Below are 144,179 nucleotides of genomic sequence, written 5' to 3'. Positions count from 1 at the left end.
ATTTCCTCCAAACAACCTCTTTTACCACACAAATGAGGAAAGTAGCCCTAGGATTCTGTGGTATCAATATAATGTTTTTTTAAAGTGTCCTTTCTTATAATCTCAAGAATCACAATTCTTATAAGGCACCAGATTAATTTCTTACATTTCTCTTAGCAGTAAAAATTAATTGTTTTCCTTCATAGAATTGCAGGCCACGTGCTACCTGTGGAAGCCTTTCCTTCACATCTCTTTTAGTGTAAGTCCTGGCCTGACACATGTTCTCATAATACTCAAAATCTACTTAAACTAGATTGCTTTGTGAGTATTCCAAAATTTTTTAAACTAACTGTAAGAGAAGGGTTTTAAAAATCACCTCCTATATGTTCTTAATTCTAGTTGCATATATGAAAGCCAATTATTTCAGGTTAGAGTGTAGAAATTATGTTATAATTGTTTTGTAACCTTATTAACAAATGTAAACTTATTTACTGAATTATTAATAACATAAAAATGAGCATAAATATATTGTGCATGTACATATACATTTAAAGTAAATTTCAGAAAAGCAATGTTCTCTCTAAATGGCATTGGCAATGAATAAATATGGATTTACATTGAACTTAACATATTAAAAGCTATACAACAGAAAGGTGGGTGATATATAATCTGTTTTTATAGATTATTCCTGCTATACATATGAAGGCATTACATTGAAAGATGAAGGGTCAACGTAATGATAGTTCCTTGACTCTTTACTAACTCCAGTCCAGTATCAGGAGTAGTATTCTATGGCAAGATTGTACAAATTATTAAACTATTCCAGCAAGGTCATATAACTATTTCCATCCTCCCAAAACTCTCTTCTAATAAATACATTTTCTCTTTCTGTACTTTGTCATCTATATTCTCACCATAATTGTTAATAGCGCATAGTAGTCTGGAGAAGAGATTGCTTTCTTGTGGAAGCTGTTTACTTGTTCAAACTTGCATTGAAATCAAATACTGGTTTCCCATGGGAGACCAGTTTCTGCATGACCTCACCTGTCAACTTGAATGTTTCAGAGGTAGACACTGTTGATTGTCTATATGACATTTATTTCATCCTTCTGCCATATTTGGATTCCTCTTTTTGCTTAAATTCAATCTCTGCCCCCATGCAACTAAGCAGAACATGATCTCCATTTCTAACCTCACTGATATTCTGATATATCAAGGCTACTCCTAGAAATCTCATTTTCTTAACCACCATAGTCTTAAAATTGAGCATTTAAACAACTTTAACCAATGATATGAAAGAAAAACATCTGAGACTCTAGAAATACTTCCTTCTGTTTATCTCTCTGGGCACATATCTAACTAGAGCTCCTGCAATGGCTTTAAATTCCCTACAACTAGCCTGAGCAATGCCACCCTGTAATGAAAGGCAGAGCCCAGAGCACCTTGGAAACGTGAGCGTAGTGCTTGGGTACCACACTTCCTCTAGTCTACTGTTATGCAAAAGACCATTTTGAAAAAGTGATTTTCTCTGTTACAAGCAGCAGAGGGCTTTTAACTGAAACAATGAAAAACTCAGTAATTTTAAATCTATACAGTATACTTTACAGGGTATATTCTAAAAAAATTTAATGACAACAGTCCTCTGTAACCTAATTTTTGAAAATTAAAATCCCTAAAAGTGTCTTTATTTTTCTCTGGTTGTTCCAAGTAGGTTTTTCACATGATGAGTTGATACATCAGTCTTTCAACTAGTCACTACACAGCCTCTGCTCAGGTTTTGTTGTTCTGCTCCTCGTTCTGTTTGTCCAATTTCTCTTCCCTCTAAGCTGCACAGAGAAGCATCAGCTTTGATGGTACCCAACAGGAAATCAATAATTCATGAAAAGGTTGTCATCTCTGAATGTCGCAAAGGTCATCAATCCTCCAGCTGCATTGTTGCTTTCTGTGCAGAGTGGCAATAATCACTCTCTTCCTCAATTAAGTACCATACTTGTTCCTCATTCCCAGTGCAGTTCTAATTCTGCCCAAAATAGTTCTACATGTTTCTGCCTTTCACTCCTCCCTCAATCATTGCTCAAAAGCAGGCCGTGTAAGAAAACATAATGCACCGCATCACTGCTGTCATGATTTCCTCTCTCCCTTTTCCCTATTAAAAAAAAAATGGCTCAGTGGATTCAAGCAAGGACTTGGAAAAAGGTGGGAGTGCTGACGCTGGAGATGTGGGTTATAGTAGCTGTGAATAAACCCCAGCCAACCTGCTTTGTTACATTCAAAAATTAGAAAAACAGTCTTCATGGTTGAGTGTTTTTAGAATTAAAATAGCTATTTACTTTTTTCTTGCTTTTATACATGCTGCTTGCATAAGTACCTTCAGGCAATTTTCTAATTTGTCCTCAATTTAATTAGATTTTTAAAACACTCAAAATAACAGCACTCATGGAGATCATTTTAATTTAGAACATATTCTGAATAAAAACCTGCCCACAAACTCCATGTTTATAGATCTAAGATGGTCATAACAACTAAAATATAGTCATTTCATCCAGCCTACTAAATATCTTTTTATGCCCTGAGACAATTATTGCCATCTCAGCCCTATGGCAGCAGAATATCTGACTGTTTCTGAACTAAATCCAGATGAAAGCATATGTTGTCTAGGACAACTTAGTGACAGGGACTGCCAACTATTTATAGAGGCTACACAAGTAACATAAATACTGGGCCATGACAGCTAGCCTGTGACAAAGCAGAAAGCATACACTGCACCTGGTCTAGGAGAGCAGGTGTCCTATCTAAAACAGGCTGCCATTTCTCAGCCTCAGTTCATGGTTCCCAGGTAGAACTGTATCTGTATTGCCATACCTTCCAGTTTTTCATCAGTTATAATTCCAAGTTTCTATGTAAAATCTTATGTTTTTAATATTGGCTACTTTTTCCAAATGTTTCAAAACACTGCATGAAAGTTCAAACAAAAACCACAATGAGATACAGTTTGAAACTCCTAGGATAGCTATAATAAATTAAAAAAACAGAAAATAACAAATGTTGACAAGAAGGAGGAGGAATTGGGACTCTTGTACTTTCTTGTGGAAAATGGTAGAGAAGTTATAGAAATTAATTTGGTGATTACAAAAAGAATTGACATAGAATTACCATATGACCCATCAATTCCACTTCTAGATTTTTACCCAAAATTAAAAGCAGCGATTCAAATAAATATGTACACCATGTTCATACTGGTATTATTCACATAAGCAACCCAAATGTCCATTGACAGGTAAGTGAGTAAATAGAATGTATAATACATATGATAGAATATTTGTCAGTCTTAATAAATAATGAAATTTTGATACATGCTACAACATAGTTGAACCTTGAAAACATTATGCTAAATAAAATAATCCAAATATAAAAGGATGAATGTTGTATGATTCCACTTATATGAGGTACCTAAAGTAGTAAAATTCATAGAGACAGAAGGTACAATAGAGATTTTCAGGTGCTGGCTCAAGATAATGAGAAATTATTATTATTTTTTAAAATACTTTTTATTTATTCATTTTAGAGGGGGGTGGGATCAGGAAGCATCAACTTCCATATGTGCCTTGACCAGGCAATCCCAGGGTTTTGAACTGGCGAGCTCTTGTTTCTAGGTCGACACTTTATCCACTGTGCCACCACAGGTGAGGCGAGAAATTATTTTTTAATGAATAGACTTTCAGTTTGAGTTGATGAAAAACTTGTGGATATGGATAATGGGGATGATTGTACAACAATATGAATATGCTTAATACCACTGAGTAGCACATTTAAAAATGATTAAAATGTTATGTTGCTATGTATATTTTACCATTATAAAAAGCAAACTCTGTGTGCCTAATAAATGTATCCACAGTTTGAATTTGGTCTAAGTTCTATTAGTTTTTTTAATTATTATTTATTGTGCTGACATGGTTTCAAGTATCTCACACAATTTAACACCCTCTACACACTGCATCATGCCCCCCCATGCCCCATGCAAAACCTCATTCCACCCACATTAGTTTTAGAAACAGGATTGTACTAGAAGATTTAACATACAACTAATTGTCTATAGAAAATTAAACAATGAAAGAATTAATGAGGACATAAAAAATCAAACGGTCAGCCCTGGTCAGTTGGCTCAGTGGTAGAGTGCTGGCTCACCGTGTGGATGTTCCAGGTTTGATCTTGATTCCTGATCAGGGCACACAGGGGAAGCATCCATGTGCTTCTTTAATCCTTCTCCTCTCACTTCCTCTCTCTCTCTCTCTCTCTCTCTCCCCCCTCCTGCACCCATGGCTCAATTGGAACAAGTTGGACTGGGAGCTGAGAATGGCTTTGCCTCAGGTGCTAAAAAATGGCTCTGGATGCAACAGAACAAGGGCCCTAGATGGGCAGAGCATTGCCTCCTTAAGGGCTTGCCAGGTAGATCCTGGTTGGAGGGCATGGGGGAGTCTGTTTCTGTTTCCCCTCCTCTCATTAAATTAAAAAAAAATTGTCATACACCAAATTTAGAATATTTTCTTCTTCTACAGCTATTCAATAAGCATTTTCAAAAACTGATTCTCTCATATCATCAAATCTCTAATAAAACCAGTTAAAGTACTTCACAATCAGCCAATAACTCTGATTCAACCATCTGGGATTGTATATAAGACCTTTAGGGAAATGACGACTAATGAAACAACTTCTAACTTCTGATGATGAGCTGATACTATGCAGGGATGAATGTGAAAAATAAGAGAATGGAACTCAATCACAAGATAGTACTACTGCAGTAGGGACATATTACTTCTTTCCACATTTTTTTGATGACATAAGACCTAATTCTGTAATTTTTTCTTAGGCCAAGAGTTTTTATAAGGAACCAAACAGGGATACATTATGGTCAGAAAGGGGGTCACTAATATTGCATCTCCTATCAGCTACATCTTTCCATACTGGGCTACTCAGATATTCTCTTCTGGGAATCTGAAATTTGTAATCACTTACAAGCACAGAGTGCTTGAAGCAAAATCTAATTAAAGCTTTGACCTAGTTTCAGAATGGCAAGTTTGAATACGGTTAGGTTGAATTAAGTACTGGCTTTTCTGAGGCTTGACTGTACAAAAACTTTGAATTCTGAAAGATTCTAGTTAACTGTCAAATTGTAAATATGTTCTGTGTTTTTAACAAAACCTCCTATTTTCCTTCAAAAAGCTCACATCTGTTTTTGTTCCTTGTAACCAAAGAAAGACTGCTAAGATCAAGTTCAAATAGAATTCTCAAATGAACTGTTTTTGACCTTGAAAATGACTTTTTGGAATTTATTAAAAAAATTAAAAAGTAACATAATTTATTTTCTTTAATATGAACATTTGTTCATATTTTTCACAGCTAAATATGAACATTTGTTAGGCCACAGTAACTAAAACTTAAACAGATGTTACAATAGTTTTCAAATTGAATAAAAATTTTCTGACCAGGCAGTGGCTCAGTGGATAGAACATCAGCCTGGGACACTGAGGGCCCAGGTTCAAAATCTCATTCAGGCTTGAGTGTGGGATCATAGACATGACACCATGGTCATTGGTTTGAACCCAAAGTCACTATCTTGAAGCCCAAGGTCACAGGTTTGGCTGGAGCCCTATCCCCTCTGTCAAGGTACATATGAAAAAGCAATCAATGAACAACTAAGGTGCCGCAACTATGACTTGATGCTTTTCATCTCTCTTTCTTCCTGTATGTCTGTCCCTGTCGGTATTTCTCTCTCTCTCTCTAATATATATATCTTATATATAAAAATATATATTAATTATATATATTAATATATATGAAGATATAAATAAGTTAGCGTTAACTGAAGATATACAGTTTTTTCAAACATCTCAGAGTCCTATCTTAGATATATCGTAGAATAAATTGAAATAAAAGGAAATAATCCTTTCTCTTATTACATTAACAAAGACTTAAAATATATGAACAAAAGGTATGTAAATGTGCAAGGAAAGAAAGATACTCAAATACATTGTAAATAGCAGAATCTTTTCGGAGGCATTTGAGCAACTTTTGCACAGATTCTCTGAAAAGGTCTATAATTTTGATCCAGATTTCAGGGTGAAGAAACCTATCTTAAGGATATTGACCAAAGTATGAAAATCTGAACCTTCAAATATATTCATCCCCCAAACAACAGAGATCATCAATAAGAAAACAATTAACTAAGGTCTTCCAAAACTGTGTTCAATAGTATGCTAATTAATGTTACTTAAATAAAGGCTTCTGACGCCCAAGAAAATTTAATAGATTCTTTTAAACAGGAGTCTTAACTAAGCCTTCTCAGAACATTAAACGCTAATGTGCACTATAAGTTCCCAAGAGGCACATTTTTTTCAAAAACTTTATCCCTTGGGCATTAAAACATACTGTAGAAGAAGAGTTATTAATTTAGTGAAAATTGCTTATAATTCATCTTGTATTAAAAATATGTAAATAATGAGGGGTAGAAAAGAGAAGATGTTGAAGGTGGAACAGGAATGCTATTTTAATGGCAAGGTAATATATTTCTGTTTTTCAAATTTTCTGTAGTGTTTTTATAAAACTTTATCCCAAAGAAATCAATAAACAAAAATAAATACAAGTGAGTCTTTTTAATTTTAATGTAAAACTGACATAATTACCTAAATTAGTCCCTGGATATAAATTTACTTCTAGAATTGTCTGAAACCAAATTTGAAAAAAGAATGTTAACTTGTACTATTTTCTGCATATGTATATGTGTGTATCCATTATGTATGTGTACAGGTATGTATACAAGACACTGAAGCTTAAATATATCCATATATATATCAGCTAAGTAAAACAAGATGTTATATGATTCTGATATAGCAACTATTTTGATTCTCTGAAGTAGAAAATATTTTAATTTTACTAAGAATTTCAATGCACTATAATTAAAAAACTTGATACTTCTTTAGCATCAAGATGATAAAATTCCAGGCCTTGGCCAGTCAGCTAGCTCAGTGGTATATTGTCGGCCTGGCATGTGGAAATCCCCGGTTTGATTTCCAGTCATGGTACACAGGAGAAGCAACCATCTACTTCTCCACTCTTTCTCTTCTTTCCACCTCTCTCTTACTCTCGTAAAGCTATGGCTCTAATGGAACAAAGTTGGCCCCGGGTGCTGAGGATGGCTCCATGGCCTTGCCGCAGGTGCTAAAATAGCTCAGCTGCTGAGGAAAGGAGCAGCGGCCCAGATGGGCAGAGCATCCCCTGATAGGGGGCTTGCTGGGTAGGTCCTCTTTGGGGTAGATGTAGGAGTCTGTCTCTGCCTCCCTGCCTCTCACTTAATAATAAAAAAAAAAGATTATAAAATTCCACACAATTTATTTCCCTCCAGTAGAGATGTAAGGCATTCTACATTTAAATAGATGCAGAGAACCATTTTTTCCTGAAAGTGAATATGAATAAACTGATTCTCAAATTGCTCATGAATACAGACTATTATCTGGCAGTCCTGCTTTCATAGTGTGATAACAATGTAGGGTTAGTTTTCTCTTTCTCTGTTTGTTTCAATTATAAACCCACTTTGTCTTTGGTTGGGGAGAAAATAAGTTACTAAAATAGAAGACATATCAAACCATAAATGTTTCTCCTTCTTCTATCCTTAGGATAATTGCAGGAGAAAAGCTGAGGTATCATTCAAACACATTATTATTAATACATTAATTACTATATTAAAAATCATTAAGTAACTTATTTAGTTAATTATCAATTAAATAAATAACTCAATTAACAATTAAAAATCACATTAAAACCAAACAGGTTTCTTCTGCGGTAATAGAAATGTTGTATAATTGATTGTAGTAGGGTTGAGCATATCTGTGAATATATTATATTCATTGAACAATACACTGGGAGTTGTATGATATGTGAATTTTATCTCAAAAAAACCTGTTTGGAAAAACAACATGATGAGAGTACTGGACCTTGAACAGCATTCCTGGAGCTTTATAAACAGAAAATTCTCAACCTTGCAAACAAAGGTTTTTAGACCACTCATTTCACTCACTAGCCTGTTTATGGAGAAGCTAACTCTAAAATCCTTCACTGATGAGACATCCGCTCTGATCTTAAAGACTTTTATCCATGTTTATCATCTTTTATTTGAAACCATCTAGGTATATGTGGGCAATATTTACATAAAACTTTTTTCTCTTCTGGTCATTCTATAGTAACTTTATTATACTAAAATGTAATATACTTTAAAAATGGCTTTTAATGGAGATTGCTTAAAATGTTATAACTGGCCTATAGCACCATACTTCTCAAGCAATTTCCCCCTAGTATCACTTATCTAAAATGCTCCAAACTGTTTCATGTTGTCAGATATCTTATTTCATGAACAACCTGCCCACTCAATTCTCAGCATACTTGAAAATCCCTCCCCTGACTAAGAAGTTCTTATGTTATTTTTTATCTAAGGTACTGAATATATCTATTTTTTTTAACTTGTGTATTGAGAATTTTATACTCTTCTGGAAGAGCAACTATAGTCTTCTATTAGGAGGAATACAACATTTTATCTGTGGAATAACCACATTCTTAAATAAAAATATATTTTATGACTAAAAATATGAATCATATTTTATAGAAGTTTGAGACCCTAAATTTACAAATTTACATAGTAGAAACAGTAGAAAGAAAATATGTAGAACTAAGATAGGTATTTTGGTGAGGAGACAGTGTGTTTTCTCTAAATATGCCCTTCCATACCCTAAATTTTATGAAATAACTACATAAAATCCTGGATTTATAGTAACCAAATCAATCAATCTTTAACTTTTTTCCTAAGTAAATGAGTTAATTACTAATAACTAAGTTCCCAAATTTTACTGTACTTTACAACTTCTAGAAATCAAATAAATCATAAGAAAAAACTATTGTATGAATGCATGTACATTTTCAAAAGACTGATGATGTAAGTCTTTTTTTCTTTTCTTTTTTTTTTTTTTTTTTTTTTTTTTTTTGTATTTTTCCGAAGCTGGAAACGGGGAGGCAGTCAGACAGACCCCACATGTGCCCAACCGGGATCCACCCGGCATGCCCACCAGAGGCATCGCTCTGCCACAATCAGAGCCATTTTTGTGCTTGAGGTAGAGGCCACAGAGCCATCCTCAGTGCCTGGGGCCAACTTTGCTCCAGTGGAGCCTTGGCTGCCGGAGGGGAAGATAGAGACAGAGAGGAAGGAGAAGGGGAGGGGTGGAGAAGCAGATTGGCGCTTCTCCTGTGTGCCCTGGCCAGGAATTGAACCCGGGACTCCTGCACACCAGGCTGATGCTCTACCACTGAGCCAACCGGCCAGGGCCAGTCTCTTTTTCTTAACAGAATATATTCTTAAATTTTAGTTAAAATAAGAAAATAGCCTGACCAGGCCGTAGCGCCATGGGTAGAGCATCAGTCAGGGATGCTGAGGACCCACGTTGAACACCCCAAGGTCACCAGCTTGAGCAAGGGCTTATCCAGTTTGAGTGCGAGCTCACCAGCTTGAACACAAGGTTGCTAGCTTAAGCAAGGGGTCACTGGCTCAGCTGGAACACTCAGTCAAAGCACATACGAGAAAACAATCAATTAACCACTAAGGTGCCGCAACTATGAGTTGATGCTTTTCATCTCTCTCCCTTCTTGTCTGTCCCTCTCTCTTTCTCATGTGCACTGTAAGCACTCACTAAAAATAAATAAATAAATTATAGTCTGACCTAGAGTTTTAAAATTACAGAGATGTGTGCCTTGATGATAGAAAAATGATTTTACACTCAGAATAATGCCCAGCTGTCTTAATAATGGTAGTTTTCACCAAAGAAAGCTTTGGGCCTGCTAAATCTTAAGGAATCATGATAGGTCTATTTCTTTAAATGATTGTAGCAATTAAACTGGTTCATATGGTTAGAATGTTCTAGACCCAGTTCATCTAGGACTTACCCTTTCTATTTGTGTCTATATTCTTAGATAGTCATTAGCACTACCCAAAATTTTATGCATGCCTACAAGAAATAAACTATTTCAGCAAAAATGTATTATGCACCTGTGATGGTTAATTTTATGAGTTAACTTGAATCGACTAACAATGGCCAAGATTGCTATTTCTGGCACTTATTTGTGAAGGTATTTCTGACAGATAGGAGCATTTGAATACATAGATTAAGCAATACTAATCAACCTCATCAATGTGATTGGGTATCATCCAATTCACTGAGGACCTGAATAGAACAAAAAGGTAGAAAAAGAGCAAATTTGCTCTCCTTGCTTGGGGCACTTATCTTCTGTTCTCAGGCATCAGCACACCTGGTTCTTGGGCTTTTACTCAGACTAGGACTTCCATAACAGGTTTCCCTGGCTCCTAGGCCTTCAGGTTGGAAATGGAACTATGCCACCAATTTTCTTGGGCCTCCAGTTTTCAGATGGCAGATTGTAGGACTTCTCAGCCTATACCATCTTAGCCTTGCATAACTGTGTAAGCCAATTCCTCATACTAAATCTCTATATGTATCCTATTAATTCTATGTATTTCTCTGGAGAACCTTGACTAATATAGCACCTGATAGGTACAAGGCATGTTAGCAATAAATGTGGCCAATAGTGCATCATGCATCTCGCATTATAAAGTGGTAGATAAAAGAGGAAGGAAGGAAAGAAGGAAGGAGGGAGGGAGGGAAGGAGGGAGGAAAGGAGGAAAGGAAGGAAGGAAGGAAAGAAGGAAGGAAGGAAGGAAGGAAGGAAGGAAGGAAGGAAGGAAGGAAGGAAGGAAGGGAGGGAGGGAGGGAGGGAGGGAGGGAGGGAGGGAGGGAGGGAGGAAGGAAGGAAGGAAGGAAGGAAGGAAGGAAGGAAGGAAGGAAGGAAGGAAGGAAGGAAGGAAGGAAGGAAAAGACAAATACATTAAAAATATTACCTTTATAGGCCCTGGCCAGTTGGCTCAGTGGTAGAGCGTCGGCCTGGCGTGCAGGAGTCCTGAGTTCGATTCCCGGCCAGGGCACACAGGATAAGTGCCCATCTGCTTCTCCAGCCCTCCCTCTCTCCTTCCTCTCTGTCTCTCTCTTCCCCTCCCGCAGCCGAGGCTCCATTGGAGCAAAGTTGGCCCCGGACACTAAGGATGGCTCCATGGCCACTGCCTCAGGCAATAGAATAGCTCTGGTTGCAATGGAGCGATGCCCCAAATGGGCAGAGCATTGTCCCCTGGTGGGCATGCCGGGTGGATCCCGGTCGGGCCCATGCGGGAATCTGTCTGACTGCCTTCCCGTTTCCAACTTCAAAAAAATACAAAAAATATATATATATTACCTTTATACATATTTAGTATGTATATTTTTAAGGCATAGCAATTTAATTTTATGATCCTAAACTGGGTAATCATCTACTCAACAGATATTAAGCATTTTAAATTACTACTAGAGAAATATAAACAACCTTTATTAAACAGTATTTTATTTAAACCTTTTGAATATCATTTTCATGGCAATAAATACATTTTGTTTACAAACATGTTTAATAGCCACAAAGATGCAGAATAAAATTTGACATTATTTAACACAAACTTTTATAAATAAGCAAATATCTCAAAAATTGCATGAAAATAAAATTTCTCTATTAAAATAAAATCACACTGTACAGGATGTGCAGACAAAAATTTGTTTTATTTCAATATACTGATAGCAAAAGAAGCTGGAGTACAGGTCAAGCTGGAGTAGCTAGCTTCATCTAGAGACAAGGGGCTGGAGGTTTTGTAAGCACTGGTGAGCTACTAGAAAAATCCTATAGGACTGAGGATAGTAGATGAGAGATTGATAAATAGGATATGTTTAATGCATTGAGCTACTTTTGAGTTTGCGTATCTTTTTCTCTGGATTTAGGCCATCTGTGTTTGTTAGCTGTTACTCGTGGACGTCAGGTTGCTTTCTCTCACAGAGACTGGGTGATGCGGGAGGGGGTTCTCTCTTCCCTGAAGATTGCATTTCAGAGTGATGGCTCCTAGGTCCTTGAGAAAGAGGTCACTACTGGGCTATAAAACTGGATAGAGGCTGGAAAAAGAGTTATATACACTTCGAAATGGGCCAGAAATAGTTTACAATTGCAAGTTTTCTAAAGTCAATGCTCTAAGAAAAGAGAGATCAACCTGTCTGAAGTTTAGTCATTAAGGAGAATATTAAGGCTGTCTTCATAGTCAGATTAGCACTTTAATTGGATTTATTTTATAATAATTTGATATTTAATATATTATACCTATAATTTTAGCTTTTGGTATGCACTTTTCTTAAATTTATGTACATCTGCTAATCTTATAGACTTTTATAGTAATATTCAGAAGGAAACATCTTCAGATAAGGGATGCATGAGCCTCAGACATGTTTGTGACACAGATCTCACATTTATAGTTGTGTGACCTCAAGTGAATGACAGCTTTTTCTTGTAAAATGGAGATAGAAATAGTCACCTTACACAGTCTTTAGCTAAATCTGATAAAATATTATCATAAAACATCTAACACGGTGACTAGCCCATAGAAGACCACCATCCAATACCAATCTCCTACTCTTAGTACCCATAACACTGTTGTAAATAAAGGTTATATTAGAAAATATGACAATTTTTCTGATAGGAGAAAAGTAGCTGTTTTCCCCCTATCATTTTTTCTTTTTGAACACACATAATTATATCTCATATGACTGAAAATTTAGAGCAATGGCCTTAAAGTAGTCAGTTTGGGAATTCCATGCCTTACTGTATCAGTGACTTCTGTGACCTTAATTGAACTTTTGGGCCAGAGCTGCTCCATTTGTCAAATATATATAATAATGGAAAACATCTCTTCCTCATGAGGGTGCTTTTAGTTTTACTGAAAAAGGAATCTTTTTAAAGCATGTGAGATGAAAGTACTGTTGTTATTAAATATATAATGAATTGTTGAAAATTCATAGTCTGTGATGTTGTATGAGTCAGTACCTTTCAGAAGCAAAGACTCTCTTGAGAGTCTTGGCCAGGAGCAACTATAGACATGCAATTGAATTACCTGTTAAATTAGAAAAATCATTGAGAAAACTCAGTATCCCCATGAAGAAAGAAAAAGCTATTATACTATACTTCAGTAGAATACCTATAACACTGGAAGAGAAGTTGGATATGATCTCATTTTTTGGCCATATCTATAAGAGGTAAGTGCTTCACTGGGACATAGCCAATATATTTTCTTTTATAAAGCAATATGCTGTCATCATATATACATATATTTAAAAAGCATTGAACTTAGTGTTTGAAAAGTCAGATCCTTTACCCACATTAAGAAATTAACACATACAACATGACCAGTGGTGGCACAGTGAATTAAGTGTTGACCTGGGATGCTGAGGTCCCAGGTTCAAAACACCAAAGTTGCACACTTGAGTGCCAGCTCATCATCTTGAGCATGGGGTTGCTGGCTTGAGCATGTGATCATCAACCTGATCCTATGGTCACTGACTTGAGCCCAAAGATTATTGGCTTAAAGCCCAAGGTCACTGGCTTAAGCAAGGGTTCACTGGCTTGGCTTGAGCCCCTGGTTAAGGTATGTATGAGAAGCAATCAATGAACAACTAAAAGTGATGCCAGTATGAATGGATATTTCTCATCTTTCTCCCTTCCTGTCACTCTCTCTCTCTCTCATAAAAAAGAAAAAAAAGAAAGAAAATTATACTAACTAATTTATCATATGTATATTTTATATATTCATAACATATGCAGTCGATAAATGTTTTAAAATATACAAATGGTAAAATGAATATTGAATAAAAGCTTCCTAACATTTACATGTTGTAAAATTTCAGATTGAGAAAAAGTGAACTAAGATGAAACAAGTTTTAATAAGAAAATTAAATGTTTTAAGTAAGATCAATACTTGCTGGAAAGAAAATGAAGTTGATAAGCTTTGCAGCAGGTTATAGTTAAAATACTGAATGCATTAATTATAAATGATCATTAAAAATTCTTCATGTCAAAAATAAAAAAAAATACTTGGATACTAGTTTAAAAATGTAAGGACAGAATTTAATAAGTAATAACTATTTCAATAAGAAAAATATTCCAATGTGAAATAAACTCAAGTTCTATTTGCATGAAAGTGACTGGGTGTTCCTAAGAGAGAATAAGGAAATGGGGAGGGGGACAACTGAAGAAACCCAAGAGTTAGCTAAGTAAAAGAGGAAGAGTTGGCCCATGTAAAACCCATTTGGGTTTGCTAACTGACATTATGAAATCAGAAGACAAGAACCCTATCTTCAAATATTGGCTGGAGCAAATAGTTCATTTCTTTTGTCAGGCTTGATATTTCCAAGGCAGTCACTTTAAGGGAGACTACGGTCATCTTAGGGATGCAGATTTCAGCTTTTAGAAATTACGTTAGTGTTTGTTAAAGTTTTTATTGGCCAAACTTGAGATGTAGTTAAGAAGAGGGCTCAGAGGAGCCTTCATAGAATTAAATCAAGGAGAGAATCTTTGTCAATGAAAACTCTGAAACTGGAATTATAGCCATAAATAACCTCTCTCTAAATTCTACTTAGCATATCTTGATTTGGCTCTGAATAGCATAAATTCCTTCATTCTTTCATCAGATATTTGTTAAGTGACCAATTTCTCTGTCAAATACTAGAAATACAAAGACAAGTTAGTTTTGCCTCTTAATCAAGGAGCCTCAGTCTAGATGAGAGTAAACACCATAAAGAAATATTTAAAATAAAATACTACAGCTGCTATGATAGACATCTGTACAAGGTATAGTGTAAGCATAAACAGTCACCTCTCCTGACAGAATAGGAAGACAGTGAATATTAATAAAGGAGGTAATATGAAGGGTGAACTTTGATGATGAGGTAGATGTTCTTCAGGTAGACAAGGACACGAGGGTAGTGCATGCGGAAGAATCAGAATAAGCAAAATTGCAGGTGTATAAAATTCTCCAGCATATCTGAGAAATGCACATAGAAGAATACAGTGCATACATGGAACAGACCCTCAAAAACAGAGGAAGCTATTTTTAACTTAAGCAAATAGAAGTTAATGGTGAAGAGAAAAAATATAGACCATCATGTCACACTACCAAAACTGAACAACAGTGCAGCCCAGGGTCCACAGAAAAGTCATCGGAGTGCCATGGGACACTTAAACTTCAGGAGGAAACATAGCAAGCAATATCTGTGGAACACCATGCAAATTGTCACAGTTAAGTTGTTTCAATTCAACTATTTAATGTATTTTTATGTTATTTGCCTGAGGGGTGCTTTAAAAAAAAATCACTGAGGCAGAAAGGGTTACAGGAGCCAAGAAAGTTTGAGCAATAATCATAATGACTTTGAACTTAATTTGCCAAGAAACAGAGAAAACCACAATAAATTTCAGAAGAAAACAAACTGGGCCAACTTATATTTTGGGAGGATCATTCTGACAGCACTGGGGAGCATACATTAGAGTTTCATTCTGAAAGTACTAAGACTATTTAGATATTATTGTGTTTAGACAAGTAAGAGGCAGTGAGATGTCTAGTAAATGATGGAATCCAGGACTAAAGGAATAACACTATTACTTAGGAAAGTGTACCTTTGAAATTCTTGTCTTTGGCAACACACTTGAAGTTATTAATTTACTGGATAGAGTAAGAGTAGGTTTATAGTTGTATGAGAAAGTTTATTCTTATATTATTATTAGTTATTGTTTGATTTTCCATATGAACAACTGTGAACATACTTTTTTTGCCCCATCCTGTATATTCACTATTACTTAGCTGTTTATTTAGTCACATGTTCTTTTTTAAAGTTTTGTATTTTATTATCTGCATAGCTAATTGAACAGTAATTTATGGTGTCACACAGAGCAGTGATCTGACAGAACAACACACTTTCATGTTCCAGTAAATACACTGTATTTAAAATACCTGGCATGTGGGAGTCCCGGGTTCGATTCCCAGCCAGGGCACACAGGAGAAGCGCCCATCTACTTCTCCACCCCTCCCCCTCTCCTTCCTCTCTGTCTCTCTTTTCCCCTCCTGCAGCCAAGGCTCCACTGGTGCAAGGTTGGCCCAGGCGCTGAAGATGGCTCTATGGCCTTTGCCTCAGGCACTAGAATGGCTCTGGGTGCAACAGAGCAATGCCCCAGATGAGCAGAGCATCGCCCCCTAGTGGGCATGCCGGGTGGATCCTGGTTGGGCTCATGCTGAAGTCTGTCTGACTGCCTCCCGATTTCTAACTTCAGAAAAATACAAAAAAAAAAAAAAATACTTGGATGATATACTACTTGTTTAACTTACTTTACAATGAAAGCTAATATTTGGCTAATTAAGAACCTGTAATTTTGGCCAGCCAGCCTAATGGAAGCTTCCTTAGTATTTATGATTCATACAATGTCTTCACTACTGAGCACAATTTCTGGTTGCCCATGCACTGAAGTGTCCCTTTTAGCTCATAACCTTATTTGCAAGATTATTTTATGCTCTTAGTAACACAAGTTCAATAAGAGAAGAGAGAACTCAAAATATGTGATAGCTTTATTGGATGCATTCTCTGATTCATGCACTCTTCTCAATATTTAACATATATAATTTTACTTAATTCCTACAGCCATTCTGAGATGAAGGTGCTTTTCCCAATTTACACATTTGTACATATATTATCCCCAACTTACACATGAGGAAACAAAAACAGAGATTCAAGTGAGTCAGCTCACATGGGTATGAAGATGGATGTAAAATACAAATTCAGATTTTATGACTCCAGAGTCTGTAGAAGCAATAATTAAATTTATATATACATATATATATACATTTGTATTATTTTTTAAAGAATATTTTAGAGCAATTTTAGATTTACAAGACTATTAGAGGAAGGTATAGAGATTTTCCATATTTCCCCTTTCCCCCTCCCATATGAATAAACTCCCCATTATCAACATCCCCCCCAGAGTGGTACATTGTTACAATTGATGAACCTATATAATAGTAAACTAAAGGCCACAGTTTACGTTAGAGTTCACACTTGGTGTTGTTAGACTTAGGGGAGTGGACAACGGTAATGCTGTGCATGCACCATTAGTATCCTTCTTAGTTTCACAGTCCTGAAATCCACTGTGCTCCTCCTCTTTATCCTTCCCTCCCCTGAGCCCTGATAATGACTGATCTTTTTACTGTTTTCAGTTTTGCCTTTCCCAGAATGTTGTATAGTTGGAATCACAGAGTGTGTTGCCTTCTCAGATCAGCTTTATTTTACTTAATAATATGTATTTAAGTTTTGCCCATGCCTTGTCATGGCTTGATAAATAGTTTATTTTTAATGATGAATATTAAACCATTGTCTGGATGTACTACAGTTTATGTATCTATTCATCTATTGAAAGATAATTTGGTTGCTTTCAAGTTGTGCTAATTATGAATAAAGCTATTATTAATATCTGTGTGCAGGTCTTTGCATGCACAAAACTTTTCAACCCCTTTGAGGAAATATCAAGAAGTGTGATTGCTGAATTATATGGTTAGAGTACATTTAGTTTTGTAAAAAACTGCCAAACTGTCCTCTGAAGTGGCTGTACCATTTTGTGTTCCCACCAGCAACAGATGGGAGTTCCTGTTGTTATACATCCTCACCACTCGCAGTATTGTCAGTGTTCTGAATTATGACAGCTAATAGATGTGTAGTGGTAGCTTGTTTTAATTTGCATTTCCCTGATGACATGTGATGTCTAGCATCTTTTCACATGCTTATTTGCCATCTGTAGAGCTTCTTTGGTGAGGTGTCAAGGTTTCTTGGCTCACATGTTAATAGGACTGTTTATTTTCTTATTACCAAGTTTTAAGAATTCTTTGTATATGTTTTTGTTTTATTTTATTGTGTTGACATGGTTTCAAGTGTCCCACTCAATGTATCACCCTTTACCCCCCGCATCGTGCTCCCTATGCCCCATGCAAAATATCTTTCCATTCCCAATTCACCCTCATCCCCCTCTCTCTCTACTTCCATTCCCCGTTACCTCTTGGAAGTTGCTACACTTTTGTCTGTGTCTATGAGTAATGTGTATCTAATTTGGCTAATCTCTTCACCTTCTTTGATTCTATCCCCTCTTCCTCTTTCCCTCTGACAGCTATCCAGTGGTTCCTTATGGCCCTGCCTCTGTTTCTGTTTTGTTCCTCAGTTTATTGTGTTCATTATATTACACATATAAGTGAGATAATATAATAATGTCTTTCTCTGCCTGGCTTATTTTACTTAGCATAATAATCTCCAGGTCCACCCATACTGTCACAAAAGGTAAGATTTCCTTATTTTTCAGAGCTACATAGTATTCCATTGTGTAAATGCACCATAGCATTTTTATTCACTTGTCCACTGATGAACACTTCAGCTGTTTTGAGATCTTGGCTATTGTAAACAATACTGCAGTGAACATGGGGGTGCACATCTTCTTTTGGTTTAGTCTTTGGGGGCACAAAGAAAACCAGATAGAAGGTGACAGAGGACAATCTGACTTTGGGTGATGGGTATGTAATATAACTGAATGACAAGATAACCTGGAGAAGAAGCTCCACTCCACGGGACAGAAATTTGCTGGTGACTGATTGTGAAACGCCAGGAGTGGACCCCGCCCAGGTTGTTCCCAGAAAAGGCATGAGCTCTGCGGGACTCTAAAGTTTAGCCAGATCACGTCATTGCCCTGGGGTGGGGGTGGAGGGAGTGTCAGGGGTCCTTCCACAACTGCAAGGGGGCTGTGAACTGCTGCCTCCCCGTTCCTAGCTTCCTTTGTGGGAGGGGAAGTTCACTGCATTTCCAAACTCGTGCATCAGCAGACAGGACAGAACCATCGCCAGGAGAGTGTGAGGAATCTTAAAGTAAGGAAGTAAAGGCTCATTTCATGGAATCTCTCTGCTACAGACACAAACCGTGCTGACATAATTTTTGCGATTCCAAGTCTGACAGCATACCGTCACCATCAGCAGCTAAATTTCCTGATTGTTTTTATCATGCCATCATGACAGAAGCTTGGGAGAGAATTGTTTTTCTTTAACTCTGGACTTTCTCATGGACTAGACAGGACTAAGAGAGAGAGAAGTGGAGCCCGAATATACGGTGATCAACTTTTTTACAATGAAAAGGAGGACAAAAATAAATTGAAGAAAACAATATCGTAAATAAAAGAAACATTTTATTCATTGTGACAATAATACACTATAATATGATAAATGCATAATAAAAACATTTGTAATATTTTATATTGTAATTATGCTTACATGCCTATTAATTTTTAATAATAATTGTAAGAAAAAAGTACTCATTTAGATACAAATACATCACATCACACGCAATGGATTGACTCGGCATCGATTGAATATGGACATTTACAGATTAGTCTTCCAATATCAAAAAGGAGGACATGTAGGAGAACACTGTTCGAGGGAGGATGGAACTTAAAAAGGAAGGACTGTCCTCTCCAAAGGAGGACAATTGGTCATCTTATGATAAGGACATCTTATTTCAAAACTTTTTAAATCAGGACTGAGAGTTCCCATTGCCTCCCTAAAAGGTGGTACAGTTTAGTCTTGTGAAAATAATAGAAACCTCAATTAAAATGAACTCAGCAGTCTCATGCACATGCATGTGACAGTGCAAACCAGTGACTGCACCTTGAGTCTCACACAGAAGTGCTACAACTTTACTACCACAGGTGGTGGAAAGAGAGGCTCCCCCTTGCTCAGTAACAGCTTGGCCAATGGGACACGGTCATTGCTCAGCCAATAAAAGGTCATTAACTTTGAAACATAAGTTTCCCCCAATTCAGTCTTTACTTAAAACAAGCCCCTCCCAAGTCCGTGAAAGAGTATTCCTTTTCTTCATTTCTCTGGACTTGTCTCTGGTTCACCTATAGTCACATGTCCAAATTGCTATTCTTTGTTGTTTCTGTAAAACCCAGAGAAAATTCTGGCTGTCTATTTGCTTAAGGTGAATAATCTACTACAGAAGACAGGGCAATTTTAAGGGCTTCCACTTACTTGATCAAATTAAAACCTGGCAAAGGGCAAATGTACCCAACATTCAGCTACAGGCCAGGAAGAGCAAGAACTTCCAGGTATACATCACATCCTTTCCAGTTATACATTCAAACAAAGAGGATAACATCACTGGATCTCTGTCACTTTCTTATGTTCTTACCTGAAGTTTTACTAGGACCATGTACAACACATTACAGTGTCTCCACTCCACCACCCTCACCTCAGCTTCATTTCTGGCCTCTTAATATTGTCTTTTTGCTCCCTGGGGTTTTATAGTACATTATGTACCATATCCACTTATCTTAAAAGGCTTTACCAACACTAGGACAGTGATTCCCAAACTTTTTAAAGTCGAGGTGTATTTAAAATCCTACCAATAGTTGTAAGCATCTTTTTGTCAACCCTACAGATGAATGTTATAAACTTGTTAATATATACAAATTTTTGAGAAATATGTTAGAATAATTAAGTCAAATATTAAAGAAAAAATATGAAGTCCAAGCATGCTTTTATGGTAATTAAACAAAATAAATACGACAAAATTAAATTTATTCTGACATTAAAAAACATTTTTGTTACATTTTTTGAGTTATACTTTTTAGAATTTGTATTGAAAAGGGGTTAAAAAATTTAAAAATGATAAAAAAAGTTATTTTTTTATATACAGTGTGTCCATAAAGTCATGGTGAACTTTTGACCAGTCAAAGGAAAGTAACAAAAGATGATAGAAATGTGAAATCTGCACCAAATAAAAGGAAAACCCTCCCAGTTTCTGTAGGATGATGTGGCAGCATGTGCGCATGTGCAGGTGATGATGAAACACCGTGTATACAGTGGAGCAGCCCACGGCTATGCCAGTCGAGATGTGGATGGTACAAAGGAAAGTTCAGTGTGTTCTGTGGCTCGCTAAATTAGAATCCGTGACCAAAGTGCAATGTGAATATCGGTGCATTTATAACAAAGTACCACCACATAGGAATAACATTACTCGGTGGGATAAGCAGTTGAAGGAAACTGGCAGTTTGGTGGAGAAACCCCGTTCTGGTAGGCCATCAGTCAGTGATGAGTCTGTAGAGGCTATACGGGATAGCTACCTAAGGAGCCCTAAAAAATCTGTGTGTGAGCCCACATCGAACTGCACTGAATAGGTATGAAACTGGGAGAGTTTTCCTTTTATTTGGTGCAGATTTCACATTTCTATTGTCTTTTGTTACTTTCCTGTGACCGGTCAAAAGTTCACCATGACTTGATGGACACACTGTACATATATAGATACATTTTTAGTAAGATTTAGTAAATTCGGCATGTCCCTGCGCAAATGTATTTTTTCATTCTTGTGTTTATGAGAGAGATGAGCTGTTGTAAGGTAACAAAGGCTACAGAATTAATATTAATATTTTAGGAAGCTTAAAGAAGATTTTATTAATTTGGGCTAGGCGTAAAGAGAGATTTTGTAAATGATCTCTGTACTTGTGTGATTAGCATAAAACCAAGATAGCCAATGACATTGTGTTGTAAATGCAGAAAGAGAAAGGAGACTTGGATTCTCTGACCTTCCACCACACCTATGGGGAAATGGGTGAATAGCTAGCCAGGTGTAGGGAGAGAAAAGATTAAATTAAACCTTTTCTTATATGGACCATTTACAGGCATTTGTCCCCATGGAAACTACCTCTCCCCTCCTGAAAGCATGAAGTTAATATATATATCTCTGGACAAAGGAATAGCAAATGAACAGTAGAAAATATAGGAATGTGTTTTAGTAGGTAAAGTAACATTTTTACAATTGTGTTGCCTTGTAAGTTTTAATGTGTAGAAGCATCTTTTTGTGAATGTTATAAACTTGCTAATGAATTGTGTCCCATCCCCCTCCCTTCATCCTTTTCCCAAACCTGTGTAAGTGAAAACAAAGCTTATGATGTGATGTCAGGTTCTTTCCCTGCCCATGTATAATTAAGGGTATATAAACAGCCCCTGAACTATTTTTGGGAACTGCACGATTTGGGCCTACAGATGCCCCGTGTTAACCATATGTGGTGGCATATTTAATAAATCTCCTCCTCTAATAAAAACTCTTTAAATTCATCTGGAGTGGGTGTCTCTATGTGAACTCAATGAAATGAGGTACAGTGCCTTTCAGAATCTGGGGTGCAGTACTTTATAACAGAGCCTGATGCATCCTAGCGATTTCTTCAATGTTTGGGCATATATTTGAAAGGCAGACTCTCATTTCCTTGTCAATACATTTAAGAATTTCTCTCTTTATACTCTTAATTGTGTTGGGGGTAGAAAACCCTAATTCACATAAATAGGATGTTAAAATTGTAGTAAAATGTTCAAAGCTTTTTTAGATATTGCCACATATTCTTCTTTTATAGAAATTCAAAAGGCTTCAAGAGACAATTCCTTATGTTTAATCATCAATCCACGATCAGTGGATATAGCTGCCAGTTCTTCTTCTGTTAATGTTAAACCAAAATCACTTGAAGCTTCCATGAATGGGTTTCTAATCCAATCGTATTGTTCAGTGTTAAGTGATGAAAAGTGCTATAAATTAAATTCTGCCTGTCAGCCTTCAAGTCCTATTTTATTTACACTTAACTTTTGCTCACTTCCAGAATTGGATTCTTCAATATCATGCTTCTTTTTGAGAAATCTATTCATTTTAGTTGGGTGTATTTATCTAAAAATAATATAATGATGTGTTAATAATAAATATAATAATGATGTGTTAACAAAAAGAGCAGTATTTCCATAATGAAATGGTATAATAGAGTAACTATATTTATTTTTATATCTAGGCACAGGCCGCAAACCAGCACAGCTAGTAATTCCAGGTCCCGAGTGGGAACGGTGCAGAATTAAGAAAATACGGGGTCAGGAGGACCCTGTAATTGCTGCTGACAAGAACAAAGTGCACCCAAAAACTTCATCTTCCTTTATTTATAGGGCAAAGTGAGGCCATTAGCAAATCAATGGTCTCTGATCACGTTTCCAAGGCAAGCCAAGAATTTTACCAAGTGCAGAAAACCCCCACCATACATACCATCTTAACTTTACACCAATTTAAGGATAGAAGAAACTTGCCTCCAGTCTTTCCAGAAAACATGGGGAGTAGTATAAACAATTCAGCACCACCACTTAACAGCCTTTTACAACCTAATCAGGCAACTGAGGTGGGGGGTTGGGCAGGCTGTCAGTTTACAGCCAATTCCCCATACCTCTGTCCCCCAAAAATCTAAACTCCAAAAACTGTTGGTTTTTTGGTCCACAACAGGCACATGTTTCTTGGAATACCATATGGTGTACCTGGAAATCCTCTAGGGTGCACCAGTGCGCCCTGGCGCACACTTTGAGAACCAGTGCCCTAATCTAGTTTAATCAAAACACATGACCTTGGAATTTCCAATTGACTAGCCTTCAAGTCAATCCTCTTTGGTTTCTACTGCCTCAATCTCTGGAGTACATTTAGCAGCTTTAGTCAGCACTGTTTGTATTGTTCCCTCACAGCATGATTGGATTTGATTTCATCCAGGCTGAGTTAAAGAGAGCGTATCTCATGGGATTCATTAAGGGAGGCAGCTGCCAGATATGGAGCAGATTTTTCCTCTTTTTAACTACTGGTAATGATCTGGTAAATCTGTTAAAAAGAATTCATTAAATTTCTGCCCTTTTTATTCCTTGTCATAAATGCCACCTAATAATAAGTTTATCCAATTCGACCTTCCCTTTATTTTTTAGATGTGCACCCCTAATTTGCCTTTCCTTTGCTGTCTGTTTTATTAATAGTAGATAAATCTGCCTGATCAGATGGTGGTGCAGTGTATAGAGCGTTGGACTGGGGCGCAAAGGACCCAGGTTCAAAATCCCAAGGTTGCTGGCTTGAGCACGGACTCATCCGGCTTGAGCATGTGGTCGCAGCTTTGAGCATGGCATCATGGATGTGACCCCATGGTTGCTAGCTTGAGTCCAAAGGTTGCTGGCTTGAAGCCCAAGGTTGCTGGCTTGAGCAAGGGGTCACTCACTCTGCTGTAGCCCCCCCAGTCAAAGCACTTATAAGAAAGTAGTCAATGAACAACTGAGGTGCCACAAAGAATTGATGTTTCTCATCTCTCTCCCTTCCTGTCTGTCCCTCTCTCTGACTCTCTCTCTGTCTCTGTCAAAAAAAAAAAAGTAGATAAATCTGTTACTAGGAGATAAATTTATGTAACTCAGTTATTCACACATCAAATTTTCACCAGAATCTCCTTTCTACCCCCACCCAGTTCTGTTTCCTCCATCACAGTATTTTAAATCAAGGGCCTGAAAGCCAAGCCTGCTTCTGACACCATTCTCTAACACCACAGCTATGGTTATGGATGTGAGTTGACAATCAGACTCAAGAGATAAAAGCAGGATTTAACACAATACTATTTTACTTGGCATTATGGAAGGAAACGAAGCAATACATGCAGTAGGTTCAACATCTTCATCTTATCTTAGAGGGTACTCAAGTATACAAAAGGGGAGGCTTCATCTCATGTAGACTGTATGTAAACATATGGCTCCCACAGATAGAGCCAAGATACGAGTGGCTCACCTTGACGCATGAAAACCTTAGCCTCTGTTTCCCACCAAGCTTTTCCACTATAGCTATCACCTAGGCTCAGTGCCAACTCACAGCACCCCTAACTCAGGCAGATGTGTTTCACACAACGAATGAGGCAGATAAAATATTCCTCATTTGTCTTTACTGTTTCCATGGAAATAGTGCTATGAGAATTAGAGATCTTTATGAAACATTTCTGATATTTGGCCTAATAGTAACCCTTTATTCATAAAAGTTTATATATATAATGTCAATGTATTATTCATATTTTTCTATTTCTTTTTTTTAATAGTTTATTTCTTTTTTTTTAGATTTTATTTATTGATTTTTAAATGGAGGGTAGAACTGGTAAGCATCAATTCATAGCAGTTGCTTCTTATATGTGCTTTGACTAGGCTAGCGCAGGGTTTTGAACCGGGGACCTCAGAGTTCCAGTTCAACACTTAATCCACTGCACCACCACAGGTCAGCCTATTTCTTATGTTTCATTTTCTTTTATTATATTTCTTTTATGAAACATTTTTTAAATTTGTGATATGTGTATCATATGTAAAATATTAATCCAAAGTATAAGTAATAGTATTTATATATAAATATGCATGCACCAAGCTCTTAGATTGATAAAACAAACATTGTCTTCCCCTCAAAAGCCTCCAGGTTATTACATCCCAAACCAATACTTCTCAGTACTTACTGGCTTCATTCATGTGTTTGACTTTTATGGTAATTATGACCAGGTGTTTCTTTACAGGTTTTTTTTCTTTTTTTTTTTTTTTTTTTTTCGGGCGAGAGAGAGAGTTAGAGAGAGGAATAGACAGGGACAGACAGCCAGGAATGGAGAGAGATGAGAAGCATCAATCATCAGTTTTTCTTTGCGACACCGTAGTTGTTCATTGATTGCTTTCTCATATGTGTCTTGACCGTGGGGCTACAGCAGACCAAGTAACCCCTTACTCGAGCCAGCGACCTTGGTGACCCGCACTCAAGCTGGCGACCTCGGGGTCTTGAACCTGGGTCTTCTGCATCTCAGTCCAACACTCTATCTATTGCGCCACCACCTGGTCAGGCTCTTTACAGTTTTACCATTAAGTATACATCACTAAACCATACAGTTAAGATTTTCCTGTTTGAAATTTTATATAAATTCTGTATGTGCTCTGCTTTTTATTTTGGTAGAAGAGCTCAATATTATCTTTCTAAGATCTAACCATGTTGTAGAGTGCAGTAGTAGTTTCCTTATTGTCATTGCTATGTAATATTCTATTATATAAAATATTACAATTTATTTAATCTTGTCTCATCAATGGTAATTTGTCTTATTTTAAGTTCTCAGGTATTATTCTTTGAAATCCTGTATGGTAAGCATGATTGTTTTTGTTTTTCAGACAAAGAAAATGGTGGATAGACAGGAAATGTAACTTACCCAATATCATTTAACTGGTAGAATTGGGCTTTACCTCAGCTCTCTGTGACACCAGAATCAGTTTTCTTTATTTTTTTACTCGGCTCTTACAATAAGATATATGAGATTAAACTAAGATAGTGGTAATTAAGATGAAGAAAATGAACACATTCAACACAGATTTACTATGATTTAGTGATCATTTGAAGTAGTCACTGTAAGAGATAGAAAAATCGATGGTATATTCATTAATTATCTGGGTTAAGTGGTGGTTGGTGGTTTCATCTACTGAAATAAGAAATACAGAAGAAAGACCCAAGTTGGGAAATGAAGGAATTAGTTTTGACTTGAACATACTATCTTTGTTACTGGCAAGACAACCTAGTAACTAATAAAAATAGCTTACATTTATTGAGAGCTTATGATTTGCCTGGAACTGCTATAAATTCTCTACAAATACTAACTCATTTGATTTCCATACACCACTATGAGGTAGATCCTATTCTTGTGTCCATTATATAGATGAAGACTGAAGCAAAGCGAGACTTGGTAGTATCCCAATGTTATAAACCTAGTAGGTGAACCAGTACCCTTACATAAGCAGCTGCTTCTAGAGCTCATGTTCTTAAGCACAAAAAAAATGTAATGTCTCTTGTTAAAAGGATATGGCCAATAGGCAGTTATTTATACAGATTTTATTCTTAGGCAAGAGATAATGGGCTGGAAACATGGATCTGGAAGCCATTCATATATGCATGCCAATGAATGCATGGAAATGGAAGAGTGAACCCCAGAGGGGTCAATAGTGTGACTAGAGTTGTGGGCTTCATATGGAACTCTATGGGAGATGAGGAACAATGACACATTAGATCTATTCAGAATTAGAAAGAGTGGGTGAGCCCTTATATTCTTATGTCAGTGGTTCTCAGCCAAAGAAGTGATCTCTCCCACTCTCCAGGACATGATAATGTCTGGATATATTATTTAATACCATGTCTGAGGCTAAGTACTACTGGTATCTACTAGGTAGAGGCTAGGGATACTGCTAAACATCCTTTTGTGGACAAGTCTTGCTGGGGGTGAAGACGATGAAGACACAAAGACCCGACTCCAGGGACCAGGTTCAGTGACGCAGATCCACTTTATTTAGGAAGTAAGATAGCTTATATACACAGGTTCAGCCAATAGGATGTTACAGCATGTCCTTCATAGCCAATGGCTGAAAAGATCAGGGAGCTGCGTGGTTGGTGCTAAGTCACTTCCTTATAGCGGGCGAGCTTCCTTCCTGGGTATGCCCAGGAGGGTTCTGGGAGCTGGAGTATTCTCACAGCATTGCATCAGCCACAGCTGCTAGGAATGTGCTCTGTGCTCCACCCACATCCTTCAATGAAGGACAGACACCCTTTAATAAAAAATTATTCTGTCTAGCCCTGGCTGATAGCTCAATTAGTTAGATCATGGTCCTGATACAATAAGTTTGCAGGTTCGGTCCCTGGTCAGGGCACATACAAGAACAGATTAATGTTTCTGTCTGTCTCTTTCTCTCTCCCTATCTCTTTCTCTAAAATCAACAAGTAAATTAAAAAAAAAATTATCCTATCCAAATGTCAGTAATACCAAGGTTAAATAACTCTGTCCCACACAGATAAGTCATTGGGTGTGGGCCCACCAGGGAACAGAGAGTGATATAAGTGATGAAACTCTTCAGCTATGAGGGAGATGCTGACAGCACTTGCAGGAATTGGGATAAGTTGTGCATTTGTAACTAGGAAAGAAGCAGTGCATCAGAGCATCTACCATGCCTGTGGAAGGGAGATAAGGAAGAGTGCTTTTGACCACCTGTTGGGATCAGCAGTGTATTAATCATACACTTTACTTTCTGTAATTCCAATGATTTAACATCTTGGAGCAACAATTTTCAACTGGCGTGCAGCAAGAATTTTTAAAACATGCAATACCTGACTATTTAGTCAGGAGCACTGACCTCTTTTCCCTTAGCTTGTCAAATTAAACAAATGACAACAGACAACACAGCCACAGCCATCCAGTGTGAATGAATCAAAATTATACCTATTTTTTTGTCAGATTGGCAAAAATATGTTATTTTTTGGTGTGCCACGAAATGTTAGTAATTAATTTATGTGTGCCATGAGATGAAAAGGTTGAGAATCCGTCTTAGAGATTTGCTGACCTTAGAGAGATTGCCCCTTGCAAGAAGTGCTTGCCTACAACTAGTAAATGATTAGCGCTGCGGCACACCTTTTATGTGCAAATCTTCCTGTCCAGAGCCCTCAAACTCCACCACCTTCTCTTTCACTCTTAGGACCACTATGCCCCTGTCCTAATCACCCCACAGCTAGGTACTAGACATCTTGGGACAACCCCATACACTCCAGAACCTGCTAAAATTTTTCAAAGTAGGCAATCCTAAACCTACCTACCCTACCATGCCTGTTTCTTCCCTCAGAAACCATAGTAATAGCTGTTGCCCATAGTTTCTCCTGGCAACTCCTACTTCCTGGCCATCCCTAATGCTTCCCTGTGTGGCCCTACATGGACAGGCATGCACCCTCCTCTTGGGACTTGTCAGTAACAAACTAGCTCTTCTGTGACAATTGTCACCTTTTCTAAATAATCATCTCTAAGACCTACATTATAAATCAAGCAGGGGATTTGAATGATTGATTTATTTTTATTGATAACATTTAAACAATTATGGCTATCTACGGCTACAGACTAAATGCAACATTTTTTACTACATCAATGCACATTTTTCTTTTAAGACCTGCTTATTCTCCGTGGTAAATATGTGTTCACATGTGGCATCTCTCCATAAATATTATAGGTGAATTGCCCTAGTGTTATTCACTGTCTACCTAGTTGCTAACACATCCCATCTTCTGATTTTAAACCAGAGTTTATGAGCATAAAACTTCTAGAAATATTTAATAAATGTTTCCCATTTGTCTTTCTTTGTAAACAATCCATGCTAATGAGCCATGCATTGTTTATTTCCAAATAATTAACTTTCAAATGTCATTATTAATGGCTATTATTGTATTGTGATCTAATATAGCATGCACAACTTCAGCTGTTGTATAACTCATTTAACTTTTCTTCATGGCCTATTGAATGTCCAGTTTTCATATTATCCATTGACTTCTAAAAGAAAGTATACATATTGCTTCTTTTTTTTTTTTTTGACAGAGACAGAGAGTCAGAGATAGGGACAGACAGACACGAAGGAAGAGAGATGAGAAGCACCAATTCTTTGTTGCAGCACCTTAGATGTTCATAGATTGCTTTCTCATATGTGCCTTGACCGGGCAGCTCCAACAGACCAAGTGACCCCTTGCTCAAGCCAGCGACCCTGGGTTCAATCCAGCAACTTTGGGCTTCAAGCCAGTGACCCCTGGACTCAAGCCAATGACCATGGGGTCATTTCTATGATCCCACACTCAAGCCAGTGACCCCATGCTCAAGCAGATGAGCTCGTGCTCAAGCCAGACACCTCGGGGTTTCAAACCTGGGTCCTCTTGTCAGAGTCTAACACTTTATCTACTGCATCACCTGGTCAGGCTACATACTGCTTTTGAATAAACTATAAATTAAAATCTACATATAGCTTTTATGTTTTTACTTTTCTCCTACATGGTTCTTCCAAACCTGGGAAATGTATCTTTAAAGCTACATTTTTTTCCTTTTTTTCCAATTTTTCTTTGTAAAGTTTTATTGCATAGTTTTTACTTTGAATGTTTTATAACTATGTTGTCATAAAAACGTTTATGTCTCTAATATCTACATTTTGAATGTATCATTTTTCAATATAAAATGACAGTTATTATCTATGATGATTTATTTGCCACCAAACTTAATACTGTATAACTAATTTTAATATTATATATTCTCTTTTGTTTGCCTTTATACAATATATCTATGGCAGGTTTTTTGCTTGTGTGTTTGTTTTATGATTTTGGGTTCATCTGGCTTTTCTTAAACTTTTACTTGGAAATAAAATATAACTAGACTTTTTCTTTAATAGGAGAGTTTAATCCACTCAACTTCAAAAGTTTTAGCTTTTTTATACCTGAAAAGCTTGTTCATTTGCCCTTTCAGTTTCAATTAGATTTTAGTACTTCTTTACTCTTTCTTCTCCCTCTCTCTTTCTTATATGATTCTTCATGGATTACAATTTTATTATCTATGCTAGTGTATTATAAAACATAAATCTTATCTTAAAATTTGACATATACATACAAGTTAAAAAATAAATTTCAATAATTAATTTCACACAGAGAAAAGTTTTTTGCCATCATCCAATATAACCCTGCATATTAGTATTATTTTACTTTACTTCCCTTGTCCCTCATTCACTTCTCAGCTGGATAACAGGGGATTGTACTTAAAATCAGAAGTTTGAAGCCCAGGTAATTATTGTTATTTTTAAGTTACCTATTCTATTTCAAGAATCACTTTTGTATTTTATCTCACAACCTTTTGTCAATATGTAGTTCAGCTTATTCCATATCACTGTTCTTTGTTTTTGTTCTTTATCAAGTGAAAGGCAGAGAGACGAAGAGACAGACTCCTACATGCACCCCGACCGGGATCTACCCAGCAACCACATCTGGGGTTGATGTTCAGCCCATCTGGGGCCACTGCTCCATTGCTTGGCAACCAAGTTATTTTAGCACCTGAGGCAAGGCCATGGACCCATCTTCAGCATCCAGGGCCAACTTGCTCATTCAAGCCATAGCTGTGAAGGGTATGAGGGGTGCAGAGGGGTGGAGAAGTGGACGGTCGTTTCTCCTGTGTGCACTGATGCAGGAATCAAACCCAGGATTTCCACATGCCAGGTCAACACTTCACCACTGAAACAACCAGTCAGTGCCTATATCACTGTTTTTTAATGTCTAAAACCAGGTATTCTGTTATTGCGCTTTTTTGTTTTAATTTCTACCATCTTCTCAATTACTGTCTTTTTCTTGTCAATCTATTGAATTTTCACCTGTATTTTTATCTTTGGCACCAGAGTACATATTTTCTTTATGTATGTATTATTATTTTTTAAATTTTATAAATTATTATTTTTTCTTAATCTTTATTAGGGTGACATTGGTTACTAAAATTACATAAGTTTCAGGTGTACCATTTCATAACACATCATCTGCACTCCGCACCATGTGTGTAGCACCCCAAGTCAAGTCTCCTTCCATCACCATTTATTCCCACTCTACCCTATGCTATCTCCCCTCGTTCCCCTTTCCCTCTCATAATCACCACACTGTTGTGTGTCTGTGGGCTTTTTTTTTTCAGTTTGTTTAATCTCTCCCTTACATTGTGTTAAGGACACACATCAGATGCTTTTTAAAAAGTATTTTAAATTTCTGATAGTAAACTTTTCCAAAAATATATACTTGAAGCTTAAATATGGTAACATATCTTTTCTGTAGCATTTGTTAAAATAACCACTTAGCTTTTATAAACATTTGCTTATCCTAATAATAAATAATGTACCCACCCATGATTTTTGTCTATACAAACATTGTGGGTGAATTCATGGCCCTTTTGACTCTATTGTAATTTCCCCTTAGATGGATTTTCAGCCAGAGGGTTTATGGATGTGCAGAGTTTCTGTCAAAATTTCTAATATCCAGAAAACATTTGTCTTTGTGGCTATCTTTTTATCTTTCAGAAAGGATCATTTATATTCTGATGATTGAAAAGATTCTTTTAATTTCCCTTTGCTAGACGCAGTGGGAAGAAACAAACCAACCGGCAGCACACAGTGCTGGGAAGGTTCTGATCACAATCCCTCCTCCTCCCCACGGATCCTTCCACAGCCCGGAAGAGTGCCAGCACGTCCCCTGTTTGCCTCTCGCTGGAATAGAATAATGATCATTTTATTTCCAGAATTAACAGACCAACCCCCCCCCCAAAAAAAAAAGTGGGAGAAATTGAAGGACTGGGTGGTCTTGTATGTTTCAGAAAACAGTTCTTTCCTCCACTTGAGAAAAAAAAGGTTAGTTTTGTGGTTGGTACTGATATTGAGTATTGAGGCCAAGAGGCTGTCTGTAGCAGAACAGTGGAGTCTAACAATAACTACTGTTATTCCTCGTGATAGTTAATTTTATGTATCAACCTAACTGGATAAGGGGATACACAGATATCAGATTAAACATTATTTATGTGTGTGTTTGTAATGTTGTTTCTGGAGTTGTTTAACACTTGAATTAGTGAACTTGCTAAAGTTGAAGGCCCTCCCCAAATGAGTGGAGATTATTCAACCCAGGGAAGGTCTTGTTAGAAGAAAAATAAAGGAAGGAGAAATGTGCCCCTTTTCTGCCTGAGTTCTTGAGCTGGGACATCTTACCTCATCTTCTGTTCATTTATATCATCAGGTATAATGACTGGAATTTATATCATCAGGTCCTCTGGGTCTCAGGCCTCAAGACAGAAACTGAATTACACCACCCACTGTCCTGGGTCTCTACCTTATAGATGGCAGACTTGAGATTTTTCAGTGTCCATAATCATGTGAACAAATTTCTCACAATAAATCTATATCTATAATATCTCTCTCTCTCTCTCTCTCTCTCTCTCTCTCTCCTTCTATCTAATGGTTCTGTCTCTCCAGAGAATACATTCCTCAAAAGGTTATGTATGTGTCAGCATTATAGTCAGTCAAATAAGTTTGTAAATATGATATATATGTTTGCTCGCTTATAGTTTGCATTGGGTGTGGGGGACAGGCTGTAAGCCAGCAAAGTTATAGCCTAAGCCTTAGTTTTAAGACTAAGCTTTTCCCACCCTTTTAATACTAAGATCTTTTCAAATCTTAGCTTTTCCCCCACACCCTTGACTGTTGTATGATGTGCGGTGGTGCACTCTAATGAGGAATTCCATTTATGCCTCAGATAAGTGACTTTGTATCAGAGACTTTCTTGTTTGTATTGTGGATTAAAGGTTTTGATTTCTACACTATAAAGTGGGGCAGACCGGGCTCTCTCTCTCTCTCTCTCTCTTGGTTCCTGAAATTAGCATGGCATAGGAAGTGCAGGCAAGATGGTGAAGTGCTGAAGGAGAAGCCAGTTTGTGCAGAGTTTGTGTAGAGAGAAGATGGGGAACAGCAGTGAATAAGGCTGGTGAAGTGGAAACCTTTAATTCTAGGAATACTCAGATAAGTCAGTGGCTTTGGAGCCTGTAAAGCCAGTAGCTGTGGCCACCATCACAGTCGCCTGGTCTATGCAGGTTCTAATTTGATTTGGACAGATGGTAATGAAACAATGGAGCCAAGAACTGGTGGGCCATTAGCTTTAATCCTAGCTTGCACCCAGGGAGCAAGAAATACACACAGTGGGAAAACACTTCCCTTTTCATTTAGGGCTCCCAAAGCCACTAACTTATCCAAGTTTCCTAGAATCAAAGGTTTCTACATCACCAGCCTCTGTTCCCCATCTCCTTCTCTCTGCACAAACTGGCTTCTCCTTCAGCACTCCGTCATCTTGGCTGCTTCTCCTCTCTTCCACGTGGCCTTTCTCTGCTCTCTTCCAACATAGGCTCCTCTGCTTCATTTTATAGTGTAGAAATCAAAACCTTTAATTCAATATACAAACAAGGAAGTCTATGATACAAAGCCCCTTATCCAAGGCATAATGGGATTCCTCATGAGTGTGCACCACCCCACATCATGCAACAGTCAAGGATGTGGGGAAAAGTTTAGTGTTGAAAAGATCTTAGTATTAAAAAGGGTGGGAAAGGCTTAGTCTTAAAACTAAGCCTTAGGCTATAACAACCCTGCCTGCTTACAGCCTGTCCCCCACACCCAATGCAAACTATAAGCGAGCAAACATATACATCATATTTGCAAACTTATTTGACCCACAGAGCCCTGAATGAAAAGGGAAGTGTCTTCCCACTGTGTGTATTCCTCACCTACCAGTTGCGAACTAGGATTAAAGGTAATGGCCCACCAGTTCTTGGCTCTGTTGTTTTGTTACCGTCTGTCCGAATCAAATGCAAACCTGCATGGCCCGGGCAGCTATGATGGTGGTCGTGGCTACTGGCTTTACAATTACCCATTAATTATAGTTCTTTTTTCAGTTCATAGAAACTTGTAATTTGTATAGATAATATTGGTTGTCTTGATTTGGGACTTTACGAATGTTTGTGTTTTAATATTTTAATAGATGTTAGGGTTGGAATTTGGGAAAGGCTTGATCAAGCACTGCGAATGGATAGGATTCTGATGCTTGTACTCATCATTTTAAATGTACAATGCATATCCTTAGCACACCTTAGGTTTCTGTAGTAATATTTATTTTATAATATACAATGCTATCATAATTCAGTGTTTTCAACACAATGTATTTTTTGCCTGTAAGGTTATGTTTGCTACAGCTGGTGTTTCCTAACCCCCACCTACATCATTGCTCATTCTAGGACAAACCTGACCTACTGACTTCAGCCTCTGATGCTGAGTTGTCATCTGTGCCATTGGTGTTAATAGAGTTTTGAAAATTTTTGCCTTGATTTCATTCTTTCGTCTGAATTCTGAAGATTGGGCTCTGCCTATTCCTCTGTGAGTTCAAGTACCCCTCTGTTGGTAAACTAGCAGTAATTTAGATACTCTGGGTTTACTTATCTCCTGGGACAAAGAGAGGGATTGAAATGTTTCCTTAAAATACAAAGCCTGTTCCCCAGTCTGAGAAGGACAGTCAGCTGCTGCCTGGCCACCTCTCTGCCCCCTGCTGGACTTGCTAAACCTGGCCCCTGAGTAGGCTTCCTCTGACATGACAGCTTTCAAGTAAACCTTTGTTATGATTTCTTTTCAATATTGTACTCTCATTTTCAAATGCCCTTTTCCTACCTCCTGGCAACAAGTTCTATTTCACCTTTATAGTTAGACCTAACTCTAGGCCAGGGTCCTCCAGGATTATCCAAGCCCTATTCCCTGGGCCATACCTAGTCATACTTTAAAAAATCAGAAAATATTACATAAGGAAGACATTTTTATCTCTGCGTTTGGTATTTTCTTCTCTCTTTTAGAAGTCTCTCTCTTAGAGTCTCACTTAGAAGACCCTAAATCAGTCAGCATTAGCATCTACTAAAATAAAATAGCCTTTAGTGTAGTCCCCCCGTTTACTCTTGTCTCTGCCCCCATCTCTTTTCCAGGGGGTAGCCAAGAAGATCCAGTCATTCCCCTGCTTCAAACCTGCCAGGGCTCCCCATGCCTTCTGCCTTTGCTTTTAAGCCTTTGCTTTGACTCATGTCTTCATCTTCAGCTTCTTTTCTAGTTAGTCCCTCCGTCTTGATCGTTATGTTCCAAACACATGACACTCCTATCTGGATTTTAAAAGCACTATTTATGTTCTTTTCAGTCTGTAACCTTTTAACTTTACTCTTGGGAACAAATGCGAGTAAATTTTGAGCACCTATTCAAATAGGACACCTTGAAAAAGGTTGGTGCTGACCTCCCTATTAGATTACTTTTTATATTCTCTGTGAGCATACTATACTTTTTGTTGGTAGCATTTCTAACTTTTTTTTTTGAAATATAGTCATTTAAATTCATGTTTGGTCTTTGTTTTCTCCATTAGTCCATAAACTACATGATGTGTCTGTTCGCTTCATTACTTTTTGCTGAGGGCCTAGCAGTCAGTGTCTTGCACAAGTAGAGATTCAAACATATTTGGTCAATAAATGGAAAAAAAAATAGGTGAACATGAAATGTAAGTGCTAACAATTTACCGATATCATTAAATATTTCTTATTAATAAAGTATATGCCTAGTAATTGAAATGTAAAAACCACAGGCTGAACAAAAAACATCAGGCTAGTGTGTTCCAACAGGAATGTTTATTTTAAAAGTACCTGGGTACAAGCAGGCTGAGACCAGCAAAGGGGGTCAGTTCTGAGCTGCAGGAGGGAGCATTAGATATAGGGATTGCTGTGAGCATTTGCTGGCATGGGGTTGCCTGCTCCTGGACATGCTCAGATTAGCATATTGAGATTTGTAGCCTTGGTCACTAACTTGACAATGAGCAGGAGGAGAGGTGTTCAGCTACAAAAAAACCCCTCCTTTGTAAGTTTTTTACTGATGTAGCACAGGCCTAATCAGCATGGTGTCCTTAGTAAATTCTGAAGACAGCAAGAGGTCAGGAATCTCCCAGGACCAGCTGTGTCCTGGCGTCCTTGAGCCTATGGCTAGACTTTTATAAACAACCGTTGTGATTTAAACTCCCCTAACTGTCAGAGCCCTCCTCAATGGAAGCTTTCCCTGACATTTGTACAAAGGTAAACATTTTGTTACATTTCAAAGTGAAGGCCAGGAAGCCATAAAGAGAGAGAATAGCAAGCAAATTAACTACAACCTCACAGTGGGGGATGAGAATATTCTGTTTTGAGCCCTAGTGGGAAGTTGAGTGAGGGGAATTTGAATTTTAAAGGGGCTCTGGATTTAAAAGAGCCCTGAACCTAAACCTACCAGTATTAATGTTAGGTATTAGCCCCTGAGTAAGCTTCCTCTGAAGAATTAATTAACAGTATTAATGTTAGGTATTATGTTGAAATGTTAGTCTACAAGAAAGTCTGTCAATATTTTCTTTATATACAAAATAAAGTGGGGGAAAAAGGGGGTGGGATATAATTCCATGAAAGGAAACAATTGATTTAGTGACAAGTAGTAAGCTCAGTTAAGATATATCAGTTCTGTAGACATACCAAAGCTCTTTGAAACATTTTTAAATTGTTCATATAAATATTCATCTGGGGTTGGAAGGGTGGACCATTTTTTAAATTCCTTTATAACTTATGGGGAAGTAGATTTAAAAAATATCTTTTTGTCCAAAATCCATATAGCGGGTAAAAAAAAAAAAGCACATTTATTTATTTACTTATCTATTTATCTATTTATTTATTTATTTTAATTCAATGAGAGGAGAGAAGTCAGAGACAGACTCCAGCATGCACCCCAAGAAGGATCCACCTTGCAAGTCCACTAAGGAGCAATGCTCTGCCCATCTGGGGCACTGCTCTTGTACTCAGCAACCGAGCCCTTCCTAAGCGCCTTGGGCAGAGTCTATGAAGCCATTCTTAACACCCAGTGCCAACTTGCTCCAATCAAGACATGGCTGCAGGACAGAGAGAGAGAGAGAAAGAAGCAAGAGGAGGGGGGAGGGCTGGAGAAGCAGATGGATGCTTCTCCTGTGTGCTCTGACCAAGAATCGAACCTGGGACATCCATGTGTCAGGCCGATGGTCTATTGCTAATCCAACCAGCCAGGGCCGGGAAAAGTACATTTCTTAACTTTCTGTTCTAAATTTCATCTGCAAAACTTCTGATAAAGGAGGTTTCTCCACCCTTCCTTCTCACCCCATTCTGTGCACCTAACTCTCCTGACATCTGTTTCTCTAATGCAGTCTCCAAACACTCTATGAAGTGACACACAACAGAGCCTGGCCTCTGTTCATTGTTCTTAGGGAACCAACTAGTGACCATGGTTAGCTCCCTATGCTTTTCCTCTTCTCATACTGTGGAGTCCTGCTCCTCACCCTGTAAGCAGTTGTTCTGATAAGTTAATGTGTAAGATTTCTCAAAGGTTTTGGCAAAAACACAGATTCCTGGGTTTTACCTCAAAAATTTGGATTTGGTCATTCTGAAACAGGACCTAAATAGCCGAATTCTTAAAAAGCACAGCAGGTACACCTTATGCTGATGGTTTACAGAAAACACATTGGAAAGTAATCAGCTGCTATTTTTATGTTTTTCATCTGTTCAACCTATTGTCTACCATTAGCATAAGCATTCTATTGTTTAAAGTTACTAAATTTTGTCACTAAAGCAGTTGCCTCTGTATAAGGTCAAACTTATTTAAAAGAAATAGATTTTCCACAAACTAGCACCCATTAATTTAGTATTACTTTTGACAACTCATAATATATACATTTTCATTAAATGTTTAAAAAGCCTTAAATTCTTAAATTTATTCACTTTATATTGCTATCAATATGATGACTATAGATGTATGGATTCAACTTTTGAATTGATATAGAATTTTTCTTATTCTACCACTTTGATAGTATAAGTTAAAATGTTTCCATAGACTAGAAAAAAATGACTTAATAAACTTTAAATGAATTTGGAAAAAAGAGAAAACATCCATTAACTTGAAAATTAAGTTTTAATGGTTCAAATATACAGATGAATTTGGCATTATATTACCTTTCCATATGACTGACATTTCTGCTGGATTACCTCCAAGATCCCTTTTCCAATAAAAAAAAAAATGACAGAAATGTGATCTTTAGGATCAGAAACTTGACTAAAATATCTCTACTCATCAAACTTCTAAGAGTCAAACTGCAGGTGGTCTTGAATTTATTTTAGATGTCTGCTATTTTGCTCCATTTGAAATCTCTTTTACGTAAAAAACTTAGAGGAATATCAGGAAGCAATTTATTGAAGATTATGTATTTATTTTAATCAACACAGAGAATTAACTCAATGACTGTAATACTTCATCTGGATTCAGCTACATTCAGTGTGTTCTCTTTTTAGATGGAAAACTGAAATTCTCTGTGGTTCATTAAGTATGGTATAGTTTGTTCTCTTTTTAATTAAATTTTAGTCCAACTCAACTATTATTTTTCACATTAAGTACAATTCTTCAGTTCAAGCTATACTACCTTATGTTCTATCTCATAAGAATCTACTGTCTGCTATAATTTTTCATGCTTCTAAAAATCATTTTAAATTCTATTATTTTTATGCTTTGTGAAAATAAAATTAAACCTATATTTCTCCAATAATCTATGTTAGAATTGAAGCAGTGTGTATTTATTTGCTTCCTTTTCAGATGAGGAAATCAGTATACTTTTGGTTCCACCTTCCAAATTTTAGTTGTATAATTTGCATATTTGAAGCAACTAACTATAACTTTCAAACATTGCTTATCTTTTCTCTCAAAACTTTTGGTGTCATTTGCCTTGTATTATATGAAATTAGAATTCTTTTTTTTTAAATCTTTTTTTTTTCTTTATTCATTTTTAGAGAGGAGAGAGAGAGGGAGAGAGAGAGAGAAGGGGGGAGGAGCTGGAAGCATCAACTCCCATATGTGCCTTGACCAGGCAAGCCCAGGGTTTCGAACCGGCGACCTCAACATTTCCAGGTCGACGCATTATCCACTGCGCCACCACAGGACAGGCTAGAATTCTTTTTACAATTATATATTTAAATATTTTAATAATCATAGACAATTAAATGGTTTAATTCTTATTTATTCAAAATAAAATAGTTTGTTTTGATTTTAATTGAAATAAAAGCTCGTAGTTAAGAGAAGACTATCAGAAAAAGCAAGAAATGAAAATTTCCTGTAGGCCCTGGCCGGTTGGCTCAGTGGTAGAGCGTCGGCCTGGCGTGCAGAAGTCCTGGGTTCGATTCCCGGCCAGGGCACACAGGAGAAGCGCCCATCTGCTTCTCCACCCCTCCCCCTCTCCTTCCTCTCTGTCTCTCTCTTCCCCTCCCGCAGCCTAATCTCCATTGGAGCAAAAGATGGCCCGGGCACTGGGGATGGCTCCTTGGCCTCTGCCCCAGGCGCTAGAGTGGCTCTGGTCGCGACAGAGCAACGCCCCAGATGGGCAGAGCATCCCCCCTGGTAGGCGTGCCAGGTGGATCCCGGTCAGGCGCATGCGGGAGTCTGTCTGACTGCCTCCCCGTTTCCAGCTTTAGAAAAGTACAAAAAAAAAAAAATTCCTGTAATTCCAGAGAAACAATATCTTTGTGGGCTTTTTTTCTGACATTATTTATGCATATATATAAAAATTTTTATAGGTACTTATAGCTGTTTAATTTCTTTGTTGTCACTTAGCTTGCTTTTGCCTGGCAATGAATCATCAATGTCTTCTCATATCACTTAAATATCTTTTCAAACATATGGATATGTTTATTTGCATACACAATTTAAATAACATTTTAATTAAAGTTTAATATGCAACTATAAAAATATATCTTTCCATTTAGAATCAATAATTTTATAGGCATTTAGTGGTTGACATCTATGTTATTATAAATAGTATTGTGATTAATATCTTTATTTTTAAATATTGGTCCCATTTGTTCCTATACATCTTTTTCTAGAGAAAAAAAGAATGTTGAATGAATGACATTCACTTTAAATTTTGGTATATGATTAGATAGTGTTTGCAAATGGTTGAACTGAAAGTGTATGAGAGTGCTGCTTTATCTAACAATTTTGATATTATATATCATCAAGCTTTTTTTATAATTTTTATTTATTTATTCATTTTAGAGAGGGGTGAAGAGAGAGAGAAAGAGAGAGAGAGAGAGAGAAGGGGGAGGAGCGGGAAGCATCTACTCCCATATGTGCCTTGACCAGACAAGCCAGGGTTTTGAACCGGCAACCTCAGTGTTTCCAGGTTGATGCTTTATCCACTGCGCCACCACAGGTCAGGCCATCAAGCTTTTTAAAAAACTTTTTAGATCTAAAAACAATTTTCTAATTTAGGTTTTAATTTGTATTTGGTTGATTATATATGAAGATTAACCAGGACTGGCTGCATAATTTGTAGCAAAATAAAAAATTTGCATGAAATGAAAATCTGAGGCCCTTTGTTCAAGAATTTTGAGACTACGACAGCAGAGTGTTAATCAAGCATAGGGCCTTTATAATTTTGGGACTTTTTGGGACTAAATTTTACACTCATAAGCTGACTCCGGGGTTAGCTTTTTTAAATGCTTAATAATCCTTTTAATTTGATATCTGAGTACCGTTAAGCAGTTGACTTCACCCAGTTTTTAAAATCCTAGTATATCTTTTTATCAATTTGTAAGAACTTTTTGTATAGCCCCCACATACAAATTATTAAAATATTATCTAATTTTTCTTATACATTTGAGGGTGTTTTGTTTACATTTAAATTAGATTTAAATAATTTATTTTTTTATAATACTTTTTTTACTTGAGATCAGAGCTTAACTGCATTTTCTTTTTACCAAGTTGGTTACTCAATTGACCTAATATCATTTATCTTATAACGTATGTTTTCTCCAGTGATTAGACATGCCACATTTTTCATGTGTCAACAGGAATGTAGAAATCAATTTCTGGAGTCTCCATTCATTTATATTGATCTTACTAATCTTTCCCCAAAACCACACTATTTTAATTACTGTAGCTCTATAATTCTATTCATTCTTCTTTATTTACATTTTTTTTTTACTGGTTAATTTTCTAACCTTTATTCTAGAATTATTTTGTTACATTGTGAAATGGAATCCTTGGGACTTTAATTGAAAAAAACAATGAATATGTTGATTTAGCTGGAGAAATCAGTGTTGTAAACATTAACTTTTCATACACACACAAAACAGGTATTTATCTCCATTTATCTACTTCTTTGTTCATATACCTCAATAGAATATAGTTTTCAGCATATAGGTCCTACACAATCTTAAATTTATTTTGTTTTCAGGTTTCATCTTTCCAAAGGTAAAAATTAAAAAGCTCAGTATGCTGTTTGCTTCTCAAGATCTGTTTTTCACCTTTCTTCACTCTGCTGTGCCACAGGAGGAAGTCCACTGTGGGCAGAATCAATCAGGCTCCATTGTAGTCGGGCTTTAAGGTGAGGAGAAGGTATCTCTACTATTTTATAAGCCCAGGGAGAATGTCAAGTATAAGTTGCAGATAAGTAATTTGTGTGTCACAAGAATTTAGTTGAATTTCTTTTAATCCTTCTGTTTACTGAATCCTATTTGATCTCTCTCTCCGAACATATGTTTAAGACGTTCTTAGGATGAATGGTTTATTTAGCTATTCAATTGTTTAGCTGCTTGCAAAGAGCAGAGTGAAAGTTAAAATCTCAGACCACCAAAACTGATTTTATTTCTAAAATTATGTCATCAGGTACTATATCTACCACCTATTGCAAAAAATGTGTAATATGCATTGTTCTTTGATTTTGTTGTGAGATAGCCACACTGGTAAGAATTTTGAAGAGATTAAACATACGACACACTCTGCAGGCTTCCTCTTTGTTATATGGATGCATATTTCTCTGCCCTTGTACCTTTTCATTTGTAAGCATCCATTTATAGAACCTGGCCTAACCGATCTGAATGCATCCTTGCATCTAAGCTCTATGTGTCCTTTCATCTAATGAAACTCCTTGCTGTCAGCTACCTGCCATATCAGAGAAGCATGAAAAAGAGAGTCCCTCTGGCTACTTTCCTGTCTAGCTACATTGAGCTCTGAGGTCTTTTGACTTTCGACATGCAGCAGGGAGTGAGGCCTATAACACACATCTTAGCCCTAAACCCTTGAAAAAGTAAAAGACATTAAAAAGAGAGTTATAAGATTTGAACTTAGTATTTTGATTATCATTTCATCTTATATATTTTACTTCAAGAGTCATGTTAATTTTTTTTGACAGTGTAAGACAGACACTTTTAAAATGTTTTTTGTTTCTCAAGGAAGGTTATTTAAGAACAGCTTTTAGAGACCTATGTTCTACTCCATTTATTAGAACACACTGTTCCTTTTGATTTTCTTTTATTCAATCCTCCTTTTTTTAAAAAAAATGTGTGACTGTGGAGAAGTCATTTATGGACTGATATTTGCCTAAGCAGCACATGCTAAGTTATATTTTTGATGTCTTCACTGTATATCTGAATATGCTTTTCAGGATATTTTTTAACATTTTAAACTGGAAAGACAGCATAAATTTATTAATGCAGCATTCTGAGAAGAAAGGTAAGGAGGCTAAAGCAGGGGCAAGCCTAGTGGGATAATTGATTTATAAGTCATAATGTCCCATCTATGACTTATAAAACTGCTGTTCCAGGGACTAGCTTCTTCCGCCTCATTTTCCATTTGGCCTACTACTCAGTCTGCAGCTCCAGCTATCTTGCTGCCTCTCCTGAGTTATTACCAAACCACTGGGAAGAACCATAGTGGATCAGGGAGAAAACCACCCACCCTTGTTGGTTTCCTCCTTAAATAGGTTACAATCTTAAAGCCTCTCAGTGAAGGTAGTTTGGAATGCTGTTGATCAGGACAAGTACAGGAATCCAAGAGTGGTTATTCTATTCTGTGCTATCACCTTTATCCCTCTGTGCTGGAAATTATGAAATACCAGAATCTTCTAGATTTAGTTTCTCTAATATCACACTACAGTCTCAGGAAGAAAAATCCAGGAGTCTTTCCTCAATCTATTTCCAGGTAAATTATGTCAGTTTGAAGTATACTGATTAGTCATGGTTCTTAACATTATGTGTGCTTTTCACCATTTTTATGTTCCTTTGAATGATTTACTTATTAATTATTAAGTAATTGAGAATATTAGGTTAACAAAGGGACCAGGTATACAATTGCTCAAGTCATTTACTTATATGGAAGTCATTACCAATAGTTTATTATTCACAAACATAAACCCTCATCAAATTTTTTTTTGTCTGGAGTCCCTAACAGAATGTTTACTCATTGATTTCAAGTGCTCTATGCTTTAACCTAAAAATAGATAAAGGTATTCCCTGATATTTTATACTTGGTTCTGTCTTTTTCTCTCTCTCTTTTCTATATCCAATTTCATCCAGCTTTGTAGCTTCATAGCTTTAATTATTTCTACTTCATAATTCAAAGTTTTTTACTACCTACTTTTACATTTTCCATAATTTCTGGTTCAACCATTCAGATGAGTCTATTATTTGTCTTGGGTGTTATGATGATGATATCTTTAGGTCAAAACAACATATTCAAAAATGACTCATAATCTTCTACCTTCCCTCACCTATTTTCCTACTTATTCATTTGTTTTTGTATTTATTAAATACTTTCTATTTATCACCTCCTGTTATTGGATATACATTAGTGAAAATGGTAGGGAAGGTCACTCTGAGGAAGTAAGCACAGAATTAAGGGACATATGTGCATACATAAAAGCAGGCAAGTAAGAGATAGCATGATAAGTTGGGAATAGAATGAAAGAATAAAGAGGGATGCCTAAACCTGACTTGATTGTGAGGAAAAGCTTCTTAGAGGAAGTGTCATCCGAGCTTAGTGCTAAAGCTTGAGTAGCAATTCAGCCATGTAAAGGTAAGAAGGAGAGAATGTTTTAGGTAGGGAGAACAGTAAGTATGGAAGTGAGAAAGATCATGCCACATAAGTAAGCCTAGGAATAAAAAATAATTCATTATAGCTAGAGCACAAGAGGTAATGAGTTTTGAAACTGGAAAGGTAATCAACAGCTCAATCCATAAGGGCTCTTAATGTTGTAGTAGAGTTTTTTATTTATCCTGGGAGAGAGAGAAGTTATTGGAAAGTTATTAGAAAGGGAGTTACAGGAAAATTTAAATTTTAGAAAGCTAATTTTTACTGCAGTTGTGGATGTTGCATCAAAAGGCCAAAAGCAAAGGAAAGCTCAATTCGAATCAAATAGCCTGACTGGTATTAGTACCATGGATAGCGCATCGACCTGAGTCCGAGCTTCCAGATTTGAAGCCCCAAGGTCGCCGTCTTGACCACAGGTTCACCCAACTTAAATGCAGGCTCACCAGCTTGAGCATGGTATCATCAACATGATCCCATGGTCTCTGGCTTGAGCCCAAAGTCACTGGTTTGAACAAGAGGTCACTGACTTGCATGGAGTACCAACTCCTTCCTCAATACATGTATGAGAAGGAATCAATAAACTAAATTGCCAGAGCTATGAGTTGATCACAACTACAAGATAATCCTTCTCATCTCCCTTCTTTCACCTCCTCCTCCCCATCCTCTTCCTCCCCCTCCTCCTCCTCCTCCTTCTTTTTCTTTTCTCTCTCTCTCTCTCTCTCTCTCTCTCTCTCTCTCTCTCACACACACACACACACACACACACACATACACACACAGAATCAAATGATAGGTGATAAAAATCTTTGATTGAAGTAGTGACATTATGGATAGAGATAAGCTAAGAATCTTAAAATATATTTTGAAAGACTTGATTTCTTTGATTGAGTTCCTAGGAGGGGAAACTAGACAGATTACTGACTTGAGCAATGGGCTATATAAAGTTGTATTTGTAGTTAAGTCTGAATATTATCCCTTCCAAAAAAATAATAATATTTTTTCTATCTACTTCATATTACAGCATGGTTTTCAGAATATATTTTTAATTAGTGCATTCAAAAATGCTTTGAAAGTTATAGAATATGAATGGCTAAAATATAAAACAATCTATTATTTTTATTGTTATTATTATGCAAGAGTAGTGATGATGTAGTAGTCAGTTAGACAGACATAAGCAGAGGAGGAGTGATAGGCCAGTTACAAAAGGTAATAGGCAAAACTAGAAAAACAAGTATAATAAGGTGGGACCTCACCCCAGGGTGACCTTTCCTTCCCTGGCATATCACTGGTCATGTAGTTTAGACCTCCTGAGTTTTCATAATGCTGGTCATGCAGTTTGGATCCTCCCCTGACCTTTCCTTCCCTGGTATGTTGTGGTAGACCACCTTAGAGGAGGAACAAGGAAACCAGATAATAGCCTGGTAGGACTCCATAAGAGCCCTTGCATGACTGCTCCCTTAAGCATTAAGCCCCCCGGACAGTGAAGTTCTGGCTGTCATCAAATAAACTTGAGAACAAAGCCTTGAGTCTGTGACCACAGAAAAAGAGTTTTAGTCAAACTAAACATAACAACTAGGCCTCAGTGTGCTTCAGTTCCAGGCCTGAAAGAGCAGCAAAACCACATGCAGTGACACTGTGGGGGACATCAGGACCAGCGCAATGACTCATGACCACCTACCTTAGGATTGACCAATCACTAGAGACCATGACCCTAAAAAGCCACACCTGGAAAGCTGATGAATATTTTACTGAGATCTTCTCTTGATTCCTCCCATTAAGTCCCTGCCTTTAGAGAACAGATAAAACCCCTTAAATGGAGAATCCAGCAGGCATGCTCTGTCTTGATCATTCCCTTGACTTTCCTTCCCCTTTCTTTCCTCAAAGTGTGTACCCTTGTTCTCTTTCTCTTAAGTTTTCAGAACCCTTCTTTCACCTCTGTAACTGTTTCCTGAATCCATACTACCCAGCTGGCTCACTGCTTCTATGGATCACTTCTATCTTTATGACTTTTTTTTACAGAGACAAAGTCAGAGAAAAGGACAGATAAGGACAGACAGACAGGAAAGGAGAGAGATGAGAAGCATCAGTTATTCACTGTGGCACCTTTTAGTTGACCAGGGGGCTATAGCAGAGCAAGTGACCCCTTGCTCAAGCCAGCAACCTTGGGCTCAAGCCAGCAACCTTGGGCTTCAAGCCAGCAACCTTTGGGCTCAAGCCAGCGACCATGGGGTCATGTCTATGATCCCATGCTCAAACCAATGACCCCACACTGAAGCTGGTGAGCCCACACTCTAGCCAGTAACCTTGGGATTTCGAACCTGGGTCCTCCGTGTTGCAGTCCAACAACTGCACCACCGCCTGGTCAGACCTTCTGTGACTTTCAAAATAAACTTTCACTTGTATTTGAGGTTGGTTCTGAATTCTTTCTCAGCCAAACTCAAGGACAGTCATCTAACTTCACTGGTAACATCTGGTGCCATTCACCATGAACAGTGTTATTAGTAATACTACTCATGATTATTCTGTACTGAGAATTGCCACTCTTTTTAAATATGCAGCAATTTATCCAATCATTAGTTTAAAGGTTAATTTCTTCAATTCAGAGCATAAAACACCTGTGGTGAATTATCTGCCAATTTATTTTGATGAATAATTCAAAGAATATATATTTTAATCGCAGACTGATTTTTCCCTAGGTGTTTATATAGGAGACATAACAAATGAATTAGGTCAAGTATCTTAAGCCTAATTGATCAATTTTTTGTTCCTTTACTTTTTTAAATGTAAAGGTAATATAGGCATATTTTAAAATGCAAAATATTCTTTAGGGTATGTATAAAAACTGAAAACTCCATGCTTAGAAATAACCACTGTTTAAAGTGTTTGCTGTGCTTATTTCTAGAAATTTGTGCTATAGGCACATATATTTATTTTTGTTGTTGCTGATGTTGTTCTCTATCTCTGTCTCTGCATCTTTCCTCACCCCTGTGTATGCATGTGTGCATACATATATATACAGACAAAAGAAATATATATATTACATATATACATGTATATTACATGCACATGTAGATATTGTGGTATGCAGAATAATTGGACCCCAAAGATGTCCAGCCTTATTCCTCAGAACCTGCAAATATGGTACTTTATATGACAAAAGAAACTTTTGCAGATGCAAGTAAGGTTAAGGATTCTGAGATAGGGATATTATCATGAATTATTCACTTAGGCTCAGTATAATGTCATGAGTTCTTAAAAGTGGAAGAGGAAAACAGGTCAGATGAATATGACAAGAGGATCTGACCTGCCCTCACTGGTTTTGACAATGAAGGAAGAAAGCCATAAGTCAAATAATGCCATGGCTTCTAGAAACTGGCTTCAGTTTATAGCCAGCAGAAAAGTGCACATTTCAGTCAGACCACTGTAAGGCAATGGAGTCTGCCAGCAAATTGAGTAAGCAAGAACACAGAATCTCCTCTAGAGCCTCCAGAAGGAAGGCAGCCCTGGTAACACCTTAAGTTTTGCCTAAGGATACCCAAGTTTGCCTTCTCAACTACTGAACTGTGAGATAAGCTCTTTGTGTTGCTTCAACCACTAAAGTTGTATTAATTTGATAGGAGAGTGTTATAAACTATATAAAACAGATATAAATCTATTTTGATAGTTTTGTACATTGTTTACAACTTCATTAACAATTATATGCATGTATACACATGAAATTTGTGAATAATCAATGCTATCCCAATACATTTAATAAGAAAATACACAATAACACCTTTTTTTATACTATTACATAGAAAATTCACTTATGTGCACAGCTTTGCACATTATAGGCATCAAATGCGGACAATTACCTTTTAAAAGGTTCTATCACTTAATATTTCCACCAATAATATATGGGAGTGTCTATATTCCACATCCTTGCCAAAACTGGATATTGTCAGTCATTTTAATGCTTTGGTCTTTGTCTTGTCCAGGAATCAAAATTGCTTTTACAACTATTTAGTACTATTATTTGTTCTTTGTCTGAACTTCACATATATTGATATTTCAATGTAACATTAGAGACCCACACAGGATTGTATAAGAATGTCCTCTTGACCTAGTAGATTTTCTTAGTGTCTATAATGAATTGGCAGTATTAAATTAATTACTAACTCAGAAAATATTTAAAGACAATTTTGAATAAAAAATCTACACTCCTGAGTCCCAAAGGTTTGTGCTTGGACTTCACCGATGGGGCAAGCTGTCCACATTCAAGTGGATACTTCATAGGCTACGGCTGTTGATGTTAACAAGTACACTCACCCTGACTTGAGTGCCTCTCTTCAGTCTCTTCCTACTGTCAACCTAAGAAACATCAAACCTATAGAGAATTAAGCCAAACTGACAACAGTTGCCTAGAAGCAAAATCTCAATGGATTGAAAAATCCTCCAGAGAATGACAGTTTTGCAGCTTGTTTTTTTACATGAAATCTTTTGGTGGTAGATTAAGGGAGTGGGAGAAAGCAAAGCAGAGAAAACTCTAAGATTGGGTAAAAAACAAAGGAAGAGAGACACACTTCTTTTACATTGATGGGTTACAGGATAGTTATTAATTAACATTTATAGCACAAAGAGATGGTTTATGGGCAGCAACATCACAATGTGAGGTTCTATGGTCAAATGCTCTGGACTGGTGCTTGTATTTCAGGGGATAGGAAAAGAAAATTACCCTGATATTTCAAAGCTATGTAATCCTAGATGCGAAAGAACAATGAACAGAGGTCACGTCAGGTGCAGATTGGCCTTTGCTAAGGAACTTATTGGTGTGGAACAGGACTATTTGCTGTGACCTGCCCAGTTAGGACTCTGTGATCAGCCCATCCCGTGCAGTCACTTTTGGTCACTGAGCTTGTCAAGCTGGCCATGTGGGGCCCCTGGAACTTGTCAGGTTGATTGCATAGCCCCTTTTTTGTTCACATACCATCACAACCTTTTCCTACCCCAGGTTCAGAAAGTATTAGCTCCCAAGTAACTTTAAGAAAAACATATGGGGTGCCTTGAGATGTTTTAAGAACACATAACAGCTAATAAGCAGTTAGTTAAGCTAACAGTCTCCAATTATGTCTGATTCAGAAAAGTCTTTAATGAGGAATTTACTTAAGATTACACTTGCTTACTAAATGTTCTCAAATTTCTCCTAGATTATCCTTAGATTTTTTTTAAAAATTATGAGTTATTTTGAATATATTTTTTAAATAAGTAAATGCATGGTACCTATCATCCATTTAAATTTAGTCATATTTGCCTAAAACTTAAGTCTTTCTTCTTGTTTCCTTGAATCTTTTTTAGTACCTCTTCTAAATCTATCTGTGCCTAATGGGTTGCTGCTGTTTTATTGTACTGTTGCTTTTGGTGGTTGGTTTTATATTCTTTATTTTTGACATTTAAAGTATACTATTTCTGCTACATTTCTTTATGTGGGGGAACAGGGACTATCTATCCACATTGGTTAGTTCACTCAGTGTGTTCAGCAGCAGTTTTCTATTGAAATTTAAAGTTAGGTTGGTGTGAAGAATTTATGCTTTTCCTTTCCTCCTGGTACTGAGATCTCAAACTGCATTGACAGAAGAACACTTGCCAAATAACATGTATTTATTCTTTCCTTTACTCCAGCTTCAAAGTCACATGGAGAATTTTTTAAAAGATTAAAATGATCCTCTCTAAAACCTGGAAAGAAAAGTAGAAACATTTTCATTTCTTTGTAGGACTTTCTTCTAGAAGAGGGATTATAGTATTTTCTGTAGTTCTACAAAGAAAGCTAGGGCAAATATATGGAAGGGCTAGGGAAACTAATTTTAACTGAGTTTGAAGAAAATTTGTGGCAATTTGTCCTGCCTTTGTAAGTTTTAGTTGCCTATTTTGGGCTATTTCAGAGCAAAGTATTGCAACCGCATATTTGGAGTATTAAAAAGATTGTTCTACTAAGAGAAATGATGTCCAGCTGAACTTTATTGTCCTCTTACACTGTGAGTTCCTATGAGTTGCTGCAACTCCAACAAAGCCCCGGTAGATGCAAGTCTGATGTAACCAGAGGGGGAGTTAATGTGACTGAACCAGGTACTTCCTGTCAGTAAGAGTTTTTAGACCTACAGGTTAGCACTGATGGATAGTATCACTGAACTGCCCACAGTAGGCGTTTGAGGGAGAAGAAATCTCAGGTCGACAGGCAAAGATGCCACAGTGACAACTAGGAAGACAAGAATTGTCTGGGGAGCTTGAACATATTTAGGAGGGAATCACAGTTGAAAAAGAAATTTTGGAGAAGACAAAATATTCTGATTCCTGGTGAACCCAATCTAAAATTCCCTCATCCTAGTTTTTGAATAGAAAAATAGCATTAATACTCACTTGAAAAATAACTTTGAAGTCAATATTTTTTTGATATTTCTTTCTATACTTTTTCTGAACAAGATATACAATATATAAAAATGATGTTGGAGAATAAAGGTATTTTATATCTTATGACAAATTCTAAACCTACAAAAGAAGTTTAAAGGTATGTATAAAGCTCTATTTTTAATACTTCTTTTGGGAACATATTATATTCTTTTAATGCAACATAAATTAGTATTGAGAGAGAGTAGTTAATAGAATTACATATACATGTATATTTCACTGCTGTGAAATCATTAATGGTAGTTTGAGAAGTTCTGTTTTTATTGCCATATATTTTTTTAATTTTAGAAGATGATTAAACACTATTGAATTTATTTTTTTCTCTCGTTCTTTGTGTGTGACAGAGACAGAGAGAGAGACAGAGAGGGACAGATAGGGACAGACAGACAGAAAGGAAGAGAGATGAGAAGCATCAGTTCTTCGTTGCAGCACCTTAGTTGTTCATTGATTGCTTTCTCTTATGTGCCTTGACCAGGGGGCTGCAGCAGACCGAGTACTTCTTGCTCAAGCCAGCAACCTTGGGCTTCTATCCAGTGACCTTTGGGCTCAAGCCAGCGACCCCACACTCAAGCCGATGAGCCTGCGCTCAAGCCAGCTACCTTGTAGTTTTGAACTTGAGTTGTCTGCATCCTAGTCTGATGCTCAATACACCGCACCACCGCCTGGTCCAGCTATACTGAATTTATTTTGAAAGGAGGACCGGAAAAGTGTTAGCACTAAGTTATCACAGACATAAACACACACACACCCACAGTGTTTGTCCCTTATTCACTCAATAAAGAATAAATTTCTGGCCACTAGAAACATTCAATTAGTCAAACATACTTGAAGATTTGCTACGTGAAATGCATTGAGCTAGGTGCTATAAAAATACACAGGTAAATGAAGCCTGCCAGACAGCAACACAAATTCTTTTGAAATTGTAGATTATAAATCTGTAATTAAGTAACCCAAACAGTAGTAAGTGAATAATTAATATAAGCCACACAGTGTAGATGTGTGGCAAATGCCTAGTAAGCAGATTTCTTATGAATTGATATATTAAGAGAGTAGGTAACATCTAAATAAAGTGATTGAATGAATAATCAAATAAAATAAATTATCTTAAAATTATCATTTCAAGCAATATTAACAAACCAAAACGAACCAAAGCAATTAGAATAATATTTGGTAAATAAAAGTCTCAGGTTAGATCAATATATTTTATTTTAATTGTGTAGATATATTTGAAGGATGGTTTCTCACACATCCAAAGAATATTTTACAGTCTATTTATATATATATATATATATATATATATATATATATATATATATTACACCTACTGTCTTTCTTCTCACACTATTTTAAACCAACCTAAGCATCTTGTAATTGATGTACTATTTACTTTACTAAATCCCTATTGTTCATTGCTTCATTTATTCAATATATTTAGTTAACACTATATTAGATTTCCACGGCAACTGTAACAAATTACCATAAACTTGGTAGCTTCAAAAAACATATTTTCTTGAAGTTTTGGAGGTCAGAAGTCTGAAATCAGTTTCACTGGGCTGAAATCCAATTGTTGGCACAGCCACTAATCTGTAGGAGGCCCAGGGGACAATCTGTTTTCTTGCCTTCACCAGCTTCTAAAGTTACATTCCTCTCATCACTTTACTGGTAACCCCTTCCCCAGTCTTCACAGCCAGCAGCACAGCATGTTGTTTCAGGGGTCACATAGCCTATCAATCTGTCACGTCTGCCTCTTATAAATAAGGAAACTTGTGACATTAGATAGGGTCCATCCAGAGAATTCTCATCTCAAAATCCTTAAACATCTGTAAAGTCTCTTTTGCTATATAAAGTAGCATTCACAGACTTACAGGATTAGAACCTAGATATTTTGGAGGGCCATTATTCATCCTACAACAAACAGTACTACAGCACATCCTACTATGTCCTGGATGTAGGTGACTCAGAGAACCAGGCATTTCTGTATCTGTACCCACAGAGCTTGACATCATGGAAAATAGCGAAGATGTACAAGGTCTAGACCTGCTTTTCAATTGTATTCTCTAACAGAAGGATGTTTTAGCAGAGAATAAATGTATGTTTTCTTTCCTTTATTTCTTTTAACAAGAAACATTGTCAGCTATTTTTTTTAGAACAAGCAGGCACAAAAAACACCTTGCAGCAGATACTACTGAGAAGAATTAACTTGGTATTTCCTTTATAAATCCAAGATGAGCAGGCTCAGTCAGCTATCTTAGGAAAAAATAAGCCTTTTTATTTTGTTTTGTTTTAGTAACTTTGCAATTGGCTCTTTGTTGTTGTTTGCATTCTGCCACCTGTTTATACTTTCTCCCATCTCCATCACACAGGAGTGCCATGACCTGGGCAAGTGCTTGAATCAGAGAATGGAAAGAGCTTGTGCTAAAGGAAACTGACCGGGTTAGTTGGTGCATGCACGGTGCAGTCCATGCATGGCTGCTATAGCAAAATAACATCGACAGGATGGCCTGTAAGCTATACATATAAACCTTTATTTCTACAGTTCTGGAATCTGGAAGTCCAAAAGATTATAGTTGCCAGCATGGTCAAGTGAGGGCCCTCTCTGGGTCTTAGATTTCTCACATGAAAGAAAGGGATGAGGGATATCTCTAGAGCCTCTTTAATAAGGGCACTAATTCCATTCATGTTATCACCCCCAAAGCCCCTGTTTCCTAATATCATCACCTTGGGGATTTAGTTTCAACATATGGACTTTGGAGGGATACAGATATTGGGCCTTGACAGTTGGAAATGACCTACACTGAATTTAATTCTGGAGTATGAGTCAATCTTAGTAGAGCCTCTACACATGGGTAAGAAAGGCATCCTAGACTCTGTGGCCACTAAAAAAAGCAGGGGATTTACCAATCTGAGTTTGAAATGTTACCTGCCATGGCCAGCTCTGATAGATGCTTAGGATCTCTAGATACGTATGGTAAAAGGATCAGAATATTAGAGTGATGGACAAGAGTTTGGATCTCTGAACTGTTTGCTGCTATCAGCTGGTAGAAGCTTTGGTGTTCTAATCAGGGGAGTTCTTGGAGTTACAATTTTACATCCCAGACTCTGTCAAGAGATTTCTTAGTTAAATCTTCATGAAGTAATATGGTATATAAAGAATGGAATGACATTTTAATTAATGAAGAAATTGCTTCATTTTGTAATGCTGCCTATGAATGTAAGAGGGATCAAAGGAATGGAACAATCAGCATGTAATACAATAACTATGGAGTAGGTAGACTTGATATAGACATGAAAGCTTATATTGGATAATTGAACTTTTATTAGGGTTTATTTATTTTATTGACTATTTATAATATAAAATTCCTTTTGCTTTTTTTTTTTTTTTTTTACAGAGACAGAGACAGTCAGAGAGAGGGATAGATAGGGACAGACAGAAAGGAACAGAGAGAGATGGGAAGCATCAATCATCAGTTTTTCGTTGCAACACCTTAGTTGTTCACTGATTGCTTTCTCACATGTGTCTTGACTGTGGGCCTTCAACAGACTGAGTGACCCCTTGCTCGAGCCAGTGACCTTGGGTCCATGCTGGTGAGTTTTTGCTCAAACCAGATGAGCCCGCACTCAAACTGGCAACCTCGGGGTCTCGAACCTGGGTCTTTCCGCATCCCAGTCCGGCGCTCAATCCAATGCGCCACCGCCTGGTCAGGCTCCTTTTGCTTTTGAAGAAATGCCATAATGTGTTTCATGTGCCCTATTTTTCATTAAGGACGCCAAAGAGACTTACTTCCACTTCAAGAAGGTTAAGGAGATACAGACATAAAATTTAGGTGTAGCTAGTCAGATTATTCCAACCAAAAATTTGTATCTTGAAGAAATGAGGTTAATAATACAGGAAGAATTAAAAAAATAATATTCATGATGATGTAAAAAACATGGACAGTTAATGCAGCTCTGAAAGTGCAGTGTCCTAATCTGCACTGTTGTGGGAAGCTGTGCTCCCAATTGCCCAGCCCTCTGGGTTTCTATCCATCACCACTATCTAAAGCAGGGGTCCCCAAACTTTTTACACAGGGGGCCAGTTCACTGTTCCTCAGACCGTTGGAGGGCCGGACTATAAAGAAAACTATGAACAAATCCCTATGCACACTGCACAAATCTTATTTTAAAGTAAAAAAACAAAATGGGAGCAAATACAATATTTAAAATAAAGAACAAGTAAATTTAAATCAACAAACTGACCAGTATTTCAGTGGGAACTATGCTCTCACTGACCACCAATGAAAGAGGTGCCCCTTCCAGAAGTGCGGCGGGGGCCGGATAAATGGATTCAGGGGGCCGCATGTGGCCCGTGGGCCGTAGTTTGGGGACCCCTGGTCTAAAGCACTAGCCTTCACTTTCATGCTCTACTCAACTCAATCAATTTCAGATAGAAACTATTTGTGTTTTAGTTTTCCGATTCTCTACAGTTTACAAAAATTAGCTCTATTGCAAGTGGAAAGGATACAGACAGCAAAGGAAAAGACACGTCAGGTGAGTGGAGTGGTAAATAGTTACAAAATGACATGATATGTGTAGGAGATGCTAATAAAACTTCTAGGACTGGAGAGAAAAAGACATAAAATGTTCAGGAAACATATAGTAAGGATAGTTCCAAGGCTAAAGCGAACAATACATATCAGGAAGTAGGGTTAAATAATAATGACTAAGCAACCTCCTACTCTTTAATTCTTCTATTCCCCAAATAAATTATTTGTTGAATTATTTAGATCACACACACTCTCTCAAGTTAATTATTGCCATTGATTTATTAATTTTAAAAATTGATCATAGAAATTCTAAAGTAATATTTCCAGTAGGATATAATCCTAGAAAAATGAAAGTAAGAGAGTATATGTGTCCAGGGGCAGTATTCTCTGTTTTAAGACCACATACCTATTGGTTAGTTATAATTAATTATAATTTATAAGTTTGAAATAATATAGTAGAGAACAGAGGGGAGTGGAAAATCTACATATAAAAGCAGAAAGGTTGTTGCCACCAAAGTCTGCCCTGGTAGTTACCATTTGACCCAGCTGCTCCTACACATTAACGGCTTGTATTCTTACAAAGTCCCTCTTCCTGGAATACACAGACCTGGATTAAAATTTTGTTGCTACAATTTTAATAATCTTCTTAAGACTGCATCAAATAGAATGAGGATTTTAAAGTACAAAGTGGTGTAAACTCACTACTCAGAAAAGCAACATAACAAAATTTCTCTCTCATGTCCAAATGGATCCTGATGTCTCACCTTTTTCCAAATCCCCCATTACTGCGAGAGAAGAAAAGAACTAGAAGGGTATGTACTAGACTATAAGACAAAAATTACAAGATACAGAGCTGGGTAATAACGCTAGTCCATGAAAGACAGGGACTTACTTACTAGACAGCACTCATAAGAAGAGTCTCCAAACCTAGTCCTTACAGATGGATGTCACAGATGGATAGCTTCCCAAGCCATTTGCAAGCCACAGTGGAATCCATCTATCATTCCATCAGCAGTAATGCTGAAGCCCCAATTTTCTCAACACTCTTATAGGTGATGTGTTGTGGCAAAGTGAAATTGATTAGCTAGGGGGAGCTTCTCTTCAAGGGTGCCTCTAATATGTTACAAGTATGCCACGTTATTGATTTCCTTAACCCCAGGATTTATCACAAAGGTTCTAGAACAGTCAGAGCTACAAGACCCATCATATTCATTGCAAGCAGACTGTTTGCCTCAATATTTTATGATAATATTATTTTCTCTGACAAAATGCAAACAAGAATGGGAAGCACTATGTATACTCAACACACACTAGACTCTCTAAATTAAGAACTCCGAGAGTCTGATGACACAATTCAGTCATTATCAACATAGACCTTAGTAGAAGTCCGTCGGGATAAACTAACTGGGGCAAGGGCTCTCTGATGGCAGCTACAGAACGGGGCAGAAAATCAACACATGTACTCTAACCAGGTCTGCAAATGCCAGCACATGGAGTACTACCATGGCAGCCAGAGAATAGCTCAAACATCCAATAATCTGTCTAAATTTCAAACTCCAGACATAGTGAAGGGGCAGAGATACCATGGCGTCTGGTCTCAGACTAGGAGTGTCAGTTGTATGCTAGATTTGGAGGAAACAATTTAAGGCTCTTTATTTCTTCACCCTCTTACTCTTAAAGATGAGCAGGCATATGGAGCATATCAATGGGGCATTGTAGAAGTACCTTGAATGATATGCTTTTTATTGAAATTATACTCATCTTTATACCTATCTACATCAAATACAATTTAACCAAAAGAATACCTACCACTTTTAGTGCTAGGAGCAAGGGTACACTTTGGTGTCCCTTCCTAAAAAATGGTATTAAGGAACTTGATGGCTTATAATTGACACTGGAAAAAGACATACACTGACGATTTGTTTTATTCTTCTGAACACCTAACGACCTATATTCGAACTATCAATATATTCACCATTTATTTTGAATACTGGAAGACTGATGTGTGGTGATATTGTAAGATGCTGTCAATTCCATTGCAAGCCTTCATATTCTTTTATTGCCTTTCTAAAAACAGAGACCCCATAGAGAAAGGAGCTGCAATGTGATAAGCAGGTTGTATTCCAAGATCTTGGATTGGACCCAAATATCTTGGTGATGTCAATCTCATTCTCTTATTCTTCCCTGTTCATTGTCTATCCAAACCCATTCTTTCCTTCTTTCTTAATAACAGAGCCCTGATTTAATTAGGGGCTCGGGGTTGGGGAGCCCAGGGGAAAGCCCACACTTCTGAGTCCCTTGCAGCTGGATATGGATAAATGCCTCAATCACATTCAATCACATGAGAGCATAAATTGTTGGATGGAATTTCCCAGAAAACTCCCTTAACAAGTAGCTGGAGGAGCCATCCCTGCTCTTTCCCTGCCACCGCCTTCCTTGTACTTGCTGACTGAGATTCAGAGGAGACGACTAGAGCATAGCAGCCATCCTAACTATAAGATAGATAAAAGGATGAAAGCCAGCATATTGAGCGAGTATACAAGTCGGCGGTAAGGATGGTGGAGCAAAACACAAAACAAAACAAAGCAAAAACCATAAAATAAAAATAAAAAGAGGAGTCTAGGCCCATTACAACTGTAGAGTTAATGTAAAACATTTAGACTCCTTTTATACAACGGAGGAGCAAAACTTGGTCTTATTAACACAGCTCTATTTTTTTTTAATTTCTTATTGTTTTGTTTTATGACAGAGACAGAGAGAGACAGAGAGAGGGATAGATAGGGGCAGACAGACTGGAAGAGAGAGAAATGAGAAGCATCAATTCTTCGTTGTGGCACCTTAGTTGTTCATTGATTGCTTTCTCATATGTGCCTTGACCAGAGGGGGGGCTACAGCAGACCCTTGCTCTAGCCAGTGACCTTGGGTTCAAACTGGTGAGCCTTGCTCAAACCAGATGAGCCTGTGCTCAAGCCAGCGACCTTGGGGTTTCAAACTTGGGTCTTCTGTGTCCCAGTCCAATGCTCTATCCACTGCACCACTGCCCAACCAGGCTTATTTACACAACTCTTGAGTATTCTTTTATTTTTATTTATTGATTTTAGAGAGAGAGAGAGAAAGAGAAACATTAATTTATTGTTCCATTTGTTTATACATTCATTGGTTGATTCTTGTTATGTGCCCTGACCAGAGGTCAAGCCTATACCTTGGCATATAGGGTTGATGCTCTAACCAACTGAGTTACCTGGCCAGAGAGAGTATACCATTTTGTGCAATTAAAGCTAATCCTAACTGGCATACCTCTTTGTACACTATGTTTTATATGTGTCTGAGGCTCATTAAAATGGAGACAGGAAGAAGAATGGCTATAGATATAAGAGTTTTTTCATTGATCTGGGAAATAAGGAGAAAGAACTTTACTGCTAATGCCAAAAGAGAAACGGGTTCTGTTGTTCTAGTAGCAAGACAGTGTCAATCCCATGACTCTTAGGCCATGGAGACTATTATAAGAATAAATGATAAGTAGGAGAAATTAGGTCAATGTATTAGGATTGAATTTCATAAGCAAGAGACAAGTATTTAAACTATGAAAATACATAATTATGTATAAATTTCAAAAGCAAACAAGCCAATTAAAAATGAGACAAAAATTGAGAATGTGTGTTTCACATAAACACAAATAGCCAATAAGCATACATAAAGATGAACAACCCCATTTAAAAGGGGTGGAGGGAAATGCAAATTAAAAGAGGCTATTTCCAGGCTAAAGTTTTAAATCTAACCAAAGCAGGTATCATGAATGATGATGTGTCAGCTTAGTGCATGTGAAATGGATATACATATATATGAATCTCAAAACCTCAATGTGTAGTGAAAAATGAAGAGTATGACTTATATAAAACACACCAGGGTAACTATATTTTTATAAAATCATACATATATAACTTTTCTAAAAAAAAAAAGTAACTGAGTAAATAATACAAAACTCAGCATGATGTTTATTTCTAGGTGGGAGGGAGAGATACTTTAGGAGAGGCCTTCCCAGAAGGCTTCAAAAATACTGGTATTTTCCCGTATCTTCCTCTCTGTAGTGGTACCTGGACATTCTTTTTATTTTTATTCTTTAAAATGTGCAAATATTAAATACATTTATGTATTTCACTATTAAAATTTGTTTAAAAAATTCAGTGAGATTTTAAGGAGAGCAAACTGAGTACATCATCAAGTTGTAGACTGTGAGTCAGGATCTCCTTGTTACTATGTAACCAAACACAATTGAGAATTCTCTTGCCTTCTGAGGCTGATGTAAGATGGAACCTATTTCAAGCGTTCTTGTTCTTCACACCTGCCTCACTGTTCTCGATGATTTCTATAAGTATTTCAGTACAAGGGTGATTTCATAGTTTGCAAATTAAAATGTCATCTTTATGCATCTACTTTGCTCTTCCAAGTAAAGTTCCATTAAAAAAAAAAAAAAAAAAAAAAAAGAAAGGCGGCCCTGGCCAGTTGGCTCAGCGGTAGAGCGTAGGCCTGGCGTGCGGGGGACCCGGGTTCGATTCCCGGCCAGGGCACATAGGAGAAGCGCCCATTTGCTTCTCCACCCCCCCCCTCCTTCCTCTCTGTCTCTCTCTTCCCCTCCCGCAGCCAAGGCTCCATTGGAGCAAAGATGGCCCGGGCGCTGAGGATGGCTCCTTGGCCTCTGCCCCAGGCGCTAGAGTGGCTCTGGTCGCGGTAGAGGGACGCCCCGGAGGGGCAGAGCATCGCTCCCTGGTGGGCAGAGCGTTGCCCCTGGTGGGCGTGCTGGGTGGATCCCAGTCGGGCGCATGTGGGAGTCTGTCTGACTGTTTCTCCCCGTTTCCAGCTTCAGAAAAATACAAAAAAAAAAAAAAAAAGGCAACGCGGTTCCTTAATTTAGAAAGTTTGAAAACAACCAGTGTATTCGAGGTCAATGCAAATTTTGAACGACCCATATCAGAAATCAGCTGTCCGTTTTGGTGAGAGCTTCCAAGTGGAATTTTAGACGACCAGCTTCTAAGAGAGAGGCGGGTCATCTGTCGTTGGAGAAAGAGGATTGGAATCCAGCCCGACCGTATTCTACACCTTTTCTCCGTAAGTCCAGGACACACCGAAAAACTCTCCAATCTTTCATCCACTTTTCTCTTCTCTCACTGACAAGAGGGCCTGTTGCCCGGGGACCCAGAGCCCCGCCCATTCGGTAAGCCCCGCCCCCGGGCTTTGCACGTTCTGCGTGCTCCTTTTTGGAGGAGGGAAGGGTTGGGCTCGCAGCCGAGAGACCGCGGCCTCTGTCTCTTTCTCACCTCTTCCAACCTCTGCAGTTCTGGCCGCGGAGCCTCTGCTGGTGGCCGGGTTCCCAGACCCTGGTGAGTAACTCGGAGCGTCGGGGCCGGGCAGATGCGGTTGCGGCCGGCACGGGGCCCTCTGCCAGCTCCTGCGCTCTGGCCCGCCAGCCAGTCTGCTCGCCTCTGCCCTGCCCGCGGCCCCTGACCCGCTCGCCGGCTGCCCGCGGCGGGAGGTGGCGAGCTGAGCGCCCAGGGACGCTGGGCCACCTCGCTCTGCCCCTTATTTTGTCTGGGTTGGTTTCACTGCCTTCTACCTTGCCCAGCCCCGCCGGTTTTGTTTCCGCCACTTTGGAGTGGGACCTCCACCCGCACGGTTTTCCCCTCCTCTCCCAGCACACTGGGAATTCCGTGAGTGACGGAAGCCTTTCAGCACCTGCCCCTCGTCCCCAGACGGCAGCCGGGCCTGGGGTCTGGGTGGAGAGGCGGAGGGCCCGGGCCTGCCCGCTGGGGTTGCAGCGGGTGGTTGCGGTGGCCTTTCTTCCGGTGCCTTGAGACGTCGGGAGAGGAGAGCAAGGATGGCGAGGCCCCACGGGGATGGTTTTTCCATTCACCTCATTAATGTGTTCGGCACTGTTTTTGTAGACTTATTTTTTACTAAGTCTCAGGGTGCAGCTATGGTAGATTAGTGTATTTTTCCATTTTCCGTAGGAGCAAATTGAAATTCAGGCAGTTATGTAGTTAGTTTGTTTTGGTTTTACTATTGCAGATAGGTGTTACGGGGAAATGTAGAAGTATTTAAAGAAAAAGGAGGGGGTATAATGTTACATGAACTTAAAAAAAAGACAAATGGGGCAGAAATGGATTATGTTAAGGTGTTTATACAATTTTTTGGAAAAAAATATAAAATGGAGATGGGTAATATGAAGTCGCACTGTAAGTCATTCATGATAATATGTTACTTCATTGATATTAAAGTATATGTAAACCCTTAAAAATTGTCGAGTGCGATGAACCTTAGGATTTTCAGGCTCCACTTATAAAACATTAGTCATGTGATGAATAGTAACTATGATCAGAAAATAAGTTGTCTTGAGATTAAATTTGGGCTACAATTTATGAGTAGGCAAAAGATAAACATTATTTACTAGGCCATACCTTTAAATGAAAATAGGGTCAAATGCCAGCAAAAATTACAGTGTTACATTCTGTAAACTTGATCTGTCTAATAACGTTGTAGCAAGGTGGAATGGCATAAGGGCAAAAGCTTAGCTCTAGAGGCAGATTTGCCCTGCTCCTTGCTAGTTGCTTGACAGGTGACTTACCTGTTTGTTAGCCGAGATATTTGGATCAAGTCAATAATTGCTCTGTACCAGGGGTCAGGAACCTATGGCTCGCTAGCCAGATGTGGCTGTTTTGATGGCTACATCTGGCTCGCAGACAAATCTTTAATAAAAATAATAATAAAGTTAAAAATATAAAACATTCTCATGTATTACAATCCATTCATTTCCTACCGCTCATGTTCATGGTTGCGGGTGGCTGGAGCCAATCACAGCTGTCCTCCAGACACCAAATTTTTATTGGATAATGCCTAACGTACACAGGTCGTTGTATGGCTCTCACGGAATTACATTTTAGTTATTTATTTTTCTTGTATTTTTCTGCAGCTGGAAACGGGGAGAGACAGTCAGACAGACTCCCGCATGCGCCCGATGGGGATCCACCCGGCACGCCCACCAGGGGCGATGCTGTGCCCACCAGGGGGTGATGCTCTGCCTCTTGGGGGGGGGAGTTGCTCTTTCGCGACCAGAGCCACTCTAGCGCCTGGGGCAGAGGCCAAGGGGCCATCCCCAGCGCCCGGGCCATCTTTGCTCCAATGGAGCCTTGGCTGCGGGAGGGGAAGAGAGAGACAGAGAGGAAGGGTGGGGGGTGGGGAAGCAAATGGGCGCTTCTCCTATGTGCCCTGGCCGGGAATCGGACCCGGGTCCCCCGCACACCAAGCTGACGCTCTACCGCTGAGCCAACCGGCCAGGGCCGGAATTACATTTTAAAACATGTGGCATTCATGGCTCTCTCAGCCAAAAAGGTTCCTGACCCCTGCTCTGTACCTTAGTTCCATCATCTGTAAAATGGCATTAAAAAGAATTTCCACTTCGTAGGTTGTTATGAAGATTAAAATGGAAGGATGAGGTAATACTTAACTGAATTTTTGTTAACCAAAGTGTACAAATATTTACCTAAAACTTTCCTGGGCAGGAGGTATTGCTACAGAAACTGATTTTGAAAGTTCCAGATGTGTCTTCTGGTATTAGTTTATCTACAATGGCTCCTTAGGAAATAAAATTAGAAGAAAACACTACTAAGAAAAAAAAAAGCACCAGAAGTTTGTAGAATTAATAATAGATAAATGAAAGGGGATATCTCTTAGGCTTTTCTGAGTAACAAATAACAGCAAATACTTTTTGAAATAATTGACATACTGTTTCTGGATCTCTTGGACCTTTGTAGACCTCCAAGTCAAAATCTATCATTTCAAAGATTAAAAGCACAGAACCAAAATAGAAACCATAAAGTTTCAAAAGAACCTATTATGTAATATTAAATGCCCTTTGAAGATAACAGATTTTAAGTAGCTAACACCAGGCATAGATTCCCAGTTTGAGAACCTATATCATCTGCAATTAACTTGTGTGTTTTTTTTCTCTAAAGTGACTTCTAAGACTTGTTTCCTTCTGTTGAAGCCAAATAAATAGTTCTGCTACTTTCCTGTGAGATATTACATGTGTTAAGGCATGTCAAGGGTCATTGTGGTTTTGCGTGTTAGACACCATAATTAAAATGGATCTGTGTTTCTATATGATTCTTCCTGTATAGTATGTTCATTATAGACTTATGTAAACACCTTAAGTATATGTGTAGTCAGTAGACTCTGGCTAGACACATATTGCCCATATATATATACCAGTGTTAAAAGGGCCAGAAATTAAATTGTTTAAGCTGAACACTTGATGGGCACTGACTGTGATAAGATATATTGCCTGACTAGGCGGTGGCACAGTGGATGGAGCGTCAGACTGGGACACCGAAGACCCAGGTTCAAAATCCCCGAGGTCGCGCCTGAGCGTGGGCTCACCAGCTTGAGCACAGGGTTGCTGGCTTGAGCAAGGAGGGGGTCACTCAGTCTGCTATAGCCCCCCCCCCCCAGTCAAGGCACATATGAAAAAGCAGTCAATGTACAACTAAGGTGCCACAATGAAGAATTGATGCTTCTCTCTCCCTTCCTGTCTGTCTGTCCCTATCTGTCCCTCTCTGTTTCTCTCTCTCTCTGGATCACACACACACAAAAAAAACATATAGTGGGCTCTAGTAGGCAGTAACAATAAGGACTCCATTTCTGGACCTTAAGGAGCAGTGTAGTCGGGGATATAATACATGTAAATAAATAGCATGGTGCAATACATAAAGAAAGAAATGCCAAAAAAAAAAAAAAAAAAAAAAAGCAGATAGTGCTGTAACGATAGACTATTATAAGAAAGTGAGTGTTTTTCACTTTGGAACCATTAGAGGTATCAAGAAGAGGAGGTAACATTTCAGCTTTGTCTTGGATGAGTAGTATTTTAAAAGTTAGCCATACAGAGAATTGGCATTTAGAGAGAATAAATATTTTTTTTGTTAATTAGTTGTTTGCCAGACACCTATCTCTGATAGTAATCATTATCATCATCATATATGCTCATGTATATTCAGTATTACACTAAGTTGGAATGATTCTAAGAATTTTATATTATTTTATCCTCATAAAAATCCTATGAATGAGGTAATAACTTGTACAGATAAGAAAAACAGGCAAAGAAGGATCAGGTCACTTGTATAGGTGAAATAGTTAAAAGGATACAACTGCGATTTTAACTCGGGCATTTGTCCCATTCTTGTAATCACAATGATCTGCCTTACTTTGGGTGAGATGACTTGTTATTTGGGACATGGATGTTGGATAAGAATCATCTATGGTAATATGAAAATTTTTTTTATGTGAATGAATTAAGTAATGTAAAAAAAAAAAAAAGAGGGACCAGTTTAAGAAATTACATTGACAGACAAGGGAAAAAGACAGGCATCAACTCTCAAATGGATTTTATGTGTTTTGTGTTCATGTGTAGATCTGAAAAGTGTATATAACAAATATAAAAAGCTTTAAAACTAGGTTTTCTACATTTTTTATTTATCTTTAAATCCAATCAGAATTCACCAGTTGATTAAAGCATTACCCTTTTATACTTTCTTTCACATACATTATCTGTATGATTCACAAACAACTTTGTCAGAAAACAAAACAGGCAATATGTTCTTTTTAAAGAAGAGAGTAAGTGACTTACTCAGGATTACACAACTAAATCAACAAGACTAATTTGAACACACATCTTCCAATTCCAAGATCAATATTCTTTCCGTTATATATCCTGACCTTTCATGCATTTCATTTTGCCAGTCAGCTGGTCAGCATCTCAAAAGTCAATGTCTTACTGATTTCTAAATCCAGTAGTTACTTCTGCCATTCTTTGTGACTCATCAATATTCATTAACTTGACTATTTCCTTATGAATTAACTTCACAGACTTTCCTTATGAAGCATTATGTTCTAATTTTAGAAGACAGAGTAAGAAAATGTCACTGGTTTCTCACCCAGAGGTAATCGTACATATGTACCTTACTTATTTGCTCCTTTTGTGTGTATCTTTAATATAGTTGAGATCATATAATATTGATAATTTTTTTCTACTTTATGGAAATTTCAGGACAACAAGTGAGAGGTAGCCAAAAGTAGTTATATCATTTTTTTTACTTATAACTATGGGGCTCACACCTTCCATAGGTAGGAATTTCAATCCCTAGAGGCCCTTAGTGCAGAGCTTGCAGAAATCTGTGAGCTGACCCGTCCCAGAAATAATCAGGTATTAGGTCAGGGGTCAGGAAACTTTTTGGCTGAGAGAGCTATGAATGCCACATATTTTAAAATGAAATTCTGTGAGAGCCATACAACAACCCCTGTACGTTAGGCATTATCCAATAAAAATTTGGTGGTGTCCTGGAGGACAGCTGTGATTGGCTCCAGCCACCCGCAACCATGAACATGAGCGGTGGGAAATGAATGGATTGTAATACATGAGAATGTTTTATATTTTTAACATTATTATTTTTTTAATTCAATATTTGTCTGCGAGCCAGATGCAGCCATCCAAAGAGCCACATCTGGCTCGCGAGCCATAGGTTCCCAACCCCTCTATTAGGTTAACAGCTCATGTGCTCCAGTTTGCTTGTGGGATTCTTCTTTATTTTTCTTTTTTAATTTTCAAATATCTTTAGACTTATAGAAAAGTGTTAGTCAAAGAACTCAACAGTCCTTTGTTTTTCTGCAGATTCACCAGATAGTAATATTTTACCATATTTGCTTTATCATTATACATGCACACATTTTTATGTAGTATATTGTGTACAATTATATATATGTTATATGTAATGTGTGCATGTTATGTGTGTATATGTATTGTGTGTATCTATATATATGCTTAGATCTTTGTATGTATATGTGTGTGTCTAATATATTTGATGTTTTCTCATGCTTAGATCCAGATTAAATTTTGACAGATACCACAGCAGTGATTCTGTGTCCTTAGGATCCCTTCTTAGAAGCTTCATATCTTCTTCCAAAATTAACTGATGAAGTAATATTGATTACTTGTTTGATAAAATGGGGTCTGCTAGGTTCTGCACTGTTGAATTACTATTTTCCTTTTGTGGTTAATTAGATATATTTGAGGAGATAGCCTGTTTCTCATCAAACTTTTTCTCATTTAATATCCTTTTTTTTTTTTTTTTTTTTTTTTCATTTTTCCAAAGCTGGAAATGGGGAGGCAGTCAGAAAGACTCCCGCATGCGCCCGACCGGGATCCACCCAGCATGCCCACCAGGGAGCGATGCTCTACCCCTCTGGGGCGTCACTCTGTTGCATCCAGAGCCATTCTAGCGCCTGAGGCAGAGGCCACAGAGCCATCCTCAGCGCCCGGGACAACTTTGCTCCAGTGGAGCCTTGGCTGCAAGAGGGGAAGAGAGAGACAGAGAGGAAGGAGAGGGGGAGGGGTGGAGAAGCAAATGGGCGCTTCTCCTGTGTGCCCTGGCCGGGAATCGAACCCGGAACTCCTGCACACCAGGCTGACGCTCCACCACTCAGCCAACCGGCCAGGGCCTAATATCCATTTTTGATTCTTTTCTGACATGGTAATATTATGGTAGTTGTCAAATGGTGTTATTCTAATTTCATTATTCCATCTAAATTTATTAGTTGGTTTTGTCATATGACTCTATTGCATTTATTTTTCACTTTTAAAAATATTAGTATAGGTTCAAGAATTCTCACCATTTTAATGCCTATAGTTTATTCTTATTCCTTATTTTGATGCTGAAATTGATCCAGATTTAGCTAGTGATTCTCCCTTCAAGGTAGCTCCTATGTCTTAGAGATTTAACTTCTACTTCCCTATTTACTGGCAACATGTTCTAGGTTTATCTTATAATTTCCCATCCACAGTCTTAGAATCAACATTTCTCCAAGGAACCTGAAGGGCGTTTAAAAACCAAAATGTTTGCGTCAGACGTCTTCATTGCTGATGGAGATTTTTGGTTGTAGACAGTCTCAGTGAACAGAGCTAGGAAATAATGTGAATATATTTGCATGTACATACACGTGTACCTACACCTACTTATTGATGGTAAAAGCCACACATCCATACTGATACTGCCAGTTACAATCTGATAACATATTTTTTATTCTAGTGTCTACATTTTATATATATATATACACACATACATACAGTATATATATACATACACATACATACATACATACATATATATGATATCATATATATATAAGTTCTACCGGAAAGTTCTGTCCATTTCTATCACAAGTTTCGACATGTAAGCACGTTTATTTGGCGCATGTGTGCCTCTCTATTTTTATCACTTAATGTATACATACTGATGTAGCAAATTAAAACAAAGTTGATTCATGTTAGCCTTATGTGTGAAGCGATAGTGTATCCATGGCTACTGATAAAGTTCATTTATGCCACTGTAATTTTTATGAATTTCAACAAGGAAGAAATGCTACAGAAGTATGTCTGCCACATCCACCATATTCCCCGGACTTAGCACCCTCCAACTATCACTTGTTTTTGTCCTTACAAAATTTTTTTGAAGGGCAAAAAATTCAAAAATGAAGAAGATATCAAACAAGCACTGGTTCAATTTTTTGCATCAAAAGATAAAACATTTTTCAAAAATGGGATAAACAAATTGCCCTCACGCTGGCAAGAAATCATTAATAATAATGGCAATTATATTATTTAATAAAGTTTATTGATGGTAAGAAAAATTTGTATTTTGTTTTATTCCAAAAATGGACAGAACTTTCTGGTAGACTTTATATATATCTCCCCTCCAGGAGGGGGGTGGGGAGAGAGAAACATCAACTCGTAGTTGCTTCACTTCAGTTGTTCATTGACTGCTTCATATATGTGACTTGACTGGATGCGGGGGTGGGGAAGGGCTCAGGCTGAGACTGTGACCTCTTGCTCAAGCCAGCAACCTTGGGATCATCTCAGTCACATGGTCAAGCCAGCAACACCTGCACTCAAGCCGATGAGTTTTGGGTTTCACACCAAGGACCTTGACAGTCTGGGTCTATGTTTTATCCACTGTGCCACCACAGGAAAGGCTCCCACTTTTTTTTTTTTAATATCTCACTTTTTTGGTCAGTGAAAATTCTTGGCCCTATTTTCCATCATATTGCTTATTTTCTTTTAGAATATACATTAAGTATTTCAAGAATTGCTAACATATACCATTGCAAAAAACAACTTACTAACTTGAGTTCAACACTTAATATTAAGTGTATTTGTTTGTTTTGAGTATGTGAAATATAACATGGCTCAAAAAATGAAAGTGTAAAAAGGTATAAGGTATGCTCAGAGAAGAGTCACTTTCATTCCTCAACCTTTTACCCCATTCTCATCACCCCATATTTTCCAGCCTGTTCCCTCTCACTCCTTTTAGATAATCAGCCTAATTAGAGTCTTGTTTTTTGTGTGTGTTTCTTTTGCCTACTTGAGAAAATGTATATTTTCTATTTGCATTTTGCTTTTTTCGCTTAACAGTATGTCTAGACAATCACTTTATGTGATTTCAAAGCATTTTTTCTCATTTTTTTTCAATGAATACACCAACATTTTAAGATTACAAAGCTGTATCCAACTTTATATATATTTCTCCCCATCAGCTATTTTTCTATGATATATACTCTCACACACATACATAGTATCGTTTTCTTACTACTTATCTTGCTTTAGATTCAACCTGCTCCTTCACTCTGTGGGTGAATATCTTTTCTTAGCTTTATAAATTTCTTGTCTACTATCTCTCCAAATATTACTTTTGCTCCATTATTGCTTTCTTACTTTTTCAACTCATTTTGGAATATATTATACACTGATATCGCATGTATTTATTTAACTCCTTTTGTCTCTCTATTCATTCAGAATAGTTGCTTCTGAACTATCTTTTATTTTCCTAATTCTTTAATTATAAATATTAATGGGAAAGATTGACAGTCAAATTTGAGAATAGTGGCTGCAATCAAGGAGGGGGATGTGAAGTCATATCTGAAGGAACTACACCTTCTTGGTTTCTAAGAACTCGGAAGAACTTAGGTTGCTGAAGTTCATTCTCAGGCAAAACTCCATATTGAAAAGTAAGTTCTGGAAAAAACTTTCAGACTGATCCAGGTGGGAACAAAATAGAAGTGAAGCAAATAAATTCTCAATACATATGGAAAGGAGAAAAACCCACTGATCTCAGAAAAATTTTAGACTATAGTGACTTCACATAAACAGCAGAGGAATGATTTCTGAAGCTGTCAGGCTGGAAGAATAACACAATTCAATATTTCCAAAAAAGTAAGTGGAAATTATTTCACGCAATACACTGTAATTCCTCACTTATGTACCTAACAGGTTCTGTGATTTTTAAACAAAACCATTTATAACAAAAGCAATTTTACCATAGATTAATTGATATAAACAAGACTTACGTTCCTACATCTCATCATCAGTGTAATGAAACATTTAGCAAAATGAAGTTATTTGAGGACCCACGATCTTCAGCAACAAAAAACAATCTCCATGAAATCCCATACCAAGTAATTATAGGAAAAAATGTTTGTAAACTTATAAACACTGAAAGCATGCCAGAAAGATGCTCACAAAATACCTGACAGCTGTAACCTAATATTTAAGTTGAAGTAAACAATAAAAATAAAAAATGAGGTATGGATGAATAAGTAAATGACAAATATGAAAACTCAGAAATGAGGTAATATTAGAAAACAAAATTGACAGAAAAATAGCTTCATAAACTTTCATAAATGAAAAAAACCACATCAGATAATTCCATATGAAAAATATAGTGAGAAACTTAAAAATCAAAATAAAATAAAATGATGAAACAAAAATTTCAGTTATGAAAATTCTGCAAAAATTCAGTACAGCCCTGGCCGGTTGGCTCAGTGGTAGAGCGTCGGCCTGGCGTGCAGGAGTCCTGGGTTCACTTCCTGGCCAGGGCACACAGGAGAAGCGCCCATCTGCTTCTCCACCCCTCCCCCTCTCCTTCCTCTCTGTCTCTCTCTTCCCTTCCCACAGCCAAGGCTCCACTGGAGCAAAGTTTGCCCAGGCACTGAGGATGGCTCTGTGGCCTCTGCCTCAGGTGCTAGAATGACTCTGATTGTGGCAGAGTGATGCCCCAAGATGGGCAGAGCATCGCCCCCTGGTGGGCATGCTGGGTGGATCCCGGTCAGGCGCTTGCGGGAGTCTGACTGCCTCCCCGTTTCCAGGTTCGGAAAAATACAAAAAAAAAAAATTTCAGTACAAGTAGTAGGACTTTCCATAGAAGATTGACAAAGCACTAAAACAGAACAAATTTAAACCGAAAATAATTTGCCAACAATAAAAGTAGATGCCAATAGGTTAGCTAATTTCTGAATGGGAAAATAAGGAAGTTCTTTTATGATTGTTTTTGCTATCACTTATAAGACTTGACTATATATTTTTCCCATTGATTTGAGAGGGAGTAAGGGGTGAGAAAGAGGAAGAGATAGAGAAGCATCAACTTGTTGTTCTGTTTATTTGTGCACCCATTGATTGCTGCACATATATGCCTTGACTGTGGATCAAACTGGTGACCTCAGAATTGAGCTGGCAATCTCAGTGCTTGGGACGAGGCTCTATCCACTGTGCTACTGACCAGGGCAAGACATGGCTATTTGAAGAAAATAGAAGATGTGGGTGATGTGGCAGAATGATGAAAAATGAGAAGGAATGAAATTCTTTTTAGAAAAGTGAATATACTAGGGCCGTGATGGTGAACCTTTTTATAAAAACCACCCATTTTGGCCCTGGCTGGTTGGCTCAGTGATGGAGCTTCGGCCTGGCGTGCGGGGGACCCAGGTTCGATTTCCGGCCAGGGCACATAGGAGAAGTGCCCATTTGCTTCTCCACCCCCCCTCCTTCCTCTCTGTCTCTCTCTTCCCCTCCCGCAGCCAAGGCTCCATTGGAGCAAAGATGGCCCGGGCGCTGGGGATGGCTCCTTGGCCTCTGCCCCAGGTGTTAGAGTGGCTCTGGTCACAGCAGAGCGACGCCCCGGAGGGGCAGAGCGTCGCCCCTGGTGGGCGTGCCAGGTGGATCCTGGTCAGGCGCATGCGGGAGTCTGTCTGACTGTCTCTCCCCGTTTCCAGCTTCAGAAAAATACAAAAAACAAACAAACAAACAAAAAAACGCCCAGTTTTGTAGTGCTGGTCAACCAGGTCCCTCCCACCCACTAGTGGGCGTTCCAGCTTTCATGGTGGGCCAATCGCAGCATGTTTGGTTGCTCCCCTACCACCCATGTGAAAGCTGGAATGCTCACTAGTGGGCGGGAGGGACCAGGTTGAACAGCACTGTAAAAGTGGGTGGTTTTTATAAAAAGGTTCGCTATCTTGGTACTAGGATATAGTAATAGGATTGATAAGCAATTTGGAGTGTTGGTTTGAAATTTATGCTTATGAAGGCTCAATAAATTTAAGATTAAATCATATCAGACACCTTTTCTGACCACAATGGTATGAGGCTAGAAATCAACAGTAATAGAAAAACTGAAAAACATTCAAACACTTGGAGGCTAAATAGCATGTTATTAAATAACGAATGGGTTAACAATCAGATCAAGGAATAAATAACAAATCTCCTTGAAACAAATGGAAATGAACGTATAGCAACCCAGGATCTATGGGGTACAGTGAAAGCAGCCCTGAGAGGGAAGTTTATAGCTTTACAGGCATACCTTAAGAAGCAAAAAACCCAATAAACCAATACAGTAAGGTTGCAGGATACAAAATTAACATACCGAAGTCAATTGCTTTTTTTATATGCCAACAATGAAACTTCAGAAAATGAACTAAAAAAAAATAATCCCTTTTACGATTGCAACAACAACAAAAATAGGAATAAATATAACAAAGAATTATTATTTTGGACCTATATAATGAAAATTACAAAGCATTGTTAAAGGAAATTGAAAAAGACACAATGAAATGGAAAAATATTCCTTGTTCCTGGATAGAAATAATAAATATAGTTAAAATGACCATATTACCCAAAACAATATACAAATTTAATGCAATTGCAATAAAAATTCCAATGTCATTTTTTAAAGAAATGGGACAAAAAAATCATCAGGTTTATATGGAATCATAAAAAACCCCAAATAGCCAAAGTAATCCTAAGGGGAAAAAAATGAAGCTGGGGGCATTACAATACCTGACTTCAAATTATACTACAGAGCCACGATAATCAAAACAGCATGGTTTGGCAGAAAAACAGACACTCAGATCAATGGAACAGAATAGAGAGCCCAGAAATAAAACCACATATATATGGTCAAATAATCTAATAAAGGAGCCAAAATCACACAATAAAGAAAAGAAAGCCTCTTCAATAAATGGGGCTGGGAAACTGGAGAGCCACATGCAAAAGAATGAAACTCGACTACAATTTGTCCCCTTGTACCAAAATTAATTCAAAATAGATCAAAGACCTAACTATAAGATCTAAAACAATAAGTTACGTAGAAGAAAACATAGGTACTAAACTCATGGACCTTGGTCATAAAGAGCATTTTATGAATTTCACTCCAAAGGCAAGGGAAGTGAAGGCAATGATAAATGAATGGGACTATATCACACTGAGAAGCTTTTTGCACAGCAACAGAAACTGACAACAAAATAAACAGGCAGCCAAGTATTTATATATGGGAGGTGATATTTTCAAACAACAGCACAGATAAGGGCCTAATATCCAAAATGTACAAAGAACTCACAAAACTCAACAACAGATAAGCAAACAATCCAATAAAAAAAAATGGGAAGAGGACATGAACAGACATGTCTCCCAGGAAGAAATACAAATGGCCAATAGATATATGAAAATATGCTCATCTTCACCACCTGAATGCAAATCAAAACTACGAGATACCACTTTATGCCTGTTAGATTAGCTATTATCAACAAGACAGGTAATAACAAGTGTTGGAGAGCTGTGGAGAAAAAGGAACCTTCATTCACAGTTGGTGGAATGTAAAGTAGTACAACCATTATGGAAGAAATATGGTGGTTCCTCCAAAAATCAAGACTAGAACTACCATATGACCTAGCAATCCCTCTACTGGCTATCTACCTCCAAAACTCAAAATCATTGGCATGTAAAGTCACATGCAGTCCCATGTTTATCACAGCATTGCTCACGGTGGCCAAGACATGGAAACAGCCAAAAAGCCCTTCAGTAGAGATTGGATAAAGAAGATGTGGGACATATATATACTATGGAATACTAAGCCATAAGAAGTGATGACATAGAACAGTGGTCTGCAAACTGCAGTTCGTGAGCCGCATGCGGCTCTTTGGCCCCTTGAGTGTGGCTCAAAGGCCAGCTTAGGAGTACTCTAATTATGTTTATAACAATGAACATACCTATATAGTTTAAGATTAAAAAATTTGGCTCTCAAAAGAAATTTCAATCATTGTACTATTGATATTTGGCTCTGGTGATTAGTGAGTTTGCCAACCACTGAATGGGATCATTTATGACAACGTGGATGGACCTTGATGACATTATAATGAGTGAAATAAGTAAATCAGAAAAAACTAAGAACTGTATGATTCCATACATAGGTCAAACACAAAATTGAGACTCATGGACATAGATAAGAATGCAGTGGTTACCAGGGAGAGGGGATGGGAGGTGTGAGAGGAGGAAGGAGGGAAGGGGCATAAAGAAAACCAAATGATGGGTGAAAGAGGATGGTTTGACTTTAGGTGATGGTTATACAACAAAATGGTTATATGTCAAAATAATCTGGAGATGTTTTCTCTAAATCTATGTGCTATAGTTGACCAATGTCACCCCATTAAAGTTGATTGTCTAAATAAAACTATTATAAAAAAAACTCCCTCAAATAAACAATCTAATCCTGCACCTAAAAGGACAAGAAACAAAGCCAAGAGGAAGTATAAGGAAGGACATACTAAAGATCGGAGTAGAACTAAATGACATAGAGGCTAAAAAATCAATACAAAAGATCAATGAAACCAAGGGCTGGTTCAATGAAAAGGTAAACAAGATTGACAAATCTTTAACCAGACTTGTCAAGAAAAAAAACAGAGGACCCATATAATAAAATTAGGAATGAAAGAGGAGAAGTAACAACTGACATCACAGAAATGCAAAGGCTTTTAAGAAAATACTATGAACTATATACCAAACAAATGGACAACCTGGGCAAAATGGAGAAATTTTAAAAAAACATACAATCTTCCAAAACTAAATCTGGAAGAATTAGAAAACCTAAGCAGACCAATTCTAACAAATGGAATTGAAACAGTTGTCAAAGAACTCCCAGTAAAAAAAAAAAAAAAAAAAAAGTCCTGTACTGGATGTCCTCATGGTGAATTTTACCAAAGAACTAACACCTATCCTTCTCAAGGTATTCCAAAAAATTCAAGAGAAGGGAAGACTTTCAAGCATTTTCCAAGGCAAACATTATCCTAATTCCAAAACCAGGTAAAGACACTACAAAGAAAAAAAAATCTATAGGCCAATTACCCTATGAACATAGATGCTAAAATTCTCAACAAAATATTAGCAAACCGAATCCAGCAATACATTAAAAAGATCATACATCATGATCAAGTGAGATTCATTTTAGGGAGGCAAGGCTGGTACAATATTTGCAAATCAATAAATGTGATTCATCACATAAATAAAATGAAAGATAAAAATTACATCATCATATCAATGGATGCAGAAAAAGCACTTGATAAAATCTAGCACCCATTTATGATCAAAACTCTGAGCAATATGGAAATACAGGAAACATATCTCAACATAATAAAAGCCATATATGACAAACAGACCACCAACATCATATTTCGTGGACAAAAATTAAAAGCAGTCCCCTTAAGATCAGGAAAAGACAGAAGTGTCCCCTTCCACCACTCTTATTCAACATAGTACTGGAAGTCCTAGCCATAGTAATCAGACAAGAAGAAGAAAAGGCATCCAAATTGGAAAAAAAGTAAAAATGTCATTATTTGCTGATGACATGATACTGTACATAGAAAGCCCTAAGGTATCAGTCAAAAATACTACTTGACCCGATAAATGAATTTGGCAAAGTGGCAGTGTATAATAAACAAGTGGGACAAATGTAAAAGATTTTGTGCAGCAAAGGACACCATTAACAAAATGAAAAGGCAAACTGTACAGTGGAGAACACATTCAACCATTCATCTGATAATGGGTTAATAACCAAAATTTATAAAGAACTTCTAAAATTAAACACCAGGAAGGTAAACAATCCAATTATGGAATGAACAAAGGACCTGAATAGACACTTCTCCAAAATGGACAAAGATGACCAATAGGCATATGAAAAAATGCTGTCAATAATCATTAGGAAAATGCAAGTAGAAATCATCTCATACCTGCCAGAGTGGCTCTCATTAACAAATCAACAAACAAGTTCTGGTAAGGGTGTGGAGAAAGGGAATCTTTCTGTACTGCTGGTGGGAATGCAGACCCATGCAGCCACTGTGGAAAATAGTATGGCATTTCCTAAGAAAATTAAATATGGAACTGCCTTATGACCCAGCTATTCTAGTAATATATCCTAAGAATTCCCAAACACTTAAGTCAAAAGAAGATCTGTACCCCCCATGTTTATTGCAGCATTGTTTACTATAGCCAAGATCTGGAAATAGCCCAAGTGTCTGTCAGTGGATGAGTGGATAAAAAAGCTGTGATACATTTACACAATGGAATACTATGCAGCTGTGAAAAAGGAAATATTACCTTTTGTGACAACATGGATGGACCTGGAGATTATTATGCTAAGTGAAATAAGCCAGGCTGAAAAAGAAAAATACCTATGATCTCACATGTGAAATCTAATAACACAGTAAACAAGAAAAAAATAGAAACAAAAGCGGGGTCACAGGGAACAAGATAGTTGCTTCTTGTGTGCCCTGACTGGAATCAAACTCAGGACATCCATATTCCAGGTCGACACTCTTATCCACTGAGCAACTGGCCAAGGCCTCTCCCCATTGTTTAATTGGATTTTTTTTTGCATTTTTTCCAAAGTTAGAAGCAGGGAGGCAGTGAGACAGACTTCTGCATGTGCCCTACTGGGATGCACCTGGCATGTCCACCAGGGGGTGATGCTCTGTCCATCTGGGGCGTTGCTCCGTTGCGGCTGGAGCCATTCTAGCACCTTAGGCGGAGGCCATGGAGCCATCCTCAGCGCCTGGGCCAACTTTGCTCCAGTGAAGCCTTGGCTGCTGGAAGGGAAGCAAGAGATAGTGAGGAAGGAGAGGGGTGTGGGTGCAGAGGCAAATGGGCGCTTCTCCTGTGTGCCCTGACCGGAAATCGAACCTGGGACTTCCACATGCCCAGCCAACGCTCTACCACTGAGCCAAGCGGCCAGGGCTAATTGGATTATTTACTTGTTTGTTGTTGTGTTGTGAGTTCTTTATATATTTTGTATATTAACCCTTTATTAGGCTGTAGTTTGTGAATATCAACTACCATTTAGTTTGTTGCCTTTTTGTTTGTTGCCTTTTTGCTGTGCAGAAGCTTCTTAGTTTGATATAGTCCCATTCATTTATTTTGCTTTTACTTCCCTTGACTTTGGGGTCAAATTTATAAAATGTTCTCTATGGCCAAGGTCCATAAGTTTAGTACTTATGTTTTCTTCTATGTAATTTATTGTTTCAGAACTTAAATTTAGGTCTTTGATCCATTTTGAATTAATTTTTGTGCATAGGGGCAAACTGTAGTCAAGTTTTATTCTTTAGCATGTGTCTTTCTAGTTTTCTCACCAGTATTTATTCAAGAGCCTTTCTTTTCTCCATTATGTGGTTTTGGCTCTTTTGTCAAAGATTATTTGCCCATATATATGTGTTTTTATTTCTAAGCTCTTGATTCTGTTCCATTGGTCTGTATGTCTGTTTTTCTTCCAATACTATACTGTTTAGATTATCATAGTTTGTGGAATAATTTAAAGTAGGTAATGTGATACCTTTGGCTTTGTTCTTTTTTTCTCAGGATTGCTTTGACTATTTGGGGTATTTTATGGTTCCATACAAATGTGAAGATTTTTTTTGTTCTATATCTTTAGAAGATAAAATTGGGATTTTAATGGGAATTGCATTAAATATGTAATTTGCTTTAGGTTATATTGGCAATAATGTTGATTCTTCCAGTCCACGAACACAGATATGTTTCCTTTTCATTGTGTTTTTTTTTTCAGTGCTTTTTTAATAATGCTTTGTAGTTTTCAGTATATAGGTCCTTGAGCTCCTTTATTAAGTTTATTCCTAAGTAATTTTGTTCTTGTTGTAATTGTAAATGGAATTCTTTTTTATAGTTCATTATCTGAGGCTTCATTGTTAGCATGTAGAAAAGCATTAGACTTTGGTATACTGAGGTTGTGTCCTGTGACTTTATTTTGTTTGTTTATTGGTTCTAATATTTTTTCAGTGGAGTCTTTGGGGTTTTCTATATACAGAACCAAGCTATCTGCCAAAAGTGATACCTTTACTTCTTCTTTTCTACTATGGATGCTGTTTATTTCTTTCTCTTGCCTAAGAGCTCTGGCTAGTGATTGACAGGGGGCAAAAAGGTATAGATGGGCTTTTAAAATCTGGCAGTTTTATTTTTGAATGTTTATGTTTCAAACTAAATGTATATTAAATTTTAATTGTGATAAATTTTATAATTAAACAAGATTGAGTTTGAGGAGGGTCTCTATGAATTTTAGCACTAAAAGATACAATGCTTGCTTATCTTATTTCTTGTAAAAATGCATAAAGAGGAAAGCATCAGTTTGTAGAAATTTTTTGTGTGTGACAGAAATACTTGCTCATTAGGTTAAATTTTACTTCTCTCTTTTCTATCATGATTAACTTATTTTAATATGCTTTAGAATAACAACATGATGTTTAGTATAATATCATATTTTATAAATACAATCAATGTGAAGTTTTCTCCAAATATCTTTCTAGTAAAAAATTTGTACATAAAAAGGCTTAAACATTTTATCCGTGTAGATATATATACATAGTATATATACATATGTACATATACATATTATGTATATACACGTACTTAATAAAACATAAAAACACACATGAAACCTTTTTAGAAGTTGTAGGTTAATTTTATAACCTCTGTTCAATATGATTTTCAAAGTTATAAAGTAATATTTCTTAAAGTCAGAAATCTCTAAGTTGGGATCATTAAAATTTCTTTTATCTCGTTCTATTCCATCTAAAAATGTCATTTAAAATGTGTGATGGCCTGAACAATGGTGGTGCAGTGGATAAAATGTTGTCCTGGGGCTCTGAGGTCCTGGGTTTTAAACCTTGAGGTTACCAGCTTGAGTGTGGGCTCATCAACATGATCCCGTGGTCATTGGCTTGGTCCCGAGGTTGCTGGCTTGAAGCCCAAGATCACTGGCTTGGCTGCATTCCACCTCCCCTTCAAGGCAAGTATGGGAAGCAAACAATGAACAAATAAAGTGTTGCAACTATGAGTTGATGCTTCTCATCTCTCTCCCATCCTTTCTCTCTCTCTTAAAAATAATGTGTGATTATGGGGTGGTGAACACACAATACAATATACAGATGATGTATTATAGAATTGTACACTTGAAACCTGTATAATTTTATTAAAAAGTCTCACCACAATAAATGCAAAAAAATATTTTTACAAGGTTAATTCTCCTGTTTGAGAATTACCTGTCTCTTTATAAAATGAAAAGGTATGGAATTTGTTCATTCTGCTAATATCTACCTACAAACTCCTATTGTTTGCCTGTGGCAATTTTGGGAGCATGTGTTTTAGAGCACTTCTGGGAATAAAAAGAAATAAAACCTGTTATGCCAAAAAGGAAAAAAAAGAAAAACGTGTGATTACTCATTATTATTGCCTCCTTGTGAATTAATTATTTTAGTTAAAAAAATATGAGTTTGTTGAAAATCTGATGAGTATTTCCTTTTTTAAATTATGAATTTAACTTTATATTTAGAAAATTTTAGTCAGTATACATAGAATGTTTTTTTATATTCATTGTACCTACAGTCTCTCCACATGATGAAAATATAAATATATTTGTTTTGTTAAATAAAATTATGAAAATATTTATTTGACAAAACATAATTGTGGTATTTCCAACATAATACTGCCATTTAGTCTAGCAAGATACAGATTCTGTTGTAGACATCAATATTTGATATAATTAATATCCTAATGTACAGTAGCATTTTCTCAGCGTAATGAACTTTGTTGAGTTTAGTAGTTACTTTTGAGTACATTGAAAAATTATGTAAATACTGGTTACTAATTACTGTTTTTCAATAAATTACAGCTAAACATTTATCATTTTGGAGTTTAAAATATGTCAGCATGGCAAAGTTTCGAAGAAGGACTTGCATCATTTTGTCGCTTTTTATTCTACTTATTTTTTCTCTGATGGTGGTTTTAAAAATGCTGAGACCAGATAAAGCTACTTTTGGAGTTCCTTTTGGACTTGACCTTCTACCAGAAGTTCGTCAGCGAACTCACTTAGGGAAAAATTTTGATTCCCAAATGAGTGACAAAATCAACAGTGAAACAAATATCAAGAATTTAAAAAGTGTTGAAATCACTGTGAAATCTTCCAAAGCCTCTGAACCTTACCTGCAAGAACTCCAACCTCTGAATTATTATGTACATGTATTTTATTACAGTTGGTATGGAAATCCACAATTTGATGGTAAATATATACATTGGAACCATCCATTTCTGAAGCACTGGGACCCTAGAATAAACAAAAATTATTCACAAGGAAAACACAACCCTCCAGATGATATTGGCTCCAGCTTTTACCCTGAATTGGGAATTTACAGCTCTCGGGACCCTTCTGTCATCGAAACTCACATGAAACAAATACACTCGGCTTCAATTGGTAATTATTTTATTGTGTGTGTGTGTAATATATAATTTTTTATAAAACATAATTACTAATTAGTCTTCACATTATTAACTATAAATGTAAACCTATAAACACCCAAGTTAAACTGTATATATGTTTTTTTATTTTTTTTTAATTTTGCCATTGATTTGAGAAAAAGAAGCATCACCCTGGCATTCCACTTAGTTCCATTTAGTTGTGCACTCATGGATTGCTTCCTGTATGTGCCATGACTGGGATCCAAGCCACAGCCTCAGTGTACTGGGATGATTCGTTATCTGCTGAGCTCCCAGCCAGGGCCTGTATATGTTCTTAAGCATATAGGCAAGAACCTCTTTAACACTACTTTAAAGTATGTTGTTTAATTTTCAAATTTTGTTAGATTTTGGAATGTATTATTTTTATTGATTTCTAATTTACTGTAATTTTAAAATTCTATTAATTTATTATTTATTAAATCTATTATTTTGATTTACATTGGAGACAGAAAATTTTCCTCCTTAAGTGTACAGATCAGTAATATTTCTCAAAGATATATACCTGTTTAGATACCACCCCAGTCATGAAGTAAAGTACTTTATAGTCCAAAAAGTTTTGTCATACTTCCCTTATTCAGCCCCACCCTTCCATAGCAGGAAACTATGAATCTAATTAGCTTTCATTCTATTAATGTGGTTTATTATTACATTTATTGAATTGCATGTGTTGAACTATCATTGAATCCCAGGGATAAATCCCACTTGGTTATGTTGTATGATCAATCCTTTTAGTGAGTTCTGTTACTCAATTTGCTAATTTTTATTTTTTTTTTTTGTATTTTTTTGAAGCTGGAAACGGGGAGAGACAGTCAGACAGACTCCTGCATGCGCCCGACCGGGATCCACCCGGCACGTCCACCAAGGGGCCATGCTCTGCCCACCAGGGGGCGATGCTCTGCCCCTTCTGGGCGTCGCTCTGTTTCAACCAGAGCCACTCCAGCACCTGGGGCAGAGGCCATGGAGCCATCCCCAGCGCCCGGGCCATCCTTGCTCCAATGGAGCCTCCGCTGCGGGAGGGGAAGAGAGAGACAGAGAGGAAGGAGAGGGGGAGGGGTGGAGAAGCAGATGGGCGCTTCTCCTGTGTGCCCTGGCCCGGAATCGAACCCGGGACCCCTGCATGCCAGGCCGACGCTCTACCACTGAGCCAGCCGGCCAGGGCCACAATTTGCTAATATTTTGATAAGAATTTTTCAACTGTGTTCATCAGGGATACTGGTCTGTAGTTTTTTATGGTTCTTTCTGGCCTTGGTCAGGGTAAAGCTGGCTTCGTAGAATAAATTTGAAAGTGTTCCCACCTGTGAAACAATCTGGTACTGGGGTTTTCTGTTCTAAGAGGCTTTTGATTATTGATTCAATCTTCTTACATGATATTGTATGTTCAGACTTTTTATATATTTCTGGTTCAGTCTTGGAAGGTTATTTGATTCTAGGAAATTTCCTCTTTTTCCTAGATTATCATCCTATTTGTTTCTGTAGTATTAGTTTACAGAACTAATATACAGAACTAGTATTCTCTCTCATTTCTGATTTTATTTGAGTCTTCTCTTATTTTAGTAGTCTGATTAAAGGTTCATCAGTATTATCTTTCTGAAAATTCAGCTATTTGTTTCATTGACATTTTCTATTGCTTGCCTGGTCTTGATTTCATTTACTTTTGTTCTAATCTTTATTATTTCTTTGTTACTGCAAACTTTGTGCTCAGTGTGTTCTTCTTTTCTAATTCCTGTAGGTATAAAATTAGGTTGTTTACTTGTGATCTTTCTTATTTTTTTATATATGCATTTATTGCTATATATTTCTCTCTCAAAATTGATTTTTCACATCCTGTAAGCTTTGATATATTATGTTTCAATTTTAATTTGTTTTGATATATCTTTGATTCCTGTTTTGATTTCTTTATTTCTCCATAGATTGTTCAGGAATTTGTTGTTTAGTTTCTACAAAGTTGTATATTTTTCAGCTATTTTGATTGTTATAAGTACAGTTACCCTAACCCCTTTATGTTTCCACTTGCTTTAATTTTTTTTGTTACTTTTGAGTGTAGGTATACCTTTAAACCTGAAGTGGATTTATTGTTAACAGCATATAGTTGAGTCTTGTTTATATACATCTAGCCACTTTGTGCTTTTTAATTGGTGAATTCAAGTCTTTTTACATTTAGAGTAATAATGATATGTAAAGACTTAGTAATATTCTATTAATTGCTTTCTGGTTTTGTATTTTTGTACTTTTGTAAAGTGAGAAGAGGGGAGGCAGAGAGACAGACTTCTGCATGTGCTCTGAGTGGGATCCACCTGGCAAACCCACTAGGGGGTGATGCTCTGCCCATCTGGGGTGTTGCTCCTTTGTAACCAGAGATATTCTAGCGCCTGAGGCAGAGGCCATGGAGCCATCCTCAGTACCCAGGCCAACTTTGCTCCAGTGGAACCTTGGCTGCAGGAGGGGAAGAGAGAGATAAAGAAAAAGGAAAGGGGGAAGAGTGGAGAAGCAGATGGGCACTTCTTTTTTGTGCCCTGGCTGGGAATCGAACCCAGGACATCCGCACACCAGGCTGACTACCACTGAGCCAACTGGCCAGGGCCTTGGTTTTGTATTTTTATTATTTCTTTTCCCTCTGTTTCTGCCTGTCTTGTAAATATTTTCTTTTTTTGTTGTGGTATGCTCCTGTTCCTTCTTTGACTTCTGTGGATCTGCTTTAGGTTTTTGGTTTGTGGACACTGTGGGCTTACATTAAACATCTTATAGTTGTAACAATCGTTTATAGCTTTTAGCAACTTGTAAAAGCTCTGCCTTTTTACTCCTACATTTTATATTACTAATATCTAATTTATCTCTTTTTTTTGTTGTGGATTTATTAACAACTTAGAGAGTAGCTTCTGTTGTTTTTCCTACTCTTTTTTGTTAACTTTTATATTCTAGTTGAGCAGTTAACACAATATTCTAATGTAGAGATACAGATTTCTAAGTCTGACTGTTTATTTTTCGCCTTTACCAGAGTGTTGTGTACTTTAGTGTGTTTTCGTGTGCCTAGTTAGCCTGTTTTCACTTCAGATTGATGAACTCCTTTTAGCATTTCATGCAAGGCAAGTCTAGTGGTGAACTTCAGATTTTGTTTGGCTGTGAAAGCCCTTTACTACTCTTCATCTCTGACTGATAAGTGTGCTGGGTAAAGTATTATTAGCTGGCCATTTTTATTTTTCAACTCTTTGAATATGTCATTCTACTTACTCTTTCCTGGCCAGTCGAGTTTCTCGAGTTCTGCTTAGAAATCTGCTGATAGCCAAATGGGGGTTTCTTTGTAAATGATACTTTTTTTTTCTCTCCTGGCTGTTTTATGATTATTTATCATTGACTTGTGTCAGTTTAATATAATGTCTTGAAGAAGATCTTTTTGCATAAGATGATCTATTTAATAGCTTTATAAATTTGTATGTCGAACTCATTTCTTAGCTTTCAGAAGTTTTCAGTTATTATTTTTCATATAAACTCTCTGTGCCCTCCTTCACTTCTTCTGGAATCAATTATTCTCACATTCTTCTTTTTAATAAATACACATAGCTCACATAGAGCTTTCTTCAGTCTTTTAAAGTCTAAATTCTTTTATTTAATAATTTTTATCTGATGTTCTCTATGTATACTTCCTCAACTTCATTGAATTTTAAGCTCCAGAATTTTTGTTTGTTTTATTTTTATAATTTTCTTCTCTTTGGTAAAGACCTCATTTTGTCTATATATTTTATTCCTGATTTCATTGAATTGTCTGAGTTTTTTTTGTAACTTGAGTTTCTTTATAACAGCTGTTTTGAATTCTTAATCAGTTAAGAATTGATTATAATATTCTATACTTTTAATCTTGATTTTTGGAGAATATCATTTTCTTTTTGTGATGCTGTATTTGCTTGATTTTTCATATTATTCCTTACAGTTATGTGTTGGTCTTTTTGCTTTTTAATTAGTGTACACATCCTTAACTTTTTACTTACTGCCTTCAGCAATGGTGTGTTACATTTATGGTGGTGGTATTGTCTGATTTTTTGTTTTTCTTTTTCTTTTTCCATTGAAAGAGAGAGAGAGAGAGAGAGAGAGAGAGGAAAGAAGATGGGGGAAGAGGGGGAGGGAAAGAGAAAGAGAAGCATCAACTTGTTCCATTTAGTTGTATACTTACTGTTTCCCCTACGCATCCTGAATGAAGATAGAACTGTGACCTTAGTGTGCTGGGATGACACTGTATCCACAGAGCTACCTAGCCGGGCCTGGAGTTTGTTTATTTTTTTCTTTTCTTCTTTGTGACAGTATATCTGCTCCACTTTTCTTGCTCTCTCTTGTGGACAAATCTTAAGCATTTATGTCTACTCTGCTTCTTACAGTTCCCCAGGGCCCAGGCTGTTTATGGAAAGCTTTTATTTTCTAGAAGTTGACACAATAGCTCCAGATTGTGGCATCTCATTTGCTCATGCCTGTGGTCTGTTTTCTTAGTAGGCTCCCAGTTTATCAGAGCTTGTTTTTTTGGTTAGTTGGTTTTTCTTTTTTTTTTTTTTTTTTTAATTTTCTGTTTTGAGGCATGGGAACTCAGTAGTGAATATAGGAGCTGGCATCACAGCTAGGGGATGGGTGGGCTTAGCCCTTAGTGTATAGAGGGAGTGTCGCTGAACCAAAGGGGTTTGTTTGCCTGCATGTATAAAGCCCAATAAAATGAGAACAGGAGTTTGCAGCAAAGAAAGTAAAGGTTTATTTAGGGAAATAGCACCAAGCTGGGAGACAAAGGTGAGACCATGCTAAAACCTGGCTTCCCACTGGCCTCTAGGGGATTGATTAGGGAAAAGTTATTAATCATGGGGATTAAGGAAACTGATTGGTGGGGACCAGGATAGGAAGTAGTTGATCACTGTATCAGGTTCTGATGTCAGCCATGGAAGCATTCTGTCTTGTTTTGTGGTAGTGTGGTCGGTAGGGTTGTTCCACTTTCATGGGCCTGTGACTGAAACAGCTGGGGTCAACTAACTTCATAGTTCCCATAATCAACAAACCAGATGCTTTACTATTAAGACAGTTCTATACTTACCATAACTTGATATCCTAAGGGCTTAACCCTTTGTAATGAATTTTTTTTCACACTCCTTGAACCCCGGGACTGAGTTTCTTTTCAAAAAATGAAATTAGTTCCAGTTTTATTAACTTAAAATCATGTTTGTTTGATAACCAGTTTATGGAAACAAGAACATACATTTGCCTTTTTTTAATGTTGCCTTACACATTTTTAAAATAAAATTTTTTGTACGATCGTACTCTGGATGATCAGGAGGCATGAGGACGTACATGAATGTTGGTACTACTCAAAGGATTACTGTGGGTGGAGCGCGGAGTGCATTCCTAGCAGCTGTGGCTGATGCAGTGCTGTGAGAATACTCCAGCTTCCAGGACACTCGTGGGCATACTCAGGAAGGAAGCTCGCCCGCAATAAGGAAGTGACTTAGCGCCAACCACGCAGCTCCCTGATCTTTTTTGGCCATTTGTCCTAGTATAACATCCTATTGGCTGAACCCATGTATATAAGCTAGTTTACTTCCTGAATAAAGTGGATCTGCGTCACTGAACCTGGTCCCCGGAGTCAGGTCTTTGTGTCTCCGTCGTCCTCACCCCCGGCAGGACTTGTCCACAACTGGCGCACAACGTGGGACAGGGACCTAACCAGCATCCAAGGGACGGGTGAGTGACCCTCTACAATGGGATACCTTCTCCCTTACTCTCGAGCCCCACAGGCTCGAGCTCTGCATGCCCTATTGCAGAGTGGGCAAGTTAAAGTTAGTGAAAAGGATCTTTGTACCTACTGGGAAATCCTCTCAGATTTCAACCCTTGGCTCTGGGACTCTCCTCTCTGGGACCCGGATACTTGGGCCTGAGCTTTCCAGCACGTCCGTTCAGCCGAAGTACATGGGGGACAAACCTTCCCTGCTAGGGATACATGCCTGCCTGACCGGTGCTCCTGCTGGGGACCCCTATCAGTGCCAAAGATATTGCAGGCTACCTTTCTCTCTGGGGAGCCCCTACCTTCCTATTCGCCCCCCTCCACTGAGGAGGAAAGTAGTTTAGTCTCCGAGTTTGACAAAATTGCGGCTGAGCGCACAGAAATGAAACCAACAGAATTGCTAACTGCGCCATCAGCTCTGCCGCTGGAAAAAGCGGAAGTCACTACTTCCACATTCCCTGCCAGGGCTCAATGCCCCACCCCAGCCTCTCAGACGCCATTTTCTACCCCAGCTTTAACTCCAACACGTGTTCCTGCTGCAGGCCTATGGGCCAGCCTATACGCCCCCATGTGTCTTTTTTCTTTCTGTCTGTCTTGTCTATTTTTCTATATCATTCGCTCTCTCTCTCCCCGCCCCTCTCTCTGAAATGACGCTGGAAGGACCCAGCCACGGCGCAGTGGCGGGGATCACACCCTCTTCTAATACAAGGGAGAGGTTATGCTTGTGCTTTTCAGCCAATTTGGATCCCAGGAACCCCCCAACCTGCTTGACAGGGTTTCTTGGGCACCCACTAAGTGGTTCAGTCTTCACCCGTCCAAAGCCACAGCCCTGGCCTTCTCCACACCGACTACGCCTGAGGGGAGGAGGTCCTCAGCTCTCCAGAAGAAGACCTCGCAGCCGGAGTGCGCGCCCCATCACCTGGGGGGATGGGGAGGCTTTGGTGGGGCGGGCCTAGAAAATTGCGCCTGACGGACCCCCAGGCCCTGGTGCTCTGTTCTTGCTTATGTGTGCTATAGTAACCCCTGACTCCCAGGCACAGGCTTGCGGCAGCCCAGGGCTCGAGCCCAGCAGCATGAGCTGGTGTTTTCATTTCATCTTTGGAGGATGAGCAAAATTGGGCCAGAGTTGCGATTCACAGACTCCAGAACGTAAACGGCAGCAGATTCGGCAAGAGGATGAACGGACATCCTGAAAGCCAGGCTAGCATCGCTGAGTGGCCGCTGGAATGGCAGGGAGTGTCTGCTAAGCTGCTGGTGGGTTTGCTGACATTTTGGGACATAGGGGTGGATGCCATCATGCTCTCCAGAGCAGAGATGGAAATGCTGACTGCCATTGCCACATGCTCCTCTTTGGGACAGTGTAAGACCTGCCAGGACAGCAGGGATGAGGGGGGTGGCTGAGGCCTCATATGCATGGACTGATTCCTGGACTATGACCGGAGTGGGCACTGGCTCCTTTGTTGGATGGACTTACGGATTTTGGACAATGTGAAATAGCCTGATGGGGGTGGGGGGCGGCTTTTCTGGAGACCCTTCCCCTGCCCCGGGAAGCTTTTCCCATGACTAGAAAGAAGGCCGAGGACATTTTGTGCTTTTGGCAAAGTGCTCAGAGACTGGTGAAATGTACCTTTGTACTTGTTGAAATTGTATGATTTGTCATGTAGTAATTTGTCTAATGTGCCTTGCAACCATATGCAGTACGCAACCCACGACAAGCCATCTGTTCCATGATTGGATGCTGGGATCTTTGTGGGAAGGGGGCATGCATGGACCTACATCCATTTTTTTACAATCAAAATGGAACTGTGTTTAACGGCACCTAGAAGTTCTCTTTAACACAAAGGGAGAGAAATGACATCCTAACCCCAGGAGGAATGCCCTGTTTAAGACGTTCTATTTCCTAACTAGTCAAACATTACAGAAGCTTGCCTCATTGTTTAATCCAGCTAATCTATTAGCATATAGGGTAATAGGTATTATAGTTGTTTTAGTTCTACTAGGGTTCCGTTGCATAATGCGTAGCATTCAGAAGCTACAAGGACAGGAAGCTGTCATTCATCAAGTCCAATTGGCCTTAATTTAAAGAGAAGGGGGAGCTGTGGGTGGAGCTCAGAGCACATTCCTAGCAGCTGTGGCTGATGCAATGCTGTGAGAATACTTCAGCTCCCAGGACTCTCCTAGGCATACCCCGGAAGGAAGCTCGCCCGCTGTAAGGAAGTGACTTAGCGCCAACCATGCAGCTCCCTGATCTTTTTTGGTCATTTGTCCTAGTATAACATCCTATTGGCTGAACCCATATATATATAAGCTAGTTTACTTCCTGAATAAAGTGGATCTGCATCACTGAACCTGGTCCCTGGAGTCCGGTCTTTGCGTCTCCATCGTCCTCACCCCCGGCAGGACCTCTCCCAGGTGAGTGCTTGTGCAGAATGTGCAGAAGTGGAAGGGTCTGGCTGAAAGTGAGTCATGATGCTATTAGACTGGACAAAGATTACGGGAAATATCATATTTAAGAAATGAAGTTCCTGTGTTTTTATGGTGCCGATGGACATGTTAGGAAGATATCGGGGTGATATCCCATGGACTATAGGTAGACTTTATGCTGAGTTGTCTCCTTTTAATGTTGTTCGAAATTCTTGTCTGCCTCTTTCCCATTATCCTCCCTCCCCTCAGTTCTGGAGTGCCTGCTTTAGTCCTGCAGGTGCTGGTGAAGAAAAATGGTTTCGTCCAGCCTGGCTGGGGTAGCCTAGCAGGCACTCTCTGCTTTCCCTTGCCTTTGCCTCTCCTGGTGAGTCAGCCTTCTTTGCTCTTTTCTTTGGAGTGGGGGTAGCACCTGTAAAATTTCTCTGCTATGACCAAATTCGGATTATTTTCCTTTGAAGGCATGCCGCTGGAGGCTTCCTTTGGGAAGGCTGGACTTTGGCAGGTTCCTCTCCTGAGTGAGTGCCTGCCAGGGTCAGCACGTACTTAATTTTTGCCCGATAGCAGTGTGAGGGGTCCAGGCAGGTTTTCTGGCTGTGCTGGTTTTGCGGGGAGTTTTGTCTGTTTCTTACTGCTGTGCTGTTCGATTAGATTCCTCATGGGTCTCTCGGAGTAAGGTACAAGTTCCAAATTATCCCCAAAAGGTGATTTGTTTAGTGCATGGATGGCTAATTCATTGATTAAAAAGAGGAAAGGAGGATGTCTTATGCCGCCAAGCTACTGATATCACCTCCTATTATACTCATTTATTAGGTAAAGAATAATTTGATGGGATAATACTGAACACAAAAAACTAATTTAATTTAATTTTTGCAAGAGAGACAGAAAGGGAAAGAGATGAGAAGCATCAACTCTTCGTTGCAGCACCTTAGTTCATTGATTTCTTTTTCATATGTCCCTTAATGGGGGTTGGGGGAAGGCTCCAGCTGAGTCCGTGACCCAGTCAATGCTTAAGCCAGTGACTTTGGGCTCAAACCAATGACCATGGAGTTCTGTCTATGATCCCATGCTCAAGCCAGCAACCTCGTACTCAAGGCTATGACCTCGGGGTTTGGAACCTGGGTCCTCTGAGTCCCAGGCCAACCCTCTCTCCACTGTGCCACCATCTGGTCAGGCAGTATCTTAATTTTAGTCTATGGAATTGGTATGCCAAATTGCTGTATGGTTGACTATGATTTCATTTGTTTAGCGTGCATATTTTTTCTTTGATATAAAGGGATTTTTATTCTCAAATTGAATTACATGAAATAATTATGCTGTTATATCATAGAGTATAAGTTGGTTAGTGTTTTTGCTTTTAAAACTAGATGTGTTATGTTTATAAATCCTAATGGTCCAACTTTTTTTTCTAGAAAAGAATAATGAAATTAAAATGAAGTATTAATGTTGTGTGTTAACTATAACTATTATATCATAATGTATTAGGTAGCAGATAGAAGCCACTGATAGAATTCTGTTCTTTTTATGTCTTTAAAGGCTCACATATTATATATTCTATCCCTATCTTACAATTCTAAAGATACCAGATGAGTACCTTTGTGTTGTTTATAAACCTTCCAAAAACATAGTGGAATATTCAGAATAATGGCCCTCAGGATGTATACTTTTTAATCTTCAGAATCTCTGAATATGTTATCTTACACAACCAGTGAAATTAAGAATGCAGATATAGCCCTGGCCAGTTGGCTCAGTGGTAGAGCGTCGGCCTGGCATTTAGGAGTTCCGGGTTCGATTCCTGGCCAGGGCACACAGGAGAAGCACCCATCTGCTTCTCCACCCCTCCCCCTCTCCTTCCTCTCTGTCTCTCTCTTCTCCTCCCGCAGCCGAGGCTCCATTGGAGCAAAGTTGGCCCGGGCGCTGAGGATGGTTCCATGGCCTCTGCCTCAGGTGCTAGAATGGCTCTGGTTGCAACAGAGCGACGCCCCAGATGGGCAGAGCATCGCCCCCTGGTGGGCGTGCCAGGTGGATCTCGGTCGGGCGCATGCGGGAGTCTATCTGACTGCCTCCCCGTTTCCAATTTCAGAAAAATACAAAAAAAAAAAAAAAAATGCAGATGCAATTATGGTTGCTAATCAAACCTTGAGATGGATTATCCTGTATTATTTGGATGGGACAAATTTAAGTAAATAAGTCTTTAAAAGTAGAAGAAGGAGACTGACCAGGCACAATGGATAGAGCGTCAGACTGGGATGCAGAAGACCCAGGTTCGAGACCCCGAGGTCGCCGTCTTGAGCACAGGCTCATCTGGTTTGAGTAAAGCTCACCAGCTTGGACCCAATGTCACTGGCTTGAGCAAGGGGTTACTCGGTCTGCAGAAGGCCCACAGTCAGGGCACATATGAGAAAGCAATCAATGAACAACTAAGGTGTCGCAACAAAAAACTGATGATTGATGCTTCTTATCTCTCTCCGTTCCTGTCTGTCTGTCCCTATCTGTTTCTCTCCCTGACTCTCTCTCTGTCTTCATAAAAAAAAAAAAAAAAAAGTAGAAGAGGGAAAAAAGTCAAGAAATATGCTCCTGAAAAAGATGGGGCTTGCTGTTCCTGCATTTGAAAATGGCATTAACGGGTCATGACCCAAAGAATTTGGTGTCTTCAACATGCTCAGATCAGTCTTCTTTGGAATCTCAAGAAAGTGCTATAGTTCAGTTCAACATCTTGGTTTTTAGCCTAGTGAGACTCATGTTACACCCAACATACAAAATTATATAAGATAATAAATTGACGTTATTTTAAATCACTAAATTTGTGATAATTCATTATAGTAGCAAAAGAAAAAAACAAAACTAATACACATAGCAAAAGATAATCCACTCTATGTCTTTAAAATTACCTCATTTTTCCTTCAGGTAGCACTAAATACTTATTGAGTTTTCACCATGCTCCAACCTTGTACTAGATTTTGTCAGACATAAAGATAAATAAGTCACATGTAGTCTTTCCTTTGTTCTTATCATTGGTGCTACAAAAGCACTTGATGGAAATCCGCATTAGAACATTTCCTGAAGGCAGAAATTACCAGTTTTCATAAGGCCATGACTCTATTTCTGCAACTCCTGCCTTTATAATTTGTACATAAAAGTAGGACAAATAGAACTTATGATGAATTAGATCTTTTTTTTTTAATTAGATCTTTGGTGTTCAAATACACCTATTAACACCTTACAAAATTTTATAAATTTTTCTTTTAGAATTAATATTTGTATTGAATTTATATATATATAATTGTAGATTGGTGATAGTTTCATAGTGCTGTAGAAACTTGAGTCTATTCTGATTGCTTTGTCACTTGAGAGTATGTTGGGATTTTCATGTTCTTTTTTCTATGTCTTATGATTTTTTTGTGTGTGTGTGGAAGCATGTCATCTTTTGTAGGACTGTAGAAACTGAAGTAAGTATGTAGTATCTATCCCCCCCAAAATAGGCATGCCTTTCTGCTAAGCCTGCAACAACTGAGGACATACACAGTTATTCTACTGTCAGTTGGTGAGAAGACTCACCATTGAGTTGTTTTCCACTTTTATCAGAAATTTAGATGACTGTTATTTGGGTTTATTTCAGGAGTCTATTCTGATTATTCCAGCTTTGTAATAGGTCTTGAAGTAAGGTAATATGATTTCTTTTTGTTCTTTCATAGTCACTTTAGCTATAATAATTCTTTTGCTTATCCATATCAACTAGTCCGTATCTTCAAAATATCCTGGTGGAATTTTGAATAGGATTTTCTTGAATATATAGCTCATTCGGGGGAAGTTGACATTTTAAAAATAATGAGTTGAATTAACAATATTGAACAATAATAAATTAACATGTCATTACATGAATATGATATAGCTATGTTTATATAGGATTTAATTTTTTTCCTTTCTTTATATTTTTGTAATTTGCATTATACGAATCCTATACATATTTTGTTAAATTTGTATTTGAATATTTCTTTAGTGGGGTGCTATTGTAAATGATACTATTTATTAAATTTTCAATATTTTTCCACCAATAGTACACAGAAATACAATTTAAAAACATATCAAGCGTCCCCGAACTACAGCCCACGGGCTGCATGCGGCCCCCTGAGGCCATTTGTCTGGCCCCCGTCGCACTTCTGGAAGGGGCACCTCTTTCACTGGTGGTCAGTGAGAGGAGCACTGTATGTGCCAGCCCTCCAACGGTCTGAGGGACAGTGAACTGGCCCCCTGTGTAAAAAGTTTGGGGACCCCTGAATATTGACCTTGTATCTTGTGATTTTGATAAACTCATTAACTCCAGGACCATTTTTATGTCTTCCTTTCCAATCTGTATACTTTTTTCTTTATTGCACTGCCTTGGACTTTCAGTGTTTTTTGGAGAAAAGTATGAAAGTGTATCCTTGATTTATTTCTCATCTTAGGGGAAAAGAAATCTTTCATCATAAAAACATTATGTTAGCTGTAGGGTTTCTGTAAATGTTATTATTATTTCTTTTTCAGAGACAGAGAGTCAGAGAGAAGGATAGATAGGGACAGACAGGAACGAAGAGAGATGAGAAGCATCAATCATCAGTTTTTCGTTGTGGCACTTTAGTTGTTCATTGATTGCTTTCTCATATGTGCCTTGACCGTGGGGCTACAGCAGACCGAGTAACCCCTTGTTCAAGCCAGTGACCCTGGGTCCAAGCTGGTGAGCTTTGCTCAAACCAGATGAGTCCACGCTCAAGCTGGCGACCTTGGTCTCGAACTTGGGTCCTCTACATCTCAGTCCAATGCTCTATCCACTGCACCACCGCCTGGTTGTGCTTTGTAATTGTCATTTTTAAAGTCAGAAGTTTACTTCTATTACTAATGCTGAGAGGTTTTTTTATGTTAAATTATATCAGATGCTCTTTTCTGCATCTATTGACATGCTCTTTTTCTGTAGTTTTTTCTTTTAAAAACTTTTTTGGGTTAAAATACACATAACATGAAATTTGCCATTTTATTTGAACTGGCAACCTCAGCGGTCCAGGTTGACACTTGACCCACTGGACCACCACAGGTCAGGCTGGGTTTTTTTTTTCCTATGGATACATTTTCATTCAAGTTTTTTGTTCATTTTTAAACTGGTGGTTTGTTTCTTATTGTTGAGTTTTAGGAGTTCTCTCTATATTATGGATGTTAATCATTTATTGCATATATGATTTGCAAATATTTTTTCCAAGTCTTTGGGTTGCATATTTACTCTGTTGATAGTGTCTTTTCATGAATAAAGGTTTTACATTTTTATGATGTCCTATTTGTCTACTCGTTGTTACCTGTGCCTTTGGTGTCAGGTCCAGATAATCATTGTCAAATCCAATGTTGTAAGTCTTTGCCCCTAGAATTTTCCCTACGACTTTTATTATTTTAGGTCTTAGATCCATTTTGAGTTAATTTTTGTATGTGGTATTAGAAACTGGTCCACTTTCACTTTTCTGCATGTGAATGTCCAGATTTCCTAGCACCATTTGTTGGAAAGACTGTGCTTGCCCCATGGAATGGAGTAGGCACCTTTGTCAAAATGATTTGAACATATATGCAAGGACTTATTTCTGGTCTACAGCCTATACTAAGGGTCTACATGACTGTTTTTATGCCAATACGCATTTGTGCTGATTACTGTCTTACTGTAGGACGTGAGTCCTCCAGTTTTGTTCTTTTTCAAGATTGTTTTGGCTCTTCAGAGTCACTTGAAATTCCATATGAATTTCAGGATGGATATTTTTATTTATGCAAAAATGGAGTTTTGATAGTGATTGCCTTGATCACTTAGAGCACTTTTGACATTTTAACAAGATTAATTCTTCCAATCCATGAACACAAGATGTTTACATTTGTCATCTTTAATTGTGTTTTTAAAATTTTTATTGATTTTTATAGAGAGAGGAAGGGAGGGAGAGAGAGAAACAGAGAGAGGAACATAGATCTCTTCCTGTATGTGCCCTGATCAGGGATTGAACTGATAACCTCTGTGCAAGGGGTGACACTCGAACCAACTGCATGTCTACCCAGGGCAGTTACTTTTAACAATGTTTTGTAATTTTCATTGTACAAATCTTTCACTTCCTTGGTTAATTTAATTGCTAAGTATTTGTTGTTTTTAACCTTACTGTATTGGAATTATTGTTTTATTTCCTTTTCAAATTATTCATTGTTATTATATAGAAATATAGCTGATTTTGTGTATTGCTTTTGTATCGTATACTTTGATGAATTTATTTATTAGTTTTAACATTTTTAATGAAATTTTTAGAGTTTTCTACACTTAAGATAATGTTATTTGCAAATAAATATTCCTTTCTAATTTGGATGTCTTTATTTATTTATTTTTCCTAATTGCTCTGGCTATAATTTTAGTGTAATATAAACTGGAAATGGTGAAAGTGGGCATCCTTACAACCTTCTTGATCTTAGGAGAAAACTTTCAGTCTTTTCACCATTGCATATGCTATTCATAGAATCTTTCACATATATTTTTTATTACGTTGTATTTTATTTTTTCTAGTTTTTTTGAGTTGTTTTTTTTTTTAATCATGAAAGGATATTGAAATTTTTTCAGAGGCTTTTTCTGTAATCATTGAGATGATCATTTTTTTTTTCTTCATTCTGCTAATGTGATGTATAACATTGATTTTCAGATGTTTTACCATGCTTAAATTCTGGGAATATACCTCATTGAGTCATGGTATACAATTTTTTAATGTGCTGCTGAATTTGATTTGTTAAAATTTGATTAATAGCATCAATGTTTATAAGAGTGTGTGGTCTGTAGTTTTTTTGTGGTATCTTTGTCTGGTATTGGCATTCAGGAAATGACCTCATGGAATGAATTAGTGTTCCCTTCTTTTCAGTTTTTGGGAACAGTTTGAGAATAATTGGTTCAGTATTCCTTAAATATTTGGTAGAATTTACTTGTGAAGTCTTTATATCCAAGGTTTTTCTTTCTCAGGAAGTCTTTGATTACTGAATCAAAGAGTTGTTTGGACCCTGGCCGGTTGGCTCAGCGGTAGAGCGTCGGCCTGGCGTGCAGAAGTCCCAGGTTCGATTCCCGGCCAGGGCACACAGGAGAAGCACCCATCTGCTTCTCCACCCCTCCCCCTCTCCTTCCTCTCTGTCTCTCTCTTCCCCTCCCGCAGCTGAGGCTCCATTGGAGCAAAGATGGCCCGGGCGCTGGGGATGGCTCTGTGGCCTCTGCCTCAGGCGCTAGAATGGCCCTGGATGCAACAGAGCGACGCCCCCTGGTGGGCATGCCGGGCGGATCCGGTCGGGCGCATGCGGGAGTCTGTCTGACTGCTTCTCCGTTTCCAGCTTCGGAAAAATGAAAAAAAAAAAGTTGTTTGTATTAGTTCTTTATTATGCTTTTAAAGTATAGTGTATGAAATCTGTGTAGATGATACCTCTCATTCCTGCTTTTGATAATGTTTTTTTTTCTTGGTCAATATTTCTAGAGATTGACTAGTATTCATCTTTTCAGTGAACCAAAATTTGGTTTCATTGATTCTCTGGAAAATGAATGTGTAATTTTGCTGTTGTTGAAATGGGTACCTTATAAATTTCAGTGAGTTCAAGTTTTTGATAACATCATTCAATTCTTCTATATTTTTGCTGGTTTTCTCTCTACTTGTTGAATCAATTACTGATAAAGCAATGTTGAAGTCTTCAGGCATAATTGTAGGTGTCAAGGGACAACTAATTAAGTTTTGGGGGAGTCAAAAGTTATGCTTGAATTTATTTTTTTTTTTTTATTTTAGAGAGGAGAGGGAGAGATAGAGAGAGAGGAGAGACAGAGAGAGAGAGAAGGGGGGAGGAGCTGGAAGCATCAACTCCCATATGTGCCTTGACCAGGCAAGCCCAGGGTTTTGAACCAGCGACCTTAGCATTTCCAGGTCGACACTTGATCCACTGTGCCACCACAGGTCAGGCTATGCTTGAATTTTTGACTGCACAGGGGGTAAGTGTTCCTAACCTTTCTGTTGTTCTAGGGCCAGTTGAATTTCATATGCATTATAAAGATCTCACCAAAGTATATTCCCTATTTCTCCCACACTTTTTGCTATTGTCCTAAATCTTCTATTAGATAAGCACCCTGTTGCAGTAGAGAAGAGTTTGGCATTTTCTGTAAAGAATCAGCTAATAATTTTGTTTTTATAGGCCATAGTCTCTTTCTGTAATCACTTCACTCTGCCATCGTACTGTAAAAGTATTCCTAAGCACTATGTAAACAAAGGTGTAGAAGACTTGTCTTGCTGAGGGAATGATTTGGCTCATGATCTATAATTGGCTGGCCACAGCTTTAAATGTTCACCTTATAAAGCAATTAAAAGTAAAAAATGACATATTTTACCTTCATTTAATTACATTTTCAATGTTTCCCTCCCCCCGCCCTTTTTTTTTTTACAGAGACAGAGAGAGGGATAGATAGGGACACACAGACAGGAATGGAGAGATATGAGAAGCATCAATCATTAGTTTTTTTGTTGCGACACCTTAGTTGTTCATTGATTGCTTTCTTATATGTGCCTTGACCGTGGGGCTACAGCAGACCGTAGTAACCCCTTGCTCAAGCAAGCGACCTTGGGTCCAAGCTGGTGAGCTTTGCTCAAACCAGATGAGCCTGCGCTCAAACTGGCGACCTCGGGGTCTCGAACCTGGGTCCTCTGCATCCCAGTCCGACGCTCTAGCCACTGTGCCACCGCTTGGTCAGGCAGTGTTTCTCATTTTTAAAGTAGATCTCAGTATGTGTGGTATCAATCTTCTTCAGCCTCACATTATTCCTTTAATATTCATATAGTACTGATTTGCTTGCAATGAAGTCTTTCAAGTTTTGTTTGTATTTTTTACTTTGAATGATGTTTCATCTGCTACAAAATTGTCAGTGAGCAAGGTTTTCATTTTTCTTTTGGAACTTGAAAAATATTACTCCATTTGCTTCTGCCTTTCATGGTTTCTGATGAGAAGTATGCTGTAATTTAAAAAAAATTATATCTTCATTTTCCTATATGTATTTGTCTTTGACGTTGATTTTCTTTTAATTTTTAGTAGATGTGTTGTTTTTTTTTGTATGTATCCTTCTTAGTATTCTCTGAGTGTCTTAATTATATAGTTCCTCGTGTCCATCATCAACTTTCAAAGTTCTTATCCTATTTTCTTTTTTTTTAATTTTTAAAATTTATTTAGAAAATTAACTTTAACAGGATGCTATTGATCAGTAGGAGTACATAGGTTTCAGATGAACATTTCTATCGCATTTGAACAGTTGATTATGTTGTATACCCATCACCCAAAGTCAAATCATTTTCTGTCACCTTATATTTGTACCTCTTTACACCATTAACCCATGCCCTCCCCCTCCCCATTCACGCAAGTCCCCTTCCCCTCCCCCACTTTCCCTTCCCTTTGGTTACCACTCATTTTTATCTATGTCCATGAGTTGCTTTGTATCCCACTTATGTGTGAAAGCATTCAGTTCTTAGCATTTTCTGATTTACTTATTTCACTCAGTATAATGTTCTCAAGGTCTATCCATGTTGTCGTAAACATCGCTATGTCATCGTTTCTTATGGCTGAGTAGTATTCCATTGCATGTATGTACCACATCTTCTTTATTTATCCAATCCTCTATGGAGGTGTACTTCGGTTTTTCCAAGTTTTAGCCACTGTGAATAATGCTGTGATGAACATGGGGGTGCATGTGTCTTTACGTACTAGTGCTTTCGAGTTTATGGGGTTGATACCCAGTAGAGGGATTGCTTGTCATATTGTAATTCTATTCTTAGTTTTTTGAAAAACCACCATACTTTCTTCCATAATGGTTGTACTAATTTGCATTTCCACCAGCAGTAAATGAAGTTTCCTTTTTCATATTTTCTTTAAATATACATTCTGCATCCATTTATATGTGTGTTAAACTTTGATCCCCAAACTAATGTTTGTTTTTGTGTTTGTCTTACCCCAGTCTTTTTCCGTGCTGTATTTTATTTTGGTAATTTCTTATGATTTACCAGTTACCTCTTTCCTAATCTCTGTTGAGTCTGTTCATGAGTCTGTTGAATGCATTCTTCAACTCTTAATGTGTTTTCAGTTCCAGCATTACTATTTGATCTGCATCATTTTTATCTGTGCTATTTTCCACCTGTTTTTACATATTGGCTAACTTTCCCATTAGATTCTTTATCACTGTAATCATAGTGATTTCACATCCCCATTTAATGACTTCAACATTTGTTTCATATTTGAATCTGATTCTTTTGATTGCTTTTTCTTGGCAGTGACTTGTTTTTCTTGCTCTTTTATATACCTTGTAGTTTTTCTTGTCATTCTGTATAGTGATATAGTATTTATGTCTGATAATAGGCTGGCCTTTCTTTTCTATAAATCTTTAGTTTCAAAGAATGTTGGACGTATTTTAAAGAGAGACTAATTAACTTCCTTATATTTAAGAAAAGCTGTTACATTCTCTGTGAACTTAAAGGTATACAACAAATTTATTTACCATTTTACTGTCTTATTTGTCATTGTTTTTTGTAATTACTTTTGTAGGACTCTTACTCTCTGTAAGGCACTCTCTTTTATACTTTTTAAAACAGACTTTTAGGTTATGAACTGAACTTATCCCCATTTTACACATATGTAAACATAAGTAAAATGGTTTATGTAAAGATAAACACCTGTCAAATGACAATATTAGGGCTTGATTCTTCAAGTTTATCTAATTTTATATCTGGTGTTTTTAACTGTTACCCTGTTTTTATACATTAATTAATACAAAAAGTTGGTCTCAGTTTTATATATATATATATGTATTTTTGTATGTGACAGAGACAGAGAGGAACAGAGAGATGAACAGACAGGAAGGGAGACAGATGAGAAGCATCAGTTCTTTGTTGCAGCTCCTCAGTTGTTCAGTGATTACTGTCTCATATGTGCCTTGACTGGGGGGCTACAGTTGAGTGAGTGACCCCTTGTTCAAGCCCGCATCCTTGGGCTTCAAGCCAGCAACATTTAGACTCAAGCCAGTGACCATGGGGTCATGTCTGTGATCCCATGCTCAAACTAGCGAGCCGGAGCTCAAGCTGGCAACCTCAGAGTTTCAAACCTGGGTCCTCTGCGTCCCAGACTGATGCTCTGTCCATTGCACCAACACACCTGGGCAGATGGTTCTCAGTAATATTGAAGATTCTATGATAAGTTCTGTAGAAGGATAACACCATCAATATGACATGATCTACATTTCATATATAGCTAGTGCAGACTAGCTATATATAGCTAGATTGATTCCGCAGACTGGTTGTAACACGATTTGGTCGTAAGTTGAGTAGGCTATATGTACAGTACTGTGAAATGATGTTATAAAAATCTTTAAGTCATATTTTATTATAATTTTCTTTCATTATTGTTATATATCATAATTTTCTGTTTTATGCCATTTGTATCATGTCTACACCATTTTGTTTCTTATTTTTACATTCCTCAGGTTTAAGTAAAACACTGTACAGGTTTAAGTAAAAACCAGTACAACTGGTTTAATATTTTCAAAGACAATTTCCTCTTGGTAGACATCTTGGGAGGGGTTTGATGAAAAATATCCAAGACACAAAACACAAATTGCTGTACCGAGTCTGGGATATCAGTTGAAATGGTGCATGCGGTGATGGTAGTGCTGCCGGAAGCTGGTCTGCACTGTCGTACACCCAGCTGGGCAACACTTGCGCTGCCAGACGTGGAGCAGTCGTGGCTAGTGATTGTGGTCGTAAAGTCGAATGGTCGTAAGTTGCATAAGTCGTAAGTTGATCAATATTTGTACTAATATTCTAAGAATTTTAGAGTATCACTTTTCATTAAGCAAATGGAATGGTAAAAATACATAGTAATATGTTTTTCTTATGAATGATACTTGGTTGGTGAATTTTAGAGGCATCTTTCTGGTTACTGTGAAGGATTTATTCATTGTAAATGGTCTAGCCCTCCTGAGGTTATAATCATCATTGGCTTAGTTCCCAGGATATTACCTATGTAGAGCTCATGGGTGACAGACACAGTTTTTAGCACTAAACAGCAGGTCTGGAAATAATGTCATCTTATTCAACATCTTTTTATTATAACAGTGATAAGATGCCATAGTGTTGCTGATGGAGATAGAATTTTCCACAGAGTCGCAAGAAAAGCATTTCAGGGACACACCTATAGGAAGATATGAGCAATAGTAGCAAGATTTATTGGAGCAAAAACAAAGAACTGCCCCCAGGTGCTCAATGTCTCATTCACAATCAGGTGGCTCAGTCCCCTCTGGGTGTGAAAGAAGTCAGGGGCCTACTGAGCACAAGAGCCTTTCAGGGGGGTCAGGATGCCGTCATTCTGGGCTTCAGTAGTCCAAACTAGTTTCTGCTCCAGCTGCACTCCAGCCTGATCAGTGCCACGCTTCAGTCTGCTATTGGAAGAGAGACCGTGGAAACCAAGGAGCCTCAAGCCTTTCTTAACTTTTGATGGCATTACTTTGGCTTTGGGAAGGAGTAAGCTTTCTTTTACACTAACCGGTTTTCTTGCATTTTTGTGGGCTGGGTTCTCACCCTGCTCGATCTCTTTTCTGGATCTTTTGGAGTTTCGTGACCTTATCCTATCTGATCCTTACTCCAGATTTTCCTAGGCTAGTCTCATCTCGTTTATGTCACCATTTTGGTTCCTATTGTGCATTCCTCAGTAGAGAAATTTGCCCTTTACTGGTTTTCCCTCCACCCTATAATTTGGGAAGGTGCCTGTTGTTCCCTGGGGAGACTGGTAGCCAGTCCTTCCTCCCGACTTGGAGGAGGGAGGGAGTGAGGGACGCTAATCTCCTTCTTGGGCAATGCGACTATCCCCTGGAGTATCAGGTTTAATATCTGATTTCATGTATCCCCTTCATTTCATGTGTCCCCCATCCTTTGTTAATTGCTAACTACCTACTGTAACAATAGGAACTCAACTTTTATTTGTATCAATTAGCCTGCAGTAAAATTTGTTTCATTATATATTGTCCTGTTTGAAGTCCAGGAACCTATCTGCATTAAATGAAGACTTCCTGTACAAAGATTAAATAGGAATGTGGGGTAAAGTATGGGATAGTGTTAGGTATGTGGAAGTCATAATTGATACAATTAAGAAACTGAAACACAGTTACAGGATAAGGAAGAACAAAGAACATCCTTCCCAAGCTACCTTCAAGGAGGATAGGGAGACAAGAATGAGATGGGTGTTAGGAGAATCAGAGTAATATACCAATGCTATCCAATAAAACTTTCCATGATAATGAGAATGTTCTGTAACTGTGCTGTCCAATACAGTAGAAAAAAACTAGCCACTTTAAAGTTAGAGGACATCGTAAGCATTGGCAATGAGGGCGTTAATTCACTGATGTTGAAGGACTGACTTCCTTGCTCACTTTTCTCACATCGCATTTTCACTTCAATTTGGACAGGTACTTGCTTCATTTCTTTGGCTCTAAGAAGCGTTTGTTCATATTTATTTAGTAATTTGTTTTCTTTGGGATTGTTGGTCTAAGTAATATAATCTATTAGAAACAGGAGTCTTGTTTTTAATTTCATGGAAAATGCTGTGTTCATAGTTTTCCTGAACTTCGTGGCATAATCTTTTTGCATGTACCATCTTTGTTTTCTCCTGATTTTTTTATCCATTTTTTTGCAGGACTTTTTCATAGGTCCATGTTGACAAAGTTTTAATCTTCACTCATCTTTTCTTTGGTGGCATTCTTCGTATAGGCTAGTAGGCAGCTTGAAAGTTTGATCAGTTGTCTCTAGACACTTTCCTCACTGATTTATTTTTCTAGATATGACTGCCTTCATGGCTAGCCAAAAGCTTTATTCAAGCCCTGCATGTTGTAGATACTACTTCTACCTCTTGTGGTCTTGTTACTGTTCTTATTAGGGGTCATAGACTTTTTTTTTCTCAACTTTAATGACAGTCCTTCCTGTTTTGTTCCTGTAGATGGGACTGCTCTGTACATGGCATGCCTGCTGTCAAGTTTAAATCTTCTAATTTCATTCTCTGCTAGTTTCTAACCTTGCATTTTTTGTAATCCACATGCATCTCTTGGTACCATTGTTTTTTTTCTCCCTGCCTTAAAGGCTCTGTTGATTGATTTAGAAATACCTACCATTTTTCTAATGACCTCTCATTTCTTTCTATATGTAACGAGGTGTTGAATTAGTTGATTTTGGATATTCCTTCTTCAGTTAGTGATTTATTTGCATTACTATGCTTCTAAAAATTTTTTTTGGTAATTAATCAGTTTAAAAGTGGCACAGTGGATAGAGCATCAGACTGGGACATGGAGGACCCAGGTTCGAAACCCCGAGGTCACCAGCTTGAGCGTGGGCTCATCTGGTTTGAGCAAGGCTCACCAGCTTGAGCCCAAGGTTGCTGGCTTGAGCAAGGGGTCACTTAGTCTGCTGTAGCCCCCCAGTCAAGGCACATATGAGAAAGCAATCGATGAACAACTAAGGTGCCACAACAAAGAATTGATGCTTCTCATTTCTGTCTTTTACTGTCTGTCTGTCCCTATCTGTCCCTCTGTGTCACAAAAAATAAGAAATAAATAGGTAGGTACAACAGAGAAACTTAACTTTTTTAATTGTTTCGAATCTATTGTTAGAAGATACCGATGCTCACAAAAGTCGGCACATGAACATTTATAGAACCTTTATTCGTAATTTCCCCAAACTGGATGCAACCAAGATGTCTTTCAGTAGGTGCATGGATAAACAAAATGCGGTATTTTCATACAACGGGATATTATGCAGCAATAAAAGGAATGAGCTATAAAATCCATAAAAACACATGAATAAAGCTTAAATGCATATTTCTATTTGTGAGAAGCCAGTTTGAAAAAAGTTATTTTTTGATTCCACCTAGAAGACAGTCTAAAACAAGCAATAATACTATAGAGGGTAGTAAAAAGATCAATTATTGTTAAGGGAATTATGGAGGAGAGAGAGGAAGGATAAATAAGTGAAACACACAGAGTTGAGGGAGCAGTAAAACTGGTCTGTATGATGCTGTAATAGTGGACAAATAGCATACATTTGTCAAAAGCCATAGAACTGTACAACAGAAGAGTGAACCCTAATGTAATCTCTGGACTTCAGTTAATAATGATGTATCAATATTAGTTCATCACTTGTAACAAATGTATCACTTTAATGCAAGATGTTAATAATAATAGAAACTGTATGTGGGATGGAGAGAGGTTGGGTAGAAGGGGAGTATATGGGAACTCTGCACTTTCTATGCAGTTTTTCTGTAAACCTAAAATTTATTCTAGGAAATAAAAAGCTACTAACAAATACTGATGCCTAATAGAGTTTATAAAATTGACTATACAAAGTAATCTAATAATCATAGGTAGTATCTAACTAATGTAATAAAACAATGCTAATTAAGTGAAAATGTTTCCTCTCTGTTTCTCATTCTGCCCCTCGCCACCATTTTTTTTAAAAGAATACCTGCAACCATGTCTGTTTCTGTGTTCATTCATTTTTCTTTTTGATCTTTTCTGTTAGGTGTACTAGCCCTATCTTGGTACCCACCTGGTTCAAATGATGAGAATGGAGTACCTACTGATGACTTGGTACCAACTATAATGGATAAAGCTCATAAATATAATCTAAAGGTATTTTATTATGTATTTTTATTGAGGTATAATTGACATATTAGTTTTAGGTGTTCAGTATGATCAATATATGTATATATTGTGAAAGTCATCTCAGTAAGTCTTGTAAGTATCCATCACCATACATAGTAACAATGATTTTGTCTTGTGATAAGGATTTATAAGATCTGTTCTCTTAGCATCTTTCAAATACACAGTGTGGTATTATTAACGATAGTTCCCGTGTTGTACTTTAAATCTCAGGACTTACCATTTTTATGACTGGAAATTTATACCTTTTATTATATTCACATACACGTCACCCCCAAATTAGGTAACTATAATCTGTTCTCTGCTGGTATGAGTTGTTGGTTGTGTGTTGACATTTTTAAGATTCCACATTTAAGTGAGATCATGAAGTATTTGTCTTTCTCTGACAAGAGTTCTTTTACTTAGCATAATACTCTAAATGTCCGTTCATGTTGTAAAAAGTCACAAAATTTCCATTTTTATAGCTGAATAATATTCCATACATATACCACATTTTCTATGTTCATTTTTTCATTAATGGACACTTCCATTGTTTTCATTGCTTGACTATTGTAAATAATGATGTAATGAGTATCAGATATCTTTTCCAGTAAGTATTTCTATTCCCTTCAGATAAATACCTGAAGGGGAATTGATAAATCATATAGTAGTTCTATTTTTAATTTTTTGAGGAACCTCATTAGTGTTTACATAATGGCTGCATCAGTTTTTACCTCCACTAACAGTTCACAAGGGTTCTATTTTCTTCACATCCTTGCAAACATTTGTTACTTCTTTTTTGATAGTAGTCACTCCAACAGGTGTGAGGTGTTCTGAGGCTTTGATTTGCATTTCCCTGATAATTGAGTTAAATGCCTTTTCATTTATTTGTTGACCATATGGATGATTTCTTTGGGGAAAAAAATATGTCTATTCAGAACTTCTACCTATTTTTAAATCAGATTTGTGTTTTTGCTTTTTTGTTTCTTTCTCCACCTCTTTCCCTCTCCTCCCCCTCTTTCTCCTCTCCTCCTTTTCTTCTTCTTTCTCCTTTTCTTCTTCTTTCTCCTTCTTCTTCCTCCACCTCCTTCTTTTTGACTATTGAGTTGTGTAAGTTCTTTATAAGCTTTGGATATTAATCCCTTATCAGATACTTGATTTGCAAATGTTTTCTCCCATTTGGTAGATTGTCCATCTTGTTGACAGTTTTCCTTGCTGTGCAGAAGCCTTTTAGGTTGACGTACTATCATTTTATTGTATTTTTCTCAAGATACTTTTTTTTCTGGTTATTTTTCTAGTCATTTAGTTGTACAGTAGCATGTTGTTTAATCTACATATACCTGTGAGTTTTCCAGTTTTCTTCTAGTTATTGATTTCTAGTTTTATACCATTATGGTCTAAAAAGATGCTTGATAAAATTTCAATCTTAAATTTTTTGAGACTTGTTTTGTGGCCTAACATGTTATGTATACTGGAGAATGTTCCATGTGCACTTGAGAAGAATTTGTATTTTGATACTTTTGGATGGAATTTTCTATATATGTTTCTTAACTGTACCTGATATAATACGTCATTTAAGATCAATGTTTCCTTGTTGATTTTCTGTCTGGATGTTCTTTCCATTGGTGAAAGTAAGGTATTAAAGTTTCCTACTATTATTTTAGTTCTCCCTGTTTTACCTTTTAATTTTGATAACATTTGCTTTTCATATTTAGGTGTCCCTATAATGGTTGGGTAATTATTTAAAGATATTGTATTCTCTTATTGAATTGATACCTTTATATATTGATCTTCTTTGTTTCTGATTACAGACTTTTCTTAATGTCTAATTTGTGTTATATAAATGTACAACCCATGCTATCTTTCGGTTTTCATGTGCATGGAATATAATTTGTTTTCATTGCCCCATTTTCAGACTGTGTATGTTCTTACATCTGAAGTGAGACTTTTGTAATTAACATATAGAAGAGTCTTTTTTTAATCCATTCAGTCATCCTTTTTCTTTTCTTTTTTTTTTTTTTTTTGAGGGGTAGAGGCAGAATTTAATCTATTTATACTTAAGGTAGTTACTGATAGGTATGGGATTTTGCTAATTTAATTGTTTTATAACATCATTGTAATTCTTTTGTTTCTAGCTTTTCACGTCTCTTTATTTATTTTTTAAATCCAGTTGTCTGGAATTTTATGATTTAAAGACTTAAATGTAAGACTTACATTTAAAGTCTTACATTTAAGGTCTTTTTTATTCATTTTAATTGGGTGACATAATCAGGGTACATAAGTTCAGAGAAAATATCTCCATGTTATTTTGACATTTGATTATGTTGCATACCCATCACCCAAAGTCATATAGTCTTCTGTCACCTTCTATCTGGTTTTCTTTGTGCCCCTCCTCTCTCCTCACCCCCTCCCTTCCCCTCCCCACCCCTGGTAACCGCCACACTCTTGTCCCTGTCTCTGAGTCTCATTTTTATGTCCCACCTATGTATGGAATCATATAGTTCTTAGTTTTTTCTGATTTACTTATTTCACTCAGTATAATGTTATAAAGGTCCATCCATGTTGTTGTAAAAGATCCGATGTCATCATTTCTTATGGCTGAGTAGTATTCCATAGTATATATGTACCACATCTTCTTTATCCATTCATCTATTGAAGGGCTTTTTGGTTGTTTCCATGTCTTGGCCACTGTGAACAATGCTGCAGTGAACACGGTGCTGCATGTGTCTTTACGTACCAATGTTTTTGAGTTATGTTGGTATATTCCCAGTAGAGGGATTGCTGGGTCATATGGTAGTTCTATTTTTAATTTTTTGAGGAACCACCCTACTTTCTTCCATAGTGGTTGTACTACTTTACATTCTCACCAACAGTGGATGAGGGTTCCTTTTTCTCCACAGCCTCTCCAACACTTAGGTATTACCTGTCTTGTTGATAACAACTAATCTAACAGGTATGAAGTGGTATCTCATTGTAGTTTTGATTTGCATTTCTCTAATAGCTAATGAAGATGAGCATCTTTTCATATATCTGTTGGCCATTTGTATTTCTTCCTGGGAGAAGTTTCTGTTCATGTCCTCTTCCCATTTTTTTATTGGATTATTTGCTTGTTGTTGAGTTTTATGAGTTCGTTGTGTATTTTGGATATTAGGTCCTTATCTGAGCTGTTGTTTGAAAATATCATCTCCCATTCAGTTGGATGTCTGTTTTGTTGTCAGTTTCTCTTGCTGTGCAAAAACTTCTTAGTCTGATGTGGTCCCATTCATTTATCTTTGCCTTCACTTCCCTTGCCTTTGGAATCAAATTCATAAAGTGCTCTTTGTAACCAAGGTCCATGAGTTTAGTACTTATGTTTTCTTCTATGTAATTTATTATTTCAGGTCTTATATTTAGGTCTTTGATCCATTTTGAATTAATTTTAGTACAAGGGGACAAACCGTAGTCGAGTTTCATTCTGTTGCATGTGGTTTTCCAGTTTTCTCAGCACCATTTGTTGAAGAGGCTTTCTTTTCTCCATTGTCTGTTGTTGGCCCCTTTATCAAAGATGATTTGACCATATACATGTGGTTTTATTTCTGGGCTTTCTATTCTGTTCCATTGGTCTGAGTGTCTATTTTTCTGCCAATACCATGCTGTTTTGATTATTGTGGCTCTATATTATAATTTGAAGTCAGGTATTGTAATGCCCTCAGCTTCCTTCTTTTTCCTTAGGATTGCTCTGGCTATTCGGGGTTTTTTATAGTTCCATATAAACCTGATGAATTTTTGTTCCATTTCTTTAAAAAATGACATTGGAATTTTGATAGGAATTGCATTAAATTTGTGTATCGCTTTGGGTAATATAGTCATTTTGACTATATTTATTCTTCCTATCCAAGAACAAGGAATATTTTTCATTATATCTTTTTCGATTTCCATTAACAATGCTTTGTAGTTTTCATTATATAGGTCCTTTACATTCTTTGTTATGTTTATTCCTAGGTATTTTATTTTCTTTTTTGTTGCAGCCATGAAGGGGATGGTTGCAATCCCCTTCTCTTTCTTTATTATTTGATGATTTTCTTTAGTGGTGGGCTTATTTCCATTCTCTTTATTTCTTTGTGTTTCTAATATAGGTTTTACTTTTTAGTCATCATGAGGCTTCCATAAAACAATTTATATTTATAATAGTGTATTTTGTTGTAACCAATTAAATGTGAATACATTCAAAAGTTTTACATTTTTTACCCCATTTTGTTTATGTCAACATTTACATTTTTTTATCTTGTTTCCAGTAACAAATTATTGTATTTTTACTATTCATCCTTAATACTAACTTAATAAGAGATTAATTCATCACCTTTACAATATTAGGTGTTTCTGAATTTCAATATATATTTTCATCAATGAGATTTATACTTTTATATGTTTTCTTTTTACAAATTAGTGCACCTTTTTTTTAAGCTAAAGAAGTCCCTTTAACATTTCTTGTAAGGCTGGTCTATTGGTTATACTCTCTCTAGCTTTTGCTTTTGTGCAAAAATCTTTCTCATATAATTCTGAAGAATAATTTGCTCTGTGGAGTTCTAGGTTGGAAGTTTTCTTTTAAAAAGTGCTTTAAACATATCTTGCCAAGTACATAACATAGTATCTTTTTTCTTTTGCTTCTTTTAAGATTCTGTCCTTTAACTTTTGACTATTTTTAATGTATCTGCTGTAGGGCTCTTTCAGTACATTTTATTTGGAACTGTCTGGGCGTCCTGGATCTAGATATCTGTTCCTTCCTCATTTTAGGGAAGTTTTCAGCTATTGTTACAGACAAACTCTTGGGTGATACTACAGTCATCCAACTTTTTCTTGTGGCAGTTGACAGGCCACAGTTTCTTCCAGCTGTTGAAATGGGAGTTTTAGTTCTTCATATAAGTCTTTCTATAGAGCTACCTGCGTTTTATGACAAGGGAGCTGGATTCCCCATAGTGAATGATCAGAGAGAGAGTCCAGTAGAAAAGCTCGAGTTTTTCCTTGAGCTAATCTTGGCAATAATATCATTTCCACCTTGTTCCATTGGTTTATGCACTGATAAAGCAACCTTGTTACAATGCAAGAGGCAACTGCACAGATCATGAATATAATATTCTGTAGTAATAGCTCAATTCTGATTCAAAAACTAAATGATAGCACAAGAAAGAGGTTCACAGGCTGACCTTACTTATGAAAACACATGCAAAATTTCTAAAGAAAACTTAGATAAGAAGTGTTTATTTGAAAGAATATTAAGAATGGTTTCAAGAGTATGAAATCTGAATTTAGATCACCTATATCCTGTCTCAACCACTTACTAGCTATGTATGTTACTCTTGTGTCTCAGTTCCCTCATCTCTCAAATGGAAAAACTAACAATCTACCTTATAGAGTGGTTATAAGCTTATGTGAGGTACTATAATATATAAAGTAACACTAAAAATATAAACACTAAAAAATTTAGTGTTTGGCACGGAGTAAGCACTTTTTAAGTGTTAAGTAAACAAAACTTAATTGCTTATTTACAGAAGATGAAACATGGTTATATTACTAGATACCGAAATTGTGAGGAGATAAAAACTCATTACTAATAAAACTTAACAATGAAACTTTTTTCAGTTGATAAATGGTATCTTTTAGTAATCTATATCAAATACCATACTTAATGGAGAAGCAGTTATATCAAGATCAAGAATGCCATGCATCATCAGTATTATTTAATATTGTAGACATTAGGGAAAAAAAGTTTAAAATATAAAAAAAGTTATGTTTAATGATATATATATTTTGTAAATGGAATATCATGAAAAACCCCAGTAATGTGACTGGAACCAAAAAATATGCAAGTCAGTAGGATTCCTGTATTGGGGCGGAGGGGAATGGGGAAGTAGCATAGCAAAGATATACAAAAAAATCTTGGCTTTTTTTTTTTTACAGAGACAGAGAGAGAGTCAAAGAGAGGGATAGATAGGGACAGACAGACAGGAATGGAGAGAGATGAGAAGCATCAATCATCAGTTTTTTGTTGCGACACCTTAGTTGTTCATTGATTGCTTTCTCATATGTGCCTTGACCATGGGCCTTCAACCCCTTGCTCGAGCTAGCGACCTTGGGTCCAAGCTAGTGAGCTTTGCTCAAACCAGATGAGCCCGCACTCAAACTGGCGACCTCTGGGTCTCGAACCTGGGTCCTCGGCATCCCAGTCCTACGTTCTATCCACTGTGCCACTGCCTGGTCAGGCGAAATCTTGGAATTTTAATAAAGGATGTGAAGGACATGGAAAAGTGGAGTAACATAAAGTTGATGGGAAGATCAAAAATTGATAAAATGGCCACTCTAATTTTTAATATTATTTATAATTTAATATGTATTAATGTAATGCAATCCCAATTAAAACTTCCAAAGAAATTTTCGGTGTAGAATTTGACAGATTAATCCTAAAGTTTATCAATGTATTTAAAAATGTTCGTTAATGAGGGGGAAACTTTTCTTCCCAGATACCAAAATGTACAGTAAAACTGCAGTAATTAAGAGTGTGGCATTAGCATCAATGTACAAGAAAGAAAACAAATCATGAAACACAATCCAGAAACACGGCACTTTATAAAGTTTTTTTGGGTTTTTTGTTTTTTTTTTTTTTGACAGAGACAGAGAGAGGGACAGATAGGAACAGACAGTAAGGGAGAGAGATGAGAAGCATCAATTCTTCATTGCTGCACCTTAGTTGTTCATTGACTGCTTTCTCATATGTGCCTTGACTGGGGGGCTACAGCAGAGCAAGTAACTCCTTGCTCAAGCCAGCGACCTTGGGCTTCAAGCAGCGACCTTTGGGCTTATGTTGGTGACCTGCATCCCAGTCTGATGCTCTGTCTACTGTGCCACCACCTGGTCAGGCTATTTAATCTTATATTCATGATAATTAGTTTAGTTTTTTTACATTATCCATATTGCTGTTTTGTGTCCCTTGGCATTTCTAATATTTCTACTTTTCAGATTACTAATTTATACTTGTTTATGCTTGTTCTTCTATGCAGTGTGTTTGCAAATTTTTAATTAAATTTATTGGGATAGTATTGGTTAATAACATCCGTAAGTTTCAAGTGTACAATTCTGTAATACCTTATCGGTATATTGCATTGTGTTCACCACCCAAGGTCTAGTCTCCTTCCACTGCTGTACATGTTACCTCCTTTATTCTCTTCATCCTTCTTTCATACCCCTCCTCTTTGGTAACCACTATACTTTTGACTTTTATCTATGAGGGCTTTTTTGTTGTTTTGTTTTGTTTTCTAGATTCCACATATAAGTGAAGTCTTAATATTTGTCTTTCTCTGTCTGACTTATTTCACTCATTTCACTTAACATGATACTCTTGGGATCGGTCCATGTTGTGCAAATGGCAGTATTTCATTCTTTTATATGATGTCTGTACTACATCATCTTTATTTAATTATCCACCAAAGGACACTTAGGCTGTTTCTATACTTTGGCTATTTTAAATAATGTTGCATGGCTATTTTAAATAATGTTGCAGTGAACATAGCACTGAATATATCTTTTTTTGGATTACTTTGGATAAATAAGCAGAAGAAGAATTACTGGATCATATGGTAGTTCTATTTTTAATTTTTTGGGGAACCTCTATACTGTTTCCATATGGGCCACACCAATTTGCAGGTCCACCAAGAGTGCACAAGAGTTTCCTTTAATCCACATCTTCACCAGCACTTACTTGTTGATTTATTGATGACAGCCATTCAGGTATGAGATGATATCTCACTGTTGTTATAATTTGCATTTCCCTGATGATTGGTGATGTTGAGCATCTTTTCATATGTCTGTTGGCCTTCTATGTATGTCCTAATTGGAGAAATGTCTATTCAGGTCTCCTCTGCCCATTTTTACTCAGACTGATTTTTTTGGTTTTAAGTTGTCTGAATGCCTTGTATATTTTGGATATTAAACCCTTTTCAGATGTATTATCAGTGAATGTCTTATTACATTTAGTAGGTTGTCTTTGTTTTGTTGATTTCCTTTGTTATGCAAAAACTTTTTAGTTTGATATACTGCCATATTTAAAATTTTTGTTGTTGTTTCCTTGCCCAAGGAGAAATGTCCATAAAGGTATTACTAAAAGCAATGACAAAGAGTTTATTGTTTATGTTTTCTTTTATTAGTTTTATGGTTTCAGGTCTTAAGTTTAACTTTTAACCCATTTTGAGTTTATTCTTGTATGTGGAGTAAGAAAGTGATCTAGTTTTATTTTATTTATTTTTGTATGTATGAATGTATCTGTTCAGTTTTTCAGCACCATTAATTGAAAAGACTGTCTTTACCACATTGCATAGTCTTGTCTCCTTTGTCATAGACTAATTGACTTTTTGGTAGAGTTTATTTCTGGGCTCTCTGTTCTGTCCCATTGATCTTTGTGTCTGTTTTTAAGCCAGCACCATGTTGTTTTGATTAATATAACCTTGTAGTATAGTTTGATGTCAGGTAGCATGGCACCTCCAACTTTCTGAAGATTGCTTTGGCTGTTTGGGATCTTTTGTGGTTTCACACAGATTTTAATATTATTTGTTATAGGTTTGTGAAAAATGCCAATAGTATTCTGATAGACATTGTGTTGAATCTGTAGATTGCATTGGGTGGTATGGACATTTTAACAATGTTAATTGCTCCTATCCATGAGAATGGTAGATGATGGTTCCATTTATTTGTATCTTTAGTTTTTTTTTTTCTTAAGTGCCTTATTTTTTTGAGTACAGGTCTTTTACTTCCTTAGATAAATTTAGCCCTGGATATTTTATTTTTTTAATGCCATCATAAATAGGATTATTTTGTTATTTTCTCTTTCTGATAATTCATCCTTAGTGTATAAAAATATAACTGATTTCTGAATATTAATTTTGTATGTTGATACCATATTGAATTTATTTATTAGTTTTTATAGTTATTTGATGGAATCCATAGGGTATTCTCTATATAGTATGATGTCATCTGCATATAATAACAGTCTTAAAACTGTACTTCCCTTCCAATGTGTATGCCTTTTCTTTTCCTTGTTTCATTGCAATTAGAACTTCTAATACTTGAATAAAAGTGGTAAAAGTGGGTATCCTTGTCTTGTTCCTAATCTTAAATGATGCTAGATTTTATTAAATGCTTTTTCACCCTTCATATTGTTTAGTGGTGTAGCACCTAAATTGATTTGCAGATACTGAACCAACCTGTATTTTCCACTTGATCTTAATGTATTGCTGAATTCGGTATCCTAGTATTTGTTGAGGATTTTTGCATCAGTTTTTTCTAGTAATTTATTCTAGTTTGGGAATTTGTTGGAGTATAAATGTTTATAGTAATTTCTTTTGATCCTTTGTATTTCTTTGGTTCAGTTGTAACATCTCTTAAATTTCTGAGTTTATTTATTGGAGTCCTCTCTTTATTTCATGGTGAAATAGCTAAACGTTTATCAGTTTTATTTTGAAAAAAAAAACTGTTTGTTTTTTTTTTAATTTTATTGGTCTTTCCTATTGTTTATTTTCTCTGTTTCTTTAATTCCTGCTTTGATCTTTGTTTTATTCCTTCCTTCTACTAACTTAATTCATTCTTTTTCTAATTCTCTGAGGTATAAAATTGTTTTTTATTTGAGACTTGTTTCTTGAGGTATACATTTATCACTATGAACTTTCCTTTTAAAACGTTTTTTGCTGCATCCCATAAATATTTCTATGTTATAATTTCCTTTTCATCTTTTTTCAGAGTATTTTTTATTTTCCTTTTGTTTACTTTTTGGAGTAATTGTTCAGTAACTTGTTGTTTAATCTTCACATACAGTATTTGTGGATTATTCAGTTTTCATCCTGTGATTGATTTCTGCTTTCATACCCATATGTGATTCAAAAGATGCTTGCTATGATTTCAGTCTTCTTATATTCATTAAGACTTTCTTTTGAGGCCTAACATATTATCTGTCCTAGAGAATGTTTCATGTTCACTAGAGAAGAATGAGTACTCTGTCACTTTTGGATGGAACAATCTGCTTATATCTGTTATACCTATCTGATCTGATGTCATTTGGCTGATGTTTCTTTATTGATTTTCTGTCTGGATAATTTATTCATTGATGTAAATAGGGTATTAATGCCCCATACTATTATTGTATTGTTCTTTATTTAATTCTTGTGGTCTGTTAACATTGACTCTATATAGTTGCTCTATGTAGTTGTTGAGTGCCTTAATATTTACAAATGTTATATCCTTCTATTCGGTTATGCAACTCTCTTTATTTGCCTCTTATTACAGTCCTTGTTTTAAAAGTTTATATTCTTTTTTGAGAATCAGAGAAAGGGACAGACAGACAGGAAGGGGGAAGATGAGAAGCATCAATTTTTTTGTTGCAGCACCTTAGTTGTTTATTGATTGCTTTCTCATTTGTGCCTTGATGAGGGGGTTCTACAGCAGAGTGAATAACCCCTTACTCAAGCCAGTGACCTTGGGCTCAAGTTAGTGAGCATGGGGTCATAGACATGACAAGCTGGTCAAGCCAGCGACCCTGTGCTCAAGCTGATAAGCCCGTGCTCAAGCTTGTGACCTCCGGGTTTTGAACCTGGGTCCTTCGCGTCCCAGTCTGACACTATCCCACTGTGCCACCACCTGCTCAGGTGAAAAGTTTATTTTGTTTAGTATAATTATAGCTGCCCCAGCTTTCTTTGAGTTTCACTTTTTGAAATATATTTTGCCGTTTCTTCCCTTTCAGATTATAACATTTTTTACATCTGAAGTAAGACATTTATTGGCTGCATATAGATTGACCTTGTTTTTTTAATTGATTTAGCTTCTCTATCTTTTGATGAAAGAATTTATTCCATTTACATTAAAAGTAATTATTCATAGATATGAACTTATTGCCCTTTTGTTTGTTTCTGGCTGTTTAATAGTGCTTCCTTTTTCTCTTGCTCTCTTCCTGTATGGTTTGATAACTTTCTTTAATGATATGATTAGATCCTTTTCCATCATCCGTTGTATGTCTGTTATTGTTTTGTGTTACTGTGTGGCTTACATATAACAATGTGTATTTATAATAACCTATTCCAGTTTTTAAAATAAGTTTGAAACCATTCTAAAACTGTATATTTTTATTCTCCGTTGTTACATTTTGTTTCAGTTGTCATATTTTTTAATCTTCTGAATCCCTTAACTGGTTATTTTTATTACTTTTGCATTTTAATCTTATCAGTATTATAAATGATTAATCAGCTGCCTTTAATATGTATTTACCTTTCCTAGTAAGATTTATACTTTGAATTGTTTTCTTGTTACTACAATATTTAGTGCCCTTTATTTTCAGCTTAAACCTTTTTTAACATTTTTTGTATGTCTGGTTTAGTGGTGTTAAACCTCTTTAGCTTTTTCTTGTCTGGAAAATGATTTCTACTTCAATTCTGAAAGATATTTTTGCTAGGCAGAGTATTTTTGGTTGGAAGTACTGTTTTTGGTTTGTTTTTTCTTTCTTTCTGCACTTTGAATATGCTGTCACTCCATTCTGGCCTGCAAACAGTTCCTGCTCCAAAAAACCGATTTTTATGGGGGTTCCCTTATGTATAACAATTTGTTTTCTTTCTTGCTGCTTTTAAGAGTCTCTTCTTGTCTTTAGCGTTTAACATCTTAATTATGTCCTGTGGATCTCTTTGGGTTCATATCATTTGTAAAGCTAGGCTTTTTTCACATGGAAATGTTTCATCATTATTTATTCAAGTAAGTTTTCTGCTGCTTTCTTATTCTGGGAATTCTATAATGCATGTTAGTTGGCTTGGTTTTAAAATAAGTTTCTTATTCTAGCTTTTTTATTTTTTATTCTTGTTTCTTGATACTACTCTTACTATTTGAGTTTTCCTGCCCTCTCTTCAAGTTCATTGATTCTGTCTTCTATTTCATCTAGTCCTTTGTTGAACCCTCTAATTTATTTCTCAGTTAACTTATTGTATTTCTATCACTTTATTGAAGTTTTTACTGTTCACGCATTCCCCAAGAGCATCCCAGCAAGACTTTGTTTCACAGACTCCATTAAAATTAGCAAATCGGCCATGGCCGGTTGGCACAGTAGTAGAGCATTGGCATGGCGTGTGGAAGTACTGGGTTCAATTTCTAGCCAGGGCATACAGGAGAAGCGCCTATATACTTCTCCACCCCTCCATTCTCCTTTCTCTCTGTCTTTCTCTTCCTCTCCTACAGCCAAGGCTCCATTGGAGCAAAGTTGACCTGGCGCTGAGGATGGCTTCATGCCCTCTGCCTCAGGTGCTAGAATGGCTCTGGTTGCAGTGAAGCAATGCCTTAGATGTACAGAACATCTCCCTCTAGTAAGCACGCCACTTGGATCTCAATTGGGAGCATGTGGGAGTCTGTCTCTTTGCCTCCCTGCTTCTCAATTCAGAAAAAAAAATATTAGCAAATCATTCTTTTTCACATACGATCTGGGTACTTTTCCAAGGTTTGTCTCTGCATTGGGCACTAGGGCATTTGAGTCCGTGCATAATCCCTTCTAAGAGCAGTTACTCAGTTTAGTACCATCCCTTGAGTATACTTGGTCATTGAAGATACTGTTTTGTGGACATATCTCTCAGATACTAGTTTTAAAAATTAGTATGCCTGCCTGAAAGGTGGTGGCACAGTAGATAGAACGTCGGACTGGACGTGGAGGACCCAGGTTCAAAACCCTGAGGTCACCAGCTTGAGCATGGGTTCATATGGTTTGAGCATAGCTCACCAGCTTGAGCTATGGTCACTGGCTTGAGAAGTGGTCACTCAGTCTGCTGTAGCTCCCTGGTCAAGGCACATATGAGAAAGCAATCAATGAACAACTGAGGTGCCACAACAAAGAATTGATGTTTCTCATCTCTCTCCCTTCCTGTCTGTCTTTCCCTATCTGTCCCTCTCTCTTTCTCTCTCTGTCACAAAAAAGGGGGGGATGCCTGATGTGGAGTATGAACCCTTTGTTCCTCATAGAGAAGCTCCATGTTTTGAGTTTTCTCCCAACTGTGGGTCACTGTCCATCGGAGATGTACAAGGAAAGATTATGTGTGAACCTTCCCTGTTTCAAGGTGAGTTTCTTATTTGTCAGCTATGAAGGAGCTTCTCTGCCAGTTTTTAGGGAGTTTTTTGGCCTCCATAGGAAATTGTTCCATATGTACTATCGATTTGTTGTGTCTTTTGGAAGAGACAAATTCAGGATCTTCCTATGTCTTAAACTGGAACCGTTACCTCTCCCACCAATAAAGTAGAGCTATGTTTGTTTCAACAAAATATAGTTACTTATTATATTTGTTAAGTAAAAAAATATTAAGCCTTACCTGTGGTGGCGCAATGGGTAAAGTGTCGACCTGGAATGCTGAGGTCACCAGTTCAAAACCCTGTGCTTGCCTAGTCAGGGCACATATGGGTGTTGATGCTTTCTTCTCCTCTCCCTCTCTTTCTCTCTCTCTCTCTCTCTTTCTCTCTTTCTGTCTCCTCTCTCTAAAATGAATAAATAAAATCTAAAAAGAAAAGTTGATAAAAGAAATATTTAAAAAAATATTTAAAATACTTGACATTCATTGAAAAACAATTTTGTAAAATATTTAAATACAATCAGCATAATTCATTAATTATAAATATCTGTTGATATGTTAGTATGAAAAAATAACCAGGAGAAACACAGATGTACTTTTAAAATACACTGTCATTGTCACAGCACATGAAAATATTTCTTAAAAAGTTAATATTTTCTACTTGGACATTTTATTTTTCTGCCCTTTTTGAATTTACATTCTGAAATTTGATGGTCTGTTTCATTTTTCACCTTTGTAGAGTATTTTTTTCATCCCTTCCGTATGCATGTCTTTAAATCTGAAGTGGGTCTCTCGTTAGCCAACATACAGTTAGGTCGTGTTTCTTTGTCTACTCAGCCACTCTGCCATTTGATTGATGACTTTTGATGACTTCAGTCCCTTTCCATTTTGAGTTACTAACATGTCAAGGACTTTAACGGCATGTTTTTCTTCCAGCTTTGTAAACTGGGTTTTTGTCATTTTATGTTGTTTCCCCATTCTCTGTCTTCTGTGGATCTGCTCCAGCTAGGTTTTTGCTATGTGGTTACCATGGGGCTTACATAGAATAACTTTTAAATAAATTGTCCATTTTTGGCTAATAATAACTTATTTTTGATCTCTTCTCAAAGCTATACCCCTTTTTCTTACCTTATATATTATTGATAGTCTAGTTTGCTTTTTTGTTATGTGTCAATACTTTATAATAGCTGTAGATATTATGTTTTTCTACTCTTGTCCTTTAATATTCACAGCGTAATTGAATAGTTAATATACCATCCTAATATAGACTTAGTTTTTAAAGTCTGGCTGTATATTTTTCACTTTTACCAGTGTGTTGTATAATTTTATAACTTTTCATTTCAGCAGGAAGAACTTCAACATTTTTATTATTTATTTATTTATTTATTTATTTTGCAAGGCAGGTCTAATGGTAGTAAACTTCTTCAGATTTTCTTTGTCCGGGAAAGCATTTACTTCTCCTTTATATGTGAAGGATATGTTTGCAGGATAAAGTATTCTTGGCTGGACATTTTAATCTTTGAAAATTTTTATATGTCATTCCCCTCTCTCCTGGCCTGTAAGTTTCTGCTGAGAAATCACTGATAGCCTATTGGGGGTTCCTTTTTTAAGTTAAATTATTATTTTTTAACCTGGCTGCCTTTTTCACTGATTTGTAACAATTATGTCTTGGAGGTTTTGCATTACGATAACAGAATGGTCTATTAGCTTTGTAGACTTTTATGCCCAAGTTTTATCTTAGGTTTGGGAAATTGTCAATTATTTCTTTAAATAAACTCCGGCTCCTTCCTCCTTTTTTCTTCTGGAATCTCAATTGTTTTACATGTCTTTATTTTATGAATAATAATAGCTCATGGAGGCTTTCTTTTGTTTTTTAAACCTGTGTTCTCTCTGCTGTTATTTCAGAATTTCTATTCTTCAAATTATTTCTTTTTTCCATGTGATCCACCTTGCTACATATGATCTCTCTTGCATTCTTATCCTCATTCACTGATTTTTCAGCTCCAGAGTTTTTGTTTCGTTCTTGTTTATAATTTTAGTTTCTTTGGTAAAGAACTTATTTTGTTCATAATTTTTATTCCTGATTTCATTGACCTGTCTTTTAGAATTTTCTTATAACTAGTTGAGTTTCTTCAGCTATTTTGAATTTTTTATCTGTTAACCTTTCTGTACCTTTACACTTGATTGCTAGAGAATATAATTTTCTTATTGTGATGCCATATTTTCTTGCTATTTCATATTCCTTATAAATATGCATTGCTGCAGTAGATAACCTTGTTTTATTTAGGAAATGATTTATTTTTTTTATCTGGAGGATCTATTTCTTTTTTTCCTTTTATTGAATTTATTGGGGTGACACTGGTTAACAAAGTTACACAGGTTTAGGTATAGAATTCTACGACATATCATATCTGTACACTGTATTGTGTGTTCACCACCCCAGGTGAAATCTTCGTCCATCACTACTTATCCTCCCGCCCCCTGATAATCAGACAATCACCACACTATTGCCTGTGTCTCATTGTCTTCAGCAGATGAGTTGTTATTACCTGAAGTTTTCCTCTGTATTTGTGAAGGTGTACCTGATCCACTCTTTTTGTTCTTGCTTTTTGGGCAAATGTTTAAGCTTTTATGTTTTCTCTGCTTCTTAAAATTCACCAGACCGGCTATTAGAAACCTCTGTTTTGTTTTCATTAAAGTAGCACTAGGACTCAATTCTTTGGTTCCTGATCAAGTTCTCTATCTACTGGAGCTTGCTCTTGTAGTGGCACTTGGCAGCACATATAAGGAGCTAACTTAGAATGGGGGGAGTTGTGGGTTTAGCACTGAGTGCATTGGGAGTGCCTCCCAACCCAGTAGAGTGCTCCCAGGGGGCTACTTCCAGCAGCTCCAGTTTGGACTTCCTGCTGAACACAGTAGAAAAGGTCAATGAAATGATGAGCTGGTTCTTTAAAAAGATAAACAAAATTGCAAAATTGACAATGCTTTAGTTACAAAGGAGAAAAACGAAGACTCAAAATCAGAGTTGGAAAAAGTTAAAATGGATACCTCAGAAACATAATCATAAAAGAATACTATAAAAGGATAACCTAGAGAAAAGGGAAAAAGATTGACTTATACAAACTTTGTATACTGAATCATGAAGAAATAGAAAACCTGAATAGACCAATTACTAACAAGGAAGTAGAGTAATCAAAAACCTTGCAAAAAAATGTCTAGAGTCAGATGGCTTCACTGGTGAGTTCTACCAAACACTCAAGGTAGATTTAATACTTACCCTTCTCACTTTTAAGAAATTCAAGAGATGGAATGCTTCCTAAGACATTTTGTGAGGCCAACATAATCTTGATACCAAAACCTGGCAATAATAACATACAAAAAATAAAACTAAAGACCAGTATTTCTGATAAAAACAAATGCAAAATCCTCAACAAAATACTATCGTATCAAATACAACAGTACATTAAAAGGATCATATACCTTGATAAAGTGGGATTCATTCCAGGGATGAAGGATAGTTCAACATCTGCAAATTAATTAATGTGATATGCCACATTAACATAATGAAGGGTAAAATTATATGAACCTCTCAATAGATGGAGAAAAATCATTTGAGAAGGTACAACTTAATACTGTCAGTCTTAGAACAGATAGACAAGGAAAATAAAAGGTTTTGAGGTAGGAAAGGGAAATAAAACTGTCACAATTTGCAGATGTGATTTTCATATAGAGAAAACCTTACAGACTCCATCCACCTCAAGAAAGCTGTTAGAAACCATAAATACAGTAAAGTTGCAAGGTACAAAATAATTGTACAAAAATCTGTTGTATTTCCAGATACTAACAATGAAGTATCAGAAAGAGAAAGAAGAAAATAAATCCCATTGACAGTCGAAACAAATATAATAAAATATATGACGATAAACCTAATACAGAAGGTGAATGACCTGCACACTGAAAACTACAGACCTTTGTTGAAGAAAACTGAAGAAGCCTCCCCCCCCAAATGGAAAGATATTTTGTGTTCATGGATTGGAAGAATTAACATTGGTTTAGATAATATGGTCATGTTAACAATCTATAGATTCAGTGCAGTCCCTATCAAAATCCCAATGGAATTTTTCACAGAAATAGAAAAAAATATTCTAAAGTTTTTATGGAACCACAAAAGACTAAATAACCAAAGCAATCCTCAGAAGAAAAAAAAAGAGGCATCACAATTTCCAATTTCAAACTATATATAGCTATAGTCATTTAAACAGTATAGTACTGATAGAAAAACAGACCTACAGACCAATGGAAAAATAGTTAAGGGCCCAGAAATAAACCCACAGATACAAGGACAACTAACCTGCAACAATTAGGCCAAGATACACAATGAAGAAAGTTCCAAAAGTGGTGCTGGGAAAACTGTCCAACCAGGTGCATAAGAATGAAACTAGACCATTCTCTTTCACCATACACAAAATGTATCGCCCTGGTACACTGTTGGTAAGTAAGTTGGGGCAGCCATCAGGGCAGTCTGAAGATTCCTCAAAAAATGAAGACTAGAACTGCCTCTTTTGGGTATTTATCTGAAGAATTTGAAAATACTAATTTGAAAAGATATATGTATGTGCTCTTTGTTCACTGCAGCATTATTAACAGTAGCCAAAATAGGCCCATTTGCCTCCACCTGGTTGGGTGTGACAAGTTACAAACACCTGTCTTGCTGCTTATTGCCTCATTTAGAAAATGAAGATAGTGATAGTAACTACTTACAGCACTGTCAGAATTAACTGAGGTAAAATGCATATGATATTAGCATATTATTTAATAGAGAAAGCTCTTAGTAAATATTACTCTTAAAATTATCTCTTTTGTAATTCTTTTGTGTTCAATTAGTATTCATTTTAAGTTAATGTTATTAAATCATGTAATTTAAAATATTGGATATACTTTTATTTTTACAGTATAGATAATTTTTCTCTAATCAATATTTTTGTTTTAGGTCACTTTTCACATAGAACCATACAGCAATCGAGATGATCAAAACATGTACAAAAATGTCCAATATATTATAGACAAGTGAGTTTCTTCTATGTTTATAAATTTTGTAGTGAATATTGTAGTCATTTTGAGGAACATTTCTGAAGTTTCTTACAGTTCACATTCTATATGAATAATTAAAGATTGTTCTTCATTATCTTACGTGTTTTTAAGACTATGATTTCTTCATACTGACATCTTTAATTTTTGTTATTCTTTAAGTCCTTTGAATGTAGAGTGTTGTTCTTTTAAAAGAAGGTTCAGATTATGAAATGTGAACTGCTTTTATAGCAAGTGACTCACATCTAATATTTTCATTTATATTTAGTCTAATTATAAGTAGAGAATTAATACCATTTTATTTTGATCAAGGGTATTACTGGATAATAATCTGTGACAGATGTCATACTCTTAAAAAGAAATTTGTCTGCAACAGTAGGCCATTTATCATAGATAAAGAAAAAAAGAGCAGTTTATATATTCATGTAGAAAATGACCTTTTCATGGTGTTCATCGTCATTTGTAGAACTCAATATAATTTCTTGTTTGGTAATGTCTAAATGTATGCAATGCAGTATTTCATTTCCTAATGTATAAAATTAAAATGCATTTTTAATAATTATACTTACATAACTGACTCCCCAAAGAAGGTGAACAGTGTCTGTAAACTCTGATTACCTTCATTTTTAATACAGAATTTTTGTCTATGGCAAAGAATTGTGAATATTCATTTCACTTTTACCTGTGTTTATATTCTAGATATGGAAATCATCCGGCCTTTTACAGGTACAAGACTAAGACTGGCAATTCTCTACCTATGTTTTATGTCTATGATTCCTATACTACAAAGCCTGAGCAATGGGCCAATCTGTTAACCGTCTCAGGGTCTTGGAGCATTCGCAATTCTCCTTATGATGCATTGTTTATTGCACTTCTAGTAGAAGACAAGCATAAATATGATATCCTTCGAAGTGGTTTTAATGGAATTTACACATATTTTGCTACAAATGGCTTTACTTATGGCTCATCATATGAGAATTGGGCGAAGCTAAAATTATTTTGTGATCATTTCCAACTAATGTTTATCCCAAGTGTGGGTCCAGGATACATAGATACCAGCATTCGTCCGTGGAATGCTCAAAACACTCGGAACCGTGTCAATGGGAAGTATTATGAAACTGCTCTGAGTGCTGCACTCCAAGCCCACCCCAGTGTAATTTCTATCACCTCTTTCAATGAGTGGCATGAAGGAACTCAGATTGAAAAGGCTGTTCCCAAAAGAACCAGTAATACAGTATACCTGGATTACCGGCCTCATAAACCAAGTCATTATCTGGAGCTAACTCGCAAGTGGTCTGAAAAATACAGTAAGGAAAGAGCAGCTTATGCGTTAGATGACCAAATGCCTATTTCCTAATGCATTGATTAATGTTTAATAATTATAGCAATCACCTAATTTCAATAAATGCCTTTTGTTTTGAGTTACAGAAAGAAAATTGTCAAAAATCAGTATACATTGTTACTGTTATCTTTTATAAAAATAATTTGTTCTTTTTTTAAAGGTAGTAATATTATCATCTCCACCCTTCATAATGCTGCACTGAGAAAATTGTGCAAAAAACATTCCTTGTGCCAACGTCTGCTAAATTTCTAACTAAAATTGAAATCCCACTATCATAGTAATTTATTTTTATTTCACAATAGAGAAATACCTGTTACATAAAGTAGTTAGCACACAGTTAAATGCTACTTGTATTCTGGGCCAAAAAAAAAAAAAGATTGTATGTTTATTTATGTATATTGAAGAAAAAAAGACCTAAAAGATAATGTATGTGTTTTCATTTCTATTTTTTTTTCAATGATTCAATCAGCTTTATTAAGTGCTTGGATTCTGAATAACTCTTTAATAATTCTGAAGAAAAATAAAATCATTAACTTAAACCATACTGTGAACCATATTGGGTTAGGAAGGCCTGCTTTCTACAGCAGATATGTACGTATCATTACAGGTTTTTGGTTACGTATAGCATGCTCCGTGTAAAGCCAGTAGCCACAGACACCATCACAGCCGCCTGGCCCATGCAGGTTCACATTTGATTCGGACAGTCAGTAATGAAACAGTGGAGCCAAGAACTGGTGGGCCATCATCTTTAATCCTAGCTTGCACCCGGCGGGAAAGTAAAAACACACACTGGGCTCCAAAACCCACTCATTCAGTGCTCACAAAGCTGCTGACTTATCCGAGTTTCCTAGAATCTAAGGTTTCTAATCTCACCAGCCTTATTCACCTCTGTTTCCCATCTCCTTCTCTCTGCACAAACTCTACACAAACTGGCTTCTCCTCCAGCACTCTGCCATCTTGGCTGCTTCTCCTGACCTCCTCCATGTGGCCTTTTTCTAGTCTCCCTGCTCTCTGCTCTCCTCTCTAATGCTAATCTCAGGAACTGAGAGAGCAAGCTCCTGGTCTGCCCCACTTTATAGTATAGAAATCAAAACCTTTAATCCAATATACAAACAAGGAAGTCTCTGATACAAAGTCACTTATCTGAGGCATAATGGGATTCCTCATGAGAGTGTACCACCCACATCATGCAATCAGTCAAGGGTGTGGGGAAAAGCTTAGTCTTAAAACTAAGCCTTAGGCTATAATGACCTGGCCTGCTTACAGCCTGTCCCCCACACCCAATACAAACTATAAGCAAGCAAACATATATATCATATTTACAAACTTATTTGACCAACACTAGGTGTTTTGCATGTCTGATGTTTCTACTTTGCTGAATTCCAGAGTTTTAGAAGTTCTTTTATAAATATTAATGATTGCTTCTCAAATAAAACAGTTGTTTTACACTTATAATGAAAATATAGTACTCAAAATGTTATTTTTAGTGTATCTTGTTACTCTTTAACTTGCTGTTCTATTGTTCATGCTTTTCGATTTAACCACTGACCAACTGGTAAATAAGAAAAAAGTTGATACTATTTTTGTATTGATTTCTTTTAATATTTTAAGCTATTTTTATCAAAAGTAATACAGAACATTTACTAAGCTTTTTTATAGTTTTTTAGGGACATTGAAATGAAAATTCCTTTATGTCTTCATTCCTGAAGTTTGACATTTGATTAAGTCTAAGATTTGCTGATGAAAATATTTTAGGCCCTGGCTGGTTGGGTCTGTGGTCGAGTGTCGGCCCAGCATGTGGATGTCCTGCATTTGATTCCTGGTCAGGGCACATAGGAGAAGCACCGTCTGCTTCTCCACCCCTCCCCCTCTCACTTCTCTCTCTTGCTCCCTCTCTTCCTTTCTTTCCATCTTCTCTCCTCCTGCAGTCATGGCTCAATGAGAGCGAGTTGGCCCCAGGTGCTGAGGATGGCTTCAAGGCCTCCACCTCAGGCATTGAAAATGGCTCTATGGCCTTCACCTCAGGTGCTAAAAGAAATGGCTCCACTTGCAATGGAGCAAGGACCCCAGATGGGCAAAGCATTGCCCCCTAGTGGGCTTGCTGGGTGGATCCCAGTCAGGGCACATGAGGGAGTCTGTCTCTGCCTCCCCTCCTCTCACTAAAAAAAAAAAAGGTATTTTATTTAAAGTACAATATTTTAAATTATTGTATATAATAATATTTTAATTTTAAAACACTGTACTTCATGGTTCCTGTCAGGTTAAATACTTTGAGGTCAGTTGTTTGTCATATTGTGACAAATTAATCACTGGTATGCTAAAAATTAATCTCTTAAAACTAGAGAAAAAAATACTTGCTTTATTATAGTTAATATTTGTAACTAGAAATATAGTAAAAATCTACTCTGTTACATGAACATTATTCTTTATTAAAGAGAAGCAATAGGGCAATACTAAACAATAATGCATATAAGTCTTTAGAGTATAAAGATACTTTGAAATAAAGTAGCAATGGAATTTATCATAAAATAGCCATCAGAGGATGAAGTTTTATTTTTAAGCAGTCATTGGTTTTGAAGAAAAATAACATGTTTATAACTTAAGACTTTTTCATTTCTTAGAGAATGATCAGGCCACAGGGAATTAGTACAATATTAATCTATTTTCTGAAGGAAATTACAAGACAGAATCATTATACTGATTAATATAACCAAGCATCTTGATAGGAACACTCATAGATATAACATGTAGTTGTTGTTTTTTTCTTATACCCAGTTAGCCACTATATATTATCATAGGGATAAACTCTAAATATGCCATACTTAATAGTATTTCATAACATCTATGTTTTATTAAAGTTTAGTTAGAAAAATATGTACTACAGAGGAATTTTTGCTTGAACTCACTATGCTAGAAAATTAATTTTATGAAGTAATTGTAAGATTAATGGAGAATGTGTAAAAACAAGGTCAGCGAATCCTCAGCATGGATACCAGCACTTCCTATCCTACTCCTGCTGCAGAAATAGATCATCTCCTGTAGTACATTTTACCTCTGAACTTTGTCGTGGTTCCCAACTCATTACCCCAAGGAGCTGAGCCTGCGAGAACAGCCAGATTTCAAAGTAATGTAAAACAGATTCTGTCTTCATTGCAGAAAGTTATCAAAGGAAGAACGTTCAGAATCTGATCATACAGTAGTTTACCAATGTATACTTACATGACTATCATGTTTCGTTTCTCTTTTTGTAAAAATGTTCTTCGGAGGAATTATCTCTAATAGTTTGGTTATTCTTAGGGAGGAATGCCTTCAAACTCTTCCTCAGGTATTCAGTACTCCAGCCATTACCATGTGACTAGTGATGTAGATCATTATGATCACAAGTAAATAAGAGCAAAGAATGGCTTCCTTCTTTTAGAACTGTAGCTTTTATGTCAGCAACTAAAATAATGGTTAAAGGGAAAAGCAGTGTAATATATGCAATGCATGGATCAAAGAGAATTATTGTATGGTTTAATCAGTTCAATTTTTTTGACTGTGTACACACCAAATCTTCATTGCTCCTCTTACAGACTAGCACTAAAAAATTGCTGTTGTTAATGTTTATATCAGTTGTATGCTAACATTTTTTAAGTGTGTAATTAAAAGATTATTTTGTTATATGAATACTTAACGTTCATATAATAAAAGCATCCATGAAATCGATTGAATCTTAGATGTAAGATCTGTTTATTAACTGTTCAATTTCTGATCTTCAGATGATAGTAATAGTATTTAGTTACACTATATTTTCTGTATTTGAGATATGCAGCACTTAATAAGTGGATATCTTTAATTGTACATACTTTTAAAATCTGTGAATCTGAGTTATATACACACACACACAGTGTTGTTTTTTTAAATTGAGAGGTATTTTGTTATTTTGTCTTTTGGGTATAATCATTAGTTCTGATATCCTTTAGGAAATTGATCTTCAATTTAAATCCTGTGACTTCTCTTAAACTCTATTGTGCCTACTACAGAAACAGGGCTTGAAAATCTATATCTAAATTTTGAATTAAAGTCAACACTCTCGTGTTCCATAGAACAGAGCTATATACTTGATATATGACCAGCAAAATTTCAGTTATTTTTATATTTACAATTTCAGAAAAGAAAACTGATCTAGCTACAAGCTTAAGAGTTTTCTGGCTCAGATAGTTCTGTTTTAAAAAATGTACTTCAAATTAAATTTTATACTGACATTGTTATATATCCACATAAAAGCTAAATGTTATTGTATGCGTAATGTAAGGTTTTTACTTTGGAAAATAATAATTACAGACTCATTTATTCTTAGTCAAATTAAAAAACTTAGTAGTTGTTCCAGCTAAGAATGAAAGAAGGAGCATTTTTCAATGTGATTAGTTTTTGATGTTATATAATTAGTATTTATGACATCAAAAGACTAAATAATTTGAGACCTAATAAGCAATAGATCTAAAATCTACTAAACTCAAAACACAGTGGTACTTCTGTTGAATGTTCTAGACTTCATTGAAAAGCATTGTGTATATTGAATTTCAAGTCTCTCAATTTAAATTTACCATTAATTTTGTATATAAACAAAGATAAAAAGCCTTTTAGAAACTACTCCATTGAAATAACTATTTCATAACAAAACGATGTACCATGGTAAAATAATTAAGATAATTATACATATGCTTCAACTTATGGTGTATGATTGTATGTTATACTTTTGTGTTTCTGTTTTTGACTTTTTGAAAAAATAGGATGGAAATCTGAGCAAAAATCATTGTAAACAACACAAAGACAAACTTCAGCTACTCAATAAATAACATTTAAAATAAATACATTACTTATAACTATGTGCATAAAAGTATTTTTGAGTCAATTTTACAAAAGCCATCATCAAACCACTATATCACTATGTTAACTTGATAATTGTACCTAATATAATGTGGTCTTGTCCCTGATTTTGAAAATACAAAATGCAAACTAGAAAAAATATTTAGAAGAAATTCAGTTGTATTGTATGTAGTAAACTTTAGAAACTTGTATGTTTGAACACAAGTTACCTATAAGTAGCATACCACCACTTTTTTGTATGTACATGCTAAATATATACCAATCGAATACTGCTGTTCTTTGTATCATTTTTTAATTACCCAGACTTATATTAGCCATATTACACAGACTGTTAAGCCATTAATATTAAAATGGAGCAATCTAATCTCTGACTATATGTAAAAAGTGAACTGCAAATCTGATTGCTGTATTCTTGAAATTTTGTTATATTTATTAAAATGCATTCTAGAAAATTATGCTCTTGACTCTTAGAAATAATGTAAGAAAAATATTTAATGACGATGATATGAACAGGAGCTGAGCTTAAGTTCTATTTTATTCTTTCCTTATATGAGTATTGTGTTTGTAGTTTAAAATTTTAACCCGCAAATAAAATATTTTGTTAATATACATGATTTTCTCATTTCATTTTTTAAAATTTGAGTCATTCTTAAATAGTTTAGGTAATGTTTCATCTTATTAAAATGTGTACTCTGACTTTTTAAAAAGGACTTGAAGTATTTTTCCAGAATAATATTTATGAAATATAAAATGAGTGATATTTAAAAATGCACATACAGTATAGCACACATGATTGAAGACACATTTTTGTGTATTGAGCATCTGAGTAGCTAATGCAAGATATTATATTATTGTTATTGCCCAAAAAGCATCACCTTCTTTCTTATAAGAGGAAAACTTGACTTTGTTGATACATTATAAGATAAATTTCTCAAATAGGCATATCTAGGGTCAAAAATGCAGAAACCTAAGGAAGCTCTCAAGTAATGTTAATAAATGCACCAGGTTTTCAGAATCATTGATACATAAAGACACATGTAGCCCCATGTTCATTGCAGCACTGTTCACAGTGGCCAAGACATGGAAACAACCAAAAAACCCTTCAATAGAAGACTGGATAAAGAAGATGTGGCACATATACACTATGGAATACTACTCAGCCATAAGAAATGATGACATCAGATCATTTACAGCAAAATGGTGGGATCTTGATAACATTATACGGAATGAAATAAGTAAATCAGAAAAAAACAAGAACTACATGATTCCATACATTGGTGGAACATAAAAACGAGATTAAGAGACATGGACAAGAGAGTGGTGGTTACCAGGGGTGGGGGGAGGGAGGACACAGGAGGGAGGGAGGGAGGGAGAGAGGGGGAGGGGGAGGGACACAGAAAACTAGATAGAGGGTGAAGGAGGACAATCTGACTCTGGGTGAGGGATATGCAACATAATTTAATGACAAGATAACCTAGACATGTTTTCTTTGAATATATGTACTCTGAATTATTAATGTCATCCCATTAACATTAATAAAAATTTATTAAAAATAAATAAATAAATAAATAAATGCACCAGGTTTAAGAGAGTCCTGGGGACAGTGGACAACTCTCACTTAAAAGGAGTGGCTGCTAATCAGCTCCTGTCCATGCTGCCTGTTGTAGCTATGGGTCACTAAAATGACACATTTTAGTGTCCTGCATGTATGTAATTTTTTCTAATTATAACATGTTGGGAAATTTTGCAAAGTTTTAGAAAATATTTGCTGATTGATTTTATTTCATAAGTCACTAATTTGTGATTGATACAAAGAATGTAAAAGTGTTTGGTTTTTTTGTTTGTTTTTTTTTGTGGGTTTTTTTGTTTTTTTCTGAAGCTGGAAACGGGGAGAGACAGTCAGACAGACTCCCACATGCACCCGACCGGGATCCACCCGGCACGCCCACCAGGGGCGACGCTCTGCCCCTCCAGGGCGTCGCTCTGTTGAGACCAGAGCCACTCTAGCGCCTGGGGCAGAGGCCAAGGAGCCATCCCCAGCGCCCGGGCCATCTTTGCTCCAATGGAGCCTCGGCTGTGGGAGGGGAAGAGAGAGACAGAGAGGAAGGAGAGGGGGAGGGGTGGAGAAGCAGATGGGCATTTCTCCTGTGTGCCCTGGCCAGGAATCGAACCCGGGACCTCTGCACGCCAGGCCAACGCTCTACCACTGAGCCAGCCGACCAGGGCCGTAAAAGTGTTTTAATGAAAGTATCCTCGACATTTTATAACACTCAGGGATTGTGATGATTACTGGGTCAATTCCAAGTATATAACAATAATAGACAAGTTAGTGAAAGTGAATTAGCCTTCCTCTGGTCTTAGCTTTTGCATGATCAGAAATTAAAACACCCCAAATAATGAGTTGGCCTCATATCTCTTAGCCAGTCTTCTCTATTAGTAGTATTATTCCCAATTTGGCTTTTCAATAGTGGTTTGAATTAATTTATATTCACTGAGAGGAAGCTGGGATGCTTTTATGCTGTAATTAGATTTGAGCCAATTTTTGAAGCCTGATATGTAGGCAGAAAAAATAACAAAACTATGTAACTGGGTTTAATTCTAGCTCCCTTTACAGCAACCTGATTTCTGTCCTTTTTGCTGCCTGCCTGCCACTTTTTACTCTCAACTCACATGCCTTTCTTAATTACTGATTTGTTAGAATATATAACATGTGACAATATTGTTTTAGTGGGCAGTAGAGCAGGAGTAGGCATACAGTTATTGAGCCCAGCATTGAATGCAAACTGAATCTTATGGTTAATAAACCGCTATACTGGTAGGCGTAAACTCAAGCTTTTGAGTAGACAATATGAAAAGGTAAGTACTATACATGTAGACATTGTATAATGTCTGTAGTAAAGAATGCAAATAAATTTCTCAAGAAAAATTTAGCTGCCTTGGTATTGAGAGAGGAATTCTTCTGAGGGTTCTCATAAAGAGGACACTATAGTGTTATGAATGATACCTGTATCAGCACCTTGCCTTTTAATCTATCAAGAAAAAATTTCATAAGTTTCTTAAAAATATCTTTCTGATATATGACTACAGTATCATGCCAAAGCACAATTCACTAAAAGCAGTTACATATCTCTGTTTCTATTTCTATTCTTTATCCATCTCAAAAGAGTAGATGGCCCATGTATCCTTCAAGCAATTTTCCTCACAACTTTTTTGAATATTCATTAAATATTTCTTGAATTTCTACCAGACAGTATATACACATGAGTAAGACGTTAACTTCCTGCTTCCAAGATAGTTTTTATGTTAACTGCTAAAGCATTGTTTTAGATATGGCAGTTAACATTTTTGATTGTTTCTTTAAAAAAAATTTTTTTTAGAGTAGGATAGACAGGAAGGGAGACAGATGAAAAGCATCAACTCTACTTGTGGCACCTTAGTTGTTCATTGATTGCTTTTTCGTGTGTGTGTGTTGACCAGGGAGCTCCAGCTGAGCCAGTGATCCCTTCCTTGCTCAAGCCTTGAAGCCTTGGGCTTCAAGCCAATGACCTTTGGGCTCAAGCCAGTGACCATGGGGTCATGTCTGTGATCTCATGCTCAAGCTGATGACCCTGTGCTCAAGCTGGTGACCTCAGGGTTTTGAACCAGGATCCTCAGCATCCCGGGCCAATGCTCTGTCTACTGTGCCACTGCCTGGTCAGGCCATTTTTTGATTCCTTATATCTAATCAGCTATTATCCATGACAGCCTTACTCATATTCGAAATGAAAGGTGATTGAACCATTTATATATTAGTTCCAGAAGGGAAAATGAAAGTAGCTATATGGCTTAGAATTTTATATAGAAAAGGGTCTACATTTGCTGAATTGGTAGTATATTAACCATAGCTTGCCATTCATTAACAAAAAAAGAAACCAAAATGTTTAATAACTGATCTGCCTGGTTTTCTTACCTTTAATATGAGGTGATGAAAGTGGTTAGTGGCTAAGATTACTATATATTAGCAATACAATTATTTTTATGTTAATGGTAGCAATAGCATCAAAACAAAAGTCTGCATTTTTATAATGCAAACATAAAAACTCAGGGGAAAGAAGGAATTCTATACAGTCACAGAAATCTTAAATTTAACACTTTCATCCACTCTGGATTAATCTTTGCCTTTCAAACATTCTTGTTTTGAATATTAAACATGTTAATACAAATAAAGTGCCCAGAATAATCCTGAAACATGGGAATGTTCAATAAATGTCATTTTTGTACTAAAAATGGGAATAACCCAAATATCTTTAAGCCGGCAAAAGAATAAATGAACTCTGGTGCATGCACACAATAGAATAGCTCAGAAGTAAAAGGTAACAGAACACTGACACATATAACCACATGGATAAATCTCAAATGCTAATTGAAAAAAGTAAGCCTCCAAGGATTATATACTTTATGATTTTATTTATGACTTTCTGGAAAAAAGCAAAACTACAGAAAATAGATTAGTAGTCATCAAGGTTTAGTAGTTGGGCGTGGAGTTGATTCCAAAGGAACAGCACAAGATTATTTTGAGGATGAGGGAACTATTCTGTATCCTGACCGAGGTAATGATTACCTGACTACAAGTGCCAAAGTCACAGAGCTGTGTAATCCCTCCCACCCAATACACGCGTACACAATTTTCTGTGTGTTAAGTTTTAAAAAGCCTACAATGTGGTACTACTATTTACTACATACTCATACAAATGACTAAAATTGAAAAAAGAAAAACTGCTAAAACTCATACTTTTCTGGTGGTAGTGTAAAATATTTCACCTTTCTTTAAAAACCATTTGGGAATTTCTTATAAATTTAAGCATATCTTTTACCATATAACCAACAATTCCACCTCCAGGAGGAGAATAGCTCATCTTCACTGTTTTTCCTATCTCCATTCAGGATATTACCTTTCAACCAGAAACCTAGGGTCATTCTTTGCCTTATCACACTCTCCTGCCCTAAACCCCATTAAACATTGAATACTAGATCCTTTTCACCCTAGATATCTCCTAAATATTTATGCTATTTCCTATCTGTACTATCTGATTATATTCAGGACATCATCATTTTTCACTTGGCCTATTTTATCTTATCAACTGATTTGAGTACTGACATTCAAATCAATCTCAAGAATCAGAGACATCATTCTCTTATTTGCCTACAGAATAAAGCACAAACTTGTTCATATGGTATAATTATGTAATATGTCCCATTACTGTTCTATTTCTACAGGGATAGTCTCATTTTCTGGTTATTTTTTTTCTTAAAGTATCTTCTCCAATAATATTTTACTTCAGAGGGATCACCAAACATTATTTCATAACCACTTGAAGATCTTTGTGTGTGTGTATGTGTGATGTCATGCATTTTTGCATTGTTCCTAACCTTATTTACTCCTACTGGAAAGAGGAGAGTAGGACACAAAAGAAAAGGAAGGAAATAATGTTTCTTATAACTACCTATGTCTATCAGCATATTAAGTGTTACGTGTTATTTTGTGTAATATTCAAGCAACATTCTGAGGTACCCTTTGTTGATTTTATAGTTAAAGAAACTGCACATGAAGTTGCCACTGTCCCACAGCTGAGCAGAGATAGGCCAGAAAAAACTGTCATTTCACTAGAGGGTCAACCTAGCTAGAAATACTTCTCTGAACACACCGTCCCCAACTATAGTCACACAAGTTAGGCACTCAGAGTATAGAGAGTATACTTCTAGCACTTACTACCTCCACACACACAGGGACAGAGAGAGAGTCAAAGAGAGGGCTAGATAGGGACAGACAGGAATGGAGAGAGAGATGAGAAGCATCAATCATCAGGGTTTTTTTTTTTACGAAATCTTAGTTGTTCACTGATTGCTTTCTCATATGTGCCTTTACCATGGGCCTTCAGCAGACCAAGTAACCCCTTGCTCTAGCCAGAGACCTTGGGTCCAAGCTGGTGAGCTTTTTTGCTCAAGCCAGATGAGCCTGTGCTCAAGTTGACGACCTCGGGGGCTCAAACCTGGGTCTTCTGCATCCCAGTCCAATGCTCTATCCACTGTGCCACCGCCTGGTCAGGCACACTTACTACTTTTTGTTGGGATAAGCTTGTATACATAAGTATCCTTTCTCAGTTATAAGTACCTTGAGTGTAGGGAATATACCTGTTTATACTTTTTAATCAAATATACTTGAAAAAAAAAACAACATAATAAATACACAAGTTTTAAAAAAGACTGCCATGAAGCCTGGCCCCAATTAGTGAAGTGCGTTTTTTCCACCACTACCTGACACAGAGCAGGTATGAAATAAATGCTTATTGAACTGAACATAGATTCATATGAAGCATTGCAAGTACAAAATGATATGCTACACAGAGGTTTCTCTTCTTAAATATTTCTTTTTTTTTTTTTAGAAAGCAAGCCTTTATTTATTTATTTTTATTTTTTTATTTTTTATTCATTTTAGAAAGGAGAGAGAGAGAGAGAGAAGGGGGGAGGAGCAGGAAGCATCAACTCCCATATGTGCCTTGACCAGGCAAGCCCAGGGTTTCGAACCGGCGACCTCAGCATTTCCAGGTCGACGCTTTATCCACTGCGCCACCACAGGTCAGGCCTTAAATATTTCTTAATGTTATTCTATTCCTCTTGGGCTACTTGCAGAAAGATTTTAGATGTATTCTATGATTTGATGGTTGTAGCCAAATAAGATTGGCATATATATATATATATAATAATAATTATATATATATATAATTTCAGTTTATATTTATTAACTAAAACATCAAAATTGTAGTTCTATTTCATAAGGGTTTTTTGGGGGTTTTTTTTGGTTAATGAGCCTTTCATACAAAGTCAATCTCAGGTAAGTTCTATAAAGCAAAACAAACTTTATTGTTACCTCAAAGTAAGGCTGTTTGTGTTGATTTAACATTATTAGTGGCAGTAATTCTAGAAATGTCCCAGTAAATAGACTTTAGTCATTTACTCTAACAAGTATGATGTTTAAGATAGTCATAGCTTTTGAGCTATTTGCATAATCCCTGTGCTCTTTCCATTAAATGTTTTGCTAAATTTAACACTGCTATTAAAAAAGAACATGCGCTAGAAATTTTTTAAAACTAAATATTGATGTGCTTTTTCAAGCAATAGTAAGATTTAGAAGACCATGTGTTGAATATTAAACCTATTTCTCTATTTTTATATTTGCTTATAGAGCAATAAATTTTAAGAGAGTAGAATCAATTTCTTCTCACTATTTATTACCAAGTCCCACAAATACCATCCAGAATATTTAGTAATTGATTGAGGACTGGGTTGAATAAACAGTTATCTTTGGCAGCCACATGCTGGAGAAGCCCTACAAACCTTGAAGAGACTGTTTAGAGACAAAAGGTACTCTCACTCTTAGATATATTTCATCTTTTTCCTGTTTTCTCAAACCTCTACTTCTTTCCCCTCTTTCTAAACAATTTGTGATCTTGCTTCCTATTTAACTAAGAAAGTGGACACAATTGGAGATGATGCCCAGGGAGCCTTACCCTTGTATAATCTCTGCTCCTAAAAAAGTTTACAGGTTCTATAACTTCTAACAGACTAGGACAAAGCTGAAGGGACTTGGAGATTGTCATTGAGATCCCTAATCAGTTGACTAAATTAATCAAAAGGTAGATAATCCTCATGCTCGGTGGCCTGACTTAATCAGGCAAGCCCTTTAAAAGAAGTACAGACACTAGAGACAAAAGACATTTGAGACACTCTTGCTGGCCTGAAGACGTAAGCCATCCTGAGTCCAGAGATTGAAGGAAATTAATCCTCCTAACAACCACCTGAGTTGGGAAAAGGACTCTTGAGATTTGCCTGTGCCCTCAGCAGGAGTTGACACCATAATAACCCCGTGGGAACCTGAGCAGAGAATCCAGTTAAACCAGGACAGGTATCCTGACACATGAAAACTGATATAATAAAAAACATGTTTTAAGCTGCTACATTTGTGATAATTTCTTATGTACCAATGGAAAACTAATACACAATTAAAAGGAAATGTGCATAAGCTTCCATCACCACATGCACTCTCCTAAATGTATCATCTGTGCTTGTAATTCTGTCAGCCCTTCTTTCAACTATAAATAAACTGACCTTGTTTTCATCTAAGGCCAGTCTCTATCCCCTGGGTTCTAAACCCAATTTCCTGTTTGCTCAAAGGCATTACTCTGATAATGGTTCTCTCTCTCCCACATCATTAAATCTCTCCTTCTCTAGTGAATCATTCCCATCAGCAAACAGTGTTTTCTTCTGACTTCAAAAAAACATGCTCCCTCTGTGGTAGTCTTTCTAACCAAAACAAAACAAAACCCCAAATACACTCAAATTGAAGTGTATTTTGCAAAGTACTAACCAATACTCTACAAAACTGTCAAGGTCATGACACAAGGAAAGACAGAGAAACTGTCATACCCAGAGGAGACTACAGAGACATGACAATTAAATTCAAATGGTATCTGGAACAGGATCCTGTAAATTGAAAGACTTGTAGGGAAACTCCTGAAATCTGAATTTCAGCAGTTAATTTCAGTTTTGACAAATACAGCATGCTAATCCCTCACTTCTTCAAGTCTTTGCTCAAATGTCTTCTTCCCAGTGAGGCCTCCTTTGACCACTCTAATTTATTCTAGAACACACCCTCTACTTCCATATACACATATGAGGTGCTTACTTTTAGATGATAAATTGAATGTACTATTTCCATGCCCAAAGAGTTCACAAGTTAGAAGCAAAAGAATCATTTTGTTACATGATATGGTGGGGGTTTTTTTCCTGCTTTTCCCATGTCCCTTAACTTTTTGATAAAAATTCTGTCCTTTATATTTGAGGAACCACCCTTCCCTACTCTGTGTGGTCCTTGTGGTATTATTTTCAGGGTTTTTTTTGGTTTTGTGTTTTTTTTTTGTATTTTTCTGAAGTTGGAAACGGGGAGGCAGTCAGACAGACTCCTGCATGCACCCAACCAGGATCCACCTGGCACGCCCACCAGGGGGCGATGCTCTGCCCATCTGGGGTGTCGCTACGCTGCAACCAGAGCCAGTCCAGCGTGGAGGCAGAGGTCACAGAGCCATCCTCAGCACCCGGGCCAACTTTGCTCCAATGGTCCAATGGAGCCTTGGCTGCGGGAGGGGAAGAGAGAGACAGAGAGGAAGGAGAGGGGGAGGGGTGGAGAAGCAGATGGGCACTTCTCCTGTGTGCCCTGGCTGGGAATTGAACCCGGGACTCCTGCACACCAGGCCAATGCTCTACCACTAAGACAACTGGTCAGGGCCCTCGTGGTATTATTAATCCCTGTATTTCAGGGTTGGACATATGATATAGACACGCTTTTGTACAGTGATTGCTTCAGGGCTAGGCATGTGAACAAGGTCAGCTGAGCTCTAAAAAGACAAGTTTGGAGCACTCTGTAGATATATTTTGTCCCATATGGAAATCTTCTTGAGAAAAAAATTCTAGTCCAAAGAAGGAAGCTAAAGCCAGAGGTAGAGAAACAGCTGTGATGATATTTTGAACCCTCACATTCTACCCTTTACTTCCATTCAGCCAGTAAACCTTTCATTTTCATCAAGCTAAGTATATGCCATGGAACTGCAAAAGTCCTGCCTGAGTAACATGAACATATGGAGGGTTATAAGTCTCAATACAGAGGTAGATATGGAGAAGGCATTAGGAAGAGAGAATCAATCATTTCTGAACAGCTAAGAAAACGTTCACAGAGGAGTCATTCTTAAGTTTTAAAGTCTAAGTACCCATCACATGGGCAAACAAGGAAAATGTACTGAATTTCTGAGTTCTTACTATGTAGTGCCAAGAACTGTGTTAAATACATTACATGCATTGAGAAATAGATTCAGTTAGCTTCCTAATTGAAGGAAACAGCAATTAATTCCTTGCACTGTTTATATATGATCATTGAATCTTTCCCCAGCTGAATTCCACAGTATGTATGCTCTTTTTTAAAAAAACCAGGTCTTATGATATATAATTTTTTAGATGTCTGAGATGTTCTGGGAACTCATTAAATACAGAAGAACTTTATTGTGGATTGGATTTCCTATGACGGGTTATAATTAGAGGCCTGAAACCATCTAGTTTTGTTTAATGAAGATGAATTACAAAGACGAATAGATAAAACAGAAATGTGGCTTAATGCTGCCGACCAATGAGAGGAGCAGCTATTGCTGAATATGTATAATTATGAACAATTTCTTATGTATAATTACAAACACTTCCCCTAATGTGGCTGAACTAGGGTCAGGTAATAGCTGGTGACAACTGCTTGGATGAGGTAGGGGCTGTTTCTTCCAGGAATGCAACTCATCAAAGAAAAAACATTTTAGATGCTTTAGTGCAGGCGTCCCCAAACTATGGCCCTTGGGCCGCAATGCGGCCCCCTGAGGCCATTTATCCAGCCCCCACTGCACTTCTGGAAGGGGCACCTCTTTCATTGGTGGTCAGTGAGAGGACCACTGTATTTGGCAGCCCTCCAATGGTCTGAGGGACAGTGAACTGGCCCCCTGTGTAAAAAGTTTGGAGACCCCTGCTTTAGTGTGATGCTTTTCAAAGGATTTATGTCTCAGTAGTAACAGGATATCGTAAGGAAAAAAATATGTTAATTTCTATGAGAAAAAGTGGCAAATATTTTTGAGGATGTATGAATAGTCCTTTAAACTGACTGTTTTGAGAGAACTTCAGATTTATTTGCTCACAAAATCTAGTAACATCTAACAGCAATTAATATTGATTTTTCCTATATGCTATATATACCTCCTTAAACTATTGCTGTCATAAATTTCTCATAAAATAAACCATTCGTTTTATTCAAATATGATTTTTTTTTGCAGATGTGAGCATAAATCTGTGTAGATTGATCTCAGATTCTTTATCATAAATGAAACAACCAAAACCTTTAATTAAATTAGTATCTTTTACAAATTGACAACTTCTTTTTGTTGGTCAGCATTATGGCATCATATATTAATAAGATAGCTGAGAAAATATGCATTTTCTGTAATGATGCCATGGAAAATTTTAGTCTTTTTGAATTTTTAACTTTTGTAGACATTAATCCAAGAATTCATAAGCTAAAATAGTTCTTCTTTATTGTGCATTTTCTAATAACTAAAAAACGTGTTTCCGTTCACATTTTAGAAGCATCGTGCCTTCTTAATGGTAACTGAAAAACCTATTTTTCCTGAATAGCTTCAGGTGACCTAACAATTTCATGGCATTTTCACTAAAAAATTAATAAGCACCTTGGAAACAACCTTAAATGTACTTTATTTTCAATTTTTTAAAAAATTTCTGTAGGACTCTTTTTTTGTTTTTGTTCTTCTTTCTTTCTCTTCATTCCTCCCTTGCTTTCTGTCTTTCTCCACATGTCGCTGTTTTCCCCTTTCTTCTTTTCTATTTTCCCTCCCAGTTTCCTTTCTTTTCCATGAAAAGCTCAGTGGTTCAAATGACATTACTCAGATGCTTTTTATTTTTTGTTCTTTTGTTTTTTAAAGGCAGACTACTGTGATACAAAGTAGGGAATACTTTATCTTTTTAAACTCTTTTTAATTCTTTAAATACCAAAATAATTTTATCTGTCATAACCTGTCGAATTTTGTTGACTTTGTAACTAGATTTTAGTTGAGATGATTTATCACATATTGTCATAAATTACAATCTCTAGATAAATTGGAAATGGCGTCATTCCTTACATATATTTTAAATAGAGCATGTTAATTCATCAGAAGTGAGGATTTTATTTGTGGCTAATATTTTTGGAGTAACTACTGACTGTGCTTTTAACTTGGCTGTCTTGTTAACCTTCAAAACATCCCTATAGGGTAAAGGATCTATCTTTAGCTTCATTTTTTGTGTCCTCCTCTGTGAAATGCAAACAATAGTAGCACTGACCTCCTGGAGTTATCTGCCGTTAGATTGAGGTACAGGCTACACAGTAGCCTAAATGGGGTTGCAGAGCAAACCAGTGATAGCACCAGGTTTTACACCTCAACCTGCTTAGCTCTGGAGGTGGTGTGCTTAACTGTGCAGCAATGCTGTATGAAAGCTGACTGCAGCTGGAAAGAAGCCCCTCAAGCTCCTGCATGGCTCTCCGTTGAAGTTGGATGGCAGATGACAAAGGCTGGCTAACTTCCACTATTACTTCTCATCCTCAATTCATCCCAACCTTACCTTGAGCCAATGCCAAGAAGGACCTACAATAATACATAAACATCTATTTCTCCATAAGATACCATCAGTACAAATAACACTGTGTCCTATATTGTTTATCTTAGCCCCCCTGACAAGAATCCAAATTCCTTATTCTGTCTTAGTTTAGCTCCACAGGGCACTGAGTATTCTGAGTCTGACTCAGGCTTCCATTCTTTCCTGCAGCTCACAGTCTCTAAGATAACCTCAGTTTCCCCAGCCTCTTGGTACTCAAGTTTTTGTGTGGTCTCTTCCCCTTGAATATGAAGAGGGCCTGTGAATTGCATCTAACCAATAGTATACCGCAAAGGTGACTAAATGACACATCTCTAATTGTGATGTATAAGATTGTAATGTCTGTTTGGCTGGAAGACTCTCTTCCTTGCTGGTTTTAAGGAAGCAAGCACCTTATTTGGAAGGTCTACGTGGCAGTGAGCTGATGGCTCCCACACAACAGCTGGCAAGAAAGTAAGGCCCGCAGTCCATCAGTCTGCAGGTACGTGAGTCCTGCTGACAACTACAAGTTTGGAAGTGAATCCTTCCCGTCAAGTCTTGAGAACATACCTTTGGCTGACACCTTGTTTGCAGCCTTTTAGTGGACCAGAAAAACCATGCTTAGACTCCTGACCTAAAGAGTTGGGAGATGATAGATCTGCTTATTTTAAGCTGTTAAGTTTGTGACGTTGTTATGCAGTAATATGCAACTAATATACCCCTGAACTCCCCAAATTCTTTGTCTTTGTCTTTTGGAATTTACTGAGGAAACAGATGCTATTAGAAGACAATTTCTACATTCATTAGCAAGTGTTCCAATATGCTTTCATGCTTTTCTTTTGTTATTCAACTGTCTCTGCTGTTGCACTGTGTGAACTTTCCATCTCCTAAAGCCATCTTCTGAATTGTGCATTGGAATCCAATTACCTCTCTTCATCTCCAATACTTTATGTCTAGGATTATTTTTTCCCTCACCGTCATCACAATTTTCCCATCTATTGGATAGTAGATGGGAAATGCTTCTCATTTGCACAGAAGCATATATAATAGCCCTGTCAGAAAAAAAAACAAAACACCACAACCTTCCCTTCATGTGACTTCATCTCCTACCAGTTGCAACCTTCAGTTCCCTTGTGGAGCAACTATCTCAGGAGAGGTTTTTTTCTCTCTTATCTACTTCTGCTATCCCTTTTATTCCAATTACTCTTTTCTTTCCTACCACGCCAGTATAAGTATTCTTACTAGGGTCCCTAATGACCTCCAAATTGACAAATTTAAAGGATAATTCTCAGTCTCCATTTTTTTTTTTTTGTATTTTTCTGAAGCTGGAAACGGGGAGGCAGTCAGATAGACTCCCGCATGCGCCCGACCGGGATCCACCTGGCACGCCCACCAGGGGGCGATGCTCTGCCCATCCGGAGGGTCGCTCTGTCGTGACCAGAGCCACTCTAGCGCCTGGGGCAGAGGCCAAGGAGCCATCCCCAGTGCCTGGGCTATCTTTTTCTCCAATGGAGCCTCGGCTGCAGGAGGGGAAGAGAGAGACAGAGAGGAAGGAGAGGGGGAGGGGTGGAGAAGCAGATGGGTGCCTCTCCTGTGTGCCCTGGCTGGGAATCAAACCCAGGACTTCTGCACGCCAGGCCGATGCTCTACCACTGAGCCAACCGGCCAGGGCCTCAGTCTCCATTTTTTATTTTTAATTCAGTGAGGTATAGAGATAGACTTCCACATGCACCCCAACCATGATCCACCTGGAAAACCCACTAGGGGGTGATGTTCTTCCCATCTGGGGTGTTGCTCCATTGCTCAGCAACTGAGCTCTTTTTAGTGCCTGAGGCAGAGGCCATGGATTGGTCCTGAGGGCCCAGGGCCAACTCGCTCTAATCAAGCCATGGTTGCAGGAGGAGAAGAGAGAGAGAACTAGACAGAGAGAGAAGCAAAGGGGTGGAGAAGCAGATGGGCGCTTCTCCTGTGTGCCCTGACCGAGAATTGAACCTAGGACATCCACACACCGGGCCGACGCTCTACCACTGAGCCAACCAGCCAGGGCCCTCAGTCTCTACCTTATTCAAATTCTTCAGCAGTGATATAGTTGATCTCTTCTTCCTCTTCGAAGGACTGTTTTCCCTTAGTTTTCGTGACATCACCCACTTCTGGTTTTCCTCCCATACTGACTGCTCCTGCTCAGTCTACCTTACTTCATCCTCCTGCCTTTCTTAACCACTGAAGGTTACAATGCTCTGGGCCCTGTCCCTGGACCTCTTCTCTCCCCTATCCACAGTCCTTTCCTAGGCAATCTTGTAGACATGGCTCTGAATTTCATAGATGTGCATCTAACTTCCAAAATGACATCTGTAACATATAACTTCCTAACTATATGTATAGCCCTGACTTTTCATCTGAGCTCTGAGCTCATACCTAATTAGCACTTGGATTTCTACTAGGTAATTAGCATTTTACTTTATTCAGAATTGAACTTGCATTCCACCAACATTTGCTTTCTGAGAAGGTGGCATCAGCATACTTTCTGTTTCTCATGGCCATATCCTTGGAATCCACCTTGATTCCAGTCTTTATTTCAGATCCTATGTCCATTCCTTTGTTGAGGAACTGCCAGTTCTACCTTCAAAATGTGCTCTCAATACCTGCCTCTCTCACTCCATTCATTGGGACCTCTTTCGTTCTAGATATCATCTTTTCTTCCTTGGCTATAGCTTCTCACCTTATTTCTAATTCTGGAAACTGAAACTTACAGTCTATCCCCTAGTTAGTAGCTGCTTGAGTGATCCTATACTCCCCTCAAAGTCCTTACAGTACGCATCTAAGCCCGCATGGTCTGGCCCTGGGGCTTCTGCCCTGGCCTTTTCTTCATTCTGCCCCTGCTCACGCCGGCCAGCGTCACAGGCCTCTTCGCTGTCTCTGCAGCGCTGGTTCACATATGGTCCTCAGGGTTCTCTTCCCTTTTCCTTTCCGTTTCCCCTTCCCACAATGGTCTTCCCCAAGCTATCTGCAAAGCTCACTGCTACCCTCATTTCATTTATGTCTCCGGCTCCCCAGTATGCTGTTTAAATAGCAGCCACATCGCTCTCTGTTCCTTTGCACCGCTTCACTTTCCTTCAAGGCTCTTTTTACCAGAAGACAATGTTAGAGCTGTTCATACAGTCCGTCATCCCTCCTGGAACATAAGCCCCAAGTCCTGGTGGGTCCTCTGTTTACTCACTGCTACATCAGAACGCAGAGAAGTTCATGGGTGGAGGTGAAGCATGAGAGAGGCATTCCGTGAAAATGGAAAGACCCAGACACCACTGTTTGTTGAGTTATAGAAGAGACCGTTTTTTACTAAAAGTTCTGTATGTTAATGAGGAATGTGCTGTTGTGCAATCAATCCATCATCTCTGTACTAGAATTTATTTGTAGCTTTTGGTGTACTTTTGAGGATCTTATCACATTTCTGAAAGGCCCATTTTTATTTCTTCTGGGAAGTAGAGGATCTTGTCTCCTTGTCCCTGACCACCATGATTCACACAAACAAACCCTTAATTTTAACTCCA

The 144,179-nt window shown here is 37.2% G+C and overlaps 1 protein-coding gene across 1 annotated transcript; it reads left to right on the top strand.

Annotated features, from left to right (window-relative positions):
* The first annotated feature begins 60,335 nt into the window (after positions 1–60,335).
* Positions 60,336–128,994, top strand: MANEA (mannosidase endo-alpha). The gene is made up of 5 exons (XM_066358857.1): positions 60,336–60,485; positions 79,473–80,051; positions 103,862–103,971; positions 122,077–122,153; positions 122,874–128,994. The coding sequence occupies exons 2-5, from the start codon at positions 79,511–79,513 to the stop codon at positions 123,529–123,531; spliced, it is 1,386 nt and encodes a 461-aa protein (XP_066214954.1). The 5' UTR covers positions 60,336–60,485; positions 79,473–79,510; the 3' UTR covers positions 123,532–128,994.
* Positions 128,995–144,179: the final 15,185 nt, after the last annotated feature.

The sequence above is a fragment of the Saccopteryx leptura genome, chromosome 1 (genome assembly GCF_036850995.1).
Source record: "Saccopteryx leptura isolate mSacLep1 chromosome 1, mSacLep1_pri_phased_curated, whole genome shotgun sequence".
NCBI classification, from domain to species: Eukaryota; Metazoa; Chordata; class Mammalia; order Chiroptera; family Emballonuridae; genus Saccopteryx; species Saccopteryx leptura.
The sequence above is the reverse complement of the archived record's forward strand: the minus strand, read 5'-3'. Positions and strand labels throughout refer to the sequence as shown.

Coding starts and splice junctions, on each gene's coding strand:
- MANEA (XM_066358857.1), top strand. CDS start 79,511: ATGGCAAAGTTTCGAAGAAGGACTTGCATCATTTTGTCGCTTTTTATT. Junction 80,052..103,861: donor AATACACTCGGCTTCAATTG/GTAATTATTTTA, acceptor CTTTTCTGTTAG/GTGTACTAGCCCTATCTTGG. Junction 122,154..122,873: donor GTCCAATATATTATAGACAA/GTGAGTTTCTTC, acceptor TTTATATTCTAG/ATATGGAAATCATCCGGCCT.